Genomic DNA, 120,037 nt, shown 5'->3' with positions numbered 1-120,037 from the left:
GAGCACCTCATCACAGAGACACCAAGGTTCTCTACCGTGTTAGCCCGGTGCTGGGTTAGAAGGAACCTCATTCGGCTCAGCTGTGGAGACACACTTGAGGCGCGATAGCCCAGCATCTCGAGCCCTTTCCTGTGAACGGACAGGTAAATCTAAGAAGTGAAAGGCTCACCTCTGTGTGAGCCCCAGGAAGCTACTTCCGCGAGCAGTGAAACATGAATCCTACCCTAAAGCAAGGGCTGCACAAACAGAGAGATTCAACCAAGGGGAAAATGCTTGGGTGGGGAAACACTGCAGCTCTGTAGACCAGGCTAGCCTCGAACTCAGAGATCCACCTGCCTCTACTTCCCTAGGGCAGGGATTAAAGGTGTGCACCTTTAATCATATATATCCTAAAAAATTTTAATGTTAAAAAGCTTTTAAAAATTAAGCATCCCCATGCTCTATTTTCTTATGTGGTGAGGAAGCTGATCTTGAGGCATGTAAGGCTACGTCCTGTGCTAACCACAGTTTTGTTGTGATTGTTGCTGACCCAAACCTCCTACTTTATTCAAAGCAAGTCTTCACGCTTGAGAATATTCAAATTCTCATTAGGTCCCCAAAGACCTCTCTTATTGTCTACAATAATTTGGCTTAAAACATTTCCAGATTTTGGTTGGACAGAGCCCTGTTTTAAAGCTACCCAAGGGAGTCCCCCGGGGAGGGTAAGTTGACCTAAACTTCTAGAACCAAAGCCAATAATTCCTACTAAGAAAAGTTATTAACCATGTCCAGCCAATTGGGTCACTTTGTTCCTGTTGATAACAATGACATTAAGGGACTGTACACTCTGCCAGCAGAACTAAAAGCTCCAAAACTCTAGGGCACATCAGACATCTGTCTTCTTGGAGTAACTTAAGTTCTATTGACTATTGAGGCCTAAAATTCTGGGTCGACTTTTCAAATCCAAGTTGTACAAAAACAACCACCCTCCAATGACAGAAACAATCCTGGTGGGTTCACCAAAATTGGCCAAATGCCAACAGTAGCTCCAAAGAGACAAAGAGACCTTCCTTGGGGTGTCTTTACAAGGACAAAACACACGTTTACAAAACAGTTCCTAAGGCCAGAAAGACGACTGAGTAGGCAAAGGCATTTGACCCCAAGGCTGATGAGCTGAGTTCCATCCCCAGGACCCTCGGGGTGGAAGAAGGGAACCAACTCCACAAGCTGTTCCCTGGCTTCCACTCACAAGCCATAGCGCGCATGAGTTAGCATAAATACACCAAGAGGCTGTTTCAGCAGGGCCGTGTTAACAAGTAGAGGTAGCTACAAAACAGAGAGTAGAGGTGGCTATAAAAGACTGTCACCCAAAGCTGGGAGTGGTGGTGCACTCGGGAGGCAGAGGCAGGAGGATCTCTGTGAGTTTGAGGCCAGCCCCGGTACAGAGTGAGTTCCAGGACAGCCAGAGCTACATAGGGAGACCCTTAACCCCTTAGCTACCTTGCCTCTCACCTCCCAGTCTCATATAACCCAGGGTAGCCTTGAAGTCTCTAGGTAGCAAGGATGACCCTGAGCTTCTGATCCCCCACCACACCTGGAGATCAAACCCAGAGCTTCCTGCACGCCAGGAAAACAGTGCACCAACTGGCCACATCTTCACCCCCTTGCAGCTCGCCAACTGGCCGTATCCTCACCCCTGCCCCCCAAGACTGCTCTTTGACCTGCTCGGCTTCATCTTTTTCAGACTGTAAAGATGCGCCTTCCTGGTATTGTGGCCAGATGCATGGAACTCGGAATTTTAACATCCCTTCCCAGGTTTGTGTTTGTGTGGTGCCCACAGTGAGATCCAAACGCAGATTGCTTGAACTGGTTAGCGATGTGAACAAAAGTCATCAAGGAATATCCAGGGTTGCATTTGGTTGGGGGCTTATGATAACACAGAGAGAGAGACACAGAGAGGGAGAGGGAGAGGGAGAGGGAGAGGGAGAGGGAGAGGGAGAGGGAGAGGGAGAGGGAGAGGGAGAGGGAGAGAGTTAGAGAACACAGCTCACAGAGGGGAAAGAGACACAAGGCAGATCCCTGAAAACCTCTCTGCTCCGGCCAGCCACATTTCCTGATCAGTCTTTGCTGACACCTACAGGCTACCATGTGTTAGTGATTTTTTAAATGAAAATTTAAATTCTCCCTTTGTGGGGTGCTGTTTCTGGGCTGTAGATCTGGTACCTCTGCAGGTGTCAGTGGACACGAGACAACGCTATTTGAATACCCGCCCGGCCCCGTTACCATGTTGACAATTCTGTAAGGTTGGTTGACTGATTGGAACTTCCTGATTGTGGAGAGCTGCGGAGTGGATCCGGAGTCAAACCTATCTTGTGTTATCTTTAGTGTCCCAACAGCCGTATGGAGTCCATCTCTGTAGCTGACGTGACATCCTGTCCTACTGTAATTTCTGCTGACAAAAAGCAGCACGGGCGGGAGGGTTTGTGCCTGCATAGGATTCCAGGTGTCATCCATTACTGTGGGGACATTGAGGCAGCCATTGGAAACAGCTGGTCACTTCACACCCGCCGTCCAGACAGAAACGATTGTGTGTTTACTCCCCTGCTTACACTCAGCTCCTCTCTGCTCTTACACACTTCAGGACGTCTGCCTAGGGAATGATGCCGCCAACAGTGGGCTGGGTCTTCCCACATCAGTTAACTCATAAGACAATCCCCACAAATGTGCCCACAGGCTGCCCTGTGTGGAATGCTTTGTTGAGAGTCTCTCCCCAGGTTATCGTGAGTGTGTCAAGTCGTCGGTTAAAGCTGGCCGCCACATGTCCTTCCAACTATCAGGAAGAGAATCTTTGGTTTGTGTTAACTTAGCAAACTGCTGGCCTCCACCAACCCCAAGTAGGCTAGAACCTGAAATCTGCAGTAGAGCAGAGACTTCTTCACTGTAAAGTGCCTGTCCTGATGTCCCCACTACAGCTTGTTTCACGACTTCCTTTGGTTCTGTGACTATAAAACATTTCTGTAACCACCTTCCTGTCATGGGGGCAAATGGAGTCAGTGTTCCTGAAATCTAGAATTTGAGATAGCAAACATTTTCTCTCATTTTTTAAAAAAAGAAATAGAATCAGCTGGGTGGTGGTGGTGCACGCCTTTAATCTCAACGCTCAGGAGGCAGAGGCAGGGGGATCTCTGTGAGTTCAAGGCCAGCCTGGTCTACAAAATGAGTTCCAGGACAGGCCCCAAAGCTACAGAGAGAAACCCTGTCTCAAAAAACCAAATAAAAAATCATTTTATTCTAATTAACTCACAACTAAGAAGATAACACAGCTGGGTTAAGGAAGCCACTCAAACACCCGCCCACTCCCAAGATGTCCCTCTCAGTGAGCGTCTACAGAGTTAGAACAGCTGAAGCCAAGCGAGCATCCATACAGTTAGAACAGCTATGCTGACTGTAAACCACCGTACAGTTAGAACAGCTATGCTGACTGTAAACCACCGTACAGTTAGAACAGCTATGCTGACTGTAAACCACAGGGCTTTGCCCAGGGTTCACACTTTCAGTCTAAACTGTATTCTTATGCAATTATCCACCACAAAATCTACTAAAGCCAAAGTTAGTTTTATGCATTTATTCAACACACGACACACACACACAGACACACACACAGACACACACACACAGACACACACACACAGACACAGACACACACACGGACACACAGTCACAGACACACAGACACACACAGACACACACACACAAACACACACAGACACACACACAGAAATACACACAGACACACACACAGACACACACACAGACACAGACACACAGACACACACAGACACACACACAGACACAGACACACACACAGACACACACACACAGACACAGACACACACACAGACACACACAGACACACACACAGACACACACACAGACACACAGACACACACAGACACACACAGACACACACACACACACACAGACACACACAGACACACACAGACACAGACACACACAGACACACACACACAGACACACACACAGACACACACACAGACACACACAGACACACACACAGACACACACACAGACACAGACACACAGACACACACAGACACACACAGACACACACACACACAGACACAGACACACACAGACACACACAGACACAGACACACACAGACACACACACACAGACACACACACAGACACACACACAGACACACACAGACACACACACAGACACACACACAGACACACAGACACACAGACACACACACACACACACGACAGTTGAAACCAGGGGAAAACACCTTTCTATTCTCTTTCATGACTCCGTGTTTGAATTCCGCCTTTCCTCGTCAGCTAACGTCACCCTTCTTGCTCTTCCTTGTGTGGTGCCCAAACTTACATCTGTTTGCACACATGCACACATGTCATTGGTGAGAATCTGCATATGATGAAAACGATTTTTTCCTTTGGATTTGGGTAACATTGCTTAATGTACTTTCCAGAACCATGTATTTTCCTGAAAATGTGGTCATTGTCTTACAGCTAAATAATATTCCGTCTTGTATACATACCACATTTTCTTTCTTTCTTTTTATTTTTATTGAAACAACAAGTTTAGTTGGAATAGCAAGCACACATACGGGTGAGGGGTTCCATACAGGACCCGAGGTAACTCAGAGAGCTGTGTCACCAGAGTTCGTCCCAGCATGGATGCCGTTCGGGAGAGCTGGAAACGCGGAACACTGGAAGACTTGCTGGAGACGGTCCTGCTCGTCTGGACTTCTTCTCCGCATCTCTGCGTGTCCGAGAGCCTCTCTCAGTCATTCTCAGTCAACTGCAGAGGGCTGCAGTTAAGTCTGGTCAGACTCAGGGGCTTCCTGAAGCTGCTGAATTGATTACTTCCTGAGGTTAGTGAGCTTCCCTGTAGGATAGACTGTTTTGTCTGTCCTTGGATTAATGGTTTGCAACCTTCCTAACGCTGCAGCCCTTCAACACAATTCCACATGATGTGGTGACCCACAACCAGAAGTTATGTTTGCTGCTATTTTATAGTTGTAGTTTTTCTAGTTATAAATTGTAACGTAAATATCTGTATTTTCTGATGCTTTTAGGCAACCCTGAAAAAGGGCTGAATATTATCCTAGAACCCCCTCTTGTTTTATATCTGCTCAAGTAGCCTATTTATTAATTAGATCCTCTCCAAGAGGGCAGTTTTGATCTTAGAGGAAACTGCTGTACACATTGCACTGAACACTGTCTGAGAACATGCATGAATTTCAGGTTTCCATAGCTCTCCTCAGTGTATTGAAGCTCACAGGACCTTTTCCTTTTTTTCTCTTTATATTCACAAATGCACCTTCAGATAGCCCAGATAACTGACATCAATTAACCCCACTCTTATGTAATGGAAAATACAGGTTTACGAACATGAGCTCAGATATGCATTTAATGTATAAAATGCACACCTTATAAGCACACAACAGTATTTGCAAACTGTAACATGCAATATATTACACATTATATTTAATATAATAACATACCTTCAATATTTGATCAAGTACATATACCCATGTCTATATCAATATGGTATGTATTGTATGTATGTATAGACATACCACATTTTCATAGCCCATCTGATGACCGATGTCCAGGATAGTCACATCCCCTTGCTATAAGATGCAAAAGTTCTAACAGTGGCTAATGTTCACATCCTGGGCACTTAGAAAAGAGACAAATCCCTTTGAAAGTTCCTCTAGCCGTTGCCGTTGTCAGCTTCACACCTTGCGTTCAGAATAATAAAAGCGTCAAGTTATCTCTTCACACTCCCAAACCTGTACATTTTTTCATCAGGCAGCCAATACCAATTTGTCCACTAGATGGCGCCAGAGACCGGCTCTTCCACGGCTCAGCCTAAATTAGGTACTTAACATTCTTGGTGCTCATTAAAAGAGCAATCCTAGTATCAAATTTACAGTGTGGGGAAAACTGAAAAACAAAAGACGAAAACAGGAGTCCAAATCTTGCTCGGTGTGTAGGTTAGTTTTTGGCTATCTCGACATAGCTAGGATCATCTGGGAATAAAAGCCTCATTTGAGAACTGTCTCCATCAGATTGGCCTGTGAGGCATTTCCTTGATTGATGGGGGAGGGAGCAGCCCACTGTGGGCGGTGCCACCCCTGGGTGGGCGGGCCTGGGTTCTGTGGAAAGGCAAACTGAGTGAGCCAGGGGTCACGAGAAACGCTCCCCGACAGCCTCTGCTTCAGTTACTGCCCTGCCTTCCCGCAGTGATCACTTGTGAACTGTGAACGGGCGTGTAAGCCATATCGGCCCTTTCCTCCCCTACTAGCTTTTGATTATGATATTTATCATAGCAACAGAAGTCAAACTAGGAGTCTAGATAATGCTTCTCTGGAGAACACCACTGATGCTTTTGTGACTGCGTAAGTTTTCAGGACGGCTTAGTCTACACTCTTGCTCCTATTTAGTATCTGATTGTCAATAAGCCCATTTTTAGGAAGACTTAATTTCTGGATTTAAAAAAGCCCTGTTGCCTGACTGTGGTGGCTCATGCCTTTAACCCGGTACTCAGGAGGCAGAGGCAGGTGAATCTCTGAGTTTGAGGCCAGCCTGGTCTACAGAGTAAGTTCCAGAAGAGTCAGGGCTATACAAAGAAGCCCTGATTTGTTTTTTAAAAGCCTGTTGGTTAGTAGAAATTCAAATGTATGCTCCATGAACTGAATAGAAGACGGTGGAAGCTGGCGAAGCCATCACTGTCTAAGATGCAGTCGGACTTCAGAGTGACGCCAGGCAGGTCTTGGCGAAATACTCACACCTGGGTGACTCCTCTGCTCTGGTCACAGATGGACACTTTCTGCTTTCTTAGCACCTGAAGGCTACTGCTGTGGGTCACCCGCTAAAAACAGGACCTTTGAGAGAAATGACAGAGAAGGACACTTTTCAAGCTCCGTGGAGTTGAGCCCACCAGGTCTTCTTCCCCCTTGGTATTTATAGAGAATAGGATTGCTCGAAGAAATTTACCCAGCTAAGGGATATTGCCACCTGTCAGGGTCTAAGAGGACTTAAAAATTCTCCCGAGGGCTGGAGAGGCGACTGCTTCTGCAGAGGACCCAGGTTTGGTCCCCAGCATCACACAGCTCCTCTCAACTGTCTGTGACTCCACTTCCAGGGATTCGAATCTTCTTCTGGCCTCCGTGAGCACCACATGCATGCACGCATGCACACACACGCACACTTGGTGCACATATATGCAGGCAAAATACACGTATAAAATTTAAAAGTCCTTAAAATTCTTATGAATGTTCTATTTTGTTAGATTTTTGTAGTCCAGGCTCTGTTTTTGCTTTTGTTTTTTAAACACGGTCACTCTCTGAAGTCCTGGCTGTTCGGGAACTTGTTCTGTAGATCAGGCAGGCCTTGAACTCATGGAGATCCACCTGCCTCCTGAGTGCTGGGATTAAATGTGTGTGTCACCATGCCTGACACCCAGGCTGGTCTTGAACTCAAAGTCTCCCTGCCTTACCCTCCCAAATGCTAAGATGACAGGTGTGTGCCACCATGTCTCACTTTGTCTGAATCTTAAAACAGGCTAGATAAAAGAAACGATGAACACACATCTTAATTCCTTTTCAATTGTTGTGGCAAAGCACCGTGACCAAGGCAATTTACAGAAGAAAGAGTCTTCTGGAGGCTTATGGTTTCAGAGGGTGAGTTCTGGTAGGAATCGCTGCAGCAGGCAGATTGGCATGGTGCTGGAACAGTAGCTGAGAGCTCACATCTGATTCATAATCAGGAGGCAGAGGTGGGGCAGGGAGAGCTAACTGGAAAAGCCCACCCCCAGTGACACACCCCCTCCAAGCCACACCTCCCAATCCTACCCAAACAGTTCCTCCAACCGGAGACACAGCATTCAAATACATGAGCCTATGGGGGCCATTCTCACTCAGGCTCCCACGGTGTCTGAAGCTGACTGAAGCACTTTGAGAAATGTATTCTTAGAGACTCAATTTTATTTTTATTTGCATGTGTGTGACTGCGTATGTGCATGAGGATGCAGTGACCACAGAGGCCAGAAGAGGGCATCAGATCCCCTAGAGCTGGAGCTACGGGTGGCTGGGGACCGAACTCTGGTCCTCTATAAGAACAGTGTGCTCTCTTAACTATTGGAGCATCTCCAGCCCATCCTGTCCTCCTCCACTCTCCATTCTTCCTTGCTCCCTCCCTCCTGTCTTTCCTTTTTCTCCTCTTCTTCTACCTCCTCTCTATGGTCCATCTCTGTTTATTTGAGACAGGATCTCTCCATGTAGCCCAGGCTGGCCTCACACTTCTACTTGTCCTGCCTCTGCCCCTGAGTGCTGGCTTACAGCTGTGTACCCCCAGTCCTGGCTGGAGTCGGCTTTTCAGCAGGAAATATGGAGCAATGTATGGGAGCCTCCCCTTGTTTAGGCAAAGGGGAATATTCGGAACCACACACGATCCAGTACCTGGCATCCTTCCCCTCCCCCCCCCCCCATTGCTGTCTGTCCTGTGGAGAGGAACTGACTTCAGTGTGGAGATGCTCTCCACTGTGGAGAGGAACTGACTCCAGTGTGGAGACACCCAACCCACCTGCTCTCCACTTCTGCCCCAGGAACTCCCCTGTTACTTCTGCTTCTCCAAAGCCAGCCGCTGCTCCTCTTTCCCACCGTCCTTTGCCAGTGAGATGACTAACACATGGGTCTCGCTTCCTTACGCTGCTCTTTTGAGTTGAAGTGTCAGGTGCGTAGCTCTGATGGACAGGACTCAGTTCCTGCGTTGGTGCCCTGACTTCAGAAAAGGTGGGGTGGGGAGCGAGTCTTTTTTTTTTTTTCATTTCTAAGAAGGTGGGCTTTATGAAGCAGGGGAATTCCACAGCACCCTGACATCTCTGAGTCTGAGTCAATGTAATCCGTCATTGTCCATACCCTGGACACCTTGAGGTGGTGGCAAAACTATTCCCATCATGGCAGGTAGGAGGAAGAGGCAGATGGGAAGGGTGCGGGGACAAAATGAACCCCTCCAAGGCATGACCCTGTGACCCACTCTCTCTGATAAGAGCCACCTCCTTTCCAATAATGCTGAAATTGTGAGCCCATCGATGGGTTAGCCCATTGATTAGGGGTTAATAAGTGTGACCACCTATGATCTAATTGCCTCTCAATGCGGCATCCAAACCACCACACGGGGTCTCTTTCTGCCGGTGAGACCATTGATGGGCTTGGTGACTCGTGGTTGTCAGAGCCCCTGTAGAATCCAGTCAACGGTTCTACAGCTTCACAGCCCCCAGCAGCAGGCGGGAGACCTGCCTTCCTGCACATCTGCGCTGGTTTTAGGACAGCAGTTATCCTGCAGGATGTCCGTGAAGAGGGCTGCAGAGATGGCTCAGCAGTTGAGGGCACATACTGCTTCTCCAGAGGACCCAGGTTTGGCTCTGAGCACCCACATGGGGTGGGCCACAACTGTCTGTTCCTCTAGCTCCAGGAGACCCAGCACCCTCTTCTGGGAACACCAGGAACACAAATAACAATAAGCCTTTTAATAAAAGATGATTGTAGAGGCCTTTCACTCATGTCAAGTTCAGATGAACTTTACTCCTGTTCTTTGTCCTCTGTGTGCTTCCCAGGTGGTCGGAAGCAGCCAAAGGTTGGGACAAAAAAATTCAACCCAATCTCTCAAAATTGGCGTGGTTTCTGTCTCCTCTGAACACACACTCTAGGTTCTCCCGGATGTCAGAGACTGGCACCTGAGTGATGAACCGGCTCTAGGTTCTCCCGGATGTCAGAGACTGGCACCTGAGTGATGAACCGGCTCTAGGTTCTCCTGGATGTAAGAGACTGGCACCTGAGTGATGAACCGGCTCTAGGTTCTCCCGGATGTAAGAGACTGGCACCTGAGTGATGAACCGGCTCTAGCTGGTAACACTCAGATCATTCTTCCCTTTACCTAAGCCACGTTTATCCCAAAGTTTTGGCAGAGCCCCGGGACAGCTAATCTGGGGTCAGTTTGTCCAGGCTGTGACATCCACCTGTTTGGGTAATCGCCTAGATGCTGATGGGAGGGTGTGCCATGGCCAGCTCCCAGAGAGCTAGCATGATCTGGGGAGGCAGTCATCCCTCTAGGCATGACTGGGGTGAATTAAACCGGGAAGCTCTGTCTACGGCGGGTGGCACCATTCCCTGGAATGGGATCCCGGGTGGTATAAAAACCATCTTCTGGATTTGCACTCACATGCAGATACAAATATATACATAATTTAAAATAAAATAAATCTTAAAAATGAAGGAGAAGGGAGCTGAGCGCAGATTCATTGCATCCTGAACTAAAGTTGCCTGGCTGACATATGAAGGTGTTTGACTTTGGCTTGGCTCCCTCTCTCCCACTCTCTTTGCCTTGTCCTGAGACAGATTTGCTCTGCAAGGCCATTTGTAAGCTTTTTTTTTATTATTTAAAATCTTGACCAGTTCCCACTGGAATGAAACATTCTGTAACTCATGGACTTATGCAAGATCAAGGGGAAAAGTCTTTCCAAAGGTTTTTTTTTTTTTTTTTTTTTTTTTTTTAGAATTTTGGCATAAAGTCTGTCAAGACACCTAGGAGCCCTGAAGGCTGCAGCTGGGAGCTGTGGTGGAAACAGCAGGGGTCCAGTTGCAGTCATGGAAAAGGGAGGAATCCCTGGGCCCCTCATGTATCAATGGAACAGCGATTTTTGCACACAGTGGCCTGAAGTACATGAAGCCCCTCACTGGGTCTGCTTCATGATGTAAAGACAGCATATCCAATAAAGGACTGGCATTGCAGCAGCAGCGAGCTGCCTGGCATGGTCCTGGGAACCGAACTCCAGCCCTTGGTGAGAGCAGCACGTGGTCTTTTTACAAAACGGGTGAGCGTTTTGTCTGTATGTGTATGTTCAGTGTGTGTGCAGTGCCTCAGGTCGTCAAAGAAGGCACCAGGTCCTCTGGAACTGGAGTCACAGATGGTTGTGAGCCACCATGTGGGTGCTGGGACCAAACCAGAGTCCCCTGCAAGAGCAAGAAGTACCTTACCCGCAGAGCCTCTGACCAGCATCTTTCCCAGGTGTGTTTGTTTTCTCTGACTACATAGCCTTGATTAGCCTGGAACTCACTATGCAGACCAGGCTGGCCTTGAGCTCACAGAGCTCCCCACGCCTCTGCCTCCCAAATGCTGGGGATGAAAGGCATGCATCACCAGTCCCAGATCTTTCTCAAATTTTCGAGAATTTTTAGGTCCATTACTTCTAACTTCTCTTGTTATAATAAAAATGTATTTTCTCTCAGAATCACTGTATTTGCGTTGATGACGATGATGGTTCAAGTGTGTGCACGCACGCGTGAGCACACGCACTGTGCACGATGCGGTGTGTGTGGAGGTCAGAGGACAACTTTGAGGAGTCGGTCTTCTCCGTCCACTGTAGGATTCAGGAGTCAAGCCCAAGACCAGGTTTGGTCAGCAAGTGCTGTTACCCACTAAGCCATCTTGAGGGTCCAAATCAATGTATTTGAAGGGATACAGCTCTTTAAAGTACAGATTTAGCTACATCCTACAAGATTTGACATGTGAATTTTTTATTGTACATAGCACTGGGTCTCATAAGGACATTTTCATATAAGTATTGTGCTAGGTAGTTTTGTGCCAACTTGACACAAGCTAAAGTCATCTTCAGAGGGCGACTTAAGAAATGACTCCATGAGGCCAGGCTGTAGTGATTGATAGGGTGGTGCCATCCCTGGGCTGGTGGTCCTGGGCTCTATAAGAAAGCAGACTGAGCTGGCCATGAGGAGCAAGCCAGTAAGCAGCCCCTCCATGGCCTCTGCATCAGCTCTGCCTCCAGGATCCCACCCTGTGTGAGTTCCTGTCCTGACTTCCTTGGATGATGAGCAGTGATGTGGAGGTGTAAGCCAGATAAACCCCATCCTCCCGAGGCTGCGTTGGTCATGGTGTCTCATCACGCCAGAGTCCCCTAACTAGGCCATGTATAAAATGGGTTTGATCACATTGCCCCTTCCACTGCCTCCTTCCTGCAGACATGGCTTCACTTCCTGTAGACAGCGTGTGCTTTCCTGGACACGGAAAAGATCCCACTGTCTATTCCTGTTCTGCCTTGAACTCCCAGAGGTCTGCCTGCACTGACCCCCTAGTGCTGGGTTTGGCCTCATGTGACAAATTCAATATGTAACATTTTTATCGATCAGTTCCCAGTGAGCTATTTTGTGCTTTTGTCTTAAATCCTTGTTAGCAATATTTTGTTAGCTTCCAAAGCATGAGGATTCTAAGCCTCATTTTGTTGCCATGTTCTAATTTTCTGGCAGGTTATTACAGAGCACAGCTCGCAGGCCTCTGGCTCTCTAAAACTGACCAGGGATTGCTTTAGGACAGGTGTAAACCACTCAGTTCCCGGCCCAGTGGCTTCAAGAGTTGAGTACGGCTTTTGGTATTTGAGATGGCGATTTAGAGACAGGATTTCCTTACTCTTCTGCCTGGTGTTCATTCTTTGCTTTCATGGACTTGTGGCTCAGAGCCAACTGTTGCCTGTTGATAGCTTGTGACACACGTGTGACCTGTTAAATTAACCCTCTGAGAGCTCAGAAAGTCCCAACTTGAAGTGTTCTGATTCCACAGCATAGACATTTCCACTGCAGATAAGAGCAAGTTGCCAGGGGCTAACAACCGCCTTTCAGAATTCTCCAGCAGTTCACGTGGATCTGCCGACCAGTGTGAGCCAGTGCCACACTCTTTATTTGTTGGTTTTTCAGGATGCATGTGTGCCCTGAGGTCAGAGGACAACTTCAAGGAGTCAGCGTTCTCCTTTGACCACTTGGGTCCAGAGACTAGAAACTGGGTCATTAGGTTTAATGACCAGTGACTTTACCCATTCGGTCATCTAGCTGGCCATTCTACTTTTTGATATTTATGTTGTATATTTGTTTTTTGTTTGTTTGTTTGTTTTTGAGACAGGTTTTTTTTTAATATGTGTGTGAGACAGGTTTTGTGTGTGTGTGTGTGTGTTAGTCCTAGCTATCCTGGAACTCACTTTGCAGACCAGGCTGGCTTCTACTCACAGAGGTCTATTTCTGCCTCCAAAGTGCTCGGACTAAAGGTTGTGCACCGCCTCTCCCAGCTATATATTTGTTATAGCCTTGGCTTTCTTTATTTTTCTTACCCTTACTTTCCCTTTGTCTCAGTTGCTTTTTAAACCGTCTGCCTCTGGTAGAGGTTTCAGACTCTTGGAATGAAGAGTGCAACGATATGGTTATTTGATCGATAGAAACAAACGAAGAGGTCCAGCTTGAACAGGTTTATATTTCGGTGTGTTTCTGCGGGTCTGTGTGGAGCTGGTTCGGGCATGTCCCAGGCTTGAGAGTCAAGGCTGACTGAGCTTGGAGAGTCCCCGCACTGTCCTGCTCACAGTCCCTTCTCAGTTCCTCTCACTCGGGAGACCGTCCTGGCTGCAACTGAGCAACTGCAGCTAATTTCAGGGCAGGCTGGGGGTTCTCATTCTGCTCGCTGCCCGCTTTCAGTTCTTGCTTTCTGAATCCTACCCAGAATTCCCAGTGGCCATTATGGGGGGGTGGGCTCTTAAACTAGCATGTCCATTTCAAAATAAATTAAGCAACAGGACCAGAGCAGCCCCGGTGTTGCGATTTTAGACACCCCCACGAGCACCCCCTTCCAGAGGCACCGGATTGCTCAGCGTACCTGAATCTGTGTGCTCACGCCACACCCCCATGAGCACCCCCTTCCAGAGGCACCGGATCGCTCAGCGTACCTGAATCTGTGTGCTCACTCCACCTTCAATCTTACTCGCCATTCAGTTTAATACGCTTGCTCTTTTAGTTGTTTATAACAAAACAGCAGTGCGTACTGGAGACTCACACTACCTCAAGGCCACCAGGGCATCATCTGAGCACAGGAGGATGAAGGGGTGGTTGGCTCTGCCTCGGGACACAGAAAGGTGGGAACTGGGAGCTGGGTTTCCTTGGTTTCTGGGACACCTGTGACGCTGCCTGCCAAGGGACAATGGCTCTGTACTCTCATCTGTGAGCCCCAGAGTGAATGCTTACCTTCCTTCCTTTGAGCTTTACCTCTGAGCCGCACCCAGCAGTTGTGTGAGAATTTTTATGGCTTGCATTATTTGAAAGAATTATTTATCTTATTTGCATGTGGAGCCCAGAGGTTACTAGCAGGTGAGTTCCTCAGTCACTTTTGAGACAGGGTCTCTCACTGAACCTGGGACTTAGTGATTTGCTTGACCACTGAGTTCCAAGGGGCTGTTCTGTCTCTCCAGCACCGAGGTTCCAGGCAGGTGCCACTGTGCCTGGCTTCTGCATGGGTGCTGGGAATCTGGTCCCCCGTTTGTATGCACATCCAGCCCTTTATCGACTGAGCCATTTCCTCAGCACCTGGTCTACGTTATGTGAAAACCACCCAGGGGCTGGAGAGATGGCTCCGTGGCTAAGTGCCTGGCTGTTCTTGTGGAAGATCTAGGTTCAGTTCCCAGCACCTACATGGCAGCTCACAACTGAACTCCAGTTCCAGAGTTTCCAGTGTCCTTCTGGCCCCTGCAGGGACCTGTACAAATTCATGAAGGGAAAAAAATCTATATGCAGACAACAAAAGTAAATAAATCTTTAAAAGTTAAAAAAAATCAGTACACAGCACCCCTCATATGTGGGGCTTTTCCTCCTAGTGCCCTCTACCCCCTTTCTCTGGGGAAGATGATGTTTTAGCTTTGAGGTAAAGAATAAGTTGCCAGGCGGTGGTGGCACAGGCCTTTAATCCCTGCACGTGGAAGCAGAGGCAGGCAGATCTCAGTGAGTTTGAGGCCAGTCTGGTCTACAGAGTGAGTTCCAGGACTGGCTCCATACCTTCTGGGAAACCCTGGCTCAAAAAAACCAAGCAACCAACAAAAGAAACAATGATAAGTGTGAACCTGACCGTGAAGCTTCACAACCGCCACTTCGACTCCCAAGTCTAACTGTACAGAGTCCATTGAGCTGTGAAGGTTTTGGATGTGGTTGATTTTGGTGTTGGATGTTTTCTGTATTTGCAATTTATTTATTTGTATTTTATTTGCAAGTGTTTTTTTTTAATAGCAAAGTTTATTTAAAAAATAATGAGAACGGCACTCTGATATCTGGGTTGGGGAGGAAGCTCCCCTCCCTACGCTCTTTCTTTCTGACGCCCATTTCACTTTCTGTCCACGACACCAGGATCCGGCTCCACGACAGGAGAGTCGGGGAGAATCACTCATCATAGAACTTTGGCAGTTCGTCCCCCAGGATTACTCGGTGGTCCACGCCAGCAGCGGTGATGGTGGCCAGGTAGATGACACCCCCGCTAGAGCCATCGCGATTCATGGCCAGAGCGATGGCTGCAGAGGGTTTGCATTGGAGAGAGGAGCAGGAAATGGCTTAGCTCAGTGCTCTTTCCCTCCCCTTTCCAGCCACAGGCCACGTCTCTCTCAAAAGGCATCTTCAGAAATGCCCAGAAGAGCAGCATCTGCCCGTGTCCCTACTGTGAACGTCCCCACCGTGTCCCTACTGTGAACGTCCCCACCGTGTTCCTACTGTGAACGTCCCCACAGTGTCCTATTTCAGAGTACAGATGAACACACCATCCACATTGTCCAAATCAAGCCCGTGCGAGCTGACTGGGGGCGGGGTGGTGCTAGCCCAGCACGCTGCTGGTTCCCATAGTGATCTTATTCTCTTACTTGATTTGCTCCAAGCAGCCCCATGCATCCCTGCTGCTTCAGAGCTCTTTTTTTTTATGTTAACTATATTTTATTTAAAATGAATTATTAGAACAGGAGCCAAACATTGCCCCAGAAAGACTACTGTGCACTCACCAGTCATTCCTTGAATGCCATATTCAGTTCAGGTTGTTTCATAAAAATTACCAGAATCTAGGCTAATGCATCACATGTATGTTTTATATATATATTTTTAATTTATTTATTTATTAAGGATTTCTGCCTGCTTTAACATTTGTCTTGTTCCCTTCCACTTTCCCAGTTTTGCAGGGTGGAGCTGGGAAGATGGTTTAGTGGTTAAGAGCACTTATTGCTCTTACAGAGGACCCAGGTGAGTTTGGGTCCCAGCACCCACATCAGGTGGCTCACAACTGCTTGTAACTCCAGCTCCAGGAGATCCTCTTTTGGCCTCCACGGACACACGCACTAGCCCCTACACAGACACACGCATGTACCTACACATAACTAAAGTGAATATTGTCTAAAGTCTTGGACGTGGGCTGTTTACCCATGTATTCCTTTTCTGATTCCCGACAGTCTGCTTTCTTTCCATGTCCACCCCCCCCCCATCAGCCCTCACTTGGCTAGTTACCATTTGTGGTGAACCGCCTGCACTCCTCAGGGGTCATGTCTGGTTTATAGGCTGCGTCCACATAACCGTAAATGTAGGTACTGCCGGAACCCCCGATGGCAAAGGGCTGTCGGATCAACATTCCTCCCATGGTTCCGTACACCTAGAGACCGGTTTCCACAGGTCAGAGTCAAGGATCACCCCACAGCTTCCTCCACTGAGACAAGCAGACATGAAGACAGAGACGCCACAATTGAACCTGTAGTTTTCTTTTCTTCCTTCCTTCCTTTCTTTCTTTCTATTTTTCTTTCTCCTTCCTTTTTTCATTCATTCATTCATTCATTCATTCATATGTTTTGAAGCAGGGTCTCACTGTGTAGCCCTGGCTGTCTGGAACTCTATCTACATCGGGTTCTTCAAACTCTCAGAGGTCCACGTGCCCCCACCTCCCGAGTGCTGGGACTGAAGGCATGAAGGTGTAGGTTTTAGAGGCCCTGTCTTTGGACCACATTGCCAGAATGATATTAGACTTTCATCTCTCTGAAGAGAGGAGTCGGGAACCCCGAGACCAGGAAGGGACATGCTTACCTGGCCCCCCTCACGTTGGTCCCAACCAGCTACCATGAGGTGTGCAGACAAGTCCTCGCGGTACTTGTAGGTGATATTCCTTACCACGTTTGCAGCCGCCAGAACAAGGGGCGGCTCCTCCAGTTCCAGCCTGAAGAGGATGTTGGGAGTTAAGGTCGGTACCATGTTCTAAGTCCCACCCTTGGCACCACGGTCACCCTCTTTGCCAGCTACATTTGAGCCTGCAGCAGGAGACTCCAGTTTCTCTCCCACGTGCCTAGGGGAGCTGGGGTCCCACATCACCAGGGAGAGGTCTTCAGCTGTTCACCATCTTTTTCTGGGCTCCACCTTCCCACTCCTATTGATAAACCCTCCTTTGACTCTGAGGGCCTTGCCCTCTCGGGTAAGAGCAGATAAGCCTTGCTTCCGCCCCAATGACCTTGATTTCTCATCTGGCAACTGCCTGATATTAGGGGTGGGCCAAATTGGCGTCTTCCTGATTTCCTATATCAGGGCCACGATGTGCCCTTTTTAAGCCTCCACAGGGGAGACAGGGTCACTACTGTGATTTCCTCTCCACAGAAGCAGGACACTGGTCCCCGGACACTCCAGTGCAAGTTCAAAGCCGGCAAAGCCATGCAGCTGGGGGTTTACAGGACCCCGGGGCTTTGTACCCGTGCAGCTCCAGCTGGTAGGCGGCCATGTCAGCTATGGCTTGGGCATCAGCAGCTGAGCCGGAGAGGGCACAGTAGATCCGCTGGTGCAGAGGGGATAGCTTGTCGAACACCCGGTTCACCACGGCTTGTCTGTTGGGAAGAAGCCAAACGTTCAAGTCGGTCTGACAAGAGCGAGGCTTGCAATGCTTCGGTTAAAACAGGAAAAGCAAACAGACATTATGTCAGCTAGGTAACTCACCGTGCTAACCACAGTGAGACTGCTGGGCTGGGGATGCAGCCCAGGTGGCATAGACCCTGCCTGGCAGGCGCAAAACCCAACGTGGCCCAAGCTGGATATAGTGGCACTCAGGAAGTACAGGCAGGATCAGCAGTTCAAGGCCAGTTTAACTACATAGCAAGTTTGAGGTCAACCTGCACTACAGGAGACTCTATTTTAGACACTAAAGTCCCCTGAATCTAGACTTTTAAATTTTATTATTTAAATAATTTAAATAAAATTATTTAAATAATAAAATTTAAATGGCTATATTTTATAGCAAAACAATAAAAAGAACACCTTGTTAAGAAAAACGTGCCTCTGAGCCAGGTGGCGGTGGCGCACATCTTTAATCCCAGCACTCAGGAGGCAAAGGCTGAAGGACTTTTGCGTTTGAGGTCAGCCTGGTTTATAGAGTGAGTTCTAGGACAGTCAGGGCTAAAAACCCTTTTTCAAAATAATAATAAAAAAGGTGAAGAGAAGAAGAAAAGCGTGCCTCTTCCTGGTGTTTCTCTGCTGTCAGTCACCTTGAGGGGCTGTGGTAGGTTCTACAGAACAGAGCAGAAACAGCGGTGATGTCAGCCTCACTGGTGTGTGAGGAAAATGGCCGGGGCGGGGGAAGACCAAGCAAATGCAGTTCAAACTGCGGTAAATGAGCGAGATCCCTGCTTGACAAAACCATTTTCATCCTAAGTGCAGATAGCAGCGTCCCTCCACAACCTACCCCATGCCCCTCGGAGACAAGATTTCTTTACGTCCATCAAAAGCTACGAAACATTCAGCCCTGCAGATCCTTGCCCAGGAATTCAGAGGTCGGAACCCAGCATTGCATTCTGATGGCTTTCTGGAATCTTTGGCTCCATTTCCTGGATGGTTACCATACTGTTCCAAAGCGGGTACGGGAAAAGTGCACTTAGGGCCACCAGCTCCCTTCCCAACACATAGCGCTTTTATGATACTCACCCTGCTGAGACCCGGGAATCAGAACCCACCACGACTCCTCCATCAAACTCCACCGCCATGATGGTTGTCTGCAGAGAGACACAGAGCATGACATGTCAGAGCAAGAAGCACCTCAGCCCTTCATCTTAAGGAAGACAAACTCTTGGTGGCGAGAGTGTGTGTGTGTGTGTGTGTGTGTGTGTGTGTGTGTGACTGACTCAAGGTCATACTGTCCTTCAGGCCTGCGCTTCCCTCTGTTTTCTGTGCTTTTATTTCTGACTGCAGGGGACTGAAACAGCTTGGCTGTGGTACAGCATAGAGACACCTACCCCCAAGCTCCAGCTTGCCTGAGTGTGACCCTTCCCACCCTGGAGAGAAGCTAGGACCGGGCTCCAAGAGGCCGAAGCAATCAGGACAGGAGAAGGCCAGAGAGCAAACGTCTGCACTGCTTGCCCAGTGCGCACCACACGGGTGACTGTGAAGCAGACGGGGTCTTTCCTGGTCCAGATCCCCCACCTGCACCCTTACTTAATCAGGAGCGGATTCGCAGGGTTACTAAACAAGGGACACAGAAGAGTGCTAAACACAGCCAGGAGCCCAGGCAGGAGGAAGCTGCCAGGATCGCTCAGAAAGAGCAGAAGTCTCATAGAAGGGCCTTCTTTGCAACCAGGAGAGGGGCTGCTGGGAGCAGCAGCTCAAGACAAGAATTAAGGAAACATGAAGGAGGATAAAGACGTGTCTACTTCCCCCACGCCCCTTGAGCTAAAAGGCGCCTTAGAGACCCTGGTTGCACCATTGCACCGAGAAAACCCCTTAGGAGAAGAATGGGCTTTCCAAGCTCACACAGGTCTCACTCTGAACTGATTGATTAGACTTCTACTCCCCACTGCTCCTTGGCAGCGAGGGGAGATTTTCCCAACCTTTCTGGCCACTCCACACCTCGTTCTGATCTCCAGGGACCCTGCACCTGAGTGTGCTTTCTGACGTACTGACCACAAATAAAAGGCCAGAAATGGCCATTCCGTTCTAGCGGCTGCTCTCCCAAACCACGCTAGGAGTGTGGTTGGTGTTTCAGAGAGCAGAAACCAGTTCCCATCTCCTCCCCAGCTCCTAGGCCAGGGCAAAGTTTTCCTGCAAGTATGGGAGGGGGGGCCGCAGGGCAGCACCTGGGCCAAGGAGGGCCACGGATCACCCCTCAGCCCCCGCCCCCCCCACAAGCGCTAGAGAGCTTGTTCTCGCTTAGGGTAGAGGTTGTGGGGGGCCAGGTTAAGCAAAGATATGTTTGATGTGCAGGTCCTTCTCAACGAGCCTTCATGTTACCTTTTCACCCAGGTCCTGCACCCAGGACACTTGGTCAGCCCCTCTCTGCAGCGTCCCCAAGCCCCTCACTTAGTTTAACCAACAGTCCACCCACCCCCTGCACTGACCAGAGTGAAAGCGAAAGCGCTTTGTAGCAACTTCCCTTAGAAGCTTCCAGCTCGAGCCAAAGTACGCACCTTCCCACCAGCTTCGCATGCGGGTCCCTCCACAGACCCCCGGACACCACACTTCTGAGCAGGGATACCCTACGTTCATTGTGGAGCGCAAACGCTGAGCGCCACAAACTTCCTAAGTCTCAGTCTCCTGGTCCGCTTTCCAGCGCTTTAGGGTTCTCTGGTCACCCCACCCGCTGACTCTCACCCCCAGACCCATTACCCCGGTGTGGACTTCTCCCGTCCGGAACAAGCCGGAGGTAGGTGCTCCTGCCCGCAGCATCTTAGCAGAGCGGAGCTCGGCTTTCCAATCAGCTGCCGCGCGCCGCGCTCCCAACTAGCAGCCTGCGGCCCCGCCCCATCACCGCTCAAGGGGCGGGCAGTTCTACTTGCACTTGGCGCCCTGCGCCAACCTGAGCTGAGCAGATCTGCCCAGAGACAAGTGACGATTGAAGGCACCGCCCTGAAACTGGGGTGGGGCCTGGGATGGGAAAATTCATGCAAGCACGCGAAAAAGGCTGGGCAAGAAGAGGGGAATAGAGTGATGGAGAAAAACATGGGGCGCAGGAGCCGCTAGCCAGAACTTCAGATCTGACTTCAGCGGCAGCTTCCAGAACAGCCAGAAAAGGCCAGCCTGGGGCAGGCGGGTCTCAGAAGGGGCGTGTCTAGTGATTAGGCCACGGCTTTCGGTTTCTCCTTCCTGTAAACGCCTGCACTTCTAGACAGCGCCACCGGCGCCACCGGGTGCGGGGACTTTCCCCGCACGGTGCCGGGCCGCCCTTCTTCCCTCCCTTGGAGACTCCTGCGCAGCGGGGACGCGGAGAGTTCCAGGCTGGGACCAGATCCTGTACAGAGCGCACGATGGCTGCGCTTGCTTGGCTGGCGGCCGCGCTGCTGCTGCTGCTGGTCGACTGGCTGCTGCTGCGGCCCGGGCTCCCGGGAATCTTCTCCCTGCTGGTTCCGGAGTTGCCCCTGCTCCGGGTCTGGGCGGTGGGCCTGAGTCGCTGGGCCATCCTGGGGCTGGGGGTCCGCCGGGTCCTCGGGGTCACCACGGGAGCCCATGGATGGTCGGCTGTTTTGCCGCCGCTGGCAGCGGCGCTGGGTTTAGCTCAGCCGGGACTTGCCTTATTCCGAGAGCTGGCCTCCTGGGGAGAGCTCCGGGACAGTGACAACGCTGGAGTACTGTACTGGGGCAGTCGCCTCGACGCTTTCGCTCTCAGTTATGCGGCAGCATTGCCCGCTGCCGCCCTATGGTACAAGTTGGGGAGCCTCTGGGCGCCCAGCAGCCGCAGGGGTGCTGGAGACATGGTGTGTCGACTGTTAGGCTTCCTGGGTTCTGAGAAGCGGCGCCTCCACCTGGTTCTGATGCTCTTGGTCCTCTCCTGCCTTGGTAAGAGGGACTCAGGGCGAAAGAGCAGGGCACAGGGGACAGGGAAGGAATCCAGAGTAACGGGCAGAAAGGAAGATAAAATGGTCGCGGGATGTGTCAGAACCTACGGAGGCAAGTTAGGCGGAAAGGGAAGGACCCTGGCCCGAGAGGTAGCTCTTACAAGGGTGCTGGGCACAGGGAGCAGAACTTGACATCACAGCCCCAGTGTGAGGGTTTCTCTCCACTTCGCCATCTTTCTTTTCTTTTTTCTTTCTTTCTTTCTTTTTTTCCCTTTTAGACAGGGTCTTTCTATGTACTTTCTGGAACTCACTATGTAGACTAGGCTGGCCTCAAACCCAGAGAGATCTGCCTGCCTCTGTCTCGCAGTGCTGGGACTAAGGACTTGTGCCTCAAGCCCTGCTGATATTTTTCTTAATTAGTCTTTAAAAAGTTTGATGTAGCTGAACAGGCTTGGGTCGGCAGGCTCAGCTCCTGCTTTCTGGATGGTGCAGGGAGAGGGGCAGGAGGAGACGGTAATGTTTGTGACTGAGCGATCCCCCTCTCTCCAGGGGAAATGGCGATTCCCTTCTTCACCGGCCGCATCACTGACTGGATTCTTCAGGATAAGACGGCTCCGAGCTTTGCCCGCAACATCTGGCTCATGTCCATTCTCACCATAGCCAGGTGTGGAGGACGGGAAAGGGGAGCCCCGGAGCAGAGGGAACCGAGTGCTGGGACTGTTGTTTCGGTATAGCTCTGCAGGGATCCGGAACTCTGTCCTAGGAGCACATCTGACCCTCCTTCCGTCTCTCCACCCCTCTAGCACAGTGCTGGAGTTTACTGGAGATGCTATCTACAACCTCACCATGGGCCACATGCACAGCCGCGCACATGGAGAGGTGTTCCGGGCTGTCCTTCGCCAGGAGACGGGGTTTTTCCTGCAGAACCCAGCAGGTAGCTCACAAAACTTTTTCGTTTGTATAATATAACCTATATATCTTTATAAACACTGCCCTCAACTGCCCCCCTTAATAAACAGCTACATACACATGCCTAGGTTCAACTCTCAGCCATATAAATGGGGCGTGGCCATCCCAGCACTTGGGAGATGGAGGCAGGGGATAGAGGCTGAAGTTCAAAGTCATTCACCCACAGAGCCAACCTGAGGCCAGCCTGTGCTACATGAGATCCTGCTTAAAATCCAGGACTTCCTGTATATTAGGCAAAACCTCTACCAGTTGAGAGACTTCCCAGGCCTCCTTATTCATGATGTATCACAAATAGAGCAAAGCATTCTTGGTTGGCCCAGAATTCACTGAGTAGACCAGGTTGGCCTTGACCGCCTCTGCATCTGCCCCTGCCCTCAGAGTGTTGGCATTAAAAGTGTGTACCACCACACCCAGCTACAACTTCTTTATAGGCCAACACAGGTCTGCCAGAGCTTTCCTGCACTGAGGTTCCCACACCTACCCAAGCTTCTACCCCTGCTAGCTGCAGCCTCCTCAGGATGCCGTGCTGACATGCCCCGCCGTGGCGCCCTGTTGTCTGTTAACTCCTCTTGTCTCTGTGAGCCGCTGTCTCTCACCGGCTTTCTCGCCCTCAATGTGGCAGGTTCCATCACATCTCGGGTAACAGAGGACACATCCAAGGTCTGTGAGTCTGTCAGTGACAAGCTGAACCTGCTGATGTGGTACCTGGGGCGAGGCCTGTGTCTCCTGGCCTTCATGTTTTGGGGGTCGCTCTACCTCACTTTGGTCACTCTGCTCACCCTGCCCCTGCTTTTCCTTCTGCCTCGGAAGCTGGGGAAAGTGTACCAGGTACGTTCTCAGGGTCCTCAGTTCCCACACTCTGTTTCTCCCATACTACACTGGGTGTGACTTTCCATGCCTTCTCCGTCATCCTGAGCCCCCGCCCCTGTTGCCTCTGGCCCCACAGCCATGATCTCTGCCTTCTCTGGCCACAATCTGTCCTTATGAATCGGATCCCAGGCTGGAGAGACAGTTCAGGGTTAAGGGTCCCCAGCACCCACGCCAGGCAGTTCACGATGGTCTGTGGTCTGATGCTCTCTTCTGACCCACGATGCCTATACACACATGGTGCATATACATGCATAAAAATAAAAGTGAATCTTACAAAAACTGAATTAGTTTCTTCTGTACATCTACCTAGAAGTATGGCTGTGGACCTTTCTCTTTCCTCTGTCCCTCTGACTAATCTCCACCAGGGAAACGTAGGTATTGGCGGTCCTTCTCACTTGCACGCCCAATGTGATGCCTCTGCTGTGTCCCCACAGTCATTGCAAATGAAGGTGCAGGAGTCTCTAGCGAAGTCCTCGCAGGTGGCCATCGAGGCCCTGTCAGCGATGCCTACGGTGCGGAGCTTTGCCAACGAGGAGGGAGAGGCCCAGAAGTTTAGGCAGAAACTGGAGGAGATGAAGACGCTCAACAAGAAGGAGGCCTTGGCCTATGTAGCCGAAGTCTGGACCATGAATGTGAGTACCCGGAGATGAACGCCCACTCCGTTGTCCCAACGTGTCTTAATTTTACTGCTTGCCAATCCCACTCTGTCCGGTGGGGAGTGACCAACTTGGGGTTTTTGGTCACTCGTCTCTCTCCCCTTCATTCCCTCCATGCTTTTTGGTGCTGGGAGCATCCTTCCACGGAGGCACACAAGTTTGGCGTGTTAGCGAGACTTACTCTCCCAGCTCCAGTCTTGTCTTTGCCTCTCAGAAAGCCACACCTTCCTGCGCTTTGTGTGCTTCTTGCTGGCACTGTGTGGCTGAGTTAGTGGGAGCCACGAGAAGTGCCAGAGGCCAGTGGCCAGAGGCGTCTGTGATAAGGACATTGAGAAAATTGGAAGTGGTAACCAGAGGTTCCAGGCTCCATCCTGCCATCAACCAGCTCGTAACCACACACGCAGTACCTTTTTCTAAGACTGCTTCCCTGTTTTGTAAATGGGAAAGAAAACTGGTGTGTTGGTTCTTAACTGTAGTCCCAATACTCAGGTCGAGCACGGGCCACGGGGAGAGTGAGGGCCGGGAGATGGCTTGGGAGGTAAAGCTGTCTGCTGCCTAGCCATGACCTCAGGTCCATCTCTGGAGCCCGCATGATCGAAGGAGACAGTTGGCCTCTGAAAGATGACCTCTGACCTCCACAAGGTGCACCCTAGTGTCTACTCACATATAAACAAATACATGTAGCTTTAAAAAGTAAATAATAAAAGATCCAAAACAACATCAGGAAAGGAATAATAAACTCCCAGGTGTAAGAACTAGCTGATAGCTCAGTCATTAAGAGTGCACGCCTTTAACCCCAGCACTCAGGAAGCAGAGGCAGGTGGATCTCTGTGAGTTCAAGGCCAGCCTGGTCTACAGAGTGAGTTCTAGGACAGCTTCCAAAGCTACAGAGAAATCCTGTCTCAAAACAAACAAACAAACAAACAAGAAATAACAAAACAAACAAAACAAAAACAAAAAACGTCTACAAAAACGTGTATCAACTGCTTTTCCAGATGACCAGCACTTAGGTAGGGCAGCTCACAATGGCCTGTAACTGTAGCCCCTGGGGTTCTGACGCCCTCTTCTGGCCTTTGCAGGCACCTACACTCATGCACACATGCCTGAAGGAAGACACACACACACACACATACACATAACTTAAGATTGCAAAAATAAATCTTTTTAAAGAGTCAGATGTTCCTCAGTCAAGGAGATGATGGTGATGAGGACATGGAGCACTCCCTGAGCTGCGTTCAAGTCTGACCCTCCATCCCTCCTTTCCCCTCCCTCATGTCTGGGAGAACGGACTCGACTTGTGACCATTCTGGTCCATTTTATCGCATGGTTTCCCCGTAGGTCTCGGGAATGCTGCTGAAGGTGGGCATCCTGTACGTCGGCGGGCAGCTGGTGGTCAGAGGGGCTGTCAGCAGTGGGAACCTCGTCTCCTTCGTTCTCTACCAGCTACAGTTCACCAGTGCTGTCGAGGTGAGACCCCGGCGCAGTGTGTCTGCTCTCTGCCTGCCCACGGCTGTCTCTGCCTGCCCACGGCTGTCTCTGCCTGCCCACGGCTGTCTCTGCCTGCCCATGGCTGTCTCTGCCTGCCCATGGCTGTCTCTGCCTGCCATTGACTGTCTCTGCCTGCCCATGGCTGTCTCTGCCTGCCCATGGCTGTCTGCCTGCTCATGGCTGTCTCTGCCTGCCCATGGCTGTCTCTGCCTGCCCAGTGGCTGTCTCTGTCTGGCATTGCCTGTCTCTGTCTGGCATTGGCTGTCTCTGTCTGACATTGCCTGTCTCTGTCTGGCACTGGCTGTCTCTCCCTGCCCATTGCTGTCTCTGCCTGCCCAGTGGCTGTCTCTGTCTGACATTGGCTGTCTCTGTCTGGCATTGGCTGTCTCTGTCTGACATTGCCTGTCTCTGTCTGACATTGCCTGTCTCTGTCTGACATTGCCTGTCTCTGTCTGGCACTGGCTGTCTCTGTCTGGCACTGGCTGTCTCTGTCTGACATTGCCTGTCTCTGTCTGGCATTGGCTGTCTCTCCCTGCCCATTGATGTCTCTGCCTGCCACTGACTGTCTCTGTCTGTCCATCTGTGCAGGTTCACGGTTCTCTGAATGCCATCAGTCAGGTCAGACCTGCTTCCCTGCTCCATCCTGCCCCCACCCACATTCCACTCTGCTCTGCAGGTTCTTCTCTCCATCTATCCCTGGATGCAGAAGGCTGTGGGCTCCTCAGAAAAAATATTTGAGTACCTGGACCGGACTCCTTGTTCTCCACTCAGTGGCTCGTTGGCACCCTTAAACATGGAAGGTTTTGTCGAGTTCCAGGACGTCTCCTTTGCCTACCCAAACCATCCCGATGTTCAGGTTCTTCAGGTACTGCCCACTGAACCTGAATCCCCCTCTCCTACCATTGACTCTTCCATCTTGGTACCAGGGCTCCTTCCTAACCCTCAAAAGTGCCGATGAGAGCCTTGTGTTTATACATGACCTCAACCCAAGCACAGGTTGTTTACCAATGACAAGAGGAGGCTTCAAAGAGAAGGCTTCTGGGGCTGAAGTGATGGCTCAGTGGCTAAGAGTATGTGCTGCTCTTGCAGAGGACCCAGTTCAGTTCCCAGCATGCATATGGTGGCTCACAACCACCTGCTCCAGTTCCAGGGGGATCCTGTACCCTCTTTGGACCTCTGTGGGCACAAGGCATGAACATGACATGGATGCACACATGCTGGGAAAGTAGTCATACACATAAAATTAAACAAATAAATCTTTAAAAAAATTAAGAGAAAGCTCCTATGACAAAGGAGTTGGCAAGGCAACGTGCGACTCCAGCTGCCGTTTGAGATGCAGATGTTATTTCTACTTCTTGGGATTGCTCAGCCTCCAGTTTTACTCCCCAGTGATGCTTCTTTTTTGGGGGTGGGGGTTAAGTGCGTGTTTATTTTTTTTTAATTTTTTATTGAGAAAAAAAAAGTTTCCACCTCCTCCCAGCCTCCCATTTCCCTCCCCCTTCTCCCACCCTTCTCCCCCTCCCCCCTCCTCTCCCCCTCCCTCTCCAGTCCAAAGAGCAGTCAGGGTTCCCTGCCCTGTGGAAAGTCCAAGGTCCTCCCCCCTCCGTCCATATCTAGGAAGGTGAACATCCAAACTGGCTAGGCTCCCACAAAGCCAGAACATGAAGTAGGATCAAAAACCCCGTGCCATTGTCCTTGGCTTCTCATCAGCCCTCATTGTCTGCCATGTTCAGAGAGTCTGGTTTTATCCCATGCCTTTTCAGTCACAGTCCATCTGGTCTTGGTGAGCTCCCAATAGATCAGCCCCACTGTCTCAGTGGGTGGGTGCTCCCCTCGTGGTCCTGACTCCCTTGCTCATGTTCTCCCTCCTTCTGCTCCTCATTGGGACCTTGGGAGCTCAGTCCGGTGCTCCAATGTGGGTCTCTGTCTCTATCTCCATCCATCACCAGATGAAGGTTCTATGGTGATATGCAAGATTTTCGTCAGTATTGCTATAGGATAGGGTCATTTCAGGTTCTCTATCCTCAACTGCCCAAGGAACTAACTGCGGACATCGCCTTGGGCTCCTGGGAGCCACTCTAGGTTTAAGTCTCTTGCCAACCCTGAGGTGGCTCCCTTAACTAAGAATTGTGCTTCCGTGTTCCCCTATCCAACCTTCCTTTATCCCAATCATCCTTTTTCCCCAAGGTCCTCCATCCTCTCCTTCTCCCTTTTCTCTCCCCATCTCCCCTTACTCCCATCCCACCCCACTCCCAAGATCCCAATTTTTTGCCCGGCAATTTTGTCTACTTCCCATAGCCAGGAGGATAACTATATGTTTTTCTTTGGGTTCGCCTTCTTATTTAGCTTCTTTAGGATCACCAATTATAGACTCCGTGACCTTTATTTATGGCTAGAAACCAATTATGAGTGAGTACATCCCATGTTCATCTTTTTGGGTCTGGGTTACCTCCCAGTGATGCTTTTTGCCCATTCATTTGCCCCAGCTTCTCTCTTTTCTCCCTCCATGACGTCATCCCAGAAGTCCATGCACCCAGAGGCCAGGGATTGCTCTGTATTCTCCCATGTTTCCTCTTGGTAATATGTCACAGTACACACGAGAACAGTGACAGGCTCCAGGCTGAAGGAGCTCCTGCCATGTGCTTCTCTGCCTCCAGGGCCTGACGTTCACACTGCACCCTGGAAAGGTGACAGCGTTGGTGGGGCCCAACGGGTCCGGGAAGAGCACCGTGGCTGCCCTGCTGCAGAATCTGTACCAGCCCACGGGGGGCCAGGTGCTGCTGGATGGCCAGCCCCTGGTCCAGTATGATCACCACTACCTGCACCGCCAGGTGGGAGGGGCTCCGGAGAGGGAGGGGCAGGAGAGAGGAGCAAGCGTAGGGGAGGGGAGGAGACCAAGCCAGGAGGATATTCTCAGTGAAAACTCTTGCAGAAGCTCGGGGGAATGCAGTGAGGGCTGTGTGCAGGACACGTGGCTGTATGGTGTTCCCTTGCTTGTGAATGTGCAGGACACGTGACCGTACAGTGTGCACTTGCTTGTGAGTGTGCAGGACACGTGACCGTACAGTGTGCACTTGCTTGTGAGTGTGCAGGACACGTGACCGTACAGTGTGCACTTGCTTGTGAGTGTGCAGGACACGTGACTGTACGGTGTGCCCTTACTTGTGACTGCAGTCCTAGACAATAACACTCCTGTGTTTCCTGCCTGTGGCCCTTCACCTTTCACCTTAGGTGGCCGCAGTGGGACAAGAGCCACTGCTCTTTGGAAGAAGTTTCCGAGAAAACATTGCCTACGGCCTGATCCGGACTCCAACCATGGAGGAAATCAGAGCTGTGGCCATGAAGTCTGGAGCCCACGATTTCATCTCTGGACTCCCTCAGGGCTATGACACAGGTACCCCAGACTCTGATAACCCTGCCTTTGTTACTCAAGTCTTCCCGCCCTACGCATCTCAATTTGTAGCTGAAACTATTGTTTCTGTGGTTCACATCCTCAGAACTCCCCTTCCAGCTGCCTCCGCTGGCCGTGTGTGTGTGTCTGCATGTCTCTGTGTGTGAATCTCTCTGTGTATGAATGTGTGTCTGTATGTGTGAGTGTGCGCATGTGTGTGTACACACCTATCTCCATCTCAGCTGGTGTCTTCCCTCTGCAGAGGTGGGTGAGACTGGGAACCAGCTGTCAGGGGGTCAGCGACAGGCAGTGGCCTTGGCCCGAGCTTTGATCCGGAAGCCACGCCTGCTTATCTTGGACGATGCCACCAGTGCCCTGGATGCCAACAACCAGCTACGGGTGAGGCTCTTGTTCTCCTCTTCTTTCTCTCTGGGACCATCTTGCCATAGTCTTGGCTGGCTTGGAACTCAGTTTGAAGACCAAGCTGGTGTCAGACATGTAGCAGGCTTTCTTTTTTCTTTGGTTGCCACCCAGCCCCCAAATCATGACATGGAGACTTGTTATTAGTTTTGAATGCTCAGCCTAGCTTAGGCTCATTTTGGGCTAGCTCTTTCACCTAAATTAACTTGTTTCTCTTTCTCTTTTTGCCTCAGGGAGTTTTGCGTTTTCTTGCTGTATGTCCTACTTTTCCTGCTTCTTCCATGTCTGCCTGGCTGGCCCTGGGCATCTCTCTTTCTTCCTCATTTTCTCCTCCTTCTCGCTCATTCTTTTTTCAAGTCTAGATTTCTTCTATTTATTCTTTCTACCTGCCAGCCTCTCCTATCCCTCTCCTGCCTAGCTAGTGACCATTCAGCTTTTTATTAGACCAATCAGGTGCCTTAGTCAGGCAAGGTGAAACAGATGCAACACATCTCTGTGTAATTAAACAAAGGCAGCACAAACAAATGTAACACATTTTTACATTGTTAACAAAGGCAGCACAAACAAATGTAACACATCTTTACATCCCTAAACAAAGGATGCAGAAACAAATGTAACACATCTTCACCCAGTTAAAATAATATTCCAGGACCCTGACCCACTGCAGTCTTCCTGCCCTCTGAGGGTGGGGTTGCCCTGCTCTGTCATCTCCTTAAGGTCTCAGTGCCACGACCTTGCTTCTGTTGCTCTTCCAGTTAGTTACTCTAACAACATAACTGTTCAAACCTGTCTTGGGAGTTTTCAGTTCCCGCTAACTTTTCCCCAGGACACTCAGAACCCGTAAAAAGGGCCTCTGTCCTAACAGTGTCGATGAGGGCTGATTGTGCATTGTGCCCCAGATGTGTGTCGATGAGGGCTGAGTGTGCGTTGTGCCCCAGATGTGTGTCGATGAGGGCTGAGTATGCGTAGTGCCCTAGAAGTGTGTCGACAAGGGCTGAGTGTGCGTTGTGCCCCAGATATGCTATCCTGCCCTTTGTACTCATTTGTCCATCAGAGTCCTTTGCTCGGCTTATTCTGTGGATGACTAAGAGAGGTTGATTAACCTTCTAAAAATCACACAGCTTTTGAGCAATGGCTCCAAATCCAAGTCCTCTGCCTGAATTCTCATGTTCTTTGTTACTAAGTTAAATTTTTCTTTACATTTTTAGACTTATTTATTTTATGTGTATGAACACTTATTTTATGTATATGAGTGTTTATTTTGCTTATGAGCATCTTATTTATTTTATGTGTACGAGTGTTTGGCCTGAATATGTGTGTGTTGCATGAGAGCCTAGTGCCCGGGAAAGTCAGAAGAGAGTGCTGGATCCCCTGAGACTGGAGTTATGGGTGATTGTGAAACACCATGTGGGTGCTGGACTCAACTCTGGTCCTCTGGAAGAGCAGCCAGTACCTTAGCTGCTGAGATGGTAGACGGGTTTTTCTTTGTACTGCCAGCATGCAGAAAATGACTCGGAGATTTATTATTATTTATGAAAGCTCTGCCTTAGCTTAGGCTTGTTTCCCTTTCTTCCTTTCTTTGTTTTGAGACAATGTCACAGCCCTAGTCGTCCTGGATCTCATCTGTAGACCAGGCTGGCCTCGAACTCACAGAGATTCTCCTGCCTCTGCCTCTCAAGTGCTGGGATTAAAGGCCTGCGCCAGCACCACCTGGCCTAACTAGTTACATTAATCCATATCTTTTATGTGGCTATGCTACCTTTACTCTGTACTGCCCATCCCGTTTCCTCTCCATCTTGCTGGCGACTCTGGTTTCTTACTCTCTGAGTCTTCTCTGTCCCCAGAAGTCCAACCTAACCTCTTCCTGCCTAACTAATGGCCATCCAGCCCTTTATTAAGACTAATCACAGTGACACATCTTCACACAGTGTAAAGAAATATTCCACAGCATCGCCCAGCTCCGAAGTTAAATTTCTTTAAATATAAAAATTCTCAGTTTATTAGTGGGTTATTTAAAAGGGTGTATGCAGTAGGGACAGGGAAATTTGTGTGTGGATGGGTGGGGCAGAGAGGAGGGAAAATGGGAGGCGGTATGATTATATTTCATTGTATACATGTGTGAAATTCTCAAAGCACAAATTAACATATAGCCAGGTGGTGGTGGCGCACGCCTTTAATCCCAGCACTTGGGAGGCAGAGGCAGGCGGATCTCTGTGAGTTCGAGACCAGCCTGGTCTACAAGAGCTAGTTCCAGGACAGGCTCCAAAACCACAGAGAAACCCTGTCTCGAAAAACAAAAAACAAAACAAAAAACAAACAAACAAACAAATGAACAACAAATTAACATATATTCTTGAATGTAAAAAAATACCCACATATTAAGGCTAGACGAGGCAACCCTAGTCTTACTGCAGCTTGATTTGCCATGCTTGATTGATATCCCAGGAAGTCCTGCCTTTTCTCAAGGGAAACAGAGGAGTAGATGGGGGAGAGGGGAAGTGAAGGGGAGGGACTGAGAGGAGAGGAGGGAGGGGAAACTGAGGTCAGGATGTAATAAATGAAAGAAGAAATTTAAAAAATTCCCAGCTTATGGGTAGATGAGGGAGTCTTCAGTTCCCTCCACTGGTGCTTTAGTGAATCTGTGCCACCTCTTGCGAAGAGGCCTTAACAAAAAAAGGCTTCAGACCAGGAATGCCAGCGTCTGGGCTTGTCGTCCTGCAGTGTGCACCAGCCCTGGAAGTTCAGAGGCCCCCACCCTGTGAGGTCTGTGTTTCTGCAGGTCCAGCGGCTCCTCTATGAGAACCGGGGACCGGCTTCTCCAGCGGTGCTGTTAATCACGCAGCAGCTCAGCCTGGCGGAGCAGGCTCACCACATCCTCTTTCTCAAAGACGGCTCCATCTGCGAGCAGGGCAGCCATCTGCAGCTCATGGAGAAGAGCGGAGGGTGCTACCGGGCCATGGTGGAGGCTCTTAGGGCTCCTTCAGACTGACAGGCCTCTGGACCTGCGCTCTGCACACTGCCCTCCTCCGCTGTCCTCTGCTCTGTGTGGCAGAGACCCTGGGAGCAAAGATATCACCACACCCATTGGCGGGGCTCAGCTGAGGAGCAAGATAAAAATGTAACACTTGGCAGATGCCCGGAATTTACCACGAATGTTACCCCCACTCCTGCCCCTTAGACTGGATTTCATGTACCTCAGAGTGACCCTAAACGTGGAAGACCTTGAACTCCGGATTCTCCTGCCTCCTCTCTCCTGGTGTTGTTCTGGTGCCACAGCACCAAAAACCTGGTTTATGCGGTGTTGGGGATGGAAGTGATGAGAAGAAACGCTCAAAATGAAGCAGCTTTTAATTAACCAAAGGCATAAGCTGGCCTATGGGTAACCCGTGGGCTCTTGATATTTATAATAAAACTGTTGTTTTGTACTGTAACTTCAGTTCCTCAGCGTCCGCAAACCGTTCACTGAGTTAGCCAGGGCTCTTCCCAACACACAGCCCCGAGTCTCACTCATTTTTGATTTCCTCAGCACTGAGTGCTGAGCAGGACCAGGAGGCAGCCCCCCCCCCCCCCCCCATCCCCGCAGCTCCCTCAGTAGCTGGGTCTCAGAGCCCGAGGCAAAAGGAAGCGTGGAAGTGGGGAAGCCAGGGTGCCACTGGGCCACCTCGTCAGACTTGATCCTTTCTGAATCACCCGGCGCCTCAGAGGCACACGCTGGGATAATCTCAAAGAAGCGGACGGGATTATCTAGTAAATCTCTCCATTCAGGGAGGGCCAGATGACTGTGACGCCAGCAGTTGCTGGGCAGATGAGGTCCGTACAGGTTGCAAGGAGAGGCGGGGTTTAGAAGAATACGAGGAAGAAGCGCTCAGCGGGAACCTGAACAAGGCAAACAGCCGGGGTAGAAGGGCGCGTTCTCGTGGGTGGCCTCGGGGTGCTGAGACTGTTGAACCGGGAGGAGCCCTAGGAGGGACCACATGGAAAAACCCGAACTGTGCGCTCTCCTTGAACGGCCCTTCCTTACGCATTGGCTGGCTCCCCGCCCCCCCCCCCCCCCCCCCCCCGTCGTCCCAGGAACTAAGGACCCCATGCGCCCTTTTATCGTATTTTCCAGGTTCTCTAAAATGATGCGCCTTTGCAAGCCGCCCCGCTCCCCAGGACGCACGCCTAGGTGAAGCTGCTCAAGGCTCCTCACAGGCTCCAGCTTTCTGGAGCACCTCTTTAGGTGTCGGTACCCTGTTTCCAGAGGATGCCCCGCCTGTGGGCTCTCACGTACCCCACTGCTCAGGGCTTCTAAAGACACCTCTTCTTCCATCCCACCGCCCATTCTCTAGCTGGTCTCACCCACCGGGCAACAGGGAAACTCATCCCCAGTATGACATTCTTAGTTCAGACACCCATTCATTGGGCTCTTCTCGGAAAGGGCAGGGGATTGAGGGGGGGGGGGTTGGTTCCCTCCCCTTTGTGCTGTGGCTTTCGCTTTCACTTCCTTGTCGGAGAGTCGACGGATCTCCGGGGCCAAACGGTCATGGCGTTACTGGATCTGTGCGGAGGCTCTGGGGGGCAGCGGCCCGAGTGGGCTGCCCTGGGTGCAGAAAGCGGGTATCGCTCGGACCCGGGACACTACAGTTTCTCTGTGCAAGCTCCGGAGCTCGCGCTTCCGCGGGGGATGCAGGTGAGGACTGTAGGGATCCGTGAGAGATGCAACCGGAGGCAGAGGAAGGAGGGTCTGCCTGGGTCTGAGGAGGTGAGGAAGCCTGGAGCCAGGAGAGCAGCATCCAGGACAGCCATAAAAAACCCACGTGGAGGTTAAGGCAGAGGAGAGAAAAAGGGGGAGGGAGGGGGGAGAGAGAGAGAGAGAGAGAGAGAGAGGGAGAGAGAGAACAGAGAGAATATGGGGGTGCCCACCCAAAGACACTGCACAAATCACCACACCTTCACAGACACAACTCTGCTACAGGGGCCGAGCATTGTCTTAGATGACCCGTGAACTTGGGTGGCTCACCTGGCCTCGACAACCCACCCTTGTGTGTCCTGGAACATGCTGGTCTTGGTCTCAAGCCTCTCTACTGTAAAGTGAGCGTAGGTTAATGTGCTTTGTGAGACCTGAAGGAGCCATGGACAGCAAACACCTTGAAGTCAGTTACCATGACCTTTGCTCCCTCGTGCTGGAAAACAGAAAGGATGGCGGCCATGCCTCCTGCTTTTCCTCCTCCATCTCCAGTCTGGCTGTTGGTGGTTAGAGAATCGGGAGACCCTCCTCACCCACTACTCTCCAAAACCCTGCTGATACTGAGGTGTCCAAAGCCCCCTTTCCGCCTCTTCTCTCTTAGCCCACTGACTTCCTGAAGTCCTTTGGTTGTGACCAAGAAAGGAATGTTCAGATCGAGATGGCCCATGGTACAACCACACTAGCCTTCAAGTTCCAGCATGGGGTCATCGTGGCAGTGGACTCCCGGGCCTCTGCAGGCTCTTACATTGGTGAGTATGCGTGATTTAGGGTGGGAGGTGTTCCCTTCTCTCGGTAGCCTGAGGCCTGCACACCGCCTCAGGTAGAGCACTACTAAGGAGCTGGTGCACTGTGGGCTCATTCCCTTGATCTCAAAATTCTTCTAGGCACCTTTAGGGTGAACAAGGTGATCGAGATTAACCCTTACCTGCTTGGCACCATGTCTGGCTGTGCTGCTGACTGTCAGTACTGGGAGCGGCTGCTGGCCAAGGAATGCAGGTGGGCAGATTTCCTCATTTCATTTGTTCAATCCTTACATCTCCGAGGTCAGTTACCCCGGCCATCCAGCCCAGCGCTAATAAGGGATTTAAAAAAAAAAAAGGCTTTGTGCAATTAAAAATCTCCAAATCTTAGACCTCGCTCTGCTTATAAAACCAGGTAATCTGCCGATTCTTTAATGTGGACGCCATCCATCCTGTAGGATGGTGTTCTTGTTGTTTTTCGAGACAGGGTTTCTCTGTGTAGTCTTGGCTGTCCTGGAACTCACTCTGTAGACCAGGCTGGCCTCAAACTCACAGAGATCCTCCTGCCTCGGCCTCCCAAGTGCTAGGATTAAAGGTGTGCCCCACTTTACCAGGCTTTTTAAAATGTGGTTCAGATAATTTAAATCCCAAATCTCTGCCTTGTTCTCACATGGCACCAGCGCACAGCTTCCAAATACTCATCTCTGCAATCCTTTCTTGCTTTATTCTGTGGGAGTCCTCCCACCTGCCACCCCTTAGGCCTCCCTCCTTCTCCCTAGGCTGTACTACCTGCGGAATGGGGAGCGCATATCCGTGTCGGCAGCCTCCAAGCTACTTTCCAACATGATGCTCCAGTACCGGGGCATGGGCCTCTCCGTGGGCAGTATGATCTGTGGCTGGGACAAGAAGGTGGGTGACCGGCTCCTATGCTCCCTACTCTTGCTGTGGCTGGACAAGAAGGGGGGTGACCCGCTCCTAAGCTCCCCACTCTTGCTGTGGCTGGGACAAGAAGGGATGACCTGTTCCTATGCTCCCCATTCTGGATAAGCTGTTTCTTACCCCTTGAACACTACCCTCCTCCATGTTTGGTTCCGGTTCTGATGTTTACCAGAGTGTACTCTCTTTTTTTAAAACTTATTTTATTTATTTATTATGTATACAATATTCTGTCTGTGTGTATGCCTGCAGGCCAGAAGAGGGCACCAGACCTCATTACAGATGGTTGTGAGCCACCATGTGATTGCTGGGAATTGAACTCAGGACCTTTGGAAGAGCAGGCAATGCTCTTAACCTCTGAGCCATCTCTCCAGCCCCCAGAGTGTGCTCTCTTAACTCAAGTGTTTCCATGGCAGTATCGCTATGATGGCTACTCTTCATCAGTCACACTGTCTTTATATTATCAACAAACCAGTTCCAGACTTTACTCAGGATGGTTTCCCATCCTATAGGGACCAGGACTCTACTACGTAGATCAAAATGGGACTCGGCTCTCAGGACAGATGTTTTCCACGGGCAGCGGGAACAGCTACGCCTATGGGGTGATGGACAGTGGCTACCGGCAGGATCTCAGTCTCGAAGAGGCCTATGACCTTGGTCGCAGGGCTATCGTTCACGCCACCCACAGAGACTGCTATTCTGGAGGAGTAGTCAATAGTAAGAGACTGGTCTGGGGTTCCCCAAACTCATTGGGAGGGGGATTTTAGACTGGGGGACTTGGGGGCACTGGGTTGGAGATTTTCACATTTGACAACACAGAAGTCCCAGGAAAAGGTTCTCAGCTTGTGTGTGGACGCGGGGTGTGAGCGCGAGAGCCCATGTAAGCAGCTGCTGCCAGCCACGCCACACCACTGACCGGAGGCTTACTGAAGACTGGAAGCTTACTGAGGAATAGGTTGACGCCATTTTTTTTTCCCTCAATCACTCACAGTGTACCACATGAAGGAAGACGGTTGGGTGAAGGTGGAAAGCTCGGACGTCAGTGACCTGATGCACAAGTACCGAGAGGCCAGTCAGTGATGGCAGCGGCTGCTGGGTACTCGGGGACCTGGGTCAGCTTCAGTGCCAGGAGAAAGAAGGGCCCAACCCGGGCTGGAGACAGAAAGCTCTGAGGCCATGGAGAGGGCCAGGTTCACCTCTGTCTTCCCAAGCAGCTCATCCCCGGGTACCTTCTAAGTACAATAAAAGAAAAACGGTTATACATATCTCTGTGTTGTGGCTGAATGGAGCAGGCTGTGGGGTCCTTTGGAGGGAGGGTTAGGGAGCAAACAGGAAGCCAAGCAGGGCTTCGGTTGAGAAGGGGGCGCCACCTTCTCTCTGAGTAGCCGAGCGTCACTAGGTTCTTCCTGGACATACCCTGGCACTCAGCTCTCAGGAGGACCCATCACCCTTCTCTTTGGACACTCATTTTCCATTTCATTCGGCCCGCAGCCCTTTCTGGAGTGTCAGGGTCTGGGGACGCCAGTGTGCCCCCTTGTGGATGTTTTGGGGTGCCCCGGAGGGCTTTGTGAACCGCTTAAGTAGCACCTTTGTGACACTGGATATTGAATATAAAGACACAGCTGGGTTCAATTTCACGATGTCACCTCTGGCTGTGTGGTGAGAGCGTAATGAAGAGGGGTGAGCCGGACTCCCTGGAGTCGGGGAAGCAGAGGAAAAAGAGAAAGAGAAGAAGAGAATGTAGGGTCGGAAGCACAGGAGTGGTCAAGAGCCAGGCCCCAGGCTAGAGGAGAAGACGAGCATCCAGGCAGGAGCTTTCTTCACTAGGGACAGATAAGGGTGGCCATGTAGCAGGACCCACTTCAATGCTCTTACCTCCCAACCCGAAATTAAACATCAAGTGCTTCATGAGTAGTCAACATTTCTTTTTTATTTATTTATTTATTTATTTATTAAGGATTTCTGCCTCCTCCCCGCCACCGCCTCCCATTTCCCTCCCCCTCCCCCGATCAAGTCCCCCTCCCTCATCTGCTCGAAGGGCAATCAGGGTTCCCTGAGTAGTCAACATTTCAAAGGGGATTTTTTTCTTTAGAGGTGGTTTCAACCAGCTGAGTCATTTCTGAGTGTGGGGCTTTGTGGAGGGACCTGGTGTGTGCGACAAAGACACCTTGTTTTCATAGCTGAGAACGAACCTGGTGTCAGCCTCAGCTAGAGAAGGGCTCTACCCTTGAGCCCTGAGGGCTTTCTTCACAACCTGGGCTCTGGGGGAGGAAGTCCGTAGAAACTGTCGCTGTTTGAGAGTGTTAGCCTCTGGCAGCCTCTCCCTCACCTCAGGTGAGACACTGAGGGGGAAGTCTGAGGACAAAGGGCCAGAGCCTCCTGGGTTCAAAATCTGTGAAAGGAAACCTTAGGCCTGGTGATAGCGGCGAGGCCTTCTATCTAGGCCCTGTGTTTTACCCCAAGACCCTGTCCTGTGTGTGCCTGGAAAACAAAACAAACCAACAAAACAAAACAACAAACCCCTCCTCACTCCTCTTCCCCCCTCTCTTTCCCAAAGTGACTCGAAGTGGGTCTCCTGTTTGGGTGACCAGAAGGGCACCTAAAACCCCTCCCTCCTCCATTCTTGCCTTCCTTCTTTCCCCGCCTCTCTCTTCCTCCACTCTCTCCCCCCTTTCTCCTCCCTTCTCCGTTTCCTTCCTTTTCCCTCCTCTTGGCTCCTTTCCTCCGCCCCTTTCCCCTTCCTCATATCTACTAGAGAGTGAACCTAGAGCTCAGACAAGTGTTCCTACCTCTGACCTACAGTCCCAGACAAATGAGAGCTTCTTGAAATAGTTCTGAGCTCGAGGGAGTAACAGGGGAAATGCAGGCTTTTTCCGGTTACAAAGCAGCTCAGAGCCTCTGAGAGTTTTGGTAGTAGCGGCCAACGAGGGTGAGCCTCCTTAGGGACCTGGGCGTTCACCCCGCCCGCAGATAGCAGGCGCCACCTGCTGGCCGCTGTGCGCAGCGTTGATTGAAGCGAAAGCGAAAGCGGCGGGACCAGCGACCTCATTAAGAGAGCCGCCGGCGCGCCCAAGGGATCCAGTTTGGGAAGAAGCAGATTTCAGAAGACCTCCTGAGCTGCTGTTCCGCAGGTGAGTTCTTGTGGACAGAGTGCGAGCGCTAGCAGGGGTGCGGTCCACTCCCAAATCCTTGGTGTCCCCATCTCGCTCTGCTCGTTCTCCGCGTTACCTGTCTTAGGTCTTCTGCCCGGCGCTCCTCCCTGCCACACGTCCTCTGCCCCGCTCCCCTGCCCCATTCTAGGTCCCAGGTCCTCGGTTCCAGGTCCTGTGCCCCGCACCCAGTGTCCCAGGTTCCCTTTCACCCCTTGCCCAGGTCCTCTGCCCCCTTGCCAGGAGTCCACTGCTTTCGTCTCCTGTCCGGCGCTGGCGCCGCCTGCCGCAAGTCCTCTGTGGCTTCATCCCACCGCTGCACCCCATCTCCAGGCCCTAAAGACCCGGGGAGTGGAGGGAGTGTGACTGGGGACTGAGTCTTCTTAGTTAACACCAAGAAGTTTCAAGGGTACAGGCGTGGTGGCAGCAGATCAGCCCTCCCCGCCCCCTCCCGTGTGTGTGTATGTGTGTGTATGTTTGTGTGTTTGTGTATGTGTGTGTGGTGGCCTTCCCCACTCCTTTAGACAGGCAGCGTGCCTGTCTAAAGGGGAGAGGTGTCTGGGGAGAGGTGTGACTAGGAGGGGACCTTTCCGGTGAGGCTGAACAAAATGAGAGAAGCTGAGAATCCTGATGCGGGTTTGGGGCAGGAGGCCCGCGACCAGGGTTGGAAACTCCACCGCCCTAATTTCTCCCTTTCTCCCTGCAGAGCCCATCATGGCGCTGGCCCACCTGACGCCCTGGGCCGCTCTGCTGCTGGTGGACATGGCTTTACTCGCGTTGCTTCGAGGGTCTCTGGGAAATCTGCTTCCCCAGGGACTTCCAGGACTGTGGCTGGAGAGCACCCTGCGCCTTGGAGGACTGTGGGGGCTGCTAACAGCGGGAGGGCTGCTCGGACTTGTTGGCACCTTTCTTCCCTTGCTCTGCCTGGCCACCCCACTTTTTTTCTCGCTGAGAGCCCTGGTGGGAGGCACCATGAGTGCCCCAGCAGTCAGAGTGGCTTTTGCCTCCTGGGGCTGGCTGCTGGCTGGCTATGGGGCTGCCGCGCTGGGGTGGGCCGTGTGGGCTGTGCTGAGCCCTCCTGCAGCCCAGGAGAAGGAACCAGGCCAGGAGAACAACAAAGCCCTGATGTGGCGGTTGCTGAAGCTCTCCAGGCCCGACCTGCCTTTCCTCTTAGCTGCCTTGTTCTTCCTCGTGGTGGCTGTGTTGGGTGAGAGGGAAAGGCCTCAGTGAGAGGGAGGTGGGGGGAAGGGCCTTCTCAGGGGGCAGCCCCCTTATCCTTCTTGCCTCTTCCAGGGGAGACCTTAATTCCTCACTATTCTGGTCGTGTGATTGACATCCTGGGAGGCGATTTTGACCCGAATACTTTTGCCAGCGCCATCTTTTTCATGTGCCTGTTCTCTGCTGGGAGGTGAGTGGATGATTGACTTCAGGCCCCTTGGTAGACCCTCGTCTGGACAGGGGCCTCCAGCCTGACTTTGCTTTTCACAAAGCACAAAATCCTTCAACTGAAACATACACAGTTATCCACCACCGACCTCCGTTCGTCCATTTTCCTCCTCCTTGTATTTTCCAACATCCTCAAAGTTTATTTTATGCCATAGGGCTAGGGAGGAGGGTCGCATGGAATAAAAGTAGCCCATGTGTCAAACGGGACCGTTCCCAGTGTCTTGAAGCGTCTGCCAGGATTCTCCAGCGGGGGAGGGTGTGTCTCTTCCTCCCGGCCTTCCTCCTTCTCTGCGCCCCCCCCCCCCATCTTATTGCTTCCTCACCGTAGGCCTTTCTTCTTCTTATACAGACACAGGTGCCCGCAGTCTCAAGTAAACAAAAACCAGACTGCGTGGCAGAGCTGTGACTAGCGTGAGAACGCTCGGGTGCAGAAAGAGGGTGCAGGTTCCAGAGGGTCTGCCTGCCTGTCTGTCTGTCTGTCTGTCTGTCTCTCCCCTCCCACCTCCCTTCCTAGCCTTCCTGGTGCCTCCGGTCTAGTTTTGCTGTTTTCCCCCTGAAGCTATGCCCAGGTGAACCCCTTATGGGTCAGTTCCCTCCCAAAGCCTCCGGACCCAGGCTCTGATTCCCTGCGGTGTCTCCTCTGATTCCTTGCGGTGTCTCCTCTGATCCCCTGCGGTGTCTCCTCTGATCCCCTGCGGTGTCTCCTCTGATTCCCCTGCGGTGTCTCCTCTGATTCCCCGCGGTGTCTCCTCTGATTCCCCGCGGTGTCTCCTCTGATTCCCTGCGGTGTCTCCGTAGCTGCTGACTTTTGTACTTCACTTTGGTCTCTTCCAGAATTAGCACGTGCAAAACTCCCTTCTACCCTCCCATCTACCCTGCCTTTTTGGAGACTTCTCCTCTTCTAGACCCTTAAGTTTGGCCTGTTGGGTGTATCCTAAACCAACCCCCACCCCCGTGGTTCTTTTGTGAGTAAGGGTGTGTGCGTGCACCCTGGAGGTCAGAGGCCAGCTTGCTGAGTCAGCTCTGTCTCTTCACAGTGTGGGCTCCAGGGGCGGCACTTCTGTCATTACCAGGCATGGCCACGCAGTGTGTTTCGGTTTCTTAAAAATATTCTTGAGGCAGGTGATTCTCAGACGTGGGTTCACGCAGAGCTGTTTTATAAACTCGGGTTTACTTACACAGATACACACACAGATACATACATAGACACACAAACATACAGATACACACAGAGACATACAGATACACACACACACACTCACACATTCTTACTGTGATTGCCCAAATCCCACCATTTCATATCTGCTTATTCAATATGCTAACTAAATCTGCATATGAAACCTACATTTTGTAAAACACCTGCACTTATGCATTTAAAAACATTTCTTCCTGTAAGTTTTTATAATAAAAATTTGGTTGGAGGATGGGATTGGTGACTGGGAGTTGGTAAAATGGGAGGGAGGGTCTTGCTGCTGGTTCCCACATGAGGCACATGTGAGTACTTGGGGATTTGTTCTGAGTTTGACCCCACTTCTAAACCCCCAATCCACCCTCCTACCCATTTATTCCTGTGTTCTCACCTCCCTTTTCCGTTTGCCTCTTAATTTCCTCCCTCCCCCTTCTCTCTATCTCCCTCTCTCCACCCCACCCTCCTGTTCTCCCCCCTGCCCCCAGCTCCCTGTCTGCAGGCTGCCGAGGAGGCTTCTTCCTCTTCACCATGTCCAGGATCAACCTGCGGATACGAGAGCTGCTCTTCTCGTCCTTGCTGCGCCAAGACCTTGCTTTTTTCCAGGAGACCAAAACAGGTGAACTTAGCGTCTGGGTCTGGGGTCCTCTGTCCCTTCCTTGTCCCGTCACTCTCCTCCCTGCCCCCTGTTCCCCCTTCCACCTCTGGGGCTTGGTAGGTACCTTTTAGAGCAGGGTAGAGGTATAGCCCAGTCTCTGTGGGGTAAGACTGCCCAGAGTTTTTTGGGTTTCTGCAGTGTTCCCGGTCCGCTCATTCTCTCTGTCCTCCCCAGGGGAGCTGAACTCACGCTTGAGCTCAGACACCTCCCTGATGAGCCGTTGGCTCCCCCTGAATGCCAACATCCTGCTGCGGAGCCTGGTGAAGGTGTTGGGGCTTTACTTCTTTATGCTCCGGGTGTCGCCCAGACTCACCTTCCTCTCGCTGCTGGACCTGCCCCTCACAATAGGAGCCGAGAAGGTGTACAACCCCCGCCACCAGGTATGTGTGCATGTCACAGTGCCCTGAGAGGAGACTAAAGTGTGGCGGTGTGCAGGCTTCCACACGCGAATCTCAGCATGGAGAGAGAGAGAGAGAGAGAGAGAGAGAGAGAGAGAGAGAGAGAGAGAGAGACTTGGTGCATGCCTTTCCCACAAATGTTTGGGAATCAGTGTGAAGAACATCTTAGGAGGTTTACATTTTATTTGTTTTTATTTTATGTGTATGAGTGTTTGGCTTGAATGTATATACATCATTTGTGTGTAGTACCTGAGGAGGCCAGAAGAAGACGATGGAGTTACAGACAGTTGTGAGCAGTATAGGTTACTGGGAATTGAACCTGGGTCCTCTGGAGGAGCTGCCGGTGCTCTCGCCCACTGAGGCATCTTTCCAGCCCCTAGAAAGTTTCCCTTTTCACCTCAGCATACATAATTGGATGACATGCAGGGGTGGGAGGACTTGAGTCTGAATTAGTTCCACCTCAGGCTTTCTGTTGTAGTAAAGCACACAGGATGTAAAAACACCATCTTCCTCACCTTTGGACCACAGCTCAAAGTGCAAGCCTTCAGATTCTTCAATCCCCACCAACTTACTGCCATTTAATTTTTAGAATTTTACTGGCTGTAGTGCAGTGGCTCATCGTGGCTCTGGTTTGCATTTCCCTAACCACTGATGTTGTTAAGTGTGTTTTCATGAGCTTTTGGGACATTTGACATTCTTTGGAGGGATGCCCATCCAATTCCTTTTGTTGCTTTTCGGCCCTTTGGCTAAGAGAATTCCTATGTCCATTTTTTCTTTTATTTTAAAAAATTTGTAGTTTTGTTGTTGTTTTTATTTTAGTTTTTGGTTTTTGGAGACAGGGTTTCACTGTGTTGCCCTAGCTGTCCTGGAACTCACTCTATACACCATGCTAGTCTTGAACTCACAGAGATCTGACTGCCTTTGCCTCCCAAGTGCTGGGATTAAAGGTGTACGCCACCACCGCCAGGCTTAAAATTTACTTTTTAAAAGACATCCTTTATGTATTTTTAAAATGTATTCTGCATATTCTCTGGATGTTAGTTGGCATGCTGGGTAGGCTAGTGACACACGGGCTGTGGCAGAATTCTCCAAGACAGGAAAGGCAGCAGCAGAGGGTTAACTAGAGACACCAAGGTACAGCCTCAGCCGAGACAGCAGGCAGGCTGAGCGCACATGAGAAGTCTCAGGAGCTGCTGTTACATGGGTGTGTGTGTTCCTACACACACAGTCGGGCTGTGTTCAATGTCCCAGTGTCCTGTTACGTGGGTGTGTGTGTTCCTACACACACAGTCGGGCTGTGTTCAATGTCCCAGTGTCCTGTTATGTGGGTGTGTGTGTGTTCCTACACACACAGTCGGGCTGTGTTCAATGTCCCAGTGTCCTGTTATGTGGGTGTGTGTGTTCCTACACACACAGTCGGGCTGTGTTCAATGTCCCAGTGTCCTGTTACGTGGGTGTGTGTGTTCCTACACACACAGTCGTGCTGTGTTCAATGTCACAGTGTCCTGGGATAGTCACTGTTGTGCATGTCGTGGCCTTGAGGCTCTGGTGGTTTCACCATGACTCAGACTCAGCTCAGCCCAGAGCGCAGGTCTTAAAGTGGCACCCACACTTGGCAGCTGGTGCTTGCTGTGGTTCACTCTTTGGAGATAACAGTCTGTTCAGAGGCAAAGGCCCTGCTTAGCCCAGCCTGCCTTGAAGCAGAACATTCCTGCTGTGCAGCTGGGGTGCTCAGGCCAGCTGCCTTCCCAGAGCAGCAGCTGCCTTAGCCTCTTATCCGATTTACAAAGATGCATCTTGATGTCTCCTTCACTGTGGACAGGGACCTGTGCTGGCTGCAGTGTGGACAGGGTCCTGTGTTGCAGTGTGGACAGGGACCTGTACTGGCTGCAGTGTGGACAGGGTCCTGTGCTGCAGTGTGGACAGGGTGCTGTGCTGCAGTGTGGACTGGGTTCTGTGCATCTGTCTTTGTTGCTTGTGCTTTTGGTGTCAGTTTAAGAAACTATTATCAAATCCCATGTTAGGAATCCAGTTAACTGGGGGCTGGAGAGATTGCTCAGTGGCTCAGAGCTTTAATACTCTTGCAGAGAACTGGAGTTTGGTTCCCAGCACCTACATGTGAGCTATTCAGTACTCTCTTCCAGCCTCAGAGGCCCCTGCACACACACACACACACACACACACATTCTCTCTCTCTCTCTCTCTCTCTCACACACACACACACACAATAAGTCTTTATAGAAAGAGTTTTTTTACAATTTTAACTCTTACACTCAGGTCTTTGATTCATTTCTAATTACAGCCCCACCTTTTTTTTTTTTTTTAAAATAAAGGTTTAGCCGGGCGGTGGTGGCGCACGCCTTTAATCCCAGCACTCGGGAGGCAGAGGCAGGCGGATCTCTGTGAGTTCGAGGCCAGCCTGGTCTACAAGAGCTAGTTCCAGGACAGGAACCAAAAGCTACGGAGAAACCCTGTCTCGAAAAATAAAAAAAAAAAAAAAAATAAAAAAAAATAAAATAAAGGTTTATTTTATCATTTGTGCATGTGTGTGTGTGTGCTCACGTGTGTGTACACACGTGTGCAGCTGCCCACAGAGGCCAGAAGATGGCACCAGATCCCCTGGAGCTGCAGTTGCAGGCGATTGAGAGCGCCTAGCTTGGGCGCTGGACACTGCCCTCTGGTCACTGCCCTCTGGTCATCTGGAGGAGCAGCAAACTCTCTAAAGAGCTGAGCCATCCTGCCAGCCAGGTCTCCATCGCTCTTAACTACTGCATCTCTTTCCCCACCGGACATCATTTTCTTCACATGGAAGTTAAACCAATAGCACGCATGTACCACAGTACTCACCAGTGAGAGTTCAGCAATGCACATCCTCTCCTTCCTTTTCTCTTGTGAGTGTGTGTGAGACACACGATGGGGGGTGGGTGCCAGGAATGTGTGCACACGCAGGTGTTTCTTCCCTTGGGGCTTCCGGTCCTTATGCTGGCTTGGCAAGCAGTGAGCCATCTCCCCAGCACTTTCTCCTCCCCTCCCCCCGCCCCCCTCTCCGCCCCCCCCCCCCCCCCCCCCCCCCCCCCCCCGTCTCCCCCGTCCCCATCCTCTAGTCTCTCTCTTTCAGTATTCCTTCTGGGAAGAAAGCTAAGAAACAAGAACCAAGGGCTGGAGTGAAGGTCCCCCCCCCCCCCCCGCCGGCCTGTTGTGTTCTGCCACATTAACCAGCTTGCCTACTGTCTCTTTCCCAGGCTGTGTTAACGGAGATCCAGGATGCGGTGGCCAAGGCTGGGCAGGTGGTGCGCGAGGCGGTAGGAGGGCTGCAGACGGTGCGCAGCTTTGGGGCCGAGGAGCAGGAGGTCAGCCGCTATAAGGAGGCCCTGGAAGGATGTCGACAGTTGTGGTGGCGCCGAGACCTGGAAAGAGCCGTGTATTTAGTCATCCGGAGGGTGAGGTGGGCTGTGGAGGGAAAGGGGGATGAGGAGCCAGACCACGGAGGTTCTGGGGACCAGGGTGGCACACTGGATGGGGGGGTCTCACCCATCTCTCCCCTCTTCCCTCCAGGTGATGGCCTTGGGCATGCAGGTGCTGATTCTGAACTGCGGGGTGCAGCAGATCCTGGCTGGTGAGGTCACCAGGGGAGGCCTGCTCTCCTTCCTGCTGTACCAGGAGGAAGTGGGGCACTATGTCCGGGTGAGTGAGATGCCTCAGGACAGGCCTGGGCATTCTTTCTGGACCTTTGGGCCTTGAGCTTTATTTGTTTAACAAACAAACTAGTTAATATTCTTCTTTTTTTTTAATAATTTTTTTTATTAAGAAAAGAAGAAAAAAAACATAAACAAAAAACAAGTTTCCACCTCCTCCCAGCCTCCCATTTCCCTCCCCCTCCTCCCACCCTTCTTCCCCTCCTCCCACCCTTCTACCCCTCCCCCCACTCCTCTCCCCCTCCCTCTCCAGTCCACAGAGCAGTCCAGGTTCCCTGCCCTGTGGTAAGTCCTAGGTCCTCCCCCCTCCGTCCATATCTAGGAAGGTGAACATCCAAACTGGCTAGGCTTCCACAAAGCCAGCACATTAAGTAGGATCAAAACCCCGTTAATATTCTTATGGATAATTTTGAACATGCTATAAAATACATTAGAATATATTTTCAAGGGGGCTGGAGAGATGGCTCAGCGGTTAAGAGCATTGCCTGCTCATCCAGAGGTTCTGAGTTTAATTCCCAGCAACCACATGGTGCCCTCTTCTGACCTGCAGGCATACACACAGACAGAACATTGTATACATAATAAATAAATAAATATTTAAAAAATATATTTTCAAATAACTATTATCAGCTTTAACGATGATCAAAACCCTAACCTTGACTCTAACCCCAATCCTAACTCTAGCCATAACTAACTCTAACCCTGGCTTAACTCCATTCTAAACTAGTACTAACCCCATCCAAACAACCCAACCCCAAATATCCGTAACCCTAACTTAACTTCACCTTGACTGACCTTATCCCTAACTGCAATCCCAAACCCAACCCTACCCCTAGCCTTAAACTAACCTTAAGCCTAACCTACTCCTAACAGTTCACCGAGCTGGGTTCGCCCTTACTCCCTCATACCACTTTGAAACAAATTCAGACTATCAAGTCTTATCTGTAGACATTTCCATGTTTGACTTTAGAATATAAGCATCTGAGGTACGTAGCCCCAAAAGTCATTATCACACCAAAAACTTAGCAGTAAGTTCTTAGATCCATCCAGTCACACAGTGCTCAGATCTCCGCAGGTTCACACGGTGTGATTGGTTGGTGTCCTTTCAACCTCTCTGTATCTGCTGATTTACAATCCCCAACAGGAAGGCATATTTTTGTCCTGTGGTGTTTCCTGCGGACTGTGTTCTTTCTGTGGGCTGAGTCTCTGTAGTACTGCCCCAGTGTCTACCTGTGTCTCTATTTTCTATCTACTGTAGATAAATACAGAAACTTTAAGATTCACCACTTCCTTTTTTATGGTTATGGCTGTGTTCTTTTTTAAAAGAGATTTATTTATTTGTTATGTATACAGTATTCTGCCTCTATATATGCTTGCAGGCCATAAGAGAGCACACCAGAAGAGGGCGCCAGATGTCACTATAGATGGCTGTGAGCCACCATGTGGTTGCTGGGAATTGCACTCAGGACCTCTGGAAGAGCAGTCAGTGCTCTTAACCTTTGAGCCATCTCTCCACCCCATGGCTGTGCTCTTTATCTGGGAGACATAGCATATCTGGTTCTCTTGGTGCTGGTGTCTGCCACTGATAACCAATGCCTTACATCTGTTAAATCATTAGGGCTGTAAAGAGTTCTGCTCTGTGGTGCCTTCCCGTATTAACTTGGAAGCACCAGCTGAGAGACTTGATCTCATCCACTGCTGGGTTACCCAGTGGCATAATTTGACTAGGACAGGTACTTAGCTATTTCTTTATATTTGATCACTTAAAAAAAATAAGTTACCTTGTTTTGGCTCTGACCATAATTTTCCTGGTTACTTCTTCACCACCCGTCATGTGTGGAGAGCTGTGCCAGGCAATCTGGTAATTTCAAAGGATAGGTTGGCCACAGTGGCCACTTTTAAAAGGGTTTCCTGTCTCAAGCCAGGGTACACTGGGCACACAGAGTGCAGAGCAGTGAGTGGAAGCCTTGAGGTTTGACGCTGTGTGGACTTCAGAGCTTTCCAGTTGCAAATCAGAACACTGCAGCTTTAAATTCTACCAGAATTACTCTGGTCACGAGGGCACATGTTTGTAATCCTATGGTTCTTGTCACCCTGGGGGAAGATGTCACATTCGAGGCCAGCCTGGGCTACAGAGCCAAAACTGTTCAAAAGAGCAAAGGCAAACCCACTCTCTCTCTACTCCTAACTAAAAACAACCCCGCCAACTTTCCCTCCCCCAGTTCCATCCAAATCACACGTTCAAAGGTAAAGGCTCATTTTTGGGTAGGGGCGGGGAGAGGCTGGTGGAGGTCATGTTGTCGGCAGAGTGTGTGGGGAGCTGAGATGCGGACCTGTCTTCCGGTGGGGTGTGACTAGTTCTCCTGTCCGTTCCTGTTTTCCAGAGCCTGGTGTACATGTATGGAGATATGCTGAGCAACGTGGGTGCCGCTGAGAAGGTTTTCTGCTACATAGACCGAACGCCAAATCTGCCCCAGCCTGGGACCCTGGCCCCTGCCAGTCTGGAGGGCCGCGTGGAATTCCAAGACGTCTCCTTTTCGTACCCCAGTCGCCCCGAGAAGCCTGTACTCAAGGTGCCTGCGGGAGACTGGGAGACCCCGTGGTCAGGCACCGCAGCCGGTACATCGACTTCTCTAGAAAGCTGCCCTCACCTCTTCCTGCTTTTCTAGGGCCTGACGTTCACACTGCACCCTGGAAAGGTGACAGCGTTGGTGGGGCCCAACGGGTCCGGGAAGAGCACCGTGGCTGCCCTGCTGCAGAATCTGTACCAGCCCACGGGGGGCCAGGTGCTGCTGGACGGCCAGCCCCTGGTCCAGTATGATCACCACTACCTGCACCGCCAGGTGGGAGGGGCTCCGGAGAGGGAGGGACAGGAGAGAGGAGCAAGCGTGGAGGGCAGATGCGGCAGCCGCTGGGAAGAGAGGCTGGGGTCCATTCCAAGGACCCCTGAGGAGAGACTGGGTGTGGAGGGTGGGGGAGGAGGTACCAGTTCTCTGCATGGGTCCCCTCTGTCCAGGTGGTTCTGGTGGGACAGGAGCCCGTGCTCTTCTCCGGGTCTGTGAAGGACAACATTGCCTACGGCTTGAAGGACTGTGAGGATGCTCAAGTGATGGCAGCTGCTCGGGCAGCCTGTGCAGACGACTTCATAGGGGAAATGGCTGACGGGATACACACAGGTACCTACAGGTCCCGAGCCCACCCTGCCATGGGAAGGAGAAAAGGGGGCTGGTGCAAGAGTCATTGGATACAGCGCTTGTGTTGCAAGCATGAGGACCTGAGTTCGATCTTTGGAATCCATTCTATAATGGAAAAAAAGCCAGGCTGTGCGTAATCCCAGCTCTCGGGCTTCAGAGTCAGGAGGAGGTTCCTTAGGTCTCATTCCAAGCCAGTGAGAGACTTTGTTCCCAAAACAGATAGATACTGCGGAGGAACAGCCTACACACATACTCCCGCCCCCAGCTCCGCCCTTTGTTCCCACTTCTTATTCTTCTCCACCCCCTTCCCCTCCTGCCAGGCTTTGCTATCACCTGATTGGCTAACAGAGGCAGCCAGGGTAGCGAACTTGTCCTTCCCAGCAGGGAGGGGTGTTTTCTGACCTGTTGTGTCTCAAGAGGGACTTTCTCTGATTTCCTCAGACATAGGGGAGAAAGGGGGCCAGTTAGCTGTGGGACAGAAACAACGTCTGGCCATCGCCCGGGCTCTTGTGCGGAACCCACGGGTTCTCATCCTGGATGAGGCTACCAGTGCCCTGGACGCCCAGTGTGAGCAGGCTGTGAGTACCAGCGTGGGGAGGGCAGAGGACAGTGCGGTTAAGGGAGGTAGTGAAGGGTCAGGTGGTGTGGAGTTGGGCGGGCTGGGAAGGGCGGATGTCCCAGTGATGGGGAGAAAGTCTGCACCTTGCAGGGCTGTACACTGCTTGAATTGCAATGGTTACTTTTTTCTTGCTGAACCAAATACCCGAGAAAAGGAATTTAGAAGACAGGCCATTTTGGCTCACAGGGTTGAGAGAGCACACAAGCCGTCATGGCAGGGACAGCATGACTGTGGGAGTGTGTGGTTTGCACTCCTCACATCTTGGTGGATCAAGAAGCAGAGAGTGATCCAGGACCCAGGGCATGGAATGGTGCCGCCCACTTTCAGGATTTTCCCTCAGTCAAGCCCTCTCTGGATTGAGTCAGTCCACATAGACACATCTAAAGGGGTGCCTTGCCCATGCCCTGGGCTTTCTTAAGCTGAGTTGGCAATGAAGATGAACTATCTTCAGGATGAAAGGAGAATGGTGCGGGGTGTCTGGTCCTCCATAGCTGCCTTCCCAGCAGCAGTAACGCAGCCAGGAGGGACAGACCCCATCACCTGCCTTTGCAGCCCTGCACAGCTGTGCCTTCTCTTCCCCCCGAGTCACAGGGGATGGCCCAGCTGTGGTGTCCCACTCTTGCCTTTCTGAGGCTTGTGACTGTCCTCTGCAGCTGCAGGCCTGGAGATCGCAGGGAGACAGGACGGTGCTGGTGATTGCCCACAGGCTGCACACGGTTCAGAACGCCGACCAGGTCCTGGTGCTCAAGCAGGGTCAGCTGCTGGAGCAAGACCAGCTCAAGGAAGACCAGGATGTCTATGCTCACCTGGTACAGCAGCGACAGGAGGAGTGAGTGCTTCTCAGGCCTGTGGCCAGAAACGGACACACGGGGACTGTGCTGGAGGCTGGATAAAGACCGGGACCATTTTTGGACCTTGTGTGTTTTGATGAGCTCGAGTGGGTGGGAGTTGGGGGATGGAGTGGTCATGGGTGGAGTGAGTGCTTCGTGGTTCTAGAAACATTTTTTTTTGCTGAATATAATAAATAAGTATAAAACGCTTTTCTTTAATATATGTTATGGTTAATATTGATCGACATTTTAGCAGCACCTAGCATCATGGCCAAACATCTGGGCATGTCTATCAGGGAGTTCTAGACTGGGTTAGCCGAGCTTGGAATAACTGCGGGGGAGCCATCCCATGGGCTGGGGCATGGCCCAGACTGCATAGAAGGGGACAGTGAGCTGAGCAGGAACATCATCTCTCTGCTTCCTGCCGTGGAGGCCATGTGACCAGTCACCCCCATTCCTGCCTTCCCTGACATGACGGACTGTACCCTGAAGTGTGAGCCAAGTAAACCCTTCCTTAAGCTGCTTTTGTCAAGTGTTTGCTGAACCAATAAGAAAAGCAGCTAATAGTGTGTGTGCATGTGAAAAGTGTGTGTGCATGTGAATAGTGTGCATATGAATAGAGTGTGCATATGAATAGTGTGTGTATATGAATAGTGTGTGTGCATATGAATAGTGTATGTGCATATGAATAGTGTGTGCATATGAATAGTGTGTGCATATGAATAGTGTATGTGCATATGAATAGTGTATGTGCATATGAATAGTGTGTGCACGTGAATAGTGTATGTGCACGTGAATAGTGTGTGTGCATATGAATAGTGTGTGCATGTGAATAGTGTATGTACATATGAATAGTGTATGTGCATATGAATAGTGTGTGCATATGAATAGTGTATGTGCATATGAATAGTGTATGTGCATATGAATAGTGTGTGCATGTGAATAGTGTATGTGCATATGAATAGTGTATGTGCATGTGAATAGTGTATGTGCATATGAATAGTGTATGTGCATATGAATAGTGTGTGCATGTGAATAGTGTATGTGCATATGAATAGTGTATGTGCATGTGAATAGTGTATGTGCATATGAATAGTGTATGTGCATATGAATAGTGTGTGCATGTGAATAGTGTATGTGCACGTGAATAGTGTGTGTGCATATGAATAGTGTGTGCATATGAATAGTGTATGTGCATATGAATAGTGTATGTGCATGTGAATAGTGTATGTGCATATGAATAGTGTATGTGCATATGAATAGTGTATGTGCATATGAATAGTGTATGTGCATATGAATAGTGTGTGCATATGAATAGTGTATGTGCATATGAATAGTGTGTGCATATGAATAGTGTATGTGCATATGAATAGTGTATGTGCATATGAATAGTGTATGTGCATATGAATAGTGTATGTGCATGTGAATAGTGTATGTGCATATGAATAGTGTATGTGCATATGAATAGTGTATGTGCATATGAATAGTGTATGTGCATATGAATAGTGTGTGCATGTGAATAGTGTATGTGCATGTGAATAGTGTGTACATGTGAATAGTGTATGTGCATATGAATAGTGTGTGCATATGAATAGTGTATGTGCATATGAATAGTGTATGTGCATATGAATAGTGTGTGCATGTGAATAGTGTGTGCATGTGAATAGTGTGTGCATATGAATAGTGTGTGCATATGAATAGTATGTGTACATTTTTGCCTGCATGTTTGTGTGTGTGTACCACATGTGTGCCTGGTGTCTGTGGAGGTCAGAAAGGGCATCCCCTGATAGAGGTGACTGTGAGCTGGTATGTGGGTGCAGTGTAGTAATAGGAGCGGCGGGGCTGCGTCCCCAGCACCCTGGCCGCCTGGCTAGCTTATGCCCCGAAATAACAACACACAAATTGTATTCATTTAAACACTGCTTGGCCCATTTCTATCTAGCCTCTTCTAGGCTAATTCTCATACCTGGACTAGCCCATTTCTAATCATCTGTGTAGCCCACAAGGTGGCTTACCAGGGAGATTCTAGCCTATGTCCATCCTGGGTCAGAGCTTCATCGCGTGTGCCTCAGAGAGCAGAGCTCTCACGTCCGCCCGGGAGAGCGGAGCATGGCGTCTCTGCTCCAGAGAGCAGAGCTGTCGAGTCTGAGCTCACTTCCTCATCCTCCCAGCATTCTGTTCTGTTTATTCCTCCCACCTATGTTTTAACCTATGAGGCCAAGCAGTTTCTTTATTACTTAACCAATGACCTTCCTCCATCAGTGCAGGGGGGACCCAACTCAGACATCCCTTGATAGAGGTGACTGTGAGCTGGTATGTGGGTGCGGGATGGATCTAACTCAGGCCTCTGTAAGAGCAATGAGTTCTTTAAACCCCTGAGCCGCCTCTCCAGCCTGCAATAGACATTTGTAGCCAGTCACTACCCAGGGTCATGCACTGCAGGAGCTGGTGTTGCATAGACCTGGAGTCTGAATGTATCTCCTGCCTGGAATCTCCAACCCAAGTCAGACCAAGTGAAGCCCCTGGCTCTTTGGAGATCAACTCCAGTGTTTTCTCTCCCAGTATTTTGCCATTCACTGCTTCGGTCATTCTGTCTCCAAAGAGGTTTCTTTTGAGTTTCCCTGTCCCAGCTGTTCAGGAAGGCAAGTTTTCTTCCTGGAGTGCCCTCGGGCTGGTGGCACTTCTATGACCTGCGTCTGGGCCTTTGCCCAGCACACATGGACACCCGAACATCCCTTTCTTAGTCCTGTTGGCCCAGGCCACAGGAAGCTCCATGGCCACCATCCTGGTTTCCCACAAGCCTTTCCAAAGTTAGCTGAGGGTGTCCAGGAAAAGCCTCCCCATGCTCAGCTGGGAGACTCCCTTCCAGGAGTCTGGTTCTTACCTCATTTAAGCTCCCTGCCCACTTGTCCTCTAGGCCTGGAGCTCCCAGGGACAGTCACATGTCTCATTAGGCTGTGTGTCTTTGGCCTGGCACAGAGCCCAGGCTCACAGACCATGAATAGCAAGTCTGTTGGAGAAGGGAACTCCTGCCGCAGATCCACCGCTGAGAATTAGATTCCGTCTGGTTCACGGGCACTGGGAGTGCTAGGATTGGCACACTCCAGTTCTAGGAAACAGAAACTTAGGCCTTCTTGGAAACAGCAGGTACTTTCCAGCGCTAGCCAGAGCCTGCCAGGATTGGTTGCTGTCTCCTGGCCTGGCCGCCCATAGCATGCACAGCAGCCTCTGACCCACCCACCTCCCCGGGGAGAGAAGCATTCAGGAGGGAGAAGCCTTGTCCTTCCCTCTCCCACAAAATGCCCCTTTTATAAGGTGAAAAGAATTCTTTCATTTAGTGACCTTAGGGAAGCTGAAGCCTTCGTGGAAGATGCTCTGTGAGGAGTCTCTGGTAGTTTTTGCCACAATCACACCAACACTTGTCATTTTTGACACTTGGAAGAGCACCGTAAATATAATATAGCAGGGGCTGGAGAGGTGGCTCAGTGGTTAAGGGCTCTGTCTGATTTTCCAGAGGATCCAGGTTCAATTCTCCACACCCACATGGCAGCCACAGACACCTGTAAGTTCAGTGCCAGGGGATCTGATGCCCTCTTCTGGTCTACATAGGCACTGCACTTACCTGCCCAGCCAAACATGCAGGACCACATATATAAAATTAATAAAAATTAAAAACCATGGGAGGGCTGAGTAACGATGTTTTCTGCAAAGCCCGATGACAGGAGCTCAATCCCCTGGGCCTACATAATGGAAGGAGAGAACCAACTCCCACCAGTTGTCCTCTGACCTTCGTATGTGCAAGGTCTCTCTCTCTCTCTCTCTCTCTCTCTCTCTCTCTCTCTCTCTCTCTCTCTCTCTCTCTCTCTCTCTCTCTCTCTCTCTCACACACACACACACACACACCACACACACACACAAACACATAGAAAATAAATAAATGAATAAATAAACTGTGATAAGAATAAACAGCAGTGATCAGGACTGTGCGTGTGACTGTGTGTGTGTGTATGTGTTTGTGTATGTGTGTGTGTGTGTGTGTGTGTGTATGCATGACTGTGTATGTGTGTAGGGCAAACAGCAACTTTTTCAGTCGACGGGTTCTCTCCTCTCACTGTGTGGGTCCCAGGGAGTGAACACAGGTCTTCAGATTTGGCAGCAAGTCTTTACCCATGAAGCCATCTTTCTGGCCCTCCTTTTTTTTTTTTTCTTTCTTTTTTTTTATTGCGAAAAGAAGAAAAAAAAACATAAACAAAAAACAAGTTTCCACCTCCTCCCAGCCTCCCATTTCCCTTCCCCTCCTCCCACCCTTCTCCCCCTCCTCCCACCCTTCTCCCCCTCCCCCCACTCCTCTCCCCCTCCCTCTCCAGTCCACAGAGCAGTCCGGGTTCCCTGCCCTGTGTTAAGTCCTAGGTCCTCCCCCCTCCGTCCATATCTAGGAAGGTGAACATCCAAACTGGCTAGGCTCCCACAAAGCCAGCACATTAAGTAGGATCAAAACCCCCTGCCATTGTCCTTGGTGTCTCATCAGCCCTCATTGTTCGCCATGTTCAGAGAGTCCGGTTTTATCCCATGCTTTTTCGGTCACAGTCCAGCTGGCCTTGGTGAGCTCCCTGGAGATCAGCTCCACTGTCTCAGTGGGTGGATGCACGACTCGTGGTCCCAAATTCTTTGCTCATGTTCTCCCTCCTTCTGCTCCTCCTTGGGACCTTGGGAGCTCAGTCCAGTGCTCCTGTGTGGGTCTCTGTCTCTATCTCTATCCATCATCTGGCCCTCCTTACAAAATCTTCATTTATGAACATAACGTATTTGATGATGCTCAGACCCGGTCACCCCTCTTACCCTCTTTTTCACAAACACGTTGCTGAGAATCCCCTTTCTCTCATATCTGCTTTAAATCTCACAGAGAAAACCCGGAATGTTTATCTCTGAGAATCCGCCTCATTCTCTGTGCGGTATCTCCAGGACTATCCACCTTACCGCCTAACTCTGTTCCCCTACAGCCCTGCTAGAGGCCCAAAGCAGTTCCTTTATTAACCAATAAGAGCAACACATAGACAGAAGGACTTCCCATACCATAATTTTATTATTTTTATGGATTTATAAAACCCCATTGTGTGTGTACACCCCATCCTCTCTCTTCATTAGTTGATGGGCTTGTAGGCTGCTATACCATAAACTGTGGGCGTGCAGGCCATCCCACCACCTACCTATGGGCGTGCAGGCCATCCCACCACCTACCTATGGGCGTGCAGGCTGTTCCACCACCTACCTATGGGCGTGCAGGCCATCCCACCACCTACCTATGGGCGTGCAGGCCATCCCACCACCTACCTATGGGTGTGTAGGCTGTTCCACCACCTACCTATGGGTGTGCAGGCTGTTCCACCACCTACCTATGGGTGTGCAGGCCATTCCACCACCTACCTATGGGTGTGTAGGCTGTTCCACCAACTACCTATGGACGTGTAGGCTGTCCCACCACCTACCTATGGACATGTAGGCTGTTCCACCACCTACCTATGGGTGTGCAGGCTGTTCCACCACCTACCTATGGACATGTAGGCTGTTCCACCATCTACCTATGGACGTGTAGGCTGTTCCACCACCTACCTATGGACATGTAGGCTGTTCCACCACCTACCTATGGACGTGTAGGCTGTTCCACCACCTACCTATGGACGTGTAGGCTGTTCCACCACCTACCTATGGACGTGTAGGCTGTTCCACCACCTACCTACGGACGTGTAGGCTGTTCCACCACCTACCTACAGACATGTATGCTGTTCCACCACCTACCTATGGATGTGTAGGCTGTTCCACCACCTACCTATGGGTGTGTACGCTGTCCCACCACCTACCTATGGACATGTAGGCTGTTCCACCACCTACCTATGGGTGTGCAGGCTGTTCCACCACCTACCTATGGACATGTAGGCTGTTCCACCATCTACCTATGGACGTGTAGGCTGTTCCACCACCTACCTATGGACGTGTAGGCTGTTCCACCACCTACCTATGGACGTGTAGGCTGTTCCACCACCTACCTATGGACGTGTAGGCTGTTCCACCACCTACCTATGGACGTGTAGGCTGTTCCACCACCTACCTATGGACGTGTAGGCTGTTCCACCACCTACCTATGGACGTGTAGGCTGTTCCACCACCTACCTACAGACATGTATGCTGTTCCACCACCTACCTATGGATGTGTAGGCTGTTCCACCACCTACCTATGGGTGTGTACGCTGTCCCACCACCTACCTATGGACATGTAGGCTGTTCCACCACCTACCTATGGGTGTGTAGGCTGTTCCACCACCTACCTATGGGTGTGTAGGCTGTTCCACCACCTACTTATGGGTGTGTAGGCTGTCCCACCACCTACCTATGGGTGTGTAGGCTGTTCCACCACCTACCTACAGACATGTATGCTGTTCCACCACCTACCTATGGATGTGTAGGCTGTTCCACCACCTACCTATGGGTGTGTACGCTGTCCCACCACCTACCTATGGACATGTAGGCTGTTCCACCACCTACCTATGGGTGTGTAGGCTGTTCCACCACCTACCTATGGGTGTGTAGGTTGTTCCACCACCTACTTATGGGTGTGTAGGCTGTCCCACCACCTACCTATGGGTGTGCAGGCTGTTCCACCACCTACCTATGGGTATCAGGCTGTTCTACCACCTACCTATGGGTGTGTAGGCTGTTCTACCACCTACCTATGGGTGTGCAGGCCATCCCACCACCTACCTATGGGTATCAGGCTGTTCTACCACCTACCTATGGGTGTGCAGGCCATCCCACCACCTACCTATGGGTGTGTAGGCTGTTCTACCACCTACCTATGGGTATGCAGGCTGTTCCACCACCTACCTATGGGTGTGCAGGCTGTTCCACCACCTACTTATGGGTGTGTAGGCTGTTCCACCACCTACCTATGGGTGTGCAGGCTGTTCCACTACCTACCTATGGGTGTGTAGGCTGTTCTACCACCTACCTATGGGTGTGTAGGCTGTTCCAGAACCTATCAGTGGGTCTGTAGATTGTTCCACATCCTATCAATGGTTGTGTAGGTTGTTGCACAACCTACCTATGGGCATGTATGCTGTTACACAACTACCTATAGGTATGTAGGCTGTTTTACAATATATCTATGTGGTGTGGGAAGTCCTTCTGTATATGTGTTGCTTTTATTGGTTAATGAATAAAGAAACTGCTTTGGCCTGTGATAGGGTAGAATAGAGCTAGCCGGGGAAAACTAAACTGAATGCTGGGAGTAAGAAGGTGGAGTCAGGGAGAAGCCATGTAGCCCTGCCAGAGACAGATGCTGGATGCTGGACGGAATTTTACTGGTAAGTCAAGCACATGGTGATACACAGATTAATAGAAATGGGTTAACCAAAGATATAAGAGCTAGCTAGCAATATGCTTAAGTGATTGACCAAGCAGTGATTTAAATAATATAGTTTCTGAGAGGTTATTTTGAGTCTGGGCAGCCAGGAACAAACAAGTGGCCTCCACACAACATCTATGGTCTCATAGGCTGTCCCACAACATATCAATGGGTTTGTAGGCTGTTCTACAAGTACCTACTGTAGCATGAGTAATAAAAACCCAGAGACAGATATTGGTGTTTAACCTGAAGGTCATCAAAGAAAAACAGGCAGCTACTGGTTCTTACCTTGACTTTAGTCTGAAATGGCAATCTTGTTTCCAGGAATCCTCAGAATGAGACTGTGTGTGAGAGCTGTCTCCTCCCATCTTATATTCCTCTCTAGTGCTGGGTTTAAAGGTTTGCACAACTACCACCAGTTTCTTTTTTTTTTTTTTTTTTTTTTCTTTTTTTTTTTTTTTTGGGTTTTTCGAGACAGGGTTTCTCTGTGGCTTTGGAGCCTGTCCTGGAACTAGCTCTGTAGACCAGGCTGGTCTCGAACTCACAGAGATCCGCCTACCTCTGCCTCCCGAGTGCTGGGATTAAAGGCGTGCGCCACCATCGCCCGGCTTTTACCACCAGTTTCTATGGCAAACTAGTGTGAGCCTTGGATTAAAGGTGTGTGTCACCACTGCCTGGTCTAAAAGGCTGATCAGTGGGCCTGTTCTTTCCCATTCTCTCTACCTCTCCCCTTTTACCTGTCTCTCCTGTTCAGTTTCGTTGACTCTTAAGAAGCCTTTTAATCTAATGCTACCCCACTTTTCAATTCTTTACGTCCCACCCCCAGGTTACTGGAGCGTTTGCAGCCACCACTCACACCTCGCTCTTGCAGTGTCCCCTGTGGCTGCGTTTCCAGCCCTTACATTGAAGTCTTTGGTCCATTCTGAGTTGATTTTTGGTAGGTGATGACAGGTAGGGAAGGCTTAGTAATATGAATGGAGAGGGGCCACTCTATTTGTCTGTTTCTTTGGGACATCTAGACAGCTCCCCATTCTGTCCTCTTCTCTGTGGGGACAGCATCCAGTCTCAAGTCCTCAGTGTCTTGCACAGTGGGATTCGCCCCCTGGAGGTCGCACAGCCTTCATGGATCCCCAGGACGGAATGTGGCGTAGTCAGGGTTTGGGGATGGAGACCTTCCTTATTCTGGTGAGCTAGGGATCAGCATTGGTATGAGTCTGATGCCACCTGGTGGCTCTAGAAAAAACTGGGTCATTCTGGGGACTCTCACGAGCTGGATGCTTTCTGAATGCTGTGCCTGGCATACATATTCTTACTTTATTCTCAAAATAATCTCATATATCAGGTGTGGCTATCCCAATCTGAAAATAAGAACGGAAGTTTAGAAACTGCCACTAACGTCATAGGATCTCAGCGTTGAACAAGGTGGACTTTCCTTGGGAACAAAAGTCTTCAAACAATTGTGAAGATTTATTCTCTCACGATTCTTCTTTTAATGGAGGCGGAGATCAGACGCTTAACGAAAGGAATCCCACAGTAGCTCAGAACTAAGAAATATACAGGTATTTATTAATAGATAAAACCTACAAATCAGGATTCTCTGCGGGAACGATGCATAAAGATGAGATTCAAACAAACTGAACCGGTAAAACCAGGGTCCAGGGGGGGAAGGCAGAGAGGACGAGAAAGGGGCTGGATGCATTTCCGCATCCAGGTAAATAGTCCATGAGGCCACGCCCCAGCAGGTGGGTAGGTGTTAGCTGTAACCTTCCCGCAGCATTTTAAAATGTATGAATGTGGGCTGGCGGGATGGCTCAGAGGTTAAGAGCACTGACTGCTATTCCGGAGGTCCTGAGTTCGATTCCCAGCAACCACATGGTGGCTGACAACCATCTGTAATGAGATCTGGTGCCCTCTTCTGGCCTGAGGGCATACATGGAGGCTGAACACCATGTACATAATAAATAAATAAATCTAAAAAAAAATAAAATGTATGAATGTGTAATATATTAACACAGCTTCCCTCCGTCACGCCCTGACTGGCCAGAAGATCCGGTTCTCAACTTTAGGGTTCTCATTCTGGAGAGATTTAACCTACATTTAAGTGAGTGTGTTGTCCCCCACTTTTTAAAAGTTTTTTTAAAATTTAATTTATGTATATGGTGCTCTATCTCCATGTACACCTGCATGCCAGAAGAGGGCACCAGATCACATTACAGATGGCTGTGAGCCACCATGTGGTTGCTGGGAATTGAACTCAGGACCTCTTAACCACTGAGCCATCTCTCCAGCCCACCTTCCCTGGTTGGTTTTGTTGAGGGAGAGGGAACCTCAATTGTGAAAATGTCCCCACCAGACTGGCCTTGAGCAAGCGTGTAGTACATTTTCTTGATTGATGTGGGAGGGCTCCGCTCACGGTGGTAGGGGCCATCCCTTGGCAGGTGGTTCATGGTTATATAGGAAATCAGGCAGAGCAAGCCAGTAAGCAGTGTTCCTCCACGGCCTCTGCTTCAGTTCCCGCCTCCAGGTTCCTGCCTTGGCCTCCCTCTAAGATGGCATTGTAATGGAGGTTTGTAAGCCAAACAACACTTTCCTCCCCACTTGCTTTTTGGCCATGGCATTTATCTCGGCAATAGAAATCTGGGATGTAGTAATGAGAGAGCTGCTTGTTGGTTCCTGGCTGCTTAGCCCCGAAATAACCACACAAAACTGTATTAATTAAATCACTGCTTGGCCCATTAGCTCTAGCTTCTTATTGGCTAACTCTTACATATTAATTTAACCCATTTCTATTATCTGTGTATGGCTATGTGGCTCTGGCTTACCTGCTAAGGTTCCAGCATCTGTCTTCGGTGGGGCTACATGGCGTCTCTCTAATTTCACCCTTTTTCCTCCCAGCATGCGCTGTCTCCTAGCCTAGCTTTCCCCACCTAGTTCTGTTCTTCCCTGCCATAGGCTCAAAGCAGTTCTTTATTCATTAACCAATAAAAGCAACACACAGACAGAAGGACCTCCTACACCACTGGGATATAGAAGTTTATGTACTCCTGTTTCACATTTTCCAAATAGCAGCTCTCTAAATCTGGTTTTCTGAAATTTATGTTTTACACTGAGAGTTGTAGCTGTGGGAGACGCTAGTTCATGGACATGCATGTCAGTGATACAGTACACGTGACATTGGTGAACTCCCAAAGGCTGGAAGTGGACTCTGGGAGTGAGGAGGCCCCTCCCCTTCTCTTCCAAAATTCCTGGAGGTCAGCCTGACCCAGGGAGAAAGGAAGACAGCAAAGAGCCGAGGGCATTAGAGAACAGCTGGAAGCTGAGTCATTTCTAACTGAGGTTTTTACTGTTTATCACATAATACGATGATGCCTGTGGCGGGGCTGGGAAGTCAGAAACTTTACAGGAAGAGGAAGAATTCTCCACCTTGGGCTCTCTTGATCCAGTTTCCAGCTGACTGCCTCAGGGCCACTCAGCTAGGACTCTCCCCACCCACGGGAACACAGCTGACTTCCTCAGTGCAATTCCCCAGCTGATTTCTCTTGGGAACCTGCTTGGTGTGCTCTCTTTGCTTGCTCTCAGTTGGCAATGCTAGTCCTCTCTGCAGGGTGTGCGGAAAACTGGATAGATGGTGTTGTGTTATCATCTGTGCTAGTCCTCTCTGCTGGGTGTATGGAACACTGGATAGATGGTGTTGTGTTATCATCTGTGCTAGTCCTCTCTGCTGGGTGTATGGAACACTGGATAGATGGTGTTGTGTTATCATCTGCGCTAGTCCTCTCTGCTGGCTGTCTGGAACACTCGATAGATGGTGTTGTGTTATCATCTGTGCTAGTCCTCTCTGCTGGGTGTATGGAACACTGGATAGATGGTGTTGTGTTATCATCTGTGCTAGTCCTCTCTGCTGGGTGTATGGAACACTGGATAGATGATGTTGTGTTATCATCTGCGCTAGTCCTCTCTGCTGGCTGTCTGGAACACTCGATAGATGGTGTTGTGTTATTATCTGCGCTAGTCCTCTCTGCTGGGTGTGCGGAACACTCGATAGATGGTGTTGTGCTTTATCTGCCCTTTCTGTCTGCTACTGGCTATTTATTCTATTCATTTTGCTTGCTGTATGTTTAATAAACTCTCCCATTTTGAAATGGGAAGCTCAGCTACTGTAGATCACCCTCTGGATCATATGAACAAGTGAATGGCTTGGTGATGGGATTACAAATCTTTTGCCATTGCCCACAATGCCTTGTTTAGGTGCTAAAATGCATATATAAACATGCCAATAGGATAAAATTCTTTGCATAATATACACATCTTTAAATTCCTTTTTGGGTGTACTGGTCAGGTGTGTGTGTGTGTTTGCATGAGCATGCAAGTGAGAGCCTGTCTGTCAGCTTGACACAAGTCTGTAGGACATTTTTTTATTTACTTGATAGTTGATGTGGAAAGGCCAGCCCACTGAGGGTGGGGCCATCCCTGGGCTGGTTGTCCTGGGTTCTGTAAGAAAGCAGGATGAGCAAGCCATGAGGAGCCAGTGAGCAAGCAGAGATCCTCCTTTGCCTCTGCCTCAGCTCTGCCTCCAGGCTCCTCCCTGAGTTCTGCCCCAGCTTCCCTCAGTGATGGACCATAAGCTGTGGGTGAAATAAGCCCCTTCCTCCTCAAGAGGCTGTGTCCCTGGTGCTCACCACAGCCACAGAGGCTGACTGAGGCGGCAGAGGTGGATCCGTTTCCACTTCTCTCCCCACGCAGTTTTCAGCACAGTATTAGAACCATTGAAACTTTTGTCAATCATCATCACCATCACTGACTATTTTTATTATTAATTTATTATTATTATTTTGAGACCAGGACTTACTCTGCAGCCCAGGCTGTCACTGAACCCATGAACTGGTAGTCCTGCTAGCCAGTGTGTTCTATAGAACCCCATCCTTCCATCTTGCTGACCTGGCCCCCCCAGTGCTTCCTTATACTCTGTTCTTATGAATATATTTGCATGGTTTTATTCCTTTGAGAATTCTGTCTCCCTGTCTGTCCTGTCTCAGTCTCCTCCCCCTTTCTTGCTTGTAGAGGACACAGTGCACTCTGTCTCCTGTTTTGTGACGAGCCTGCCACTGACTCCTTTTAAGCCACATCCACAAAACCATCTACTTCTTAGTTCAGCACCCTCTGCTGTTGACATCAGCCACCCTGTAGGAGGGAGACCTCCTGGTCAGAATAGTTCAGATGTCAGCCACCCTGTAGGAGGGGAGACCTCCTGGTCTGAATAATTCAGGGACCCTGTAATGAGGACACAGGATGCACAATAGACAACCTGTTTTGTTCTAGGACCTCAGACTCTGTAGACTTCCTGCCTCCTGACCTAAACCTTGGACACTGATCTCCAGGTAACCAGTTCTTGACTCTACCAATGCAACTTTATCAAAGTTGCATCTGCCTAGCAACAAATGATGCAAAGTCTCCAGTCCTGATTGGTTAGCAGTGTGAAGATGGTCCCAATCTCGGGGAGGCTGGAGAGTTATCTATGCTTTGTGATTTTCTTTCAGTTGTGTGGAAGACAGCCCATTCTGAAGAGGCTCACCAGCCTCTTTCCTGTCTCCTGTCCCGCCAGAATGGGTGCTGGGAGGGCCCTCTGGGTGGTGCCTCTCCTAGTGAGCACCATGAGGCCGGCTTCCTTCATGTCTGAAGGCAGAGACTCCCCAGGTAAGAAAGAGATTTGTGTCTGGGTGTGTTTGGTGTGGGGGTTAGTCTCCCCCATAGAGCAAAGTCTCAGGATAGAGTGGCTCTGTCTGAAAGAGCAGCGGTCCTCCTGCTGACCAGGAAACCCTCATGCCCTCCTCACCACAGACAATGAGCTGCCTGGAAAGGGATTCCAGTACCTGAGTCACAGATGCCAGGGGTTGTAGGAAGGAAGACGGAGACCTTTTTCCTTATTGGGTTCCTTATGTATCAATATCAGACCCTAGAACCGTGAAAGCCAGAGTCTGCGAACCGCTGAGTCTCCTAAACAAGAGTCCATGCTGTTCTGACTTTCTGTTTATCTGGGGACCTGGAGAAACCCTCCTCTGTCCTCTATTAAACCCAATGGAAGTGTTCAGCACTGTGCTGACAGTTCTGAGGTGTAAGAGACAAGTTGAATATGCTAATCATCTTTGGTCTTAGGTTACTGTGTGCAGTTTGTTTTCTAGCCTGGGAGGCAGGCTGTGCAAATATGAACATTGTTAGACCATGATGATGCGGGGTTATGAGCAGAAAACAGGATGTGATATGCTAAGAAAAGATTTCCCTTTAATGTCAGGGTCTCAACCAATACAGAAGAGGAACAAGCCTTGGGGAGGGAGCATTGCTATTCTCTGAGAACAAACACACACACACACACACACACACACACACACACACACACAAAACCAAACAAAAAAAAACCGCTCTGAGTTCACCGTGTCTATTTGACAAATGAAAAAAATCATAGAGTTGCTTTTTTGTTTTGTTTTTGTTTCTGCTTGTTTGTTTCTTAGACAGGGGTTCCTGTGTAACAGCTCTGGCTCTATTGGAACTCACTCTGTAGACCAGGCTGGCCTCGAACTCACAGTTCCTCCTCCCTCTGCCTCCCAAGAGCTGGGAATAAAGGTGTGTGCCACCACTGCACAGCTTCAGCATAGATTTTAAAGGATGAAATAATCCACATTTTTTTTCTTCTTTGGCTTGTGCGAGGGAATGGAGAATGGGAGAAACGCTGAGGGACTGGAGGATGGCAGGTCACCTGAACTCAGTGACCAAGACAGAGGAGCCTGGATGGCCATTCAGGTCATTCTGGGTGGAGGCGGGGCCTCTCTGGGGGAGACTGGGCCTCCCTGGTGGAGGCGGGACCTCCCTGGAGGAGGCTGCTGAGCTCAGCAGTGAGCAGACCACAGATCCAGCACAACAGCTGTTATCCTTGGAGTCTTAGCTCAGAGCCGATTCGTGGAGCTCTTGTGACCTGCCTGCAGTATCACTCTCGAGTGTGCAGAGCTGAGTCACAGCACGCTGTCATTACAAGGAGTCTTTCTCTTCTTCCTGCTTCCTTTCTCCTCTTTCCTCTCCATGGATACCATTCCAAGTGTGTTTTAAACATGAACGTAGTGTTCAGAAATTTAAAATGTGTCCAAGATGGCTCAGTTGGTAAAGCCGTACGCCGGCAGCCTTGACAACCTGAGTCCAATCCCCGGGACCCACGTGTTAGACAGAAGAGAACTCACTGCTGAGAATTGTTCTCCCTGTAGATTTCACAGTTCTGATAAATGCCATTGAGAATCGAAGACATTCGGTGTTCTCATCTCTTAACGTTGTGTTTTTGGGCATGGTGCAGGCAAAATGACTGTCAAATCTGCACCTCTGACTTGGTGTCCCAGGCAAGGCTTTCCCAGAGCTGCATTGGTGTAGCAGGTACAGACTTTCCCGGAGCTGCACTGGTGTAGCAGGTACAGACTTTTTCGAACCTGCACTGGTGCAGCAGGTACAGGCTTTCCTGGAGCTGCACTGGTGCAGCAGGCAAGGCTTTCCCAGAGCTGCACTGGTGTCCCAGGCAAGGCTTTCCCAGAGCTGCACTGGTGTAGCAGGTACAGACTTTTTCGGACCTGCACTGGTGCAGCAGGCAAGGCTTTCTCAGAGCTGCACTGGTATAGCAGGTACAGACTTTCCTGGAGCTGCACTGGTGCAGCAGGCAGGGCTTTCCCGGAGCTGCAGCTGGTTCCTAACCCTTCTGTGGTTTCCAGAGGATTTTGTGATTCAGGCGAAGGCGGACTGTTACTTCACCAACGGGACAGACAAAGTGCGCTTCGTGGTCAGGTTCATCTTCAACCTGGAGGAGTATTTACATTTCGACAGTGACCTGGGGATGTTTGTGGCACTGACGGAGCTGGGGGAGCCTGATGCTGAGCAGTGGAACAAACGCTGGGACCTCGTGGAGCAGAGCAGAGCGTCTGTGAACATGGTCTGCAGGCAGAACTACAAGCTGGGGGCCCCCTTCACTGTGGGGAGGAATGGTGCGTGAAGGCGGGGCTAGCGGGGGTCTCCATGGGAACCTTTCTTATGAGGGGTACTTAAACTGTTTTAAATTACACTTATTTATTTATAGTTTGTGTGTGTGTGTGTGTTCCATGCATGTCACAGTGCACACGTGGCAGTCAGGGGACATCTTGAGGCAGCTTGTTCTCTCCTTCCATTGTGTGGGTCCTAGAGACTGGACTCGGGTCCTCAGCCTTAGTGGCTGGCACCCTTATTTGCTGAGCCATCTCGTCAACTTTCTTGCACTTCCAGCTTCTACTTAGCTCACCTGGGCCACGGATCAAGGGTGAACACAGCCCTATAGAAGCTCTTGTCCTTGTGAGCCCTTTCTTCTCTCCTGCCAGTGCCCCCGGAGGTGACAGTGAGCCCAGAGAGGACCCCGCTGCTGCAGCAACACAACCTGCTGCTCTGCTCTGTGACAGGCTTCTATCCCGGGGACATAAACGTTAGGTGGTTTCGGAACGGACAGGAGCAGAGGTCTGGGGTCATGTCCACTGGCCTTGTTAGGAATGGAGACTGGACCTTCCAGATGACAGTGACGCTGGAAATGACCCCGGAGCTTGGGGACGTCTACAGCTGCCTCGTGGAGCATCCCAGCCTCCAGAGCCCTGTTTCTGTGGAGTGGGGTGAGCTTTATTTAGTGGTTTTTCTGTATTTCTGGGGCTTGATTGGTAGGGCTGGTGTCACTTCTGTGTTCATCTTGATCTGTGAATTTTAGGGTCGGGGTAGGAGAGAACATGGCCGACATCCATCTTCAGACTGTCCGAGAGACAAGGAGGCTCTTAACTCAGCACTTGTCTCCTATTCTGGGACCTAGGATCCTTTATCACACTTTGCTTTTGTTGTTAGGGACACTGTCATGGGCTCTAAGCCAGGGACAGGGCTGGAGAAGTGGCTCAGTTGGTAAAGTGCTTGTCATACCTAAGCCTGAGGACCTGAGGTTGATCCCCAGGAGTTCTGGTGCCTACTTGTAGTCCCAGGGCCAGGGAGGTGGAGGCAGGCAGACTCTGGGGCTCATGGGCTCCCAGCCTAGCCTGCCTAGTGAGTCCCAGGCCAATGAGGGACCCAGTGCAAAAACAACTACAGCAGCATCAGCAAAGGTGGATGGAGCTGAGGATGAGGCACACACACACACACACACACACACACACACACACACAGAGAGAGAGAGAGAGAGAGAGAGAGAGAGACAGAGAGAGAGAGAGAGAGAGAGAGAGAATCAGTGACAGATGGGAAGCAGCTCCATTTTTAGACTTGACTCTTCCCTGAGCAGTACTGGATGGGGTTCAGTATAGGCTTTGGGGTTTTAAAAAGTTGTATTCAGCTGAGCAGTGGTGAATCATGGTGTTAATCCCAGCACTCAGGAGGCAAAGGCAGGAGGGTCTCTGAGTTCGAGGCCAGCCTAGTCTACAGAGTGAGTTCTAGGGCAGCCAGAGCTACACAGAGAAATGCTGTCTCTAAAAGCAAAGCAAAACAAAACAATTAATAGCAACAACACAAAGTAGTTCCATTCAGTATTGGGAACATTGAACATTACCTTGACTTTAAATCTTGTTTCCCACAGTGGCTCAGTCTGAATATTCGTGGAAAAAGATACTGAGTGGAGGCGCAGCGTTCCTGACTGGGCTAATCGTCTTCCTGGTGGGGGTTGTTATCCACGTCAAGGCTCACAAAGGTAGCATACCCGTGAGAACCTTTCTGCGTGCCCTGTACTTCCGTTACTGTACAGATCCGAGTGAGGGAAGGCTGGTTGTGCTTGGGATCACTGTGATAGTGTTTTCTAAGGCCAGGGGAGCCTTGTGTGTGTGTGGGGGGGAAGCAGAGAGGAGTGTAGGCATTGCACCCTCCCCCAGGGATAAGGAGAGATGAGTGCTGGCATTGCACCCCCAAGGGGTAGGCAGAGACAGTGGCATTGCAGGCCACCCGTTCAGGAAAATCCCATTTGATCCTGACTGGGGATCCCATTCTCTCTTTCCAGCATCTGTGGAGACCTGGTCAGGCGATGAGGTAAGTGCTCCAGTTCCTTGTCTTTGACTGACAGATCATTGCCTGGTTCTCTGGCCAGAGTGAGACATCATGGGATGAAGGAGGCCTCTGGCTGGGTGGTTGTCTCCTGAGTCTCTGGGATGGGAGAGTGGGAAGCCTCTGAGAACCCCCCCCCCATTGTTTCTGCAGGTCTCAAGACCTTCTCCACCTCATCTCCAGTAAGATCCTAATGGACACTTCTCCCCCAGAGCCTGAAGGAATGTCAAAATCAAGGACCCTGGGGCGGGTAAAGAACCCTGGCTCTAGAGACATGAGATGTGGCGTGTATCTTCCCGTTCGGTCCTTCTCCCTCCTGTCTGCACTCAGCAGTCCCCATTCCGGGACACTGTCCAGAGATTCCCTTAGGACCTAATTCATTATGGTCCTGAGTTGTTTTAGTCTCTGTGGTCAGACTCTAACTCTGTGAGTGGGGACCCCAGTCTTTCTGTCTTCCAGCCATGGCTTCCAGTCTTCCAGACGGTCAGTTTCAAATCCCTTGCATTGTAAAACAAAACAGGCACAGATAACTGTAGTGAACGTTTAATTCAGTGACTTATTTAAGACAAAGCCCTTGTAATTACCAACTCAGCAGGACACAGACCTTGGTAGTCTCTGAAAAATTCATCATCTGCCTTGGCCAACAAACCCCTGCAGGCACACACTATACTGTGGGGTTATTTAACAGCCTCTTTAGCCAAGTGTACATCTGAGTACCACACTCCTTTGCTTTCTTGTGTCTTAGACCTCCAGACATTTTATTTTATCCCTTCTTTCTGTTATGATTAAACTTATTGGGAAGCCTGAGTCACCCATGGTGAAGAGTTTCCCACACTTGGAGTTTGTGGCCTGCACACTCATGGCCCATCTAACACACTCCTTTGTCCTTTATGTTTTCTGTAAGTCTGATGCAGAGGCAGGGGTCAGACTCTGGTTTGGTCCTTTTGGCTTCTATAGGAGGCGACGCCTTTATCTGGAGTCACATTTTATCTCATTTCTCTTTTCAAGGTGTTACCATAACCATTGATGCTAATCGCCCAGGTCTGTTAACTTATCGCTGATTGGTAAATTGTGACAGTCCAGTTCTAGGATTCTTTCTTCATTTATTTATTGTGTATTGTTTTCTCTATTCCTGGTTATTTGCACTAGAAGTTCCAAGTCTACGATGGTAAACTTTGTGTGTCTTGCAGTGATTCCAGCCTGCACCAGAGCCGCCATTGTGTTCATTGCTGTGTGCTTCTAAATCAAAGAACTAGCTTCACTCAGTAGTGATCTTAGTGGAGTAATGAAGTCCACTGGTTTGGCGAATTCCTGACACCTGTTAATTGTTTTTCAATTTGACAAAATCGGGAGTGTTCCTGTTCTATGCAGGTGGGAAGGCTGGAGTTGTGAGTGGAACAGCTCGTTCCCTTCAACAGACCATCATTTTGTTCTCCATTAATTATTGTGAATCTCATACATGCCTATTATTTGTTTCCCTCAAATCCAGCCCATCCCCTCTCTTCCAGTTTCTCCTCCCCAGCACATTTCCCTCTCATTGCTTTTATTGCTTTAATTCACTGAGTCAGCTTAGCCCCGCCCAGATGCACACAGGAGCAGGTCCATCTGCCAAGTGTGAGCGACCTGTCAGGGGCTGCACCCTTGAAGAACATGGACTCTCCAACCCCAGCAGCCGTCAACTGCCTGCAGCAGCTCCTCAGCTAAGGGTGGGACTTGTGAGTCCCTCCCATCCATTCGGGATTTTAGATGGCTTGATCAACACTTTCTTCATGACTTTAGCTTGCTTTAAAATCAATTATAGTTTAGTTGGCGGGTAATTTTTCTGGTGCCTTTTCAAGCACCAGAAGGAATATTATTCTTTCTTAAATGGTCTCAGAATTTGTTCTACATTGCAATAAAGAGCATGAACTGTTTGAAGTACCTAAAGCCTGAGCATTATTCGATTTCTTATGTTTAATATAAAACTGTTTTCCTTTCCTTTTCTGAGGACAGTGTGCGGCCTCCTGTGCTCTGCTGCAGAGCCCAAAAGACGCCAGCTCCGCACGGGAAAAACCGGGCTGTTCCCACCTTCACTTCCGTTCTTCTTTCTACTCCTTCCTGGTTCAGCTTTGGTTTTGTTTCTCACAAATTTTCCTCTTTGGGTATTCCTGCCTGATGACTTCTCCTTTAAAAGTTTTATAATTTTATGTTGTCTGCTTTAGTCTATATTCATTCTAAGGTAGTTTAAAATATGAAATGTAAAGCTGTTTGCCTGTAGGGTTTCTTGACAAAATCTCTGATATCCCAGGCTGGCCTCAGCATCACTCACTGTGTAGCTGAAGCTGGTCCCGAACTCCCGACCCTCCTGTTTCCACCTCCCACATGGTAGGTTTATCGGCATTGCCACCAGGCATGGACTTTCTTTTACCTACAGGTGTTTAATTCCTTCAGCACTGTGTGTTGAAAACTCTGCCTTCTTTATAACTTTTCACATTTTCATCAAAAATTATTTAGGAGCCGCAAGATGGCTGAATGGGTAAAGATGCTTGAGCCCAGCCTGGCAACTGAGTTTGATTCCCAGAGAACCAAAGAGTAGCAGGAGAACTAATCCCTACAGTGGTCTCTGACCTCTGATACAGCATGGTGGCATATGTGCACTACACACACACACACACACACACACACATACACATACACATGCATGCATACACACACATACACACATGCACATGCATGAATGCACACACATGCATGCATACACACACATACACATGCATGAATGCACACACATGCATGCATACACACACATGCACATGCATGAGTGCACACACACATAGATATACACACGCATCCCTACACACATACAACCTGCACACAGACATAACACATATGTACACATATGCACACGTACACACACATAAATACTCACATACATCCACATATCCACACACACACACACACAATGCACTAATTGGAAATACTGAGTTGGCCTTCATCTGGGTTATTCTGCTCTGTTGATGTGATCCTATTTCTTCGCCAGTGACACACATCTTCATTTCTGAAGCTGTGTAAGCCTTAACATTGGCAGACGGATTTCCAGTCTCTATTCTTTTCAAGACAGTTTCAGCTATTCCAATTTCTTGCCTTGTTCTGTGTTTGCAAAGATGGTGACGGGTTTGAAGACCATGCCTGTCTTTACTGTGCTAACTCTTCTAGCTCACAGACAGTATGTTTCTTCATTTGTTGTCATTTTTTAATTGATTAGATTATTTTGTGTGTGAATGTTCACCTGCATGTGGGCGCAGTGTCTGTAGAGGCCAGAAGAGGGCGTCAGTGCTCTGGAACTGGAGTTAAGTTGTGAGCCACCTATGGGTGCTGACACTGAACCCGGGTCCTCTGGAAGAGCAGCCAGTGCTCTTAACCACTGAGCCATCTCTCCAGCACCCTTTGACTTATTTAATTAGTGTGTAGTTTTCACTGTACACAGTTGTGGGTGCTCTGGTAGGCTTACATCTAAATATTTAAGTCCTGGAATTAGTTGACAAAATCAACCAAACTGCAGCAGTACGACTTCCTGCTTGTTTCTTCTTAGTGCTAAAGAGTGAAGCCAGGGACCTTGTGGCTGCTGTACTTCCCCCTGAGCTCCATCCCTAGCCCACTTGGGCTTTTTATTTGACTTAAATTTTGAAGCAGGGTCTCACTAAGTCCACCTCAGTGGCCTTGAACTCATTTTACAGCCCAGGTTGGCCTTGAACTTGATCTTCCTGCCTTAGTGCCCTTTGTAACCACTAGGTGGCGATGGAAACAGAAATTCCAGTAAATTTTTAAACTTTCTCCCCAACCTTAATTAACCCTGCAGAATATGAGTGTGAATATTATCCTGCCTCAGAGGTCCACTCTCTAAGGCAGTACTCAGGGCTCAAAGGGAATCCACAGCATGGGGAAGCCAGGACTTCTCTGTCTGAGGGTTAGGGAGGGAAGAACACTCACAGGCTCTCTTTATTCTCACCCTGCCGTTCTCTCATGTACTACTTCATTGTTCTGTCCCCCGTGCCTTTTTACAGCTTACATATCCCAACAGTTTCTCTCAGCCAGTCCAGGGCTCACAGAAGGGCTGTGTTCCATTATTAACCGAATTATTATAGAACCCATGGCTATGTAAACATTTTTCACTAACACTCTGGAATCAGAAGTTGTAAATTTCATTTTTACTTTGGATCTCTGAGGTGCTCTGGAGATTGTGAGTCCCAGGGCATGGAGATGCAGGGGCGATGGGAGATGCCTTAGTTTTTCTTTATCTTTCTTCCTTCCTTTCTTTCTTTCTTTCTTTCTTTCTTTTTTTGATTTTCGAGACAGGGTTTCTCCTTAGCTGGAACTCACAGAGATCCGCCTGCCTCTGCCTCCCGAGTACTGGGATTAAAGGCGTGCGCCACCACTGCCCGGCCATAGTTTTTCTAGTACAGACCTGGGTTACTGTATATATTTTAATATCAGCTCAGCCCACACTTTCCATGATACTATGCCCATAACACCTAAAACTAAAGTGTATTTTCTGCCTGTGTGTAACTTCTAATTATCCAAGAACACCTGCAGCCCTCTTTTGGGCTACAGAGTCAAATCATTTTCTTAGCCTTGACTAGTCAGAGTCTGTTTTCACAAATTTAGGTTAGCAATGTGTGCAAGGACTTAATCATTTGCAGCTAGCAATAATTGAGCTTTTTTTTTTTTTTGTATTTCCAACCTAGCCGGACAGTACAGTTGTTTGTCATTGTGAACTACTGAAGATTGGGAATGTTTGTCTTAAAACCCATTCACAAGGCCTCTGGTCTAACTCAAAGCTCCTTTGAAGCTTTATGTCAGCCAGTGGAGTTCACACATAAGAGTAAAGGTACTCGAGCCATTCTGGCTCCCAGTTATCATGAATTTGATTGAGAACAGAAGCAGCTTCTAGTGACCGTGCAGCATATCCTTGTAATCATTTTTGTTCATCAGAATTATACAGCTTAAGGAGGAGTCATCTTCTGACAATCCGCAGATATTAGTGTCCAAGATCAGGATGTTTTCATGAGATAAACACACTACAATACAGGTAGCGGGGGACTCTTCACACACACACACACACACACACACACACACACACACACACACACGTATATATACATATATTTATACACATTTCCTCATATATGATATATATTATATATAATATCAGATACCAGAGAACAACATGTAAAAGTACAGCAGAAGCTAGAGATATTTTGGAGTCTGTCATCCCCTGGCCTAAATGAGATTGATTCATCAGAGATTTTCCTCTTGCTTGACTGACATCTCGAACCTCAGTTGTCATCTGCTGTTCCTCTGACATGTCTACTGTTAATATATATATTATATAACAATATATAAGAGTTCCCATGGTCATGATTTCTCTTCACAGCAGCAGGACCCTGACTAAGATAGATGATATGTATAATCCCCCCTATCAATCTTACCTGAATATTTGTACACATACACACACCACTGTGTGATATTTATTGAAGAACATCAAAATTCTTTATTTACCTGGAGTATGCTGCACAGAATTCAAATTTAAAAAACTGGGACTAGCTGCAATTCAACTCTGTGGTTTTTTTTAAGTGAGAACTTCAAGTATTTATGGAAATGGGAATGAAACAGCATTATCTCGATCGATCATTACACATTGTATGTATGCATTATTATCACACTATATTTTATCAATATATAAAGTTATTATATACATAGAAAGAGAAGCTACATTATTGCAGATAAAGAGGAAATGCCTGGTTGTGTTTATTAAAAGTTAAAATTATGGTTTAGATAGCGTGACAGGTAGTTTGTCACCTTGATACAACCTGTGATTATCTGCACAGAGAGGCCAGTGAAGGACTGCAGAGACCCCACGGCCTGTGGTCATGTCTATGGGAGTATTGTCTTGCTTGTGTGTTCAGTGACTTGGGAAGGCCCACTCCACTGTGGGCGGCACCATTCCCTAGGCAGGAGATCCTGCACTGTGTGAGCACAGAGAGTGAGCTGAGCACAAGTAGGCTCACATGCATCATCTCTGCTGCTTCAAGTTCCTTGGCTTCCCCGCTGTGATGGACTGCAACCTGGAATCACGAGCTAAAACCAACCTTTTATTTTTTTTTTCAATCACAGCAACGGAAATGAAACTAGAAAAGATAGTGAGGGATGATCCAGATTAGCACCAAGTAGAACCCAGGTCAGGAAAACACCCTTTGCAAACCAAGCTGATTGATAAGGGAGGATGTAGACAGGGGAGGAGGGTTTGGGATGCCCAGGGTCACCCATAGTGAAGGACATCTAGATGAAGCTCTGGGCATGTTTCTGAGATATATCTCTCAGACGGTTTCTAGGGCAGGTTAAACGAGGTTGGAAGACCCATCCTAGAAGTGGGCAGGACCGTCTGTGGGCTGGGGGCCCAGAATACAGAAAAGGAGAAAACAAGGCAAGCACAGTATTTACTCTCTTTGCTTCCCGACTGTGGATGCAGCGTGAGCCACTACCTCAAGGTCCTGCTGTCACGACTTTGCCACCAGGAAGGACTGTTGTAGTAGTATGGGGCGGCAGGGCTTCGTCCCCCACACCCGGCCGCCCACATGGCTAGCTTATGCTCCGAAATAACAACACACAAACTGTATTCTTTTAATCACTGCTTGGCCCATTCTCTTCTAGGCTAATTCTCACATATTAATTTAGCCCATTCCTAATCATCTGTGTGTAGCACCCCAAGGTGCGCTTACCGGGGAGATTCTAGCCTAGTCCATCCTGGGTCGGAGCTTCATCCCGGGAGCGGGGCATGGCGTCTCTCTCAGGCGTCTTAAACCGAAAAAGGGGAAATGATGGAGGAAGGTCATTGGCTAATAAAGGCACGGCCCTGGCCCATTTTATTGGTTAGATGATAGGTGGGAGGAGTAGGCAGAACAGGATGCTGGGAGGAAGAGGAAGTGAGGTCAGAGTCTCGACAGCTCTGCTCTCCGGAGCAGACGCCTCAGAGAGAGACACCATGCCCCGCTCCCGGCATGAAGCTCCGACCCAGGATGGACTAGGCTAGAATCTTCCCGGTAAGACCGGTTCTCACAGATTATTAGAGATGGGTTGATCGGGATGTGAGAATTAGCCTGTAAGTGCTAGAGCTAAAGGGCCAAGCAGTGCTTAAAAGAATACAGTGTCTGTGTAATTATTTTGGGGCATAAGCTAGCCATGTGGGCGGCCTGGTGTGGGGGACGCAGCCCTGCCGCCCCATATTACTACAGACTGTGGCCTCCAACTGGGAGACAAATCAACCTTCCCTTCCTTAAGTTCATTGTCATGTGTTCTGTTACACCTACAAGGAAATTAATGAGTACAGTCAGATGTGGAGGTGGACGAGCCTTACTAGGGACTGGAGATGGTGATGATGCTCTTAGCTCCTGGTCTGTGTCCTTCACGTCCCCACAATGGTGATGTGCCCACCAGTCAATCAGTATGAAAGATCCTTCAGGAAACTTCAGACTACAACCAAACAAGCAAATATTTAGATCATACACGTTGTTCTTTGGATTAATGGGAAATTCACAAAGAAATGATTCAGACTGAGCTACAGATTTGATATCTCAATATTCCTGCACTTTTTTTTTTGAGATAGGGTCCCTGGCTTTCCTGGAACTTTCTGTGTAGACCAGCTTGCCTCGAACTCACAGAGGTTCCCCTGCCTCTGCTAATGTGGGATTCCCCTCTGTATGCTATGAATATGTTTTATTACCATTGGTTAATAAAGAAACTGCTTTAGCCTATACCAGGGCAGAATAGAGGTAGGCAGAAAAACCAAACTGAATGCAAGGAGAGAGAAGGCAGAGTCAGGCAGACACCATGTAGCTGCCAAAGGAGACAGATGCCAGAACCTTCCCAGGAGGCCACGGCCTTGTGGCAATATGTAGATTAATAGAAATGAATTAATTTAAGATGTAAGAGTTGTTTAGTAAAAAACATGAGCTAATAGGCCAAAGAGTATGTAATTAATATTAGGCCTCAGAATGATTATTTTATAAGTAACTGCAGGAGCTCATGAGTGGGACCTTGTGGGCTGAAAGAAACTTGAGCAGGGAGACCAGTGCAATGGAGAATATTTGTATCTACATCTGGTTCCCAAAAATTTGGCAAGAATGTCCATATAAAGTCTAAGGAAGCTTGAAAAATGGGCATCTAGACCCACAAAACTGGAGTCAATTGGAGCTTCTTGGTAGCCACATATTTTCAGATAGGCTCTGTGTGCTGGCAGCGAGCAGAGGCACAGAACCTTTAAAAGAAGGCTTCCTGGTTAGGGCTAGTGGCAGGAAGGGCTCTGATTCTTTCGGGAGGCCCTGCTATGGAGCACTTAAACGGGGTTTGTGAGCGTCATGTGGCAAGTTGTTTAATGGTGGTGATTTCGAGCCGCTGTGTCTCTGGAGCTAGGGTGGTGAAAGCGTACCTCTGCCGTATTGAAAAGCTGAGAAAGGCACAGCCAGCATCCAGGGCCAGAGCAATCATACCACTTACCATTAAAATAATGTTCCTTTGATGTGGGATTCCCTTCTGTACGCTATAAATATGTTTTATTACCATTGGTTTTGGTCAATGGCTTAGTAGAGTAAAGCCAGGCAGGAAATCCAAACAGAGATATAGAGGGAAATTAGGCAGAGTCAAAGAGATACCATGTAGCTGCCAAAGGAGACAGCTGCCAACTGTCAGCCTACTGGTAGGCTGCAGCCCTGTGGTGATTCACAGATTAATAGAAATGGGTTAGTTTAAGATATAAGAGTTAGCTATAAAGATGCATAAACTATTGAACAAACAGTGTTGTAATTAATACACTTTCTGGGTGATTATTTGGATCTGAGTGGCCAGGAAACAATAGAGCAGTCTATGCCTACACTGCTTGTCAGAAAAGGATTTCAGATAGTAACAGAACAGATTCAGATATAAAAGACCTCTAAAAGAGACACAATGTGTTTAAAAAATGTATGTAGGCTTGGGAAAGAGATGAAAGAGAGTATAGACAGCTATAAAAAGAAATAAATAGTTTAAAAAATAAAACAAAGTCTTTAAAGAGAAAGTAAAATAATATAAAGCAAATAAACAAAATAAAAATTAAAAATACAGAGTCTGAATTGTTCATATTATTGTGTTTTCTATTAATTTTTGACTGTGAATGAGCTAACTACAGAGAGACATTTTATTGCATGCCCTGCTAAGCTAAACAAACATAAATATTTTAAAGATATCCTGACTTTAATATATGAGTCTAAGGATAAATTACTTTGAAAAAGAGGTTCTGCTTTTGTTTCCACAGAAGATGAGAATCTGTGGATTCCTTCCACACCAATGTGGTCTGATGGAACAAGACCCGCTGATAGGTCTCTGTGAACCCTAAAAATACTTTGCCCAACAAACAGCAGGAAACAGTTTGGAGACAACAACACCCAAATTCCCCAAATGATTGTTTATAAATGCTTGTTTTTATTTAAAGGGGGTTGATTGTAAGTGGTTAATGGTCACAGTCAATCTCTTTCTAAAAAAGGGGATAAGACATAGAAATGGATACTTTACATTGGTATGGACTTTGGCTTATTGATCAAATTTATGGACAATTTTGTTATATGTATGTTTCCACTCTTGTTTAAGGTATTATATTTAAGCAGCTTATTTAAAAATGTAATGTATAATCTAAAATTAATAGTCATTTATAATATTCAAACTTGTAGTTAGTTAGGTTTTCTAGATATACAGAGATATATTTCAGTTAGATAAATAATCTTCAACACTTCAAAGGCCTACAGAATATGGCATTTAAAATGTTTTAAGAACTTAGACTTTTCTTGACAGTGAGACATGTCTGTCTCTGGCAGCACCAATTAATTCAGAGAGGTTGATGGGCATCCAAGAAAGTCGTTATGGAATTTGCCTTCAGTGTGACAAGGCTAGCCATTTGGGCAAGAAACTGCCCTTGCCTGGATTACTTAAAGGTATTCTGTATGAACTGGATATGCAGGACCCACAGAAAAATGACTACTGAACTTGTCAAAAGATGGGATGGTTCTTCAGGGTTCCTGCTTCACAGAAGAAACCTCCAGACATTCTACAGGACACAGAAGAAAGCAACTTTTGAACTGCCAATATGGGGGAAATTTCCTGCTTCACTGAAAAGTCTGCCAGACACTATGAGCCTATAGGCTGAAGATGGATGCCTCAACATCGCAAAAGAACTTTGGGTGACTGTCCAGGCAGCAAGATGTCTCTGTCATTTCTAGAACTTTGTAGTTGCCTACAATGGACTTCCTGCTTACTTAAGTAATATTATATTCTTTTGGGGTCTTGAGTTGAAGACAGATAGTTATAGTTTTCCTTAGTTATAAAAAAAGTTAAGTTAGACATGAAACTTTAGACTTACAAAGAAATATTGTAATTATAAGTCTTGCTTAGTACCTGTTTTGTTATATGTAATTTTACTATGTTAAAGTTCAAACCTTCCTATTTATTTAGACAGAAAAATGGGAGATGATGTAGGATTCCCCTCTGTATGCTATAAATATGTTTTATTACTGTTGGTTAATAAAGAAGTCGCTTTGGTCTATGGCAAAGCAGAATATAGGTAGGCAAGAAAACTAAACTGAATTCAGGGAGAAAGAAAGTGGAGTCAGAGAGATGCCATGTAGCTGCCGTGTGTGTATGTGTGTTGTGTGTATCATGTATGTGTTGTATGTTTTGTGTGGTGTGTGTATGTGTGTGGTATGTATTGTGTGTGTGGTGTATGTGTGTTGTGTTTGTGTGTGATTTTTCCATTATTTGCATCTCCTCTAAGAAGGACATATACCCTGTAAAGAAAGATCTGTGGTATTTTCCCACATGGCTTCAGGCACAGTAGTGTCCTTATTTGGCCACAGGTATCCAGGTCTTCATTTCTGTCCCTGTCTTCTTGTTGAGGTGTACTTTTTCTCATTGGTGGTATGTATTAATTTCTTATTTCATAGGAGTTTATAATTTTATTAGTGTCTTCAAAGAACCATCTCTAGTTTAAATTTTTATTCTTTTCTACTTTTCAATTTTCCTTTATAATTTTTGCCCTAATTTTTAATAATTCTTCTTTTTATTTTTTTTGCCTTCCCTAGGTTGAACTTACTTCTTTTTTTTAACCTTATGGTAAAAGGGCACATTGCGTATTCTAAACACCTCTTCTGCACCAATATACACATTTCTAGGAATTAATTTCTAGGAGTACTTAACTAGATTCTGATCACTTTGACGTGTTGTTCATCTAACTTTGTTCTCAATTCCACTGCTCTCAGGGTTTACGTTCTGAGGTCGACAAGGAATGCGGGCTGTCAGGGACAGCATAGGTGGGAGAAATACGATGATGTTCGACTTAACATATTCACGGGGCGACATCCTTCACTCCAGCAAAGCACACGGACGCACGATAGAACCTGGAGAAGAAACCGCAGGGACCTGAGGGTAATGGATAGAGAGAAAATCATCTTTGCAACAGTGACCTTTCAGCCCTTTGTGGTTGCGCACAGATTTAATCCCAGCACCCAGGAGCCAAAGAAGGTGGATGAATCTCTGTGAGTCTGGGGCCAGCCTGGTCTACACAGTGAGTTCCAGAGCAGCCAGAGCTACATGGTGAGAACCTGTCTCAAAAATAAAACCTTCCGTTCTGAACGGGGTCGTTATGGGAACAAGTCTGCGGTCTTCCCAACTGTGCTGTCTTCTGCTGTTGCTGTGGGGTCTGATAAGGGCAAACGGGGCGGGGAAACCGGCGAGGAAGATCTTGGGGAAGCATTAATCCAGGGAGTGAAGTGACGGCTTCAAGGATGGAAACTCCGCGAATCATGGCTTTACAGAGGAAAAGGAAGGGAGTGGGGAACATTATTTATTTCCAGAAACAAAATCATAAAATCAGAGTGAAACCGTACTGCGCTGAGAGAACACTAGACGGCGACATTGAGCTAAGAAACACAGAAAGCCTTGGCTGTACTTATCCTTATACACTTAACAGTTCTGGTTAATAAAGGAAAATAGAAACAAATAGAATACAAAGCTATAGATGTGATCAAAGTTGCTGTTAACCGGTGCACATCGTTTCCAACACTAAGGACAAGAAGAGAAGCCACGGCTACAGCAGCGAGGCCAGAGTGCACCGTGCGTGCATTCACTGCTCGAAGGAAAATCCAAATTAAGAATGAGAAACCCAGAAATTAAGTGGGTAGGAAACAGGAAGACACAAAATGAAAGTTAACTGGACAGGGGAAAAGCAAATAACAAAATCATAAAAGAAAACTTAGTCACAAATGGGTGATGTACCAAAATGAATTAAAAACATATTAAGGGCTTTGCAAAAAATGACAACAAACAGTCAAGAAAACGACTATGGAACAAAATATTCCTTGATTAGATTTCGAAGACAGGGGACACTTCAGTCTCTCATGGTCGTTAACCTGACAGGGAAGGCCAGTCCTCCCACACAGGCCAGCTCCCCTCCCCCACGTCTCACCCTTCTAGTCCTGGGTGGGCGTGGCTCTGCTCTAGGGAGTCTCGGATCCGCTCCCTGGAGAGCTGTCCTTCATATGGAAGTTTCATCAATTTCCCTTTGATCCCTGGGAGTTTAGAAGCCCTGCTGTTTCTTCTCAGTTACTGTGGGAACCAGTGTTTCTGAAGAAGTACTGTGTTCTTTACTTTTGTTTTTGTTTCTTTTCCCACTGCTGGGAATTGTTCTAGTCAGGGTCACTATTGCTGTGAGGAAACGCCATGACCAAACAGTCTGGGGAGGAGAGGGTTGATCTGGCTTATGCTTCCACATCACTGTTCATCACCACAGGAGGTCAGGGCAGGAACTGAAACAGGGCAGGAACCTGGGGGCTGGAGCTGAGGCAGAGGCCGTGGAGGGGAGCTGCTCACTGGGTTGCTCATCATTAATCATTCAGCCTGCTTTCTTATAGAACCCAGGACCACCAGCCCAAGGATGGCCCCACCCACACTAGACTGGGCCCATCAATCAGTAGTTAGGAAAATGCTCTACAGCCAGATCTCATGGAGGCAAAAGTTTTCTCAATTGAGATTCCCTCATCTCGGATGACTCCAGCTGTGTCAAGTTAACACAAAATTACCACAGGAATCAAACTCCAGGACTTGTGCGTGCTAGGCAAGTGCTCGACCACTGAGCCACATCAACAGCTAGAAAATAGAAGGAGAGGGAAGAGAGAGACAGAGAGAGACTGTGGGTGTTTAGTAGATTTGATAATTTCATGGGGGAGACAGAAGGGACAAGGCAGAGAGAGGAGCCAGAGCAGAAGCTGTGAGAGGTAGATGGCAGATGGATAAAACAGAGACCGCTAACAAGTTGTTTTTCTAAACTTCAGAATCCTCATGTCCACATGGTCAGACTCGAGTCCATTTTGGTCTTTGTTTTCACATCAAACTATGACAAATCACATTACCCCATGAGTGTGAAGAGGACCACACACCAGCGGGTGGTCACACTGTGCTCCTGACACTCAGGGCAAGCGGTCCCGTCCCAGGCTCACACATCTGGACTGGGAGAGGCAAAGCTCACTGACTGCTCCACCAGGGATCCACTGGAAAAAGCTGCTGGAGAGGTGGTTTGGATGCTGCAGAAGCAAAGAAGCGTGACACGGAGGAGCTCGAGTCTGCTTTAATATGACGACCCTGATCTGAGACGTGAGAGTTACACGCTTAAAACTGAAGCTTGAGAAAGACCTGAAGCGATGGTTAAAGACACTTTTTGTTCTTGCAGAGAACCTGAGTTCACTTCCCAGCTCCACACAGTGACCCACAGACATCTGTAACTCTAGCCCCAGGAGATCTGACATGCTCTGGGTTGCTCAGACACCAGAGGCACACATGGTACACATACATGCAGCCAAACATTCACACACATGAAATAATACATAAATATAACAAACAGACCAAATTTGATAAAGTGGTGGCACACAACTTTAATCCCAGCACTCGGGAGGCCGAGGCAGGAGGATCTGAGTTTGAGGCCAGCGTGGTCTACAGGAAGCAGCTGGAGAAGGAGGAGAGTCCCCGTCTGGCCTCCATGAGCATCCGCACACACGTGACATTCACTCACACAGACACACGTACATAGACACAAATAAAAGCAATAAAGCATCAATCTTAAATTTAAAAAAAGTACTCCGGAGATTTTGAACGTTTCTTTAAATCTTAGACTATGACACATCTTCCCTTAGTACCCCATCCCACATATCTATAATTTCCTAATAATCTCACGTATCTCTTATTTTATGCTGCTTTCCCTAGCTGCTCTTCTGGGCTTCCTGCTGGCAGTCTTGGTGACTTAGTCTGCCGGAGACAGGTGATGCTGCCTCTCCCTCCTCTCTCATTGGCTGGGTCAGAAACCACTGTCTGTAAAGCCTCTGTCATCAGTGTCTCTATTTCAGCTTCAGTGGTAAAGTGTGAGGCCTGAATGGTAGCGTTTGGGGAAGGGAAACCGCTGTGGAAAGTCCCCTCGTACACATGCCTTCCGGAGTGTCTGCTCTTGTGTCTACAAAATTACATGGTTTCAAGGGGAGGCAGTGGGATCAGTAGTAGGACCGGGGGGACACAGTCCACTCTAAGTCACAGTCAGATCATGGACCCTAATCCCAGGGCGGTCTCCATCAGCTGTGGTAGAGGTGAGGATTCAGGGTCACAGCCGCAGTGTGCTTCCCTGTGAGGAATCTAGGAGACAGTCTAACAGGATGAGACCAGCTCAGAGTCACCGTGTGCTGTTCCAGGTCTCGGTCTAACCAATGAGAAGGCATGGCTCTAGACCCTGTGAGCAGCTGATTCTCACACAGGATTTCACGGTTTGCTTGGTACTAGAAAAGAGCTGGGGACAGGAGAAACAACTAAAGTCCCCATGTCCCCAAGGAGTCCAGAGGGCTGTGGAGGGCAGGCAAAAATGACTTCGGGTCCAGTCCTTCATCCTACTCAATTTTAAAACGAAACTCAAATCAAATTTGACTTCCTTCTGTCCCGTGTTCTTGGAACTGGGACCCTGTTCCCAAACCCACAAGTGTCCTTTTGGGTCAGACACGTGGGCAGGTGTGTTACCAGGCCCTGCAGCCATGCAGCATCCAGTGTCTCACCGTTGCTGTTTCTCATCTACTCTGTTTTTCTACTTCTATTGTGGGGAGCGCACCTCTTGCCAAGTACCTGCTGTGCACTTACAAATGCTGACTCCTGAGTGAGGTACTGAGACAACCACCATTCCCATTAGGGGAGAGGAAGCTGGGGCAGAAGGGCCAAGAACCTGTGAGGAGTCACATGCAGTCAGCACCAGGCAGTCTGGTTTCAGAGGACACACGTTCACGATCTGCACCATCTGCTGCTGGGCCAGTCTTTCTCATGACCACGTTCATTACCCACACGAGACAACTGCTGAGTCTGCCTCGGCTTCCCTCCACTTCCCCCATGTCCTGCATGGATCCTGTCTTAGGGATGGAAATCTGCACTGTTGCTGCAGAGTGGGCTCTTTCCTCTCAGGTCCCTAGGGTGACGTCTGTGCAGACAGCTGTGAGGACAGCTCTGTGTCCTCAGTTGTTATAATGTCTGGTGTCTGATTGAGTAGCAGCTAATGAGTAAAATCAGATACTTTATCAATAAGTATAAGCATGCAGGCATGACCTCAAATGTCCACAGCAACACTGTACAGGGTGGGGAATCTGAAGTTTTACTTACATTTTTTTCTTTTTTATATGGTCCAATATATTGCCCTGGTTCTCCTGGAACTTATATGTAGACTAGGCTGGCCTTGATCTTATAGAGTTCCACCAGCCTCTGCCCCTTGAGAGCTGCGTGTGCTGGCAGGCAGAGTTATATTACCTAATATAGACATTTAAAGGAAGTGATGCCATCTAAGGTTAGTAAAAATTGTGTTTTCACATAAAGAATTGATCACGACCAATTTAACTGGAGATGCGAGGGCCATGTGCACAGCGCCCACCACTTTGCTAGCTCCCCCTCCCTGGAGGGGCTGCCCCCTCTTAATTTTCCCAGCTCAGTGCTTACGTTTCCCAATGGATGGGGCTTGGCTCATGTGGAACAGGAGAGCTCCTTGTCTTCTCAGTTTTCAGTGACAGGCGAGGTGAAGGGGTTCTGACAGAAGATTATATGTGAGAGGAAGGAGAAAGGCTGATGGCCAAAGTCAGGGAAAAGTCATGGGATGTTGGCGGAGGCTGCTCATTTGTCCCGGCTTCCCAGACTCCCGAAATAATCACACGGAAATCTGTATTAATTCCAATACTCTTTGGACAATAGCTTAAGCATATTTCTGGCTAACTCTTATGTTTTAAATTAACCAATTTCTCTTAATCTATGTATCACCATGTGGCTGTGGCTTACCAGCAAGGTTTCCAGTGCATCTCTCTCCTGAGGGTGGCTACATGGCTTCTCCCTGACTCCACCTACTCTCCCTATATACATCTCTTTCAGCCAGGCTATATTCTGTTAAGCCATTGGCTGAAAACAGTTTCTTTATTCATTAACCAATAAAAGCAGCGTATATGCAGAAGGACTTTCTACACTAGTGGGATGTGGGTTTAGCAGGTCAGATGACACTGAGCGTTGCCTTGACTTCAGGACACCCCCCAACTTGATGGAGAAAAGCAAGTGGAAGATTAGATGCATTTGCTCTGAGAATTCCATGTTTTTGTGACTGTTGGTTCTTATTTGGACTCTGGTTTAGGACAATGAGGAACAACTGGGTTAGAGGAAGGTTCTAGCGTGATTAATAAAAATCCAGAGATAAATATTGTCTGAAGACCAGAAAAGCAAAGCAGTCAACCACTGGCTCTTACCTCTACCTCAGTCCTAAAATGGTGATCCTGCCTCCAGGAATCCTCAGAATGAGACTGCCTGGCTAGTTCAGTTGGTAGAGCATGAGACTCCTAATCTCAGGATCATGGGTTTGAACCCCATGTTGAGGTTCAGCTCATCAAGACCACGGGTGCTACCAGGAGGCTCCCCCTGGCTGTCCTTTGACTGCAGGGCCCCGCCATCTCCTCTGTCAGCTCTCCAGCTTGAGAGGTGTACTCTTTCTTTTCTGTTGCTGTGATAATGACATCCTGAGTTAGGGGGTAAAGATTTTTTCAACTATGGCCCTAGCAGTACGAAGTCCTTCATGGCAGGACGGCACTGCAGAAGAGGGAATGTTGTGGCAACAGGCAGGGATGCAGGAGCAGGAAGCTGGCTGGTCACATTTTCATCTACACAGAGGAAGCAGAGAAAGAAGAGGAAGTGAGGCAAGGCTATGCACCATCAGAGCCCACCCCCAGTGGCATACTTCCTCCAATAAAAAAGAAAATCCTGTGACTTTCCCAGACAGCACTAGGTGTGGATAACTGTTCAAATCCTTGAGCCCATGAGCACCAGATGGCAGCTGAGGCAGCTGTAACTGCTCTCCCTAGCCCAGGGCACCCCTGTGATTGGCTGCTCTCAGATGGTACAGCTAGGAAACAGGTCCTGGCCAGACTCCTCTCAGAGTAACGAAACTGAGTTTGTTGTCTGTTTCCTGCCAGGAATGTGGCTGGTGCCTGTGTGAACCTGACTTGCAGCTGCTCCATGGAGCACTACCTGCTCTCAGGCCCCGAACCTGAGCAGTCAGCTCCCCTTCCTTGTTAGATGCATGAAATCCTAGTTTCTGCCACCAGCCAGGAGCCTGACTAGATCACACCAACAACCTCTATCTGTGGTGTCTGTAACAAAGTTCTAGGCTGAAAGACTCATTTTCAATGTGAGAAATGCATGAATAATAAAGGTGTAAGAAGCAAAGCCACCCTGCAAGGCCATGGTGATTATGTGTTGGGAAACACACTCCCCACACTAGACACTGAGTGTGACAGAGAATCACCACAGCAGAAACACACACAACTCAGCATTCAAGAAAGGAGAGTTAAAGCTATAAGCCACAGCAAGGGAAACCCCAGCTACGGCTCTGAGTGGAAGCCAATGCCCAATCTCCTGGAGATATTGGGTGAGGATGGACCAGCCCAGAAAAGCTAGAATTACTTCATGAAGCCTGTTCACAGAAGCCAGAGTCAACTGTTAGGTTAATTTTTTTTTTTTTTTTTGGTTTTTCGAGACAGGGTTTCTCTGTGGCTTTGGTTCCTGTCCTGGAACTAGCTCTTGTAGACCAGGCTGGTCTCGAACTCACAGAGATCCGCCTGCCTCTGCCTCCCGAGTGCTGGGATTAAAGGCGTGCGCCACCACCGCCCGGCCTGTTAGGTTAATTTAAAATCAATTGTTGGACAAGGTCATCACCAAATTAAATAACTAAAAGTTTTAATTAATATTGAACACAAGAACAAATAGCAATAGCTCATCATTGATTATTTTACTAGCTGTTGTGACAATAGAATTCTGAGCTTACTTATATCTACACTAGGGTATTATGGAAACATTGCATATCAGTAAGGAAGGTGGGATGCGGCTCTGGGGCAGAGCATGTGCAAGGGCCTGGGGTGGATTTCCAGCAATGCACACACACACATGCACACACAGGTATGCACACTCACACAGTCTCACACAAATGAGAGCAAACACACACCAACACACCCACATGCACTCATACTCACACACAAGTGAATTAACACACATGAACACACACAAGTGTGCAATGCACACATGTACATGAATGCACATACTTACACACACTCACACACAGAGACAGAAACACACACTCTCTCAAACACACACATCTCCATGTGTGCACATGTGTGCATACACACACATGCGCGCGCACACACACACGAGCTACTGTGCACCGCTTCCCAGCTGTGCATGTGGTGACATAAGACTAGTAAGTTAAAGTCAGTGGCTATGGAAGTCACCAAATGCTGTCAATCATGAATTGATATACTGTTCTGTTGGTTGTTTGGGTCATTGTCAGGACAGTTTTCTTCTATGTTGTATGGAAATTGTTTCAGGAAAGCACTTGACAGTCTCTGTGACAACTGGATCCTCAGGACTGAGCAAACCCATCTGCCCCATAGATGCAGCTCTGACACAGGGACGACAGCACAGCAAACAGTGCAAGGGCTGCAGGTGTGTGTGCAGTTCACACCAGCACTGACCAGACAAAGATGGAGCCTACTGCCCTTCCTGTGCAAGGGCTGCAGATGTGTGTAGTTCACACCAGCGCTGACCAGATGAGGATGGAGCCCACTGCCCCTCCTGTGCAGTTGTGTAGAAGGAGCTGCAGGAAGGCCTGCTTTTCATCCTGCCTGGCTCCCACACTCCTAGCTTAGCCCAGGAAATAATAACACGGAAACGGTATTCTTTTAAACATTGCTTGGCCCATTAGCTCTAGTCTCTTACTGGCTAACTCTTACATCTTGCTTTAACCTATATCTAATAATCTGTGTAGCACCACGAGATGGTGGCTTACCAGGAAGATTCTAGTGTACATCCATCTTGGGCTGGAGCTTCATCGCATCTGACCCAGAGAAGAGGGGCATGGTGTCTGGCTCACTTCCCTTCTTCCCAGCATTCTGTTCTGTCTACTCCACCTACCTAATTTTCTGACTTATCAGGCCAAGCAGTTTTCTTTATTGATTAACCAATGAAACAGATTGACAAATGACCTTCCCACATCATTTCCCCCTTTTTGTTTAAACAAAAAGGAAAGGCTTTCACTTTAACATAGTAAAATTACATATAACAAAATAGTTATCAAGCAAAAATTACAGTTACAATATTTATATTTACTTTATCTTTTATTATAACAATGAAAAACTATAACTATCTATCTATTCTTCAACTCCATCAAAGACTCCAGAAGGATATAATATTACCTAAGCAAACAAGAAATAAGCAACTTCCAAACTCTAGAAATGACAGAGACATTTTGCTGCCTGGATAGTCACCCAAAGTTCCTCTGTACCATTGGGGCATCCATCTTTAACCTACAGGCCCATAGTATCCAGAGACATTTCCATGAAGCAGGAAATTTCAAAGGCAGTTCAGTCACTATCTGCTGTGTCCTGCAGAATGTCTTCCAGACTCCTTCATGAACCAGGAACCCCAAAAGATCATCTCACCTTTAGGCAAGTTCAGCAGTCCTCTCTCTGTGGGTTCTCTGTGTCCAGTTTATGCAACAGTCCAGGCAAGAGCAGTTTCTTGCCCAAATGGCTAACCAACTCCCTAAGGAGCCTCTTTAATGCCCATCTTCCTCTTGAAGTAGATTGGTGCTGCCAGGAGCAGACATGTCTCATTGTCATGAAAAACCCTATTAAAACACTTAAAATGCCATATTCTGTAATCTTTGAAATATATGAAGAATGCATATCTGAAATATATCTATGAACATCTAGAAAATCTTAACTAACATGACTACAGGCTTGATTATTATTGATTATCCATCAACAACCTATATACATTATATTTTTAAATGAACGACACAATCACAATACCTTAATTAAGATCAGAAGAAATACATATACATATAACAAAATTGACCTTAAAATACATATCAATGCAAATTATTCATATCTATAGCATATCCCCCTTTAAATGTAAAAGAACATTTATAAACAATATTTGGTCTCAATTTTCTCCCCAGCAATTTTGTCTACTTCCCATAGCCAAGAGGACAACTATATGCTTTTCCTTTGGTTCACCTTCTTACTTAGCTTCTTTGGGATCACCAAGTGTAGACTCCGTGACCCTTGTTTATGGCTAGAAACCAATTATGAGTGAGTACATCCCATGTTCATCTTTTTGGCTCTGGGATACCTCACTCAGGATAGTGTTTTCTATTTCCATCCATTTGCATGCAAAATTCGAGAAGTCATTGTTTTTTACCGCAGCATAGTACTCTAATGTGTAAATATTCCACACTTTCTTCATCCATTCTTCCATTGAAGGGCATCTAGGTTGAGATATCTTGGGGGTGGGGTGGGATGGGGGTAAGGGGAGATGGGGAGAGAGGGGGGAGAGGGGGAGAATGGGGGGGAGCTTGGGAAAGGGGGAGGATTGGGATGAAGGAAGGTTGGATGGGGGAGCACGGAAGCACGGTTCTTAGTTAAGGGAGCCACCTTAGGGTTGGCAAGAGACTTGAACCTAGAGTGGCTCCCAGATACCCAAGCCGAGGTCCCCAGTTAGTTCCTTGGGCAGCTGAGGATGGGGAACCTGAAATGACCCTATCCTAGAGCAATAATGACGAATATCTTGCATATCATCATAGAACCTTCATCTGGTGATGGATGGAGACAGAGACAGAGACCCACACTGGAGCACTGGACTGAGCTCCCAAGGTCCCAATGAGGAGCAGAAGGAGGGAGAACATGAGCAAAGAAGTCGGGACCACGAGGGGAGCACCCACCCACTGAGATAGTAGAGCTGATCTATTGGGAGCTCACCAAGACCAGCTGGACTGTGACTGAAAAAGCATGGGATAAAACTGGACTCTCTGAGCATGGCCAACAATGAGGGCTGATGAGAACCCAAGGACAATGGCACAGGTTTTTTTTTTTAAATATTTATTTATTTATTAAGTATACAATATTCTGTCTGTGTGCATGTCTGCAGGCCAGAAGAGGGCACCAGACCTCTTTACAGATGGTTGTGAGCCACCATGTGGTTGCCGGGAATTGAACTCAGGACCTTTGGAAGAGCAGGCAATGCTCTTAACCACTGTGCCATCTCTCCAGCCCCCTGGCACAGGGTTTTGAACCTACGTAATGTGCTGGCTTTGTGGGAGCCTAGCCAGTTTGGATGTTCACCTTCCTAGAAATGCATGGAGGGGGGAGGACCTAGGACTTACCACAGGGCAGGGAAATCTGACTGCTCTTTGGGCTGGAGAGGGAGGGGGAGAGGAGTGGGGGGAGGGAGAGAAGGGTGGGAGGAGGGGGAGGGAAATGGGAGGCTGGGAGGAGGAGGAAATTTGTTTTTTTTTCTCTTTTCTCAATAAAAAAAAGTTAAAAAAAACCAAAAAAAAATAAAAAAATAAAAAAAATAAATAAATAAAAATAAATAAACAATATTTGGGAACATGGGCACAGTTTTTTCTCTCCAAACTGCTTCATGCTGAATGGGAGTGCTGGTATTCAGGTCTTTCATGATATAACCTATGTGCTAGATTCATCTCAGTCAGTAGCTGAGTGAAATAATTTTTTGAAGATGTTCACAGCAACCTTTCAGGAGGGTGTGGTCTATCATACCATATTGGGATAGAAGCAATCCACAGGGTCTCATTCTCTGTGAAAACAAAAGAAGAAACTCTTTTCCAAAGCATGATATTCTTAGATCCAAATTCTGAAGTCAAGGTATTTTCAAAATATCTATGTTGGATTAGTTCAGCAGCATTTATAAACAAATATCTTTTAGCAGTTGTTGCTTCTTCCTCAGCATTCAAACAATTCAAAGAGAGCACAATAGCATACAGTATCAAGATTCTCTGTGTATTTTCCATCTTTGTGTGGCTTTATTTTAACCTCTATTTTATTTTTACTTTTGCTCTTTGAGACAGGTTCTCTGTTCATCTTTGTCCTGGAATAACTCTATAGACCAGGCTGTCCTTGAACTCTCAGAGATCCGTCTGTCTCTGCCTCCCAGGCATTGGGATTAAAGGTGTGTCCTGCCACTCCTTGAAGTCACAGAGGTCAACCTACCTCTGCCTCCCAAGTGTTGGGATTAAAGGTATGTACCACCATACCCAACTACTCTCTTTTTTCTTTCTTTTACTTTAAGAACTTTAACTTTTAGCCTGCATATATTTTTACCACACTGTAAATCATTTAGAGTTTTTTTCTCTTTGAATCTCTCTTTACTGTATATCTCTCTCTTTCTGACTACATGAGTCTTTAAGGAGAGGGTTAAATCCATGGCTTTGACGGCTAGATCCAGCCCATTCCTTAGCTTTCTGTAATTCCAGTCTTGTGGCTGAGGTACCGGCCAGAGCCGTATTCATTGCCACAACTCTACAGTGTTTCAAGATCCCTGCAAGCAAGCAAGCTGCAGCACTGCACTCAGAAACCACACTCAAACACTCTGTAGTCGGATCGCCTGCCTGAATGAGTCAAAGTTTGCCCTGGCAGGACAGACCAGAATTGCAGCATTTTAAAACAGCATAACTTTTTTCCTGCTATGGCTGAAAACCAAAAAGCATGTGTTCAGCTTTTCATCAACACCATTTAAGTGTTTCATGGCAGGACCTCTTAAAAGAGCTGCAGGGTTTTGCAGGTAAAGCTGAGTCAGGAAGCCTATCTTAGATGAGAGCACTTGCTTGCCTCTAGCAAGCAAAGCAGACCTGAGAAATTGCTGCTACCAAGAAAACGTGCTTTATTCTTTCCCAAGCTTTCTCAGGCTTTTTGTGGATGTAGTTATCCAAGTGGGCGCCATTCTGTAGAAGGAGCAGTGGACTGCGTTCCTGCCGCCCTGCTCCCAGCCGCCTGGCTAGCTTACGCCCCGAAATAACAACACACAAACTGTATTCATATAAACACTGCCTGGCCCATTATATCTAGCCTCTTCTTGGCTAACTCTCATATCTTGCTTAATCCATTTCTAATAATCTGTGTAGCACTAGGAGGTGGTGACTTACCAGGAAGATTCTAGCCTACGTCCATCTTGGGTCGCAGCTTCATCATGTCTGGCTCCATGGCATCTGCCTTGGAGAGGCGAGGCATGGAGTCTGCCTCACTTCCTCCCAGCATTCTGTTCTGTCTACTCCATCCACCTAAGGGCTGGCTTATCAAATGGGTCAAGGCAGTTTCTTTATTAACCAATGAAATCAACAGATTGACATATGACCTTCCCACATCACAGTTGCACTGAGGTCCACTGTCCTTTGATCACCTAGAAGGAGGGTGTGAATCAGGCTGACATTTCCTGACCTCTTCACCCCAGTAGAGGAGGCACCCCAGGTAAAGACTCTTGTTGGTAGAGACTGCTTGTTTGTTCATCTACCAGCTGTGTAGACCTGAAATAATCACAAAGAAACCATATTATTTGCAATATTGTTTGGCCAATAATTCAAGTGTATTTCTAGCTATCTCATATTTTAAATTATCTCATTTCTATTCATGGTTGTGACCTACTGGTAAGGGTTCACCTGGCCTCTGTCTCCTGCAGTGGTTACATGGCTTCTCCCTGACTCCACCTACTCTCTCTCTATATCTCTTCCAGCTTGGATTACCCTATTAAGCTATTGACCAAAAGCAGCTTCTTTATTAACCAATGGCAATAAAACATATTCATAGCATGCATCACCTCCCACATCAGGCTTTCCTTTCCCTGGTAGCACCAGAAAAGTGTAAGGAAGAAAATACTGTAGAGATGGCTGTGTGGATAACAGCACCGTGGCTCCATGGTTAAGAGCACTGGCTGCTCTTGCAGAGAACTCAGATTCAGCTCCCAGCACCCACAAGCAGCCTACATCACCTGTAGCTCCACTTCCAGAAGATTTGACACCCTCTTCTGGCCTCTGAAGGTACTGCATGCATTTATGCAGGCAGAACTCTCATGCACATAAAATAAAATAAATTAAAAATAACTAAAACTTTTTTAAAAGAAAGGAAGAAGCCTGTATGAATTACTTTTCTTTTGCTGTAAAGAGACACATGACCAAAGAAAGTTATAAAGGTAACATTTAATGTGGGCCTTGTTCATGGTTTCAGAGGGTGAATCCATGACCATCATGGTGAGGAGCATGGCACCAGGCAGGCAGGCATGGCGCTGAAGCAGGGGCTGAGAGCTTACATCCTTATCCGCAAGTTAGAAGCAGAGAGAGTGAGATTGAACCTGGTGTGGGCTTTTGAAACCCCAAAGTCCACCTCCAATGACACACCTCCTCCAGCAAGGCCACACTTCCTAATCCTTCTCAAACAGTTCCACCACTGGGAACCAAACATTCCAATATATTCTCATCCAATCCACCACAAACCTGTTTATCACAGTGACCCAGAGAGTAGAGCAAGATAAACATCTTCCTTCCTCCAGGGTGACTGACACAACCTCCACCTGAGAGCACAGTTGGTCCAGGGAAATGCCTGCCACTCTGTAACTGGAAGATACTAGATGGGGCTGGATGGGCCCCAGGGTTAGCAGGTGAATGAAAAGAAATGGAGCATCACAGCCACGTCCCAGAAAACAGAATTGGTTTGGAGCCTTTCTTAGGGTTTCTATTGCTGTGAAGAGACACCACGACCACAACAACTCTTATAAAGGAAAACTTTTAATTAGGGTGGCCTACAGTTTTAGAGGTTTAGTCCATTATCAACACAGTGGGACATGGGGAATGCAAAGAGCATGGTGCTGGAGAAGGAGCTGAGAGTTCTACATCTTGATGCACAGGCAGCAGGAAGTGATCTGAGACACACTTCCTCCAACAAAACCACACCTCCTAGTAGTGCCACTCCCTATGAGCTTATAGGGGCAATTACATTCAAGCTACCACAGAACCACAACCAGAAAAGTCAGCCAGGACCTATGTGTGGAGACACCTGCCTGACACTAACATTACTTAGTCAGCACCCATTTTCGTAACTGCAGAATGTGGGCCTGCTTGTCAGGGTTTTTGTCCCTCCTGGTACCCCAGCCGTTTAGTCCCAGAGAAAATCACATAGAGGTCTCCATTAACCATAAACTAATTGGCCCATTAGCTCAGGCTTCTTATTAGCTTTTGTAGCTTATATTAACCCATTATTCTTATCTATTTTAGCCACATGGATCAATACCTTTTTCAGCGGGGCAGGTCACATCCTGCTTCTTCGATGATCTGGGCTGGACTGCAGAAAGAGCTTCCTTCTTCCCAGAATACTCCTGTTCTCATTGCTCTGCCTCTACTTCCTGTCTGGATTTCTTGCCTATACTACCTGCCTGGCTATCGGCCAGTCAGCGTTTAAAACATGATTGACAGAATACAGACAATTATCTCACACCATTTCCCCCTCTTTTTTTTTAAACAAAGGAAAATATCCATAGTCCATTTTTTGGGAATGTGGCCATATTATTCCAGGCTACTTCTGGCTGGTTGGGGGTGCTGATAATCTTATGGGGACCTAAAGAAAATTTAGAATTATGATCAAGTCCTAACTGGAATATCCTGTGGGTCTTGATCATCTCAGGCAGCAGTCTTGAATCTGTTCTGGACTTAGACATTTGGGCCATCTGTTCCTTCTGGAGATTTCTCAGGTGGTCTTCCTTGATCAAACCTGATTTTTCTTAACTCAGAATGAAACCACATCCTCTCATTTCCCATGGAAACAAAAGCAAAATCTCTTTCCCAAAGTAACATATCTTTTGACTTCAATTTTGAAGTCAAGGTATTTTCAAAATAACTTTCTTGGGTTAATTCACCAGCATTTATTAGCAGCTGTTGCTTCTTCCTCAGCATTTAAACAATTCAAAGAGAGCATAATAACATACAATATCCAAATTCTCTGCGTGTTTTCCATCTTTTTGTGGCTTTATTTAAAACTCCGTTTCTTTTATTTTTAATTTTTGACTTTTTGAGACAGGGTTTCCGTGTATCTTTGTCCTGGAACTCACTCTGTAGACCAGGCTGTCCTTGAACTCACAGAGATCTTTCTGTCTCTGCTTCCCAGGCATTGGGGTTAAAGGTGTGTGCTACCACACCTTGAACTCACAGAGGTCAATCTACCTCTGTCTCCCAAGTGTTGAGATTAAAGGTGTGTACCACCATACCTAACTACTCTCTTTCTTTCTTTGTTATTTTAAGGACTTTAACCTTTTTTTTTCAAGCCTGCATATATTTTTTAACACACTGTAAACCATTTAGAGGTTTTCTTCATCTTTGAATCTCTCTTAACTGCATATCTCTCTTTTTGGTTCTGTGGTAGTTTGAATGTGATTGCCTCCATAAGCTCATAGGGAGTGGCACTACTAGGAGGTGCCGTTTTTTTTTTCTTTTTTTATTGAGAAAAGGAGAAAAAAAAACCAAGTTTCCACCTCCTCCCAGCCTCCCATTTCCCTCCCCCTCCTCCCCCCCTACGCCCCCTCCTCCCACCCTTCTCCCCCTCCCCCCACTCCTTTCCCCCTCCCTCTCCAGTCCAAAGAGCAGTCAGGGTTTTCTGCCCTGTGGTAAGACCTAGGACCTCCCACCTCCGTCCATATCTAGGAAGGTGAACATCCAAACTGGCTGGGCTCCCACAAAGCCATCACATTACGTAGGATCAAACCCCCGTGCCATTGTCCTTTGCGTCTCATCAGCCCTCATAGTTCGCCATGTTCAGAGAGTCCAGTTTTATCCCGTTCTTTTTCAGTCACAGTCCAGCTGGTCTTGGTGAGCTCTCAATAGATCAGCTCCACTGTCTCAGTGGGTGGGTGCTCCCCTCATGGTCCCGACTTCTTTGCTCATGTTCTCCCTCCTTCTGCTCCTCATTGGGACTTTGGGAGCTCAGTCCAGTGCTCCAGTGTGGGTCTCTGTCTCTATCTCCATCCATCACCAGATGAAGGTTCTATGATGATATGCAAGATATTCGTCAGTATTGCTCAAGGATAGGGTCATTTCAGGTTCCCTATTCTCAACTGCCCAAGGAACTAACTGGGGACCTCAGCTTGGGCACCTGGGAGCCCCTCCAGGGTCAGGTCTCCTGCCAACCCCAAAGTGGTTCCCCTAACCAAGAACTGTGGTTCCGCGCTCCCCCGTCCAACCTTCCTTCATCCCAATCCTCCTGCTTTCCCAAGGCCCGACCTCCTTCCCTTCTAACTTTTCTCTCCCCATCTCCCCTTACCCCCAACCCACCCCACCCCAAGATCCCAATTTTCTCCCCGGCAATTTTGTCTACTTCCCTTAGCCAAGAGGATAACTATATGTTTTTCCTTGGGTTCCCCTTCTTACTTAGCTTCTTTAGATTCACCTATTGTAGACTCCGTGACCCTTATTTATGGCTAGAAACCAATTATGAGTGAGTACATCCCATATTCATCTTTTTGGGTCTGGGATACCTCACTCAGGATAGTGTTTTCTATTTCCATCCATTTGCATGCAAAATTCAAGAAGTCATTGTTTTTTACCGCTGAGTAGTACTCTAATGTGTAGATATTCCATACTTTCTTCATCCATTCTTCCATTGAAGGGCATCTAGGTTGTTTCCAGGTTCTGGCTATTACAAATAATACTGCTATGAACATAGTTGAACAAATGCTTTTGTCATATGATAGGGCATTTCTTGGGTATATTCCCAAGAGTGGTATTGCTGGGTCCAGGGGTAGGTTGATCCCGAATTTCCTAAGAAACCGAAACACTGACTTCCATAGTGGTTGCACAAGATTGCATTCCCACCAGCAATGGATGAGGGTACCCCTTCCTCCACAACCTCTCCAGCAAAGGTTATCGTTGGTGTTTTTGACTTTAGCCATTCTCACAGGTGTAAGATGATATCTCAAAGTTGTTTTGATTTGCATTTCCCTGATTGCTAAGGAAGTTGAGCATGACCTTAAGTGTCTTTTGGCCATTTGAACTTCTTCTGTTGAGAATTCTCTGTTCAGATCAGTGCCCCATTTTTTAATTGGGTTAATTAGCATTTTAAAGTCTAGTTTCTTGAGTTCTCTATATATTTTGGAGATCAGACCTTTGTCTGTTGCGGGGTTGGTGAAGATCTTCTCCCAGTCAGTAGGTTGCCTTTGTGTCTTAGTGACAGTGTCCTTTGCTTTGCAGAAGCTTCTCAGTTTTAGTAGGTCCCATTTATTCAATGTTGCTCTTAATGTCTGTGCTTCTGGGGTTATACATAGGAAGCGATCTCCTGTGCCCATCTGTTGTAGGGTATTTCCCACTTTCTCTTCTATCCTTTTCAGTGTGTTCGGGCTGATATTGAGGTCTTTAATCCATTTGGACTTGAGTTTTGTGCACGGTGAAAGATGTGGGTCTATTTTCATTCTTCTACAGGTTGACATCCAGTTGTGCCAGCACCATTTGTTGAAGATGCTTTCTTTCTTCCATTGTATACTTTTAGCTCCTTTATCAAAAATGAGGTGTTCATAGGTTTGTGGGTTAAAATTCTGGTCTTCTATACGATTCCATTGGTCGACTTCTCTGTTTTTATGCCAGTACCACACTGTTTTCATTACTGTAGCTCTGTAATAGAGTTTGAAGTCAGGGATGGTAATGCCTCCAGAAGATCCTTTATTGTATAGGATTGTTTTGGCTATCCTGGGTTTTTTGTTTTTCCATATAAAGTTGATTATTGTCCTCTCCAGATCTGTGAAGAATTTTGATGGGATCTTGATGGGGATTGCATTGAATCTATAAATTGCCTTAGGTAGAATTGCCATTTTTACTATGTTGATCCTCCCAATCCAAGAGCAAGGTAGATCCATCCATTTTTTGGTATCCTCTTCAATTTCTTTCTTCAATGCCTTAAAGTTCTTGTCAAATAGATCTTTCACTTCCTTGGTTAGATTTACCCCAAGATATTTAATGCTGTTTGTGGCTATCGTGAATGGTGAAGCTTCTCTGATTTCCCTCTCTGCTTCCCTATCCTTTGTGTATAAGAGGGCGACTGATTTTTTGGAGTTGATCTTGTATTCTGCCACATTACTAAAGCTGTTTATTAGCTGTAAAAGTTCTTTGGTGGAGTTTTGGGGGTCGCTTAAGTACACTATCATATCATCTGCGAATAACGAAAGTTTAACTTCTTCCTTTCCAATTCGAATCCCCTTGATCCTATTATGTTGTCTTATTGCTATTGCTAGAACTTCAAGTACTATATTGAAGAGGTATGGAGAGAGTGGACATCCTTGTCGTGTTCCTGAGTTAAGCGGGATGGCTTTGAGTTTCTCTCCGTTTAATTTGATGTTAGCTGTCGGCTTGCTGTATATAGCTTTTATTATATTTAGGTATGACCCTTGTATCCCTAATCTCTCCAAGACTTTTAACATAAATGGATGTTGAATTTTGTCGAATGCTTTTTCAGCATCTAATGAGATGATCATATGGTTATTTTCCTTCAGTTTATTTATATGCTGGATTACATTGATAGATTTTCGTATGTTGAACCAGCCCTGCATCTCAGGAATGAAGCCTACTTGATCATAATGGATAATTTTCCTAATGTGTTCTTGGATTCGGTTTGCCAGTATTTTGTTGAGGATTTTTGCGTCGATGTTCATGAGTGAGATTGGCCTGTAATTCTCTTTCCTGGTTGAGTCTTTGTGTGGTTTTGGTATCAGAGTAACTGTAGCTTCATAAAAGGAATTAGGTAATGACCCTTCTGTTTCTATATTGTGGAATACATTAAGGAGTATGGGTATTAGCTCTTCTTGGAAGTTCTGGTAGAATTCCGGATTGAAACCATCTGGTCCTGGGCTTTTTTTGGTAGGGAGGTTTTTGATAACACCTTCTAATTCTTCGCGACCAACAGGTCTGTTTAGATTGTTCACCTGGTCCTGGTGTAACTTTGGTATATGGTATTTATCTAAAAAAGTGTCCATTTCTTTTACATTTTCCAGTTTTGTGTTATACCGGCTTTTGTAATATGATCTGATGATTCTCTGAATTTCCTCTGTGTCTGTGGTTATGTCCCCCTTTTCATTTCTGATCTTATTAATTTGCGTATTCTCTCTCTGCCGTTTGATTAGTTTGGATAGGGGTTTATCAATCTTGTTGATTTTCTCCAGGAACCAGCTTTTTGTTTCATTGATTCTTTGGATTGTTTTCTGTGTTTCTATTTTGTTGATTTCAGCCCTCAGTTTGATTATTTCCAATCTTCTACTCCTCCTAGGTGAGTCTGCTTCTTTTTTTTCTAGAGCTTTCAGGTGGGCTGTTAAGTCTTCAATATGTGCTTTCTCTGTTTTCTTTAAGTGGGCACTTAGTGCGATGAACTTTCCTCTTAGCACTGCTTTCATAGTGTCCCATAAGTTCGAGTATGTTGTTTCTTTATTTTCATTGAATTCAAGGAAGACTTTAATTTCTTTCTTTATTTCTTCCTTAATCCAGGTATGGTTCAGAAGTTGACTGTTCAGTTTCCATGAGTTTGTAGGCTTTCTGGGGATAGCATTGTTGTTGAATTCTAACTTTAATCCATGGTGATCTGATAAGACACAGGTGGTTACTAATATTTTTTGTAACTGTGTAAGTTAGCTTTGTTACCGAGTATGTGGTCAATTTTCGAGAAGGTTCCATGAGCTGCAGAGAAGAAGGTATATTCTTTCCTCTTCGGGTGGAATAATCTATAGATGTCTGTTAAGTCCATTTGCTTCATTACCTCCATTAATTCTCTAATTTCTCTGTTAGGTTTCTGTTTGATTGACCTGTCCATTGGTGAGAGAGGAGTGTTGAAGTCTCCTACTATTAGTGTGTGTGGTTTGATGGCTGCCTTGAGTTTTAGTAATGTTTCTTTTACATACGTGGGCGCTTTTATATTCGGGGCATAGATATTCAGGATTGAGACTTCATCCTGATGAATTGTTCCTGTTATGAGTATAAAATGTCCCTCTCCATCTCTTCTGATTGATTTAAGTTTGAAGTCAACTTTGTTAGAAATTAGTATGGCCACACCTGCTTGTTTCTTAGGACCATTTGCTTGATAAGCCTTTTCCCAGCTCTTTACTCTGAGTAGGTGCCTGTCTTTGTGGTTGAGGTGTGTTTCTTGTAGACAGCAGAACATTGGATCCTGTTTTCGTATCCAATCCCTTAGCCTGTGCCTTTTTATAGGTGAGTTGAGCCCATTGACATTAAGTGATATTAATGACCATTGGTTGTTAACTCCGGTCACTTTTTTAGTATTAGGGTTTGTGTGTTTCCCTTCTTTGAGTTGCGCTGGTGAAAGGTCTCTAGATGACTGAGTTATTGTGGGCATTGTTGGAATCCTTGGTTAGTGATTTTCCTTCTATAATTTTCTGTAAGGCTGGATTTGTGGCTACGTATTGTTTGAATTTGTTTTTATCCTGGAAAATTTTGTTTTCTCCATTTATAGTGAACGAAAGCTTGGCTGGATATAGTAGTCTGGGCTTGCATCCATGATCTCTTAGTTTTTGGAGAACATCTATCCAGGACCTTCTGGCTTTCATGGTTTCCATAGAGAAGTCAGGTGTAAGTCTGATAGGTTTACCTTTATAAGTAACTTGGCCTTTTTCCTTTGCGGCTCTTAATATTCTTTCTTTATTCTGTGTATTTTGTGTTTTGATTATTATATGGCGAGGGGATGTTTTTTTTTGATCCAGCCTATTTGGTGTTCTGTATGCTTCTTGAACCTTCATAGGTACCTCTTTCTTCAGGTTGGGAAAGTTTTCTTCTATAATTTTATTAAGTATATTTTCTGTACCGTTGAGCTGCACTTCTTCTCCTTCTTCTACTCCAATTATTCTTAGGTTTGGTCTTTTTATTGTGTCCCAAATTTCCTGAATGTTTTGTGATAAGAATTTGTTGGTTTTGCTGTTTTCTTTGATCAGTGTGTTTATTTTTTCTATGGTATCTTCAGTGTCTGATATTCTCTCTTCTATCTCTTGTAATCTGTTGTTAGTACTTGTTTCTGTCATTCCTGTTCGTTTACCCAGATTTTCCATCTCCATTCTTCCCTCAGTTTGTGCTTTCTTCATTGCTTCCATTTCATTCTTCATGTCTTGAACCGCTTCCCTAACCTGTTTGATTGCTTTTTCTTGTTTCTCTTGGTTTTCTTGCGTGTCTTTGAGCGATTTATTCATTTCCTCTACCTTTTTGTTTGTAATCTCTAATTGTTTATGGCAGTTTTTCACCTCCTGTTTAAGGTCCTCTATTATTTTCATATAGTTCACTTTTGAGTCGATTTCTTCTATTTCTTCAGGAGTAGGGTGTACAATTCTTCTTATTTCGGGATCCCTGGTTTCTGGTGGTGTCATGTTGCCTTTCAGAATGTTGGAGGAATTCTTGTATTGGCGCCTTCCCATCTCTTCCTTCAAATGGAGCCAGGAGAGGCCTGGTCTCTTGGTCCAGACTTTGCTGTGATTGACTCTCAGGGTATATCTCTTCAGTGTAGAAGCAGGAACCGTTCCCGTCCAGATGGGATTCCTCTGCAACTAAACAGGGCCGCCGGTAGCCCAATGATCCAGGGCCAACAGGATTAATGGAGCAAGTGGGGGGGGGGTGATATCCAGGAGCGCACAGGAAGCCTGGCGCCGGAGCTGGAGGTGCCCGGCTCCCTTACAGGGGACCCTGGCAGGCACTCACCGCTCTGGGTGGGTCGCCTTAGTTTAGGAGCTTAAGACTGTAGTTGAGCACTGGTCCTAGCATACAGCAGGGCAGGGTTGGGGAGGGGTGCTGGGTCGTGCGAAAGAAAGACAGCCCTGCAGAAGGAGCTGGGGGAGGGGGTTTGTGCTCTCTTCCGGGACAGTCCGCCCGCCCCTGGGTAGCACACACTCACCCGTCCTGATGGGATTCCTCAGCAACTAAACAGGGCCGCCGGTAGCCCAATGATCCAGGGCCAACAGGATGAATGGAGCAGGGGGGGGGGAGGGGTGGTATCCAGGAGCGCGCAGGAAGCCTGGCACCGGAGCTGAAGGTGCCCGGCTCCCTTAGGAGGTGCCGTTTTGTTGGAGGAAGTATTTCTCAGTTCACTTCCTGCTGCCTGCGCATTGTAGTGATGAGGCAAGCAGGCCTACTTTTCTTCCTGCCTGGTTCCCGCACCTCTAACTTTACACCCGAAATAACAACACACAAATTGTATTTTTTTTAAACACTGCCTGGCCCATTATATCTAGCCTCTTCTTGACTAACTCTCACATCTTGACCAACCCACTGCTATTAATGTGTGTAGCACCATGAGGTGGTGGCCTACTGGGAAGATTCTAACCTGCATTCAACTTGGAGAGGAGAACTATAGCATCTGACCTGACAGCTGGCTCCATGGCGTCTGTCCCAGAGAGGAGAGGCTTGGCAATTGCCTCACTTCCCTCTTCCTCCCAGCATTCTGTTCTGTAGACTCCACCCACCTAAGGGCTGGCCTATCAAATGGGCCAAGGCAGTTTCTTTATTAACCAATAAAATCAACACAAACAGAAGACCCTCCCACATCAGTGCATCAAGATGTAGAACTCTCAGCTCCTTCTCCAGCACCATGCTCTTTGCATGCCCCCATGTCCCACCATGTTGATAATGGACTAAACCTCTGAAACTGTAGGCCACCCTAATTAAAAGTTTTCCTTTATAAGAGTTGCTGTGGTTGTGGTGTCTCTTCACAGCAATAGAAACCCTAAGAAAGGCTCCTAAAGCAATTCTTCTTTCCAGGACATGGCTGTGCTGCTCCATTCCACCTTCCAGGAGTCAGTTTACCACATTGGAGCGCCAATCTGTAATATGGAGGAGCGTACCTGCTTTTTGTCCTGCCCAGCTAGCTTACACCTGAAATAACCACACAGAAATTGTATTAATTTAATTACTGCCTGGCCCATTATATCTTGCCTCTTCTTGGCCAACTCTCACATCCTAATCTAAACCTGGTGACTTCATGGCAGCTCTCCCTGTCTGCCTTCCTTCTCCCAGCATTCAGTTCTGTCTTCCCGCCTATCTAAGTAATGCCCTATCAAAAGGCCAAGCAACCAATGAAAGCAACACAAATACAGAAGGCCTTCCTACACCATGTAACAAAATTGTCAGCTGTCCAGGACACAGCAAAATGTCATGCCCACCACACAATCAGGACAATCACAGCATGAATGAGAAGATTAAACTGAACCAATATCAAGATGAATCAGATGTTGGGAAATTACAGCAGGACATTAAAGAAGCATCATGAAATACTTTAGTAAGCAATGACGAGTTCACCCAAACAGATAAAAACAACAGATTTAAGAAAACAAAAACAGACGGTCTAGCTGAGTAATATTACAGACTGAGAGGAATTAAATGGGAATTGCAGAACTATAAAATTAAAAACTAATTATTGTGTTCAACAGTTGAGTGAACACAGCAGACAATAGAATGCATGAGTTCAAAGACAGATAATCAGTTCACTGAGTCTGAATAACAAGGAGAAAACAGGACAAAGGCTGTGGACAGAGCCCTGGAACTCCAGGACAACAGGAGACCTAACTTTGCCCCTCTGGAGTGCCAGAAGAAGAGGAAAAGGGTGAAGGGCTGACAAAATACTCAAAGGAATAAGTGCTGAGAACTTCCTAAATTTGGTGAGACATAATTTTATGGATTTCAGAGGTTACAAAACCAGCATCAGGTAAATCCATTCCTCAGCGAGGACCTGATGCCTAAGAGAGAAGATGAGCTTCAAATCGGATGACCATGAATTTGTCACCTGAAGCAGTTGACCCTGGAAACTTTCAAGTGCTGAAGGTAAGAGCTGTCTTGATGGATTCTACATCTGCCCAGACAGTCCTTCAGGGGTGAAGAGGAGACAAACACGTCCTTAGATAAAGGAAACAAGCAAACCTGCCCTGGAGTCCGCGCACTGCAGCTCATCTCCCCACACACCTCCTCCTCCTTCTCATCGTAGGTGCCTCAGTGGTCCTGCGAGCCTCCAACTTGTCTCCTGACTCATCCCTGCTCACCTCCACTACCCATCAGCCTTTGCCTCTCAAACCTTGACTCCCATGTTTAATAATAGGTTTTTGAATTATTATATAGAACAGTGGGTCTCATTATGGCGTGTTCACATCTGTATGCTTTTGTTGACTCTCCTCCCCATCCCTTTCCCTGCCCTACTGACCCACACGTAAAAATTAAAATCTAGGATTCTTCTATCAGAGAGAATCTGTGCCATTTGTTTTCCTGTACCTGGGTTATTTCATTTCATATAGCAATTCTCAAGTCTGTCTATTTCCATAACTTCATGATCTCAGTTTTCTTTATGGGTGAATACAGTTCCACTGTGTGTATGCACCACGTTTTCTTTGTCCGTCTGTCATGATGGACATCTGGGCTGCTCCATTTCTTAGCTACTGAGAACAGTGCAGCGACAACCATAGTCTGCAGACATCTCTGTGGTAGGACTGGGTCCTTTCAGGTCACACCCAGCAGGCGGGGGTGGGGGAAGCTGGGCCATATTTTGGTTTGTTTGTTTATTTATTTATTTATTTATTTATTTATTTATGTTTTTCCAGACAGGATTTTTCTGTGTAGCCCCAGCTCTTCTGGAACTCACTGTGTAGACCAGGCTGGCCTCAAACTCACAGAGATCCGCCTGCCTCTGCCTCCTGAGTTCTAGGATTAAAGGTGTACAGTTCCAAGCCAGACTTCATAGTTCTATTTTTAGCTTTTTGAAACCCTCCACACTGGTTTCCATGGTGGCTGCACTGATTTGCACATCTGCCCATAGTAAATACAGTTCCCTTCCTCTCCAGCATTCTCTGTCACTGTTTCCCGGTTGGTGGTCGTGACCGGGGTGAGACGTGGTCTCAGGGCAGGTTTAATTTTCATTTCCTGATGTGTCAGGATCCTGAACACTTTTCAGATATTTGTTGGTCATTGTGTTTCTTTTTAGAGTTCTTCACCCAGCGCACTCTCTAATTTAGTAACTGGAAGACCTGAGGTTTTCTGGTGTTGAGTTTTTGCAATTTTTCATATTTTGGAGGCATTAACCATTGTCTAAAGGAAGCTGCCAAAGTTTTTGTTTTTGTTAACAGCTATTTCTAGGCATTTGTTGCTCTTGAGAAAACAAAAACATGAAGAAAATCACATTAATGTTCAAGCAAGGCATGCCAAGCTACATCTGATGGGAAGTTTCCTGTTGAAGAACCCAGTGTCGCTGTCTCCTTTCTCTTTTCTTTTTTTTTTCTTTTTTTAAACTCAGGGTTTCTCTGTGTAGCCCAGGCTGTCCTGGAACTTGCTCTGTGAACTAGGGTAGCCTCAAACTCACAGAGATCATAGTCTTCTTAGTTCTTTTCTCTGCTGCCCCACACCCCACATGGCTGAACCAGGGGTGCTGTGTGATAGTCTGATTAGAACCCTGCAGAAGACTCTAGAAAAGGCTGTGCTAGGATGAGCTGGCAGAAGGCCAAGGCACTGCCTTCCTAATGTGATCTTAGCCAATCAGAAAAAGATTCCTGGTGATGATTTTGTTGCCAGATGAAAAGCCTGTGTGAAGAGGCCTGGGAGAGCTGGAAATCCCCTGTGTGACAGACTTCCCTCACAGCCCAGGACAGAGCTGAAGTTCTTCCCCCTTAGGAAAGGAGTAGGAGAGGCCGAGCCCTCAGCTTATGTGTGGAGGTCTGAGGTGGGGGTGAGGACACCAAGAGCACCCATCTCTCAGGTCCCTGGATGGCCATGTTTGTCTGCCAACCATTCCACATCTAACTTTGATGATCCTCTTTATGCCCCCTGCATAGGCTGAGATCTGTGTCCACCCTGAGCACCACAGCTGCTGGGAGCCCAGGGCCGTCCCTCCTGCTTCTCTACATCAGTGTGTGAAGTGTGGGCCCCAGCAATGCTGCAGCTCACCTGCGCTGCCAGAGCCCTCATGGGATGTTCTTGCTGCCCCGTCTCTATCCCTTTCCCTTTCCCTGGTCAAGTCTGCTTTCTGGTCCTGTCCCCCGTTTAACTAGGATCTAAAATGATTGAGACTTAGTGTTTAGTCACCGGTGTTGCCAGGCACTGCTCCAGCTGACTGATCAGTAGGCTCGGTAGTGTGCTCAAACCTGAGGAGACACGATTGGAAGCACACGTTGATCACTGACTCTAGGGCTGGCACCGTGTGACAAGCCTGTGAACAGTCTTCCTGAAGCAGCTGCTTCACATCTTCGACCTTTTGTCCTTCAAACACCAGGTGACTGCATATGGAGCCCTAAGAACTTATGGTTGCTTTTGATGACATCGTGGATGTGTGTAGGATTTAAACAGCTGAAGAATTCCTAAGAGATAAGGTTGGGTTAACTAACTTCTCAAATATTTCCATTGGAATATCATGAATGCAAAAGGTACCTCCATGAGGAAGATTCCTGAGCCAGCAGGGCTGGGCCTCACACTGACCTGCTGTTTCCAACACTCACACATGGTAGTTCTCATTATTAACCACATCACATCACTCTTTCCTGTGTGCACAGGAAGCGTTAGCTGTACAGCGGTCAGAGCATGGTTCACATTTTACAAGAATTCCAAGGTTAGAAAGAGGTTCTTGTTGACTCCTAAGAACTCTGCTTTCTCACCTGAGGGTCCCCAGTGTCAGACAAGACAAAGGACAATCTCTGTCCGCTAATACATGGTTTCTATTAATCCCCTACTAAACCCCTCAAGAATAACAGCAATTTTAAAATAACTATCTCAAAGTTGTCTATACTTGACTCACTTTTCTCTTTTGTCTCTTTAAACTCCAAACATAGTCAGTCTGCAGTCTGGACAGCTTTACCCTGTAACTGAGAGGAATTGTCACCTCAAATGTTCACCCAGGGGGCTCCATGAAGATACAATCATGCACACACAGCACAGAGAGCCTTTGTAAACAATGTCTGCCCAGAGACTGGTGACACGCTTCAGCTCTGGTGCTGATTGGCTCCTCTCCTGGGACCAACCCAGTACTCACAGAGGCTTCTACAGATTTTGCTCTCTGAAGGGCACAGCAGGTGTGCGTCCTGGTGGCTGCCATTACCTTTTCCTTCGAGATGGCTGTGCAGGTCCCCAGCCTCCTCCTTGCAACAGCTGCGGTGCTGATGGTGCTGAGCAGCCCGGGGGCCGAGAGCAGAGACTCCCCAAGTAAGTGCAGGGTGGGGGTCTCCAGAGCCAGCACTCTGGGGAACTGGATCTTGGGACCCTGGGATTGCTGGGATGTGGGGGGAGCATGGTAAGATTCCGACTTTAAAACAGTCTTTTATTGTAGATTTCCTTTATCTGGAAGAGAGGGCAAGGTTATATTCTTATTTCTCTGTTCTAGTACTGAAGTTAGGATGGTGCCTACTGCACAGGCCGAGCCTGGCATATTGAAGTAGGAGGAGACAGAGTTCAAATCAGAACCCAGGACAGGGAGTGCGGGGTTATGTCTGAGAAAACAGCAGGGTTGACATAGCAGCCCCCCTCCCTACCCCAGACACCCCCACCTCCAGCTCTCTGTCTGGAGGAAATGCTGCATCGTGAGATGGGAAACATGGGTCAGTGACACTCTTGTAGTCCTGGTATTTGAGGAAAATTCCTGGTGTGGAGTGGAGGTTTAAGGGAGGCAAACTCTAGGCATCCAACCCTGAGAGAACCAGCAGACAGGAGTCTAAATTTCTTCAGCAAATGGAAGCTTGAGGACTCTAGATTGGTAAACTGAATTTCCCAGAAAGAGTCAGGCATAGAAGGAAACTATGTGATACACACGGGAGACCCCTCAGTTCAGAGATGGGGGTGCTTTATCTACTTCATACAGAGTCCCCGCCCCACGAATGCCTGTGTGCAGTTTAACTTCCCTCAGCAGTTATTCTTGAGATGCTCGGTCCTGTGAGTTCCAGGACAGCCTGGTTTACAAAGTGAGTTTCAGGACAGCTAGGGTTGTTACACAGAGAAACCCTGTCTAGAAAAACTAAACAAACTAACAAAAAGATCCTCTGCTGAGTCACTGTCCAGGCAGGCCCGGAGGAGGTCTCCTGTCTTCCAGCAGGTGCTCTCTGAGAATAAATGCACCCTAGGGTCCAGGAGGTCAGGGCCCTTTGCACCCAGGAGAGAATCCCACTGTGTTTGCGCTGGGGTATTTTACTTTCTACTTTGGTACAGTGTATTTTGACCAGATTCTCCCCCACTTCAAAACTCCACCCAGACCCAAGCCCCTCTCTACCCCACCCAACCTTGAACGTTCTCTTTAAAGAATTTTTGTTGTTGTTTTGTTTGTTTTTCTAAACAGGGTTTCTCTGTGTAGCTTTGGAGCCTGTCCTGAACTAGTTCTGTAGACCAGGCTGGCCCCGAACTCACAGAGATCCACCTGCCTCTGCCTCTGAGTGCTGGGTAAAGGTGTGTGTCACCACGGCCTGGCAGAAAACAAAACAAAACAAAACACCCCCCCCCCCAAAAAAAAACCCACTGCACTAAGTACAATTGGTGCTTCCGGGGATATTCTTGTCAGGAAGAGTCGGTCGCTCGACTCCCTCTCTTGAGCTCTTCTTTACTTAGAAGGAAGCCTCCCTCAGGTGCCCCGGAGCCCTCTAGAGGCGGGGTTCACTCAGAGTCCCCACCCTTCTAAGGCGGGTGTCCCCTCCCGCCCGCCATCTCGAGGCTCCGAGGTACCTAGAGACCGCGTCGCCCCAACCTGAAGCGCCGCGCGGGGTCAGATCGCGGGCTCCGGGGGTCTCTGCTCCCGCGCTGCCCCGGGCTGACCGAGTCCGTCCGCAGGGGATTTCGTGATCCAGTTCAAGCCCAGCTGCTACTACATCAACGGGACGCAGCGCATGCGGTATGTGACCAGGTACATCTACAACCGGGAGGAGTACGTGCGCTACGACAGCGACCTCGGCGAGCACCGCGCGGTGACCGAGCTGGGGCGGCCGGACGCCGAGTACTGGAACAGACAGAAGGACATCCTGGACCGGACGCGGGCTGAGATAGACACGGTGTGCAGACACAACTATGAGACGCTGCTCTCCATCTCCCTGCGACAGCTTGGTGAGCGAAGGCGGGTTCGCTGGAGGTGGCGGTCGTGGGGGGGAGCGTGGGGGCTGATGGGACCCCGCAGCCAGGGTTCCCAGCAGAAGGAGCTGCCATAGCCTCCTCCCTATGGTCCCTGCCCCACACAGCGCCTCCTGGGGTCTCCCTCCTGTCTCACCTTTGCCCTTTGCCCTATGACCTGTGTTGTCCATGCACCCCTATGTTCCCGGCTCTGCTGAGAACCCCCGTAGCCAAGACACCCGTCTGTGCTGACTCAGGGAAGCTAAACAGGGGAGAGGCCACCGTCCTGTAACCCTGTAACGTTGTGTTTTAACTTTTGGAGCCAAGTAATTTTCCACCGCCGTTGTGTTCCCCTGATTTCCATTTGTTCTTTGAGGGCCCAAGTTTTCTTGTGAAGGCTGTTTGCTGCCTGGCACCTACCAGAAGCCATTACTGGCGTTATGTTCTTCCTGTTTTGAAGTAGACTGCGTTGATTTGGATCATACTAAAAAATTTGTGACACAAAATCTGAGGGGAAAGTATAAAACAAAACAACAACAAAGGCGTCCTCACTGGAGCCCTAGAGCTGGGGTTACAGACAGTTGAGAGTAAGCTCTGGGAACTGAATCCAGGTCCTCTGCAGGAGTAGCAAGTATCCCTAGCTGCCAGCTCTCTCCAGTCTCCAGGCTTCCTTTCCCAAGGGGAGGAGGCTGCATGGTGTATACAGTCAGTCAGGAAAGACAGTCTAGGAGATGAAGGCGGTGATGTTGTGCTGGAGTTACTTTCACATTTCTTCTTCAAAAATTATAAACTCGAAATCACAATAAGTTTTTATCTTTGTCTTACTACATTTCATGTTACAGAAGACCAGGGCCACTGTTATTTTCCTAGTGACTGCTAACATTGTATTTGTGGAGTGGATCTTCATTCAGTATTAGAGCCCAGGCATCCCCATCTCCCCTCTTCCCTGCTGGGATACTCCACATGCCTCCTCCCCCATCTCACTCACCGTCTTTTCTCCTCTGTTCCCCTAGAGCAGCCCAAGGTGACCATCTCCCTGTCCAGGAAGGAGGTCCTCAACCACCACAACAGGCTGGTCTGTTTGGTGTCAGATTTCTACCCGGCCCACATCAAAGTGCGCTGGTTCCGGAATGGCCAGGAGGAGATGGAGGGAGTTGAGTCCACACAGCTTATTAAGAATGGGGACTGGACCTACCAGATCCTGGTCATGCTGGAGATGACCCCTCAGCGGGGAGACGTCTACACCTGCCACGTGGAGCACCCCAGCCTGCAGAGCCCTGTCACTGTGGAGTGGAGTAAGGGGAACTTTTTCTTCCACTGTGGGCTGCATATGACATGGGCTCTTTGCTGTTATCACCCCATCCCTATGATGACATCACCCTACCCCTCCAAAGTCACCTACCACATCCCTCCAATGCCGCCCACGCCACCCCTCCAGTGCCACTTACCCCATCTCTCCAGTGACACCCACCCCATCCCCCAATGCCACCCATCTGATTCCACTACTGAGCTGGGAATCACAGGAAACAAGATCTCTTGTCTCATAGTAAGGGCATCAAGAGAACCTGACCTCATTGTCTTTCCCGACAGGAGTTCTGAGAGATCACTGCATACACACTGGGAACTCGTCCCTTACATCTAGAGGAGTTGACAGTGATAGCTAGTGACTGGGTATTTTAATCCAAGGTTATAGCTATGTCTATGAGGTGAAAACATCCACTTAGCCTCTCTCACTCACCACTGTGTTCAGATCTTCTGTCCCTTCCTTGCCCTGGATAGGGTCAGAGCAGAGACCAGGTCCTCCCAGCTCCTTCACCTCTTACAACTCAGGCTAAACTCTAGGCTCTCAGTCAGGGCTGCTGCAATGTGTGGGGACAAAGCTGACACCCAGGCTCTGCACTCCAGGTGCACAGTCCGAGTCTGCCCAGAGCAAGATGCTGAGTGGCATCGGGGGCTTCGTGCTGGGGCTCATCTTCCTTGGGCTGGGCCTTTTCGTCCATCACAGGAGCCAGAAAGGTGAGGAGTCAGGGGACATTTGGAATAGCAGGCTGTGCTGAGGGGAGGAGCTGGGCTGAGGGGAGGAGCTGTGCTGAGGAGAGGAGCTGGGCTGGGGTGGGAGGACATGGGAGACCCCAGGGAGGACACAGGATCCGACTTTGCTGGCTGAGTGACTGTGCCACAGCTGTGCTGGAGTTCATGCTGGGACTTCCACCACTGTCCACTCTCACTGCCTCCCTTCCAGAAGTTCCCACCACTGAGAGAGCATGGACCTTACTTTCCCTCCTTCTGGTGGCAGCTTCATCCATTCTGGGGAGCTCAGGGTCTTAGTGAACTCATGATGAGAGAACAGCTTCAGCTAAACTGCATATCCTGCTGCCCCTGGTCCATGTGAGAGAGCCCCTGCTTTTATAACAAAGCCTTTCTCTGCGACTTCCTTTTGTAGGATCGCGAGGGCCTCCTGCATCAGGTAATATTTCAGCCTTTATCTTCAGGGGGTGTGGAGGTGTGGGTGCCAGGGAAGGATATGAGACAGGTGTACCTGACAGAGTCCTGGTTCATAGCCTGTCTCTGCTGTGAGGTTGAGAGTGTCACAGCTGGTGTTTGTAGGATGCTCCAGAGGTTGTTCCCAAGCAGGACTTTGCCATTATCACTCGAGTGGTGTCTTGAGTGGAGCCTGAGCCATGCCTTGAATTTAGACACCAAGATGTTGCCTGCTCTGTGCCCCACACTAGAGACCGTGATCATGGATGTTGACAGTGGCAGAAGAGACCAACAGTCCTGCAGAGGAGACAGATTCCTCCGATTTACCAAAAAGATCAGATCATTCATGTTTCCTGGGGCTAGTGGCTTCTCTTCCACCTCCCACATGTTTGTGGCCTGTGGAGCTCTGTGCCCCCTTTAGCTGTCTTCACCTCTGCACAGGTGATGGGGAGGTGGTGCCATGGCCTGGTCACAGCTTTCTTTGTTTAACTCAACAGAACCCTGCAGGGGAGTCAGGCATCTCCAGGGGACCTTTTGTGACCACTCCCTCTCTCTGTCTTTGCAGGGCTTCTACAGTGATTCCTGGTGTTCTGGCTGAGTTGACTGTCACACTATAAAGCTTGTCCCTGCCCCCAGTTCCCGTCTGTGCCAGCCTGTTTGTCCCTCTCTGATCTAGAGTCTAGCATGTTTCCAGTGTACCCACCAGTTCAACTTTCATGATCCCCAACTTCCCAAGGCTCTGTCTTTGCCTCTGCTCCTGGATTGATTTGAGAGACTCTGTCCGTGTACTGCAGCACAATCTGCTCAAACCCCAAGCCTTCTTTTTCCACTGTCCCATACAGGCTGCTGAAGGGATGTCCTGAAAACATTCACCTCTTTTTCATAATTAAACAGGTTATGAATTATGTATCTTGATTTTCTTTAACTGACAGGGCTGGGTGGGAGTGATGCGGGGCAAGGTGGCCCAGCCAAATTGTGGCCAGAAGTGGCGGTTTCTACTATGAAGGCAACTGGAACCATCTTGGCTCCATGTTAATGTGGGCTGAGGAGACAGACACCTGCTGTCACATCTTCATGGCTGGTGTCCTGTTCTCACACCACCACGGCCTCCTTCAGGTTGGTGAGGACAGTGCAACGAAACATCACAGAATTGTTGGGGACGGATGCTGTGACTTCTGATCACCGGTGTCCCAAATGTGTCCTGTGAAGTCACATTGGTGAAAGCTCACTTTCATTTTTTAGAGATTACAGTCAACATTTTTTTTTTGTGGTTACAAATGATAACCACTCAACTTAATCCTATTGTGTTGATGTTGTAAGGAGGCTGGGTGTTGTTGGTCAGCAGTGACTGGGTACCTGTGACTGATGAGAATCGTCTCTCCTTGGTGTCACCACCATCTACCCCATCTCCTTCACCGCATCTCCTGGTCCCTGTGTCCCTGTGTCTCTCCATCTCTGTCTCTTGTTCCTCCTGTCTGTCTCACTGAACAGAGCCTTCTCTCTCCATTTTCTCTGTCCACACATTGGTCATTTGTCCTTTTCTCTGTGTTTCTTTTGCATCTCTGTTTTCTACATCTCTCCTGTTACTTCAGATCTTAACTGTTTCTGGGTGTATTTCTGACTCTGTTGTACGTCTACCAATATTTTGACATTTTGGGGGAAATCTTCACTGACCAATCCTGGGTGACATACACAATGTTGAGAAACATCATCTGCACAAGGATGTGAACAGCTGGCATTGTGTTCATCCCTCTTGTTAGGGAAATGAATTTCTAGAGCCTCCACATGGAGGTGGTTACATCAGCCTCATGGGGCACCTGCATCTCCAAATCCCCTCGGTTTGTGACATTTTATGGAGACACATCATTTTGGAGACACATCATTGGGCCTCTTTGTGAGAGGCTTTCTAGATTAAATTGAGGTGGGAAACTTTACCTTAAATGGGTTGAGGTCCCCAACAGAGGGGAGGGGAAGCAAAGGCTACAGCTGTGACTTCCCATTCTCCTAGTAGCCTACCCCATGATAATGAACTGTTCCTCCTTGAATCATAAGCTAAGAGAGACCCCTGACTGCTGTTGCTCCCTGCCAGGTGAGAACAAGCAGAACAGTCGTCTGTGGTCCTTAGTCCCCACTGAGCATGCACAACTTCACGTATGACCAGCATTTCACAGGCACATGGTGTCATCACCGAACTGAAATTCTTAGGGGTTGGAGCCCTTATCAGCTGTGAACATTGTGACCTCTTGATCTTAGTGCCATTCTCTACCTGGTTACTAGGAGAGTCACCACACACGGTGGCCTCTTTGATTGGTTTCAGTCCTGAGAGCTGCAGCCCATCTTCAGCTTTTCCTTTCTATTCTTTTTTTGTTTTTGTTTTTGTTTCTTTGAGACAGGGTTTCTCTGTACCTTTGGTACCTGTTCCGGCACTTGTTCTGTAGACCAGGCTGGCCGTGAACTCAGAGAGATCCTCCTGCTTCTGCCTCCCAACTGCTGGTATTAAAGGCGTGCGCCAGCACCACCTGACCAGTTTTCCTTCCTTAAATACTGGCGAGCCTATCACTGAGATCATGGAAGACCATGTCTCAGAGGAGCACACCCTCATTTACACACTTTGTGTAGAGGATGTTGATAGGATTCTCATCCTCTGGACAGGGTCAGAATGGGGAGCAGGCCTTTGTATCTTCTGAGATCCAGACTGCAACACAGGTCATCAGCCAGGGCTACTATGGGGTGTACAGACTGCACTTGGGGTTCTGCTCCCCAAGTTCTGTAACGGCGTAAACGAATGCAGACAGATTGTAAAAAAATATATATCTATAGCTTTAATGTAGAAATAGACTTACAGAACCACCTTTCCAGCGGAGACCAGGAAAGCAGAAGCAACGGCTGGGAGCACGCTGGCCAAACTGATAGGCAGACATTAGCCCGAGGCGAACACGCCCCCCAAGGGGCGGGACTTATCCCTACAAAGTTCAAAGTCTGAGTTTTCCTGAACGAGATGTACATATACACACACACACAAACACACACACACACACCACATTTTGTTATCCATTCATGAAAATTTAGGTTGTTTCTTTGTCTTAACTATTGTGAATATCATTATAGCAAACATTGGCATGTACATATCTCTTAAATAGACTGATATTTTTTCATATGTACCTGTAGTCAAACTTTCTTTAGACTTCCAGCTCCCAAATAATGACACAGAGACTTCTTATTAAGTATGAAAGCTTGGTCTTAGCTTAGGCTTGTTCCAAATAGCTCTCAAAACTTTAATTAACCCATTTATATGAATCTAAGTTATGCCATGTTTCTCGTTACCTTCCCTTCATACTGTACATCTGATTCCCTCTGCATCTCGCTGGTGAATCCCTGCATCTCTGATTCTTCTCCTGAGTTCTTTTCCTTGAAAGTTGCACCTATCCTTTCCTGCCTACCTATTGGCCATTCAGCTCTTCATTAAACCAATCAAAAGGTGCCTTAGGCAGGTGATCAAGTATCCCACAACATGTACCCACAAGCAGAACTGCCAGATTACATGGCAGTTTTATTTAGGTGAGGAATTTTCAAAAGCGTGACTGGGCGTCTTTCTGCAGTGGGTGCTGTCCTGTCTACACACATTCCTCTATGGAAATCAAAGCATTTGCTCATCCCATTCTGCTCCCCTGGAGCTGCCCTAGGCAATGAGAGCTGATTCACTGGGTTTTGTTCCACTGTTTGGGGTGTAAAGACCCAGAACTTTACTCTAGTTTGGGCAGCCTCAGTTGTCTGTGGTTTAGACCATGAACTTCTTGTGGCTGAAATTAGTTCATCTTTACAGCCCTGCTTGAATTCATGGCTCTACTTATAAAATCTACCAGTTGCTACAGTCAGTTCAATGTATGGATCTGTGAGTTCTTCCCTTACATATGGCTGAAGTCTCTCCCCCACTTATTAGATGAAGGCTTTGACATTTCTACCCTTCTTTTTCTCTTCTTTGCACTTCCACGTGTCAAATTGAGCTTTCTGCCTTTTAATCCTACAACTTGGAAAAATGATTATCATTTACAAGCACCACCTGGTCGCTCATTGCCCATGGTGTGTCATGGAACTGTAATAGTGAAATCCTTCACAGTCGTATCTTTGACTTCCTGTTTTCTGATTGACACTATGTCATAATCTGAATCAACTTCTAATAAAATTATGCATTAAGTAAATGTTTATATCCTCTTGTTGGAGCCTGTGTCGCTCCAACACAGATTCCCTAACTGGACTGAAACAGAGTCGCGAGGAATAATCAGACGCAACTTAACATGGTCATCATGAAAGGGCATCTCAGGGTCTTTCTCCTGACGATTTCCTGAAGATCTCTCTCGTTTATTATCCAAACAACTTATATACCAACACATCAATTGAGTGGGAAAATACATTAGGCTGTCTGTTAGGTAACCAGATGAATGGCCTTCTGTCACATCCACATCTGTCACTTAGGCCTAAATTAGCATCTCTATAAGACATCCTCCAAATTACAAAGGAAGAAGCTCCAAACATCCAGATCATTAGGTCACCAGCTTCAGCCAACACCTCTCCTCAGGTGATCTACATTTATAACAAAAGAGAAAGGAGCAGCACATCCCGGCTATTGTTAGGCAGAGACAGCTTGTCTACAGAGCTACAGTGACCACCTCAGATGGGTGTAGGGATAAGTCCGCCCCTTAGGGGGCGTGTTCGCCTCGGGCTAATGTTTACCTATAAATCTGGCAAACGTGCTCCCAGCCTTTGCTTCTGCTTTCCTGGTCTCCAGAACGGTGGTTCTGTAAGTCTATTTCCCCATTAAAGCTGTATATATTTTTACAATCTATTTGCATTCATTTACACCATTACAGATGGGGCCTATGGCTTTTGTTCCTGGCTGCCACACCGTACAGAAATATGGGCCTACATCCTCTCACATTCAAAAGTTTTTTATCCTTTCCGGCTGTGATTTAGAAAATGCACACACTTGTTAATAGAAAGTATTTTTCTATTAGAGCTTGAGGCTTTCCTTATCATCCTTTACATGAAAATAATATTTTTGCTTTGTTTTTTAATTTTGAGGCAGAATCTAATTACATAGCTCTGACTATCTTGGAACTCACTCTGTAGACCAGGTTGGACTCAAACTCAGAGATCTGTCTGTCTTTGTCTCCTGTGTGCTGAGATTAAAGGGGTGTGCTACCACTGCCTGGTGATAAAATAATCTTTTTAAAGCATTTGAGTGTTTTGTATCTGTCTGTGCACCACATGTGTGCAGTGTCCAAGGAGGCCAATAGAGGGCGTTGGTTGCTGCACCTGGAACTGTAAGATTGCAATCTGACATGCAGGTGCTGAGAACCAAACTTGGGTTCTCTGTAAAACCCACAAGTGTTCTTAATTACTCCCCAAGCCCCAATATTTTACATTCCTTTTCGATTATTAGAACTATTATAAATATTTACTCCTTTTTATTTCTTATGTGTATGTGCATGTGCCTGAGTGTATATGTGCACCACATGGATACAGGATCCTGAGGAGGTCAGAATAGGGCGTGCATCCCCTGTAACTGGAGTTATAGACAGCTGTTCTGTGGGTGCTGCGGGCCAAACCCAAGTCCTCTGGAAGAATAGCCAGTGCTCTTAACTGCTAACACTTCTCTTTGGTCCCCATTTATTAATAATAATAATAAAATTTTGCATTCTTTATTTAATAATTTCTGATAGTATAAATCACTTTTCTGCTGCTGTGGTAAGCACATTGACCAAGGTGACTTAAAGAAGGATTTACTGAGGCTGATGGTTCCAGAGGGATAAGAGTCGGTCACGACCACAGTGAGGAGGATGGCAGCAGACAGGCATGGCGGTTAGAGCAGGATGTGGAGAGCTCACATCTTGAACCACAAGCAGGAAGCAGAGACAGTAAACTGGGAATGGCAAGTGAGAAACCTCAAAGCCTGCCCCAATGACACACTCTTCAGACACCTCTATCCCCCATTTCTCCCAAGGCTCAGAGGACATTGCAGACGAGGAGGCAGAAAGAATTGAAGAGCTGGGAGGTCAGGGTGGGGAGAACACCGTGCTGTAGACAGGATTTGGTTACTACACTTAGGAGCTGCATAATATCAAGTCATCCAGAATTCCTGTGTGGATGAGGGAAGTGCTCTCCGGGCCCCACCGCTTACAGGTATAACTGCTGGAGGAAGGAGAATCATTACTTCTTGAGGGTGCAGTCACTGCTGAGGATTCCCACACCCCAGTGGATGCCCCCACAGCCACACACTTATGAACAGCTCTGACTAGACATGAAGTTTAGATGGGATGTTTTAGGAAAGTATTTGAAGGAGTAAGAAGGGGAGATGGGAGGTGAATATAATCATATTTCATTGTATCTATGTAGGAAATTTTCCAAAATAAAAAAATTAAAAAACACTCTTGGTATGAATTTTAAAAAAATTCCACTCAAGTAGTGTATTTGTTACAGCTAATAAGCCTATGTTAACACATCATTATTATTCTAAATATAGTTTATAATTCACTTAAAATATTTATTAATTATATGTGTACAGGTGTTCTGCCTACACTTATGTCTATGCATCACATGTTGCAGTGCCCAAGGGGATCAGAAGACAGCACTGGATCCCATAGAACTGGAGTTACCCACAGTTGTGAGAGGCCATGCAGGTGCTGGGAACTGACCCTGGGTCCTCTACAAGAGCAGCCAGTGTTCTGAACCACTGTCTCTCCAGCCCCATGATTCTCTTGTGATGTTGGTGCATTCTGAGGGTTTGGACAAGTGAATGACAGGTATCAGTCACTGCAGTGTCAAATGGCTGTTTCACCGCCCTATAATCTATGCTCTCTGATACACATTTCATGTTCAGATTCTCTGGGTTTAATAATTCCTATCTGAAGTTTAAATTATTCTCTTCTGCCTCATAGGTAGCTTTCTCTCTTGAATCTCACCCCTCCCTTCCCTAAATAGACAGAGTTGTCACACATGACATGGTTTGACTAAAAGCTTACAGGTCACATAAGGGAACATACCTTCACTAGAGAGACAAAAACCTAGCTAGACAGTCTACTCTCTCATCATAAGGGCTCCCTTACCTGTTCGATGGTGGTGTCTCATGGGCATTATCATCCTGTTATGGGTAACTTTATTTTAAGTCTTTTTATATTTGTTCATGCATGTGTGTGCATGTGCATATGTGTGTGTGTGTGTGTAAGAAGCTTCTACAGTAGTAGGTTCCACAAGACGTTTTTTGGAAGGTCTTCAGTATTATTTATCCTTCCTCACATTCCCTCCTCTGCTCTGCTCTTCCATGCTCACCCCAATTTAACCCTTCTTATCCCACTACTCCCCCCTCCCCTTTTATCCCAGTGCATTTTTTTCCCCCTTTTGGAAACTCCTCACAAGGTTGTTTATGAATTCCCTGACATCTGTGGGTATTCCAAATGAAACACATGCATCTGAGAATTCAAATTAACTTTAGCATATAAATAATGACATCATGGCAGTCTCACACAGTCACATCAGGTGGACCTGGCTTTTGCTTCTTCCCTCCACCACCCTCCTCACCCTCTCCCTAACTTGTTCCCTTACTCCTCACCAGATATGCCTTCTGCTTTCATTTATAGCACAGTTCATCCCTTTAGACAATGTAATAATGGATATAAATATGAATATCAATAACTGCAATGAAAATATAATAACTTCTAAACTGTAGAAGGACATGACTAAGAAATATTAGATACTTTACTCAAATTATGTGAAGCTTGATGTATTGCCTGCCATATGCTGAGTCCTGTCTTTGGGTATAAATTTCTTTGCCTTGAACTGTGCTGTGTATCTAATGTGCCGCACCAGCGCGGGCTGGAACCAAGAGTCTCAGCGGAGGGTGTCCAGGTTGAACGAATACACAGAGCGTGAGCTTGAGGTGGAACAGCTTTTTTTATTGTCCAGTTGAGGCTGGCTTTTATACCATGGCACCAAATGAGGAGGGGGCTGCGAAGGGACTGTAACCTGACCCTGGCAGGGATCAAGGAACGGTCATCATGCACTGAAAATTCCTTCCTTCCCCGCTCCAGGAGCAAAGGGAATTTATTGTTTTTTCCTTGCAGATTAGCACCTCAAATGGGGGGCAGGGATATCAACTCGGGGCTGCAGTTCCCACACTAATGTGCTAGTGTTCTGTTTTCCCAATTGCTTTCTAAGTTCAACAACGCAGTTGGCATGGACAGAAATGTTCTTAGGTTTTATAACAACCCTCAGTGTCTGTTGGAGGAGGGGTGCTTGTTGGTTCTCGGCAGTCTGGCTAGCTTAGACCTGAAATAATCACACAGATGCTGTATTAATTAAATCGCTGCTTGGCCCATTAGCTCTAGCTTCTTATTGGCAAATTTCTTACATATCAATTTAACCCATTTCTATTAATCTGTGTATCGCCATTTGACAGTGGCTTACCAGCAAATTTTCAGCATGTCTGACTCTAGCGATGATTCCATGATTTCTCCTAAGTCCGCCTTCCTCCTCCCATGCTATAGGCCAAGCCAG

General features: G+C 48.0%; 6 protein-coding genes and 1 non-coding gene across 7 annotated transcripts; 6 read left to right on the top strand and 1 right to left on the bottom strand.

Annotated features, from left to right (window-relative positions):
* Positions 1-15,114: 15,114 nt before the first annotated feature.
* Psmb9 (proteasome 20S subunit beta 9) lies at positions 15,115-20,639 on the bottom strand. The gene is made up of 6 exons (XM_041634559.1): positions 20,505-20,639; positions 18,831-18,898; positions 17,609-17,740; positions 16,956-17,085; positions 16,389-16,530; positions 15,115-15,415 (listed from the first exon to the last, which is right to left on the bottom strand). Exons 1-6 carry the CDS (start codon positions 20,562-20,564, stop codon positions 15,288-15,290), a joined length of 660 nt encoding a protein of 219 aa, XP_041490493.1. The 5' UTR covers positions 20,565-20,639; the 3' UTR covers positions 15,115-15,287.
* Positions 20,640-20,813: 174 nt separating this feature from the next.
* Positions 20,814-32,895, top strand: Tap1 (transporter 1, ATP binding cassette subfamily B member). The gene is made up of 11 exons (XM_041634431.1): positions 20,814-21,671; positions 22,220-22,334; positions 22,474-22,604; positions 23,262-23,467; positions 23,944-24,141; positions 25,504-25,632; positions 26,330-26,518; positions 28,311-28,484; positions 28,885-29,047; positions 29,307-29,443; positions 32,244-32,895. Exons 1-11 carry the CDS (start codon positions 21,143-21,145, stop codon positions 32,451-32,453), a joined length of 2,181 nt encoding a protein of 726 aa, XP_041490365.1. The 5' UTR covers positions 20,814-21,142; the 3' UTR covers positions 32,454-32,895.
* A 1,029-nt stretch (positions 32,896-33,924) lies between these two features.
* Positions 33,925-37,134, top strand: Psmb8 (proteasome 20S subunit beta 8). The gene is made up of 6 exons (XM_041634508.1): positions 33,925-34,136; positions 34,795-34,942; positions 35,078-35,189; positions 35,713-35,842; positions 36,382-36,586; positions 36,861-37,134. Exons 1-6 carry the CDS (start codon positions 33,990-33,992, stop codon positions 36,947-36,949), a joined length of 831 nt encoding a protein of 276 aa, XP_041490442.1. The 5' UTR covers positions 33,925-33,989; the 3' UTR covers positions 36,950-37,134.
* A 1,661-nt stretch (positions 37,135-38,795) lies between these two features.
* Tap2 (transporter 2, ATP binding cassette subfamily B member) lies at positions 38,796-51,554 on the top strand. The gene is made up of 12 exons (XM_041634438.1): positions 38,796-39,000; positions 39,725-40,225; positions 40,312-40,426; positions 42,139-42,269; positions 42,483-42,688; positions 45,949-46,146; positions 46,262-46,390; positions 48,786-48,974; positions 49,071-49,244; positions 49,418-49,577; positions 50,037-50,173; positions 50,868-51,554. Exons 2-12 carry the CDS (start codon positions 39,733-39,735, stop codon positions 51,045-51,047), a joined length of 2,112 nt encoding a protein of 703 aa, XP_041490372.1. The 5' UTR covers positions 38,796-39,000; positions 39,725-39,732; the 3' UTR covers positions 51,048-51,554.
* Positions 51,555-64,000: 12,446 nt separating this feature from the next.
* On the top strand, positions 64,001-69,560 carry LOC121435711 (HLA class II histocompatibility antigen, DO beta chain). Its single transcript, XM_041635175.1, has 5 exons — positions 64,001-64,137; positions 66,186-66,455; positions 66,822-67,103; positions 68,042-68,212; positions 69,508-69,560. The coding sequence occupies exons 1-5, from the start codon at positions 64,047-64,049 to the stop codon at positions 69,558-69,560; spliced, it is 867 nt and encodes a 288-aa protein (XP_041491109.1). The 5' UTR covers positions 64,001-64,046.
* Positions 69,561-85,408: 15,848 nt separating this feature from the next.
* Positions 85,409-85,482, top strand: Trnar-ccu. The gene has a single exon. It is a non-coding gene; the product is annotated as a tRNA-Arg (tRNA).
* Positions 85,483-106,985: 21,503 nt separating this feature from the next.
* LOC121435295 (H-2 class II histocompatibility antigen, A beta chain-like) lies at positions 106,986-112,382 on the top strand. The gene is made up of 6 exons (XM_041634530.1): positions 106,986-107,125; positions 108,734-109,003; positions 110,020-110,301; positions 110,912-111,022; positions 111,450-111,473; positions 112,053-112,382. The coding sequence occupies exons 1-6, from the start codon at positions 107,035-107,037 to the stop codon at positions 112,064-112,066; spliced, it is 792 nt and encodes a 263-aa protein (XP_041490464.1). The 5' UTR covers positions 106,986-107,034; the 3' UTR covers positions 112,067-112,382.
* Positions 112,383-120,037: the final 7,655 nt, after the last annotated feature.

Source organism: Microtus oregoni, unplaced genomic scaffold (assembly GCF_018167655.1).
Source record: "Microtus oregoni isolate MIOR12 unplaced genomic scaffold, Mior012 000046F_ref0000063, whole genome shotgun sequence".
Taxonomy (NCBI): domain Eukaryota; kingdom Metazoa; phylum Chordata; class Mammalia; order Rodentia; family Cricetidae; genus Microtus; species Microtus oregoni.
This window is presented reverse-complemented; position numbering and strand designations above follow the sequence as displayed.

Bases quoted from the DNA above. Each gene is read 5' to 3' on its own strand.
- Psmb9 (XM_041634559.1), bottom strand. From the start codon at position 20,564: ATGCTGCGGGCAGGAGCACCTACCTCCGGCTTGTTCCGGACGGGAGAA. The intron at 17,741-18,830 runs GTGAGTATCATA...TCTTCCCAACAG, and splicing joins GATTCCCGGGTCTCAGCAGG to ACAAGCCGTGGTGAACCGGG. The intron at 15,416-16,388 runs GTAACTAGCCAA...AACCCTCTGCAG, and splicing joins CAGGCGGTTCACCACAAATG to CCATCGCTCTGGCCATGAAT.
- Tap1 (XM_041634431.1), top strand. From the start codon at position 21,143: ATGGCTGCGCTTGCTTGGCTGGCGGCCGCGCTGCTGCTGCTGCTGGTC. The intron at 24,142-25,503 runs GTGAGTACCCGG...GTTTCCCCGTAG, and splicing joins CCGAAGTCTGGACCATGAAT to GTCTCGGGAATGCTGCTGAA. The intron at 25,633-26,329 runs GTGAGACCCCGG...TCTGCTCTGCAG, and splicing joins AGTTCACCAGTGCTGTCGAG to GTTCTTCTCTCCATCTATCC.
- Psmb8 (XM_041634508.1), top strand. From the start codon at position 33,990: ATGGCGTTACTGGATCTGTGCGGAGGCTCTGGGGGGCAGCGGCCCGAG. The intron at 34,943-35,077 runs GTGAGTATGCGT...AAATTCTTCTAG, and splicing joins CTCTGCAGGCTCTTACATTG to GCACCTTTAGGGTGAACAAG. The intron at 36,587-36,860 runs GTAAGAGACTGG...AATCACTCACAG, and splicing joins TTCTGGAGGAGTAGTCAATA to TGTACCACATGAAGGAAGAC.
- Tap2 (XM_041634438.1), top strand. From the start codon at position 39,733: ATGGCGCTGGCCCACCTGACGCCCTGGGCCGCTCTGCTGCTGGTGGAC. The intron at 42,689-45,948 runs GTATGTGTGCAT...TCTCTTTCCCAG, and splicing joins TGTACAACCCCCGCCACCAG to GCTGTGTTAACGGAGATCCA. The intron at 49,245-49,417 runs GTGGGAGGGGCT...CCCTCTGTCCAG, and splicing joins ACCACTACCTGCACCGCCAG to GTGGTTCTGGTGGGACAGGA.
- LOC121435711 (XM_041635175.1), top strand. From the start codon at position 64,047: ATGGGTGCTGGGAGGGCCCTCTGGGTGGTGCCTCTCCTAGTGAGCACC. The intron at 66,456-66,821 runs GTGCGTGAAGGC...CTCTCCTGCCAG, and splicing joins CTTCACTGTGGGGAGGAATG to TGCCCCCGGAGGTGACAGTG. The intron at 67,104-68,041 runs GTGAGCTTTATT...TGTTTCCCACAG, and splicing joins CCCTGTTTCTGTGGAGTGGG to TGGCTCAGTCTGAATATTCG.
- LOC121435295 (XM_041634530.1), top strand. From the start codon at position 107,035: ATGGCTGTGCAGGTCCCCAGCCTCCTCCTTGCAACAGCTGCGGTGCTG. The intron at 110,302-110,911 runs GTAAGGGGAACT...TCTGCACTCCAG, and splicing joins CCCTGTCACTGTGGAGTGGA to GTGCACAGTCCGAGTCTGCC. The intron at 111,023-111,449 runs GTGAGGAGTCAG...TTCCTTTTGTAG, and splicing joins CCATCACAGGAGCCAGAAAG to GATCGCGAGGGCCTCCTGCA.